The 144,179-nt window shown below is 38.1% G+C and overlaps 2 protein-coding genes and 1 non-coding gene across 3 annotated transcripts; 1 reads left to right on the forward strand and 2 right to left on the reverse strand.

Moving 5' to 3' along the window:
* Positions 1-10,268: 10,268 nt before the first annotated feature.
* LOC145784909 (U6 spliceosomal RNA) lies at positions 10,269-10,371 on the forward strand. The gene has a single exon (XR_014291078.1). It is a non-coding gene; the product is annotated as a U6 spliceosomal RNA (small nuclear RNA).
* A 12,049-nt stretch (positions 10,372-22,420) lies between these two features.
* On the reverse strand, positions 22,421-109,841 carry LOC145784197 (lysosome membrane protein 2-like). Its single transcript, XM_082595971.1, has 14 exons — positions 105,238-109,841; positions 99,528-99,669; positions 98,281-98,438; positions 98,030-98,171; positions 90,139-90,351; positions 89,758-89,849; positions 88,494-88,543; positions 78,634-78,703; positions 67,970-68,100; positions 64,847-65,013; positions 43,272-43,397; positions 42,797-42,940; positions 33,103-33,187; positions 22,421-24,208 (listed from the first exon to the last, which is right to left on the reverse strand). The coding sequence occupies exons 2-13, from the start codon at positions 99,657-99,659 to the stop codon at positions 33,125-33,127; spliced, it is 1,488 nt and encodes a 495-aa protein (XP_082452097.1). The 5' UTR covers positions 99,660-99,669; positions 105,238-109,841; the 3' UTR covers positions 22,421-24,208; positions 33,103-33,124.
* A 17,695-nt stretch (positions 109,842-127,536) lies between these two features.
* Positions 127,537-130,122, reverse strand: LOC145784283 (coiled-coil domain-containing protein 6-like). The gene is made up of 2 exons (XM_082596075.1): positions 128,798-130,122; positions 127,537-127,769 (listed from the first exon to the last, which is right to left on the reverse strand). Exon 1 carries the CDS (start codon positions 130,091-130,093, stop codon positions 128,807-128,809), a length of 1,287 nt encoding a protein of 428 aa, XP_082452201.1. The 5' UTR covers positions 130,094-130,122; the 3' UTR covers positions 127,537-127,769; positions 128,798-128,806.
* Positions 130,123-144,179: the final 14,057 nt, after the last annotated feature.

The raw sequence follows: 144,179 nt of genomic DNA on the forward strand, positions 1-144,179 counted from the left end.
GGTACATAAACCAGAAAGCACAACATGCTCTCAACCAGAAAGATGGTCAGAATTTTCCCTCTGTGTACAAAAAATTACTTTAACTTTAACTTCACCTTTTCCATTCTCAGTGCGTCTTCTCTATCATTGTTATTGCCAATTCCCTTGGTTTCTGTCTTGTCTGATGACTTTTCAATGTTTCTTGACGGTGGCCCAATAGATAGATAAATTTACGCTGTTGGAAAGCAGCCTACTGGTTTTAGGCATTCACTGCATTCAGTTTAACCTCTAGGTGTCTTGTTGCGTGTTTTAATTCTGATTCTTGCTGCTTACTTTATTCATTTTATCAGTACGTTTTTGTGTTGTGCCATCGTTGCTGAACAGGTTGTGTTAACCTGTTTTAGCCACCTTGATAAAGTCAGTCGTGCTGACTGACGAAACGTCGGAAATACAAAAGCTAGTTATCATCTTTAACATCAGGAGGTAACCTAGTAAATAGTCACCAGAAGAACGCAAATTACTTTTATTATAAAATGCCTGGTGAACAGTCTCTCTCTGTTTTTACTACATGTACTGCATATAAAATCTCCGTTTCTTTCGTCACTTCAAAACTAAATAAAAGCTTGTGCTTTGACTATTTTAGGTTTTATATTTTGGCTTATAACCTAATCTTAATTATACTATACTGTGGCCCTCGAACAAATTCAGATTCTGAATGCGGCCCTTGATATAAAAAGTTTGCCAACCCCTGATCTAGATTATTTTAAAAAAACCTTGGTGAAGACAGTCCCAATGAATGCTAAAGCGTTATCGCATGATAGTCGACTGTACTATGTCCTACAATACAAAATGTTTTCGATATAACCAAGTTTGGCTGTTGTAATCTACGAAACTAGCCTTCGGCGATGGGCTTCGCAAACCACTCCTGGCACACAGGCATGAACAACTAAATTTGTATAATGCTGACTGAAAGATACGTCTTCATTATGAATGTCTTATAAATTTGCGCATTCACTAGCAACCAAGCTTATATCGGCTAGTTTGGTCTCCACTAAGGTCGACTCCAACTGACGTCATATTACTAGGTGGCGTTGACGAGTTTGCCACTTGCAGGTAGCGTGAGAGAGAAGCGCTAGAGAGCGTGGGAAAAGTGTCAATTTCTTGGCTGTGGGCAAGGCGATCTCTATAACAGGCCTGGACACCACGCGCCCCCAGTCAAAAACTGGAAGCGGATGGTATAAATACACATTTCTTCAATAAGACTACATATTTTTGGAGTCAAGATATTTTCTGCTAAGCATGGTTCCATAGCAACTATTTGGGGGTATAATGGGGGTGATGAAGGTAGACCTAAGCAGGGTGCAACCTAGTTCGTACCCTGAACAGTTCGTACCCTGAAAAGATCGAGAGAAAAAATTAAAAAAAGCCGAAGTCGCTGATCGCAGTTACCGCAAACATTTTAAAATTTTCCCCCTGAAAAGATTGAGAAATAAAAATAGAACAAAGACGAAGTCGCTGATCGGAGTTCCCGTTTTTCCGCAAACATTTTAAAATTTCCGGTAATGATCATAAGAGTTTGCCGAAGTCGCTGATTGCAGTTTCAGCAAACATTTTAAAAGGGTTAGGGTTAGGAAAAGATCGAGAAGAAAAAATTCAAAATAGCCGAAGTCGCTGATCGCAGTTTCCGCAAACAAACAAACTGAAAAGATCGAAAGAAAAAATAGAACAAAGCCGAAGTCGCTGATTGCAGTTTCCGTTTTTCCGCAGTTTCCGCAAACGTTTAAAAACTTCTGGTAATGATCCCAAGAGTTTGCCAAAGTCGCTGATCGCAGTTTCCGCAAACAATTTAAAAGGGGTTAGAGTTAGGAAACGATCGAGAGAAAAAATTAAAAAAAAGCCGAAGTCGCTGATCGGAGTTTCTACAAACAAACAAACTGAAAAGATCGAGAGAAAAAAATAGAACCGTTTTTTCGCAGTTTCCCGCAAACATTTTTAAATTTCCAGTAGTTAATGATCCTAAGAGTTTTCCGAAGTCGCTGATCGCAGTTTCCGCAAACATTTTAAAATTTGCGGTAATGATCCTAAGAGTTTTTGTTTGTTTATGGAAACTGCGATCAGCGACTTCGGCTTTTTTTATTTTTTCTCTCGATCTTTTCAGGGTATGAACTGTTCAGGGTATGAACCAGTCATAGGCCACGCCTCTCATTCCGAAATGATATAATTTAGCTAACAATATTTTATGGTCAATGGTGTCAAATGCTTTAGATAAATCAAGAAAGATTCCAAATGCAAGATGGTTGTCATTGAGTATACTGGTGATACTTTCTATTAGCATTGAAGCAGCATGGCTTGTGGAATGATTTTTTCTGAAACCAAATTTATTGTTATAAAAAAATTTATGTGTAATTAAAAACGAGTATAATCTGTTGTACATGATTCTTTCTAATATCTTTGAAAAAACAGGTAGTAAGCTAACTGGTTTGTAGTTGTTTGAACCTTTGCAGCTACCCTTTTTAAAGATAGGTATCACCTTCCCCAACTTAAATGAATTTATGAATTTTCCACTTGTTAAAGATAAGTTAAATATATGAGTTAAAGCATGCAGTATATTGTTTTGGGTTGACTTTACAACTATGGATGGTATTTCATCGACGCCACTGCTTGCTTTTGCTGGCATAGCATGAATAATATTGTTTATTTCATTCAAAGTAGTTTGATAAATATAAATTGTCTCAGAGCATGGAGAGTCAAGATATGTTGAAAATATTGTATTTGATTTGGGAAGTTTTCTTGTAAGGGAATGGGCAGAACAGGAAAAGTGATCATTGAAGTGATTTGCAATAGTTAATCTGTCAGTGACTGTACTATCATTTATTTTGATGCCATGGTTAATCTTAGACTGGGATTTATCTAATAGGTTGTTGATTTGTTTCTCGGCAGCCGATTTGTAGCAAGAATTGACAGCGATAGACACCGTGTTTCGCCCATGAGGCTGGGTTCGTCAGTATCGCACCTTTTGCTTTTCAAATTTAGATTCAAAAAATTCCTTCTTTTTTTGTTGAACTGTATGAAAGTATAAGTTTCTTGCAGAGGTGTAGTTCTTTTTGGAGTGAATAGTTTTATTTGATATGTAGCCTACTTTTTAAACAAACGCTCTTTTCTTCGTAATAGATGTAGGTTCTTTATCAAACCAAGAATTATTCTTTTTTAAAGGTGTTTTTTGTAAAGGAAAATGCTTATTAAATTGACTCCTATGAATGACTCATAAGCTTCATCAGCATCAGTTTGATTTAGGCAACAAGTGATGTCCACATTTTCCAGAGCATTTGAGAAATTTTGTATGTTGAAAGATTAAATGATCTGGTATATTGATGACATGTAACTGAGAGTTTTCCTATGTTTGTGCAATGCATAACTGGGAAGTGGTCTGAGACTGCATTAATTAGAATTCCACACCGACTTTCATTACCTGTTTGCACATTGGACCAAATTTGATCTAAGACTGTTGCACTGGTGTCAGTTATTGTGGTAGGTTTATTAATTAGTGTGTAAAAAGAATTTGAAAACATTAAGTGTGTAAAGTTGCCTACATTGATGTTTTCATAATCCAATAAGTTATAATTGAAATCTCCCATTATGTAGCATTGTTTTGATATTATGCTAAGTGAATGCACCTATGATATTAATGCACTCACTTAGCAGATCAAGAAATTCCAAATTTGACTTAGCATCCAATGCAGGTGCTTGATAAATGCTACCACAGGTCACTTGTTTACCACCAACGAAAATATCAACAAAAATAGACTCAAATACTTTTTCTTTCATATTGGTTAGGGCAGTGGTTTCCAACCTTTTTTTATCCGGTGTACCCTTTTAGTCGATATTCAAATTAAAATTCTCCCTTATAAATTTAGTTTGTTAAAAACTCGTTTACATTAATATTCTAATCTAAGTCTTGGAAGATAAACTAAACTTTCACTAGTAGGCTAATAAGCTTTTTAGCCTGTAATATTCCTTTTCATACTAAAATAATTAATTAATGAAGAACGTTGCTGAAAAATATTTTATTCAAAGAATACATTCAAAATATAAGAGTCAATGCATTTAACAGTCTATGTAAAGCTTGTGATTTTTTTGTTTCAACAACTCATGAATGCTGGAAGAGTATTGGAAAGAGTATTGGAAAGAGTATTGGAAAGAGCACAACGAATACCATTCTCTACGTCTAATCTGTTTATCTGTTTTGTTTTCATTTGCAAAAGTTGAAAAACCTGATTGGCAAACATCAGTGGAAACAAATAGAAGGATACTTCTCTGCCACTTTGGAATAGAAATTACACATTAATGCCCAAAATCCAGTGATTGATTTTTCTCTGAATAAGTCTCTTGCAATAATCCGTTTTGAGCTTATAAAAATTCTTCCTGCAATAAATCGGGATTTTTTTCCATCAACAATGTGAATGAATTTCGTATTAAATCAAGATGATCGTTATAAATTTCAAGACAATATCGAATGAATTCCAGTTCTAATCCTGTGAGATGTTGCAAAATCAATTCTTTTTCCAACTCTGGAAGAATTTGTTCTTTTCCGTCAGCAACCAGCACCGATGATAATTCTTTAAACATTGTAACATGTGCAATTGTTCATTCTAACTTTTCTCTTTCAATTATCAAGCTTGCTGGTGAAAGCTTCCAAAGCATCTTTAAATAATGCTGAGCGGTACTGGCATATGCTCTTGGAAGGGCCACCCAAGCCAGGGTGGTCGAAAGGTAGAGGCCAGAAAAAACGTATTCTCCCGCGACCAGGACAGCAGAGCTTTCTACTACCAAGACAATCTCCTAATGACAGTGACATAAATCAATCACTCTCCTCCAATCTGCCTTGAACCAGAAGGAAGCAGTAGGCCTACAGTTTGTAAATTCACATGATATTAATATGTCAATGACTCATGGATACAGATAACGCATATTGATACGCAATCTGCTTCAAACGGAGATGGCGATTGAATATATACCCTATATTGGTGTTTTCCCTTGCATTTTCAGATTCAGCTTATTCTTTGGTGAATGCGGTTGTTATGGTCGGATAGTGTTCGCTAAGCACTACCGATGTACGACTCTGAGCTCAGAAGGGGTGAAGTTTTAACCTTATGTCTTTTAGAGTGCACTGCCTATTAACACAACACAAGCTTTGTATAATTTAAATCAGGGTAGACCAACACAATAATATTAATAACACTGCAATCAATGTTCCGAGTCAAAGTTCAGGTTTAACCTTGAAATTAATGTTCCGGATATCTTTTCTTTCTTTGATTCGATCTTTGGTGGTTTACATCCTGTCACAGATAAGAGTCGTGTTGTCAAAACTGTTTTGCTCAAATTCTTGCGCGAGCCACGTTCCAGCCCTGGCGACCTCTAGCGAACCAACACTCTTCAGACGCAGGCAGTATTTTAAAGGGGAACGCCACAATTCAATGGACCAAACATATCAACCAAACATGCAAGGAATCTAATCCATCTGTCATCATTCAGCAATGAAACAAATTTCAATTTTATTTAAAGGTCAAAAAATAAGTTACTATAAGCTCGTCTCTGAGCTCAGACACTTGCTAGCTTATGTTTCCTCTTGAAAGCCATCGAGTATTTGAAAGAAAAAGAAGTAGGCCTACGTGATGGTCTGCATCCATGTCAGTGCACAGTTGCTTAAATAATCGGGAGTTAATCTAGTAATAATTTCCTCTTCAACGCTCTTGTCTAGGCCAACTTACTAGGCTTAAAAAGGTTTACAATCCTAAAACCAACTTCCCCCCTGAACATTGCAAAATTCCCCCCTAGTGGGGAATTCACCCCGGTTGGGAACCACTGTTAGGTCATCACGCTTGGTACCGTATACATAATATCACTTTTTAATATGAGTGATTCAAAGCCTCTACAAGTATGCGAAACTGCCAAGATTAAGCTTTGCAAGAAGCTTTCCCAGTCCGAGGATAAAAATTCAATCAATACAAGCCAGTAATTCCTCACTACTTATTAGCTGGGTCTACCCAAAACAGGAAACATGGCCTTGCCACGTTTGTCCATGAGAGCTTGAACTGGACGCTAACAAACTGCTCCGCCAATGAGGAAATAGAATGGGTTTGTGTGAGCATTGAAAAATATAACATCATCAATGTATACAAGCTACCATTCTCACGCCTGAACCCATCATCTATATCCGCATTTCCCTCACCCAGCATCATCTATGCTGGTGACTTTAACTGCCAGCACACCGACTGGGGCTACAATTACACCAACAACGACGGAGAATACCTGGCTTCTTGGGCTGCTGTGTAGACAACAACCTTGCCTTTCTTTACAACCCAAAAGATCCAGCCAACTTCTGGTCTGGACTGTGAAGAACTGGCACAAACCCAGACCTGGCCTTTGCAAGCATGGACACAGACAACTCTCTTCCTGACAGACGTCCTGGAGAAGTTCTAACGTTCCCAACACTGACCTTTTCTTGTCACTTGTATCTAATAAGCTTGTCCCTAAGCTTGTCTCTAATACTCCAAGTGCCCTAGTGACGCGATGAAACTTCAGAAATGCTATTTGGAATCGCCTACACCAATCAAACCGCGGCGGAACTGACAACCAAAGTAGTCGCGATCCCTTAGCCTCTTAGGCCACAAGGGGATTCGAAGAGTTATCGACCTATATCTCTTCTCTGCATCCCTTTTAAAATCTTCAAACGTCTTATTTACACTTGAGTCGAACCAATTGTTGATCCACTCTTGCCCCAGAAGCAAGCTGGTTTCCGACGTGGAAGATCTACTGTGGACCAAGTTACTCTCATGACTCAAGACATCGAAAACTGCTTTGAGGCATAGAAGAAGGCTGGTGCTGTGTTTCTTGACCTCACAGCCGCATACGACACCGTATGGCACCAAGGCCTCACATGCAAACTCCTCGGCCTACTCTCAGACAGACACGTAGTCTGCATGATTATGGAGAACGTTTACTACAGAAGCTTTACCCTTAGGCTACCACCGGAAGTGGTAAACTAGTCGCCTTAAAAATTGCGTTGCTTAGGGATCTGTCCTGGCCCCCCTTCTGTTTAACATCTACACCCACGACTTGCCAAACACGGTATCCGCAAAGTATGCCGATGCTGATGGTTTGGCCATTCTACACTTGTCGAATCATTAGGAAACACTAGAAGGGACTCTAAATCAGGAAATGTCGACACTTTCGGCATACTTCCAGAGATGGAGATTAAAGCTTAGGGAAACCAAAACAGTGACGACAGCCTTCCACTTAAACAACCGGGAAGCGAAGCGTGAGCTCAAAATCAACACTGATGAAAAAAAAACTCTGTCCTTCTTCCCAAACCCTAAATATCTAGGGGTAGTCCTGAACAGGTCGCTCACTTACCGTTAACATTTGGAATCACTACGCAAAAAGATCACAACATGCATAGCTTTGCTAAGGCGTCTGGTCGGCTCAGGCTGGGGAGCCGGAGTTGACACTCTGCGCATTGCCACCATTGCGCTAGCTCACACTCCAGCAGAATACTGTGCATCCGTCTGGAGCCGCAGTACTCACTGCCATCAATTTAACACTGCCATAAAGGACGACTTGCGTATCGTGACAGGATGCCTGCGACCTACACCATCGGACAATGTCCCTGTCCTTGCAGGCAACCAACCAGCTGAGCTTCGTCGCGATGAAGCTATCCTGTCTCTTTCTCGCCGCGCTACGCAACCCAACCACTTGCACCATTCAAGTCTCTACGATTCTGTAAGCGAGCAACCCCGCGACTAAAATCGAGACACCCACTTCTAGGTGCAGCACAAGTTCTGATGAAAACCGTTGAAGACCAATCCATCAGTGTGGTTACTTAGGCGGTCCACTAATTCAGCTTGAAGTGAAAGAAAAACTCCTCAAAACTCAAGTTTCATCTCCGACACCAGCCCTCACCCAACCGGAATGCATTTGCCAAGGAAGGCTTTGGTGCGGCTCAACCGCTTCAAGGCGTTGGACTATTCCTCTCCAACATGCACAAATGAGGGATGGCTCCATCCGCGATCTGTGAGTGTGGCAAGGAGGAACAAACCGTAGACCACAACATCTGTAACAACTGCGCCATCCATCATGCGCCAAATGGTGTGCGTGGTCTTTGTGAAATGGATAACGAACCAATTCAGTGGCTGCTCGACACCTGCCCAAACATCTATACCGAGTCGCCGCCACTGCCCAAGGGTGGTAAAAGGCAAGGCCTCTCGACCCCTGGAGTGGTGAAGAAGAAGTCTACTATGCATCAGCGTTAATAAAAGTAGGCTATGATGTAAAATGTGCCTTTTACAAACCTTATAGTCAAGGCTACGGAGAAGTGGGAACAACTCAGATGAGTTTTTGAATTTTAGTGAAAATGCATAATACCTACTACACAAAGATGCACCTTGCACAAATAAATCCTTTGTATGGTCTTGGAAGAAAAAATATTTGAAATGTAACTTCAATTTTAAATCGAAACTTGTGGCTCAAACTTCTAAAGAAATCCAATTTTACATCAATAATGATATTGCACAAATGCAAGGTGCACGTCTTGAGCACATGGCAAGCAAAGACAAACTCACCTGAAACAATTTAACGACAAGGCAGAAACAATCATTCATACAATATATCATAGGAATACTTGGTACAATTACTAGGGCCATTTTTATTTTAACTTAAAAAAAAATTTTTTTTACTTTATTTTTATCAAATTTTGACTTTATTTTGACCTAACAAAATTGCTTATTTGTAGAGGGCACAGTTCTTCCTTGAATTGATACCAGTTATCCAAACGTAATATTTTGTCGAAAAGTCAAGGTGTTTTATGGGTTACAAAAAGTGCGTCGTGTTTTTTTGGCGATAGGAAAATCTTCACAAATCTGTCTAACTTTTGCTGAAGACGAGGCTTGCTGAGGCATTTTGTATTACAGAATGCCTGTAGGGCTGTAGGCTATTCCTAAAATCCAAACCGTTGATCTTCGAAAAGACCACGTTTGTAAAGAGGCAGTGTTTTATAAAAATTATTTAAATACGTAACAATGACTAAACAATGGACAATTTGCGATAAAAGTTACTGCTCATCCGTGGGCATATTTATTTTGGGTTAATATGGTTTAATTGTGTCGCAGTTCCTGATTTACAATGCTTCCACGAGGGTTTTGACAAAAATTACTCTCAAGAAACACAAAAAGTTTGTCAAAAGCCATAAATTGACAAATTTTGACTTTCTTAAAATGTTTGACTTTATTGTCAATTTTAACCTATAAAATTCTTAGAAACACTCCCCTAGGTGCTGCAAACAATTTCATTCTTTGATTCGTGGATAGACAAAGTCCTTAAAAATTTTTGACTTTATTGACTTTTGCGGGCCCCCCTAATTACTCATCCGACGCTGTCGATGCCTGGTTCAGGCAAGACAATTGAAGAAGAAACACGTAACCTACATTATGCCAAAGTAGTTGTGAGCTTTTGTCTATATATCTGCATCAGATTGGAAACTCCTGATTTGCATAAATACGTAGGTCAGCTGCATAGATAGAAGGCACATAAGCTACAGACTACAATAGCCTACATCAGGGGTCACCAACCTTTTTGCATACTGGCCACTTTGGCACTAAGGAGAGCTGTGGCGGGCCGCACTATTAAAATGTTAGGTAGGTTGACTCTTATGCTGAAAAAGAACGCATTTCGTACCCAGTATCCAGCGTTACATGTTGTTCATGTTAGAATACCGCAGCAACAAAATTAATCGAACAGCGCTACTGCCAGGCCAAGCTCCTTTAACAACACTTTTGACTTATTTAACAATGCCTAATAAACGAGGCCACTTGTTTTGCGCACTTATAGCGAGGCGAGCGGTTTCATCAGAATATTCATCGCCAAGCAAGAGTGGTGTTGTCACTTCGCTTCACAAAAGATATCTTGCAATTAACAATTTTATTAAACAAGGAAATTTTTGACACATTGCAATACAGGCAACTATAGTGACCTACAAACATATCAGGGAAAAATAGGCTCCAATAACAGGAAAAAAGAAACCAGGCACCATGAAACAAATGCTTGTAGAAATCACCCAAAAATCGTAATTCTATCGTAATTCATGAACAGTCTTCCCTTTAAAAAAGCAATGAGTTGGTTTTTCAACCTTTTTTGTGAGAGTCTATAAAACCGTCTTTCTTTTGATATAGACAACTGTCACTTGCGATGCTTATCAGTGTGGCAAGAATTTGTTGATTGATAACATTTTGCATAACTTGCTTCGGCAGTAGATATACTAAAATTGGAACGATACAGAGAAGATTAGCATGGCCCCTGCGCAAGGATGACACGTGAAATCATGAAGCGTTCTATATTTCTTTAAAAAAAGAAGAAAAAAAACATTTTGCAGTACTAAGCTAAATATTTTCATAATAGGCTACAATCAGAAAAAGTCTTTAAATTTATATATGATATTTTGCCAATTTATTACAAATTGAGTTGGCACACCGACCTATTTTGCCAACAAAAACTTGCATAAAAAGAACACTAATCGTGAAACACAATAACGGTGAAGCGCACACTAGTGTTTACATGACATTTGCAAACTTAAAATAAGCAACCCTATGCTCGACATTTTCGAAATTCGAAAACAGACGTTTTAATCAACCACTGGGAGTGTGGCCGGACATCGCATTGGAATAGCTTTAAGCAACCCCCACCTAGAACTATAATCTGCTTGGTCGGTCGGTGGAATCGTATGCAAAGCGAAAATATGCTTCCCGGAAAGTATTTTTTGCCTTCGTGCTCTTTAACTCCTCAAGAAAAGTATTTTTGGTTATACTTGTACGCTGATACCTTCCGCGGGCCAAAGCGATACAGCGTGGCGGGCCGCCATTTGGTGACCCCTGGCCTACATCAAGGGTCTCAAACCTTGACCTGTCGAAGGTGACGCTCAAACACGCGACCAGCGGACTGCATGAGGCTTGCGAGGACGTTTTGGTGCGGCCTGCGATGCATTTATAAACTTTCAAATATATAACAATTAAAACTCAATCTTATTCACTGTCCACTTAACTTCAGTCGTAAATTTCTCAATAAATTAAAAAAATGCCCCTCAAACTTCACCCAACTCTGAGGCTTTACTGTCCCGCTATTTTATTGGCATTGCGTGCGAAAAACCCATATTGTTACATCACAATCACATTGCTTATTCACTTTTTGTGCCTTTATCGCAATAGCAACCTTGGCAGCCTATTTGCGAGTCAGTTCTTCAAAGATTCATTTTATTATTATCATGCTTTTTGAAAGTCGGTTGCAAGATTCCCCCCCCCCCGGTTCAGGTCGTTACGTTTGCATTTCTTTTTCCGTTTTTACAGTATTTTTTATTTCTTTGTTCTTATTACTACGACATTTTTTTTGTGATTTTACATTCTTGATGCGTCCTTATTACATCTTTTATTGCGTCCTTATTTGGTTTTATTTTGTTTATTGAACGGCGATGAACTATTTTATTCGCATCAAAAACGTACGTTTGAAAAATAATTGACACGGCGAGAAGAACACAATAAACATAGCCAGGTCAGTGACTTCAAAAAACCGGCCTGCCACACACGCGGCAGCGAAGGGCGGTGTGATTTTGAGATGGCGCTGTACCCGGGGAAAGTCCACCAGCGCAAGCCGCGGGGGTCAGGCTGGCAAGTCGAGGTACCTGTGTAATGAAAGTGTGGATCGAAAACTCTGTAAGACTCGTCTGCAAAATTGAGAATGGTGGAACGGGCCAGGGAGACAGACATAACTTTCCTCAATGAAAAAAAGGTGTGGCTCTTGGGTTAATTTACAAGTATTCATTTGGCCCTCAGAGCAATTTGAACTTGAGACCATTAGCCTGTATATACTATCACTACACATCCTTCCACCCCACGGAATAACTGGTCTCGACCTACTTGAGGACTTGACTAGAAAATAGTTCGAAACATTGTACTAAAACTAAAAAAAATTGCTTAATTCGATTTGTTTCTTCAGATTCTACATGTCTGCTTGCAGTCTCTGTCGAACCTATGAAGGTTGTTTCCCTTCTCAAGCAACAAGCGACGCTCGTTCCAAGGCGATTGACCTTATCAGTTCTCCGTCCATCCACCTCCGATGGTGCGGAGGGCTGACAAGCTATTTTGCCTGGCATGAAAGTTTGTGCTATTCCATGTCATTCTGTTCTGGATACCTTGATGCACATTGATTTATTTTACAAATTAAAATATTAAGTAGGCAGATCAGCTGTGGCATCCTTGCCAATAGGAAACTCAAGCAGTCTATCACTGCCAGGATGTTAAAAATAGCAAATAGTTTACCAGAGGCTTAGCCTACTCATAAACTTTGTCCTGAATGGTTCATGTTACTCTGCTGATGTCTTTCATTGTCTGAAGATACAAATTTAATACCGGACTAACAAGAGTATAGAAAATAACCTATAGCGATAGCTCTGTAACAGCCATACAGGTCTCGTGGGCAGGATTCAAAGCCTGCTGGGTAGTGGTAACCTTATAGTTTTTTTGCTTCTCTATCAGGGCCGTTGACAAGATTTCTCGGGCCCGGTACTAATTTATTTTCGGGCCCCCTTCATCGACAATGTCATGAATATAAAGGTTGAGTACAAACTTTTATTGATGTGCTGTTAAAATGAGGATGACACATACCGTTCAAAGTAGAAAATTAAGAGGAATATGATTCTACTTGAATAAGGACCTTCTGATGATCCTGCTTTTAGGTGAAACAAGCTGTCAAGGGTTTAAAGACTAATAACTATATTTGATTTCATATACATATATATTATTATATTCAAACAGATTTGTTGTATCCACGAATTTCCCCAACCGCGCAATTACGCAATATGGATTTCTCCGTAAACCGCGAAATCCTTGCGCTCAATTACAATCTTTATTGTCTGCATGTTTAAAGTTGTTAAGAGTTTTCGGCTGAAATTAATTCTTTGTAAAGTAGACGCAAGTAGCTAGAAGTGATTACTAGCCTACCAAAAAATATATATATTCAGAAGTAAAGTGTGGGTGCAGAAAGACATTTCGTGTTTTTGAAAAAAAAATTGTGGTTAGGGAAATCACTATACCCGGAAAGGGGCCTGGTACTTTACCATCTGACGCCTGAAATGGCTGTTTTAACCTCTGATGGCAATTCCTTTAGATCTGATTATATTAAGATCTTGATAATGTTTGAAGTCGCGGGGAATCGTTTAAATCCGGGCCCCTTAAATATTCCGGGCCCGGGTCCAAAAGTAACACCTAGACCCCCCTGTCAACGCCCCTGTTTTCTATATCCTGCTATTGCAGTTATTAATAAAACCATTTGCGAAAAAATGTCTAGTTATTTGGACAAATCAATATTTACCATAAGTTTTCAACAGTTTACCAGTTTAGGAAATTTGTATAGTGTAGTATTTGGAAACACATTTACATTTTTCTAAGAATGCAAAATATAGCATCATTAACTTTAGAAGCTTTTGTATTTGGTATTGCAATTTGGGCCGAATGTTAAGCTTCGATTTAGTATCTACAGAAAGTAAATGTAAAAGAATGCAATTGGTAAGCGGAAGCTTATTTCAGATATTCATTAGGATGCTAGCCTACATTTGAAGAGTCCAGGTGCAAAACGATCAAACTACCAAAACCAACTTTTCGAGTAAACAGAAAAGTAAGTTTGAGATTGATCGTTTTGTGGCTGAACCCTGTTATTTTAAAGCCTTAATTTGGGAGATATTGACCGTTTTGCCGCAAAAAAAGCTGCTACGTAAAACTTTCGATGTTAACACAATGGGAGATGGTAAAATTTAAAAATCAGAAATAATGGAGTTTGATCGTTATGCACCTGGACTCTTAATTTCTTCATCGGTACAACTTCAAAAGCCTGCTGGGTACTTGCAACCTTACGAGGTTTCTGTTTCGGCATCGGAAACCAGTTATTAGCGTAACGATGGTACTGAAAGAACATTGGTTATGATTTCATTGTAGCCTAATATTAGTCTACATCAAATACTAAAAATAGTTCTGTGCAAAGGTACAAGTTTGATGCAAGAAAAATTCAATTTGATGGTTTGTTTACAGTAATTGGGTCACAGACAGGTTGTAGATTAAAGTGAAGTCAGCCTTGTTTATGAGGTTAAACATTTTGTTGTCTTTGTGCTTTCCTGCGGCTTTTTGTTGAAGTATTTTTGCCGTGGAATTATTCCATCCATTTGATGCCGCTAAATCTAAATGGAGGACTCAAGCGTGAACGAAGAAGCTTCAAGATGGAGCGGCATTGGTTCTACTCTCGGGGTGTGAATGCATGCTACTAAAGTTCTACTCCCCGAGAGTAGAACCACTGCCGCTCCATCTTGAAGCTTCTTCGTTCACGAAGTCACGTGCTAACCAACGTGCTATCGGGCGGACACTAATATAGAATGTGAAGGATAGTTTGCAACAGCAGTTCAAGAAGGAAGACTACGCCGATTTCTTGAAGAATTTATGAATCAGTATTCAGCATGTTAAGTTCCATTGGTATTCGTTACACTAAGAATTTGAAAATTAATTACAAGCCTAAAAGAAATCAACCACAAGCTGAAAAGCAACATAAAAATAAAATCCTGTTGAAAATATATGCAAGAAAACTCAAAATGCAAAAAGGAAGATATTTTAACTTATTAAGTGTCTTCTGAGGACAATTCATCAAGGAGAAGAAACAATCAAAAAATAAAGAGCCCAAAATGTAGATACCAAACTCATGTTCAGCAAACAAACGTTTCGAAAACTACACTGTCTTCATCTTCAGTGTTATAAATGTTTATAATTTAAATAAGTCTATAAATAACATTTATAACACTGAAGATGAAGACAGTATAGTTTTCGAAACGTTTGTTTGCTGAACATGAGTTTGGTATCTACATTTTGGGCTCTTTATTTTTTGATTAGATTAACCAGGCGTTCTAACCATTTTGCTGAAAAGAAACAAATTTTCCAAAAAAGAAACATATGATAGTCCTATACATTGTGCCGTCATGATAGCTTTTAAAATTTACCTCTAAACGTTCAATTCTGACTTCTTAGTTTTTTTCTTTCCATTTTCCTGCTTCCCGTCAAGGTTGGATGTAACAAAATATTTCTGTTCGATTGTCTCCTAATCTTCTTCCATCGCGATGCTGGCTTTTGACGCTAATAATCCCACACAGTATTTCATTGTGATCATCTGTTCAGCTGACTGGAGTTGCGTTACAGAAACTTCAAGCGGTTCTCCATAAAACCTCTCGACCCTAACAATTTGGTAGGATACGAATTCAAGTACTTTACGTGCAAATACATTGAATATATGTCAACAAAAATGTTTCAAAAACCTTTTATCCTAAAAAGGCAAAATTTCTTTGTCTAACAACATCATTACAGTACTTGCGCTCTTGTCTCAAGTACACTTGGATGTAGCTTGCCGGGCTGACGGGAAAAGGCTAAGTGCTGCTTTGCGAGGCTTTTCTTAATGACCACTTTTCAGACAATTTCAGTAATTATTTAAAAATGTTTTCGTCCAGACTTTTCTTTCCTACGTAAAACTTAAATAACAACTCGATCAGCTTCAAACATTCTTTAAATAAGAAACTGGCTTTGATCTCGATGACATTCGCACTCCAGTCAGTTCATTTGTTGCTTTAAATTCTTTTTTGTAGCCTACTATCCAGACATTCTGATCGCAATTGAAGATTTAATATAGTGGACATGAAGGCAAAAGTGGCAAAAGGAAGCCAACACTCGTGCCCAGCTTCAAGCGTATCAATAAGTGTCTTCTTAAACACAGCCGCATGCTCTTGAGCAGTACCAAATCTGAGCCATTTGGAGTAGTCAGGGCCAGGGATGGAGGAACCATTTTAAAAGTAGGTGGGCCCAGAGGCGCAGCAGTCAAAGTCAAATCCAACTTCTGGGGGGCGAGCCCCCCAGACCCCCATAACATTGTTGCATTCCTAATATTTGAAATCGTTTACACTAGGAGTCGGCAACCTACGGCCCGCCAAGAAAAATCACCCGCCCGCTGCTCCTTTACAAACTATAATAATATGTGGCCAGGCCAGTGGTTTATTACAGTATAATCGAATGGAAGAACAAGTACTTTACATTAATCATTTTATTAGGCCCATGTCTTTGATTTGCAGCGTTTCTGTTTGTATAAACCAGTGGTTCCCAACCTGGGGTTCAGTGAGGGCACCTTGACTTAGATAACCACATGGTTTTTTCGGTGCCTTCATGATGTAGTTTCCATATCAAAAATGTGGAGCTATATGCTCGAAATAAACTTGACTGATTGATCACATATGTGATCAATCAGTCACATATGTGATCAATCATATGTGATCAATCACCACATATGTGAGTTTGCTCACATATGTGGTGTCGAAAACGTTGGATTTAGTAGTTTTTTCATGTCTTTTTTTATGTGTTTAATGTTAAATCCATTAACGTTACTGAGTGTTATATGTATTTTCTGGTAGGCTACAAGCCAAGCTCTCTACCAAGGCTCAAACATAACATCTTGTTAAAACATAATCTAGTTAATCATCTGACCAATCCTAACCTTTCTTCATTAACTTTTGCATTCACCACATGCCCAGCACTAGCAGAGGTGAACCAGAGAAGTCACTATTTTTTACTCCGGCTCCAGTACTGCTCCGAAAGTATTCTCCAGCTCCAACTCCGAAATTCATTTTGAAGTGAAATAAGCGTGAAACTACTTTTGTCAAATAGTTTTTAAAAAACACACAAAAAAACAAAAACACCCGGGCTTTTTCTCAAACCTGCTTTTGCTACACTATGCCCCTCGCGGGACAGGAGAATAACTAACTTTTATGATTTAACTTAGGGTGCTCCAGAACATTTTTGCACGTAAAGCATTAAATTACCACTTTGGGCTCCTAATTTGCTCGCAAAGCACTCGATTACCTTTCTGGGCCATTTTGCTAGATTACGGGGCCCCATGGACTAAAAAATAACTTTTATGCTTGAAATCAGTCGTTTAGGATGGTTTTAACCAAACATTTTTGCGCGTAAACTATAAAACCACGATTTTGGGCCGCCCAAAAAACACAGACCTGGGCCTCAAGGGTACGCCGTACCCTCCCTCTCATAGGCCCTGCCTATATTGACCTTAAACTACATCCATCACAATGTCGATTACAGTCAAATCAAGATTGGCTCGTCTATTACGTAATAGAAACCATGCAGTGCAACCAAAGTTCAGTCGTTTAGTTCAGGAAAGGCAACAACAGCCCTCTCATTAAATTTGCTTTTTGAAAAAGTTTCGGCATTGCACTTTGGGTCACCTTAATATTGCTGACATTTCTTGAACAATTCATTCATTTTCTTATTTGAGCAACTGCCTGATATTTGCCGCAGGAGTCATAGCGGCAATGCAATATGACACAGTAGCCAACAGTAGTTGAGTACGGTAGTCGGCAGCCGTGGCCGAGTGGTTAGCGCGTTGGGCTCGCAGTCGAGAACCTGCATGTTCGACTCCAGCCACCCGCACTTGCTGTTGTTTCTCTGGGCAAGAAACTTTACGATAATTGCCTCTACTTAGTGATCGATTTCGAGTAATGGGTAGTACCAAATTTAAGTCATAAGTAGACAACCGGAAACAGACATTGCCGTCGGCTGCAGCGTGGGTCAGGTGTACGTCGGAAGGCGTACACCGATGCATAGCGCTCACGTCCGCTTTCCCGTAATGCAGGATAAAGATAAACAAACAAACAAAGCATAATTATTAAAAGAGTCAATAGTATGTTAATTGAGTTTCAGGCAAAATTTAGGTAGAGGTCCGCAGAATGAATAATTTGTCTAAAGGGGTCCGTGACTACAAAAAGGTTGGGAACCATTGGTATAAACAAAGAACTCAACATAAAGCGCCATTATGATAGGTTATAAATCATATTATTTTTTCCAAGTTAATGGGTGAAACAAAGGAACGGCAAAGTTAATCTACTCAAAAATAGGTTTAAAACAGCAAATTTCTCTGTTACAAAGGAAAGGAAAACCAATGAATCAGAAAATTCTTTTGCGTGCTACAAGGTAGCACAATCAATAGCAAAAGACAAGAAATCGTATAGTGATGGAGAATTTGGGAAAAGGTGTAAGATGATGTAATTGAACTCTGAAGACGTATGTCCAGAGAAAAAAAAAACTAAGTTACTTTTCAGATATTGGCCTAAGTCTTTCAACAAGAACCGTAACTCGACAAAAGAAGAGATGTCGGAGAACGTAACATCTAGCAAAAAGTTATTGTAGGCTATATCTACAGTTTTTCGCAATGGCAATAGATGAGAGCACAGACACGACAGATAAGCCTACTGTTGAGTTGGCAGTATTTGTGCGTGCAGTAAAATAAGATTTTGATGTGTTAAGAATTTGTTCAGCTGATTCCCATCTAGGATATTACTAGCCGATATTCTGAAGGCATTAGGCTACTTCAACGCCTTGAAATCATGCCTCTGAATCTATCAAAACTGGTATTAATAGGCTACGCCCGCCAAGACCATGTAAAGTTTGGCTTTGGCCCGCAGTTAGAAAAAGGTTGCCGACCCCTGGTTTACACATTGCGTTTTCATAATTGCCTTTCATGCCAACAGGCAAAATTTTCCAGTTTTGGGCCGAATTTGGTCAAATGTGGCGATGTACACAAAATAAAAAGGCAACAATACACACACAGTTATAATACCACCTGGGAGTAATAATATGCAGCATTATACAGTACGTGCATATGTAATGATATCACTGTTCTAACCATTATAAAGAGCATAGCTAGAAAATAATTACAGTATATTGATTGATATGTTACTCCACCAGTCACACGCAACCACACCCACACGTGCTGCACATCAATAATGGACTCAACAGAAAAGTTTGAAGATTGGATTACATATAATTACTTTAATCAAACTAGTGTGTATCAAATGAGTGAAATTTTTTTTGTAACTCCCCCTCTGATTTGCCGTTTTCGCTACCTTTTCAAAGAAATTTGGCTTTCAAAAGTGGGTGGGCCAGGCCCACCCAGAAAATAAAGTAGGTGGGCCCAGGCCCACGTGGTTCCTCCATCCCTGGTCAGGGCTCTAACCACTTGGCTGAGCAACCAACTGAAATGCGTTACAATGCAATGGTTGTGAGTTTGCTCGATCGCAAGATCTGTCCAAATTATGGTGAAGTTTTTTGCAGTCCTCTTTACTGTGTGCTGCTCGGTTAGGATTTGATCGTACAACCATAGATGAAAAGAGAATTCTGCAATTATCAGCAATATCTGGAGTTCCCAAAATGAGGTCGGAGAAGCATCTATAGCTGCATTCAAGATCTGGTATGGTGGCAATGAAGATTCAACGCTTATTACATTCAGGTATGTATTTTTACATAGGGATTATATAATAATGTTTACACTTTTAAGATATTGTCCAATTCTAGATACCATGTATGGTGTATATAATATTGATCTTTGTTTACTTTTAGACATGGCAAATACATGCATATGGCATGCAAAGGGATAATTGCACCAGAAAAGCTACCACCAAGCCAAAGAGCAGCCTACTTCCATGGGTTACGTCTTTAGAATTTAAATTCAATGTTTGTGAATGGGGATGGAGAAACAACAGCAACAACGAACTTGTCCCAATAATGACGGATATATGCATATAGCACCAGAAGCATTGACCAAAGTAATTAGATGCAGATGTAGGAAAACAACAAAAAATCCATGTGGAACGAAAACTTGCACCTGTCGCAAGTATGGAATGGCATGTGTTTCTTCGTGTGGTGAATGTCATGGTGTTGAATGTAATAGTATAGTAAGTATGCTTGAAATACAAAGATAGTTTCACATCTTTTTCGCATCTAAGCATAATTAGTATGAACGACATACTCCAGAGACTAGACGAACACTTTTAACTAAATTAACGCAGAAGAGAGGCAATTCAAGATAATTTCCTTAGTCTTTTATACATCTCTGTAATAAGTCATTGTTTCATATTACTTTTACTTAAGACATAGAAAGTATATGGAGATGGCAACCAAAGGTGTGTTGGAACCAGAAAAAATGCCACCAACAAGCAGAGCAGCTTATTACCATGCTCTTCGTGCACATCAAGTAACCATATGGAAATTGTTAGGCAATAGCGAAATAGAGTCAAAGGAAGAGGAATGGGGCTGGAAACTTGAAGACAACAATTATTTTCCAATAATGACGGACAATGAGGTTGTTCAAGAATGTATCCTGCAGGTTATAAGATGCAAATGCCAATCAACGAAGAATCAATGTGGTACAAAGAGATGTTCATGTAAGAAGTATGGCCTCAGTTGTGTAACAGCATGCAGTGGTTGTCATGGTGAAGGATGTGAAAATAAAGAGGTGAACTGTTCTGTATTTCTTGGGCAATCAAGCTTTTAGTCAATAAAGATGAACCTAAGAATAAAACGTAATTAATAATTATAATAATTCACTACAACAGAAGCAAATCATATGTCAGGTGCCAGATCAAATATTTCATATCTTTAAGATCAATGTTATTAATTTTAGATAGTCGAAATTTACGAATCAAGTGATGATGATAACGACGATGACAAAATATCTTTGACTTATTCTAATATAAAATATGGAAATGCTAGTACTTGGACATTGGTTACAAGATTTAAAAAAAATTATGAACTTAAATTTGTTACAACTACAAGTGATCCTTTACTATTTAGGTCGGTGTTTTTTTTGAAATGTCCCAAAATGTAAAATCTTGTATTTCACATTTTTTGACATAATTTCTACAATTTTGCTACTTACCGGTCAACCTTTTTTTTTTAGTGTGGTGTATGTCTAAGTAATGTCAAAAATAGGTAATGTCAAAAGTTTAGGTAATGTCAAAAATATGACAATATTGGTTTGAGAGTAATTCTGGATAAAACATTCTAAAAATTATAGATTCAGCAACTTTTAAATTTCTACACAATTGGACTTAATTTTCCACTTTTATGGAGACTTGTTTATGTAGGCTATTGAGTTTTCCAAAAGCAGTTTGAGGAGTAACTTCGAATGGAAAATTGTATGCTTTTTCATAAGCTTTGGCTTAACCATGGAATAATTCACTGCATGTCACTCCTCACAAAAATCCACCACGCTAAAGCTTAATGGTGGATTCCGCCTTATAGTCCGTATTTAGGGTGGGGTGGGGCAGCAGGAGCACCTTTTTGCCAAGTCGCGTTTACAAAATGTTATGGGAAATTTTAATAGGGTGAAATTAAAGCCCTAGTGGATCAGCTACATTTTAGATTGAGTTTTATCACCTTGCGATTATATTGATACTTACCCCATTGCACATCTTTGTATATTGATACTTACCCCATTGCACATCTTTGTATATTGATACTTACCCCATTGCACATCTTTGTATATTGATACTTACCCCATTGCACATCTTTGTATATTGATACTTATTTGCGTGTTGCTCATCTTACCCCGGCATAAATTGTATGGGGTAAATTGAGCAATGACCTGAGGTAAGTTGAGCAATTCGATTAAGTTGAAGCATCCCCTGTCAGGTTGTTTGTATAATTGCGAGGCATTATGCCCAGGGATGATTATGCCAATACAAAAAAACAGATTTCATTTACATAGTGTAACAATAAAGTTATTCTGCTGTTGGTAAAAAAAAAAAATTGAATTTTCGACACTACCAATACCATTGCATGCCATTGTAAAATGCAATTCTCAGTGGACATAACAAATACATTGAATGAAGTGGCATTATGAGTGATATATCCAGAATAAACAAAAAAATCCGCCGACTCGTTTTTCCAAAAACAGGGGTTGCTCATCTTACCCCAGTCTCCCTAATGGCTAATAACATAGCGAAATCGATATATGATTAAAGAATGAGGCTGGTACACTGTTTGTTGCAACAGTTGCACAAGTCTTCTTATAACTTCAAATGACGTGTGTATTTTTTAATCATAGTTCTTATTTTAAAGCGATTCAGCATTAAAGTATCTTTCTAATGAGGTACGGTATAAAAGATTTATTTTAGACGATTTCGAATTTTTGGCCTATGGGAGCTGCTGCCATTATAGAAAAATGGCCAAAACTCACTATTCCCAAACAGGAATCATGGGGCTTTTGTTTGGTGACTCCACCTCACCAATCGAACCACCTGACAAAGTTTCAGCTTATTATTTTTTTTTCCGGGTCAAATCATTCAGCGACTGGACTACTGACTGACATCGATCCTATGTGATCTGACTCCAACCCTTCTACATATAATTGAAGTTCATCAGAAAGTGTTGCTTTTATTATTTTTTTTACTCATACTAATAGCCAACATAAATTTTTAAAAAGTTTCACTTGCCATTTTTTCACGATTCGTTTTTTTTCTAATTCTTTTAAATTCTCCTAAGGTGTTGCGACCGTGTCATATTTTAAACTGATTGTCCTGCTTTGGTATCATGCACGTTATAACGTCCGCGTTGTGTCGCTTCTAGCCTTTTCTATGCCTCTGCTATGTTTGGTATATATTGTTTCTCGTTTAGCTGGTTAGAAATAAAAACAAACTGGATTGATCAACAAATTGTAAATATAACATAATGGATCCAAACATTGCGGTATAGTGAAACAACATTATGAACATTTTAGGAATCGTTCGATTGTAACATGCCAGCAGGTAGCATGAAAAATGATACGAGTTGATTTGGGTCAATAGTTATAAGGAAACTCATTTGACGTAGCCTAATCTCCCTTCAGAGCAGTGGCATAACAAGGGGGGGGGGGGGGGGGGGGGGGGAATTCCTCCTGTAAAATGCAGCTAATGACACATTAATCAGGAAGAACCGTTTTTGTTTAGAACTCTGTATCTCACAGTGCAGTGGCCTACAGCAGTTCGCCTATTTTAACCAGATTCGGTTAAATGTATCCGTTTTCCTCGATCTAACAAAAAACGGCACAGTTCATCACAATTGAGGATGTGTTATCTTGATTAGCATGTTCGTTCATTAGAAACTGTCCTTTGCGTCGCTTTCCTTCAATTATAATCAAACCAGAATCAGCAAGTGCAATTCGTACAACCAGGAGCGTAGTCAGAGGGGGTAATTGCCTTCCTCCCGAAATAATTTTACATATGCAATTGAGTAACAGACTGGTAAGCTATCGAAAAACTGTAGAAAAATATGCCTTTCCCTCTGTTACAGCATCATTTGACATAGTTTTACTATTGATTTAGGCTGAAAGTGCTCTCAGAATGTGCAATTTCATGTTTCCCTTGGGTCTGCTCTGCTACAATAGGCTATTTATTTGTCTTTCATGAACTATTTTGCTGGCCACAAACGTGCGTATGACCAGTCAAAAGCCAAACTGCGAGAATTATAGTTTAACATTTATACTGCCTTCATTTACGACGTCACTGAAAATGTTGCCCCCTTAGAAAAAGCCTTGCTCTCCCTCCCCTGTAAAATGGATCTGGTTACGCCACTGCTTTCAGAGCTGATGTACTTTGACATCAGCAACCTAGCCTGGGCATGCGCCAGATACCGCAAGCAGCGCCAAAGGTTTTACGGGTTCGGAAAACACTGAGATAACTCACGGGAAAGAATAAATGATGTGGAATTGACATAATAGGTATTAGGTAGCCTACCTTCTTTTGCTAACCAGAAAGCATTGCAAACTCCAGCAAACTATAAACAAATTATCGAGGAAAACATGATGATACATAGATGCACTATGAAAACCTCACAGGCTATCAATTGGAGAAACCTTTCTCAAGCTTTGCGAGGTATGCGGAATTTGTATCATTTAAAGACGGCCACTATGTTGGAAGATGACGTCATCATTGCAGCACAATATACGGCTTGTGAGAGAAGATGCATAGCTCAAGGTCTCACAGTGAACACATCTAAAAATTTAAATGGTAACACTGAACGGTGGTTGAAGCAATCGTCGAAGTATAAACCCACTGTCGACGGTGGACGCCCCAGCAAATCATGTGAGGGATGGTTGAAGTTGCACACCACCACTTGATGGCGATGGAATTCACCGATGAGCACGATATTAGCGATTACTCGACATTAGATTATGAACGAAAATAAGTTTTCCAAACAATCAACACACGCATGATAATTAATAACAAAACTATGATTCTTGTAAAGATTTTTCCGTCATTCAGCAACCGAGGCGATAGAAGAATCTGAAACAAAATAAAACGTGGTCACTAGTGGACGACACTTGGGAGCGACTGAACTAACCGTCGGCCGGCGATGTTCAGGGTTCATTGATACAACTCATGCTGGCGGTGGCAAGTGCGCCGTGGCAACACCGCGCAGTGAAGCATCCACTGATTGTGTTGCCGATCTTATGCTCTCAACCCAGTTGCCGATCGCATGCTCTCAACCCAGTTGCCGATCGCATGCTCTCAACCCAGTTGCCGATCGCATGCTCTCAACCCAGTTGCCGATCGTATGCTCTCAACCCAGTTGCCGATCGTATGCTCTCAACCCAGTTGCCGATCGTATGCTCTCAACCCAGTTGCCGATCGTATGCTCTCAACCCAGTTGCCGATCGTATGCTCTCAACCCAGTTGCCGATCGTATGCTCTCAACCCAGTTGCCGATCGTATGCTCTCAACCCAGTTGCCGATCGTATGCTCTCAACCCAGTTGCCGATCGTATGCTCTCAACCCAGTTGCCGATCGCATGCTCTCAACCCAGTTGCCGATCGCATGCTCTCAACCCAGTTGCCGATCGTATGCTCTCAACCCAGTTGCCGATCGTATGCTCTCAACCCAGTTGCCGATCGTATGCTCTCAACCCAGTTGCCGATCGTATGCTCTCAACCCAGTTGCGGATCGCATGCTCTCAACCCAGTTGCCGATCGCATGCTCTCAACCCAGTTGCCGATCGTATGCTCTCAACCCAGTTGCCGATCGTATGCTCTCAACCCAGTTGCCGATCGTATGCTCTCAACCCAGTTGCCGATCGTATGCTCTCAACCCAGTTGCCGATCGTATGCTCTCAACCCAGTTGCCGATCGTATACTCTCAACCCAGTTGCCGATCGTATGCTCTCAACCCAGTTGCCGATCGTATGCTCTCAACCCAGTTGCCGATCGTATGCTCTCAACCCAGTTGCCGATCGTATGCTCTCAACCCAGTTGCCGATCGTATGCTCTCAACCCAGTAAAGGATCGTTCAAAAATAATCGAAGGCCACGCTTGGAAATGTTTAAGCACTTTACAAAAATGTTTGTGGTTTATCTTTTTTTAAACTGGAATCTCTTTTGTGTTTGGGTGTTTTAGCACATGTTTTGTTTGGTGTCAAAACTCTGAAACCAAACATCACACATTAGTGGCATGATGTAAATCTAGTATTAACGTGTAATTGCACAGCTTTGTCCGAATACGCGACGTTTTTTGTGATATGGCAATTATGTGTAATACAGTAAGCCTCGCAGTCCACATTTTATAACACATTTACTAAATCAAATAGTATCGTAATCCACACCCGTTTCCTAACATTCCAAAGCTTCATAGTTCGTTGCGCTGCCAACCCGAGTTGTGAATTGAATTGTTTCATAACAAACTATTAATTGTAAAGTATTCAAATCCACGGCAACGAGTGCTCTGTTGCTTGATTTTATTGCTACTTAAGAAGTGGCTAAGGCACTGGTTGCCAAGATTTCGATCAAACAGCTTTGTTGCATGTCAAGTGTTGTTAGGGTTAGGGTTTTGCTCTCTGCCCAGGTCTTCAAAGTTTCTCAAATCACTTCTTTTTTAAGCCAATGCACATTGCACAACCAATTTTTAAATGTCGTAATTAGAGATGTACCAATACCAATATTTTGGCCGATACCGACATCACTTTTTTAGGCCGATACTGATATTTTGGCGGATACTTTAGTGTTATTAAAAGAAGCAATTTTGGTATTAGCAAGGAATTATTTCAAATGCTAAGTTTTACTTTATTTGCATAAAACTATTAAAAAAAGCTTTGAATTGGCATAATTTATTAAAGATTCAAGAATCCCATCTCAACCGCATTGTTGTGTCATAATAGTAGGTTTTAGTAATGAAAGGCCACCGTGGTTGAGGACTGGGGTATAAGGGAAGAAAAGAAACATTACATCATAATTGGGGTTTCTGAAAAATTAATAAAGTGTTTGCGCAATCTCTCCAAATAGGCTATCATAATTGATAATAAGATGTAAAATGTAAACCAAGTCATTTGTGTAGTTGTAAAAAAATTATTCGACAAGTAATGTGCAACCTAAGGGCGCTTGCCGTTTGGTTGAGAAGCTTTTGCCAGGACAAGACTAACCAGGTAGCAAAAATGTATAATTTTGCATCGTTTTTACGTTGCTTAACGTTTAAAAAAATCATGTAACTTGGTTGTTTTTAGTAAGCTTGTTCTATCAGTTTGTGATTTAATTTCCACCTTTTGTTGTAATAAACTCATCAAGCTTAAACAATGTCATGGCAGAGAAAGTAGGCTCAAAAGGAAAGCAATGGGACTACGAATCCATACTAAATCAATCAATAAATGGTCTTGTTGCGCCTAAGATGACAACCTCATTGTGAAGAAAGGAGCGTTCTTCCCGGTTATCAGCACACGGCTGAGCACTCACTAGTCACTAATACAACGAGCAGTTGCGATTCGCTAACCATAATGGTGTATAGCTTCCACGCTAGACATTTAGACCATGTCTTCCAACCTTATCACTAGGGCAACCAATTTTTTGACCTAAAAGCTTGAAATTTTGATTTTATAATTTACAAATTTTGACCAATCGCTTTCTGCGTTTGCAATCCAAATGCGAAATACAAAGCATATTAGAAATCAAACCGTTATGTAAGGATGTATTATTTTTTCTAATGAAATGAAAAAAAAAACGTGGAAGACTCAACGACACCACAGCAGCTAACGAACAGGTAACGAAAGTCACTCGAAAAACAGCAAAAGATAAATATAGAGTGTCTACAAATATCCCGAAATTATTGAGAGGGTTCTGCGGTATTTTACTTCGACATCAAATAATGCTTCACATTATCGCCTTTGAAGTTCCTGTCTTCTGTCATTCACCTTTAGGTGTTGAGGTAAACTCAGAAGCATAATCAAGCAGTGTATTACAAACTTTAGAAGAATGTGATTGTTTAACTTTAGGCATAATTATAGGCTAACTAAAGACAAATTTGACAACATCAGGAAGCTGAAGCTCAATACTACAGTATATGTATAATGGTTTGAGCATTCACCTAACCAAGAACAAAGACAACGTCACCTGCCTTCCACGCCTAGCCTACTTAATATTCAATCGTCAGTAGTGGGTGAAACAAAATTTATTACCTCAGAACTTGCAACAAATGGATTAATACGTCAGAATAAAAACAGAAATTGCAACAAAAAATCAGTATATGTGTAGCAGACCTTTCCAATCCCCGGACTTTCTTTTGTTTTCATCTATATTGTGACTTCTCTGCATGGGTTTTCAATGCTGATTTCAAAAATATGCATACATTTTTTTTCGATCAACGTCTGCGAAGTTATTCGCTGTTGCTTAGCAACAACTTTTCATAAAAATTACAAAAATCCACTTTAAAACCTCTTTACTTTTAACCTAGTATGCTGATATCTAGATAATCTGAAAGCATTTCTTCTGCTGAAGAATTAAAAAAAAAAATTAATAAAATTGGACGGTTGGTACTAGAGTTATGACTGTTTTAGTACCCAGATTATGCAGTCATGCATGACTGATTTTTGTTAATTTATTGCCAAATGATACTAGAAAAATGGTGAAAGTTGCTGTCAAGGGGTTTTTTGGGGGTAAGGAGTTCAAAAAATGTATTAAAAAGTGTCTCCGAGCAACAGAAAAAAAAATTATTAAAAAATTGATACGAACAGTCATGCATGAATGATTTTGTCGCAGTCGCTTTATTCCTACAACGAGATGTATTCCTTAGGCACCACAAACGTTAAATGCCTGGAGTCATATACAGTATAACGTGGAACCGATTATCTCAATGTTGCTAACATCTGGGTACCCATTGCACTTGATGTTAGAATACACGCTTCATTGCTCGGAAAAAGCTTTGATCAAGTGCAAGATGGTCACGGTCTGCCACAATTTCAATAGCATCTCTCACTCAGCATAATGTAGTCTATGTATCTAAATCATGTAGCAAAAAATGGATTTTAAAAGTCAGCTGAACTTAACGATAACCTTCTGTAATTCATTTCAGGTTTCACTATTGATCAGTTAGCATTTTCTACTTGTTTGATGATAGAACGTATTGTATGCACTTCTACTGTCTAATATTTCGTGTTCCGTGTGTATTCATGTATCCATCATGGAGCTGAGGAAAAAGAAAATGAACAATGGTGGTTTGCTTAGTAATTTGCAGCCTTTAAAACATTTAAAGGAAGGACAATTTAAACCAACTGCTGGAGATGTTCTTCAGAAATACATACGGTATATCATCTTCAATTAAATCCTCATAGCCACCAGAGTGGGAAGCTCGCAGCTTGGGATACAGCAGTATGTCCAGCAAAAGTATGGCAGCCTGCTTGCATTCCACTGATGACAAAACAAAATATCCAAAACAAAATTATTCGTTTGGTTGATGAATACAAGAAATACAAACATGCCAAAAAGGAATCTGCTGCCTTAATTAAATTTCGAGAAACACTGACAACACGATTTATGATATCTGCTAAGAATGCCGAAAATCTTATTAACAAAAACAAAACATTGCTACCAGAAAATAAGGCAGAAGGTATACAACTTCTTAAATTACTTGAAACAAACCAACATGCATCTCTTGGACCCCTTGATAGAAAGAGGTTGAAACGTTTCAAGAATTATGCATTGAAGAATCGAATAAAGGTAATAAAGTATGGTGTATGTTTGTTCCCAGTATGCTTAACAGCCTAATGATTTTTAAAGTAACATACCTATTAATTTTTGATACGGATGCATAAACAAGACGTTTTTTACAAATAAATGCAGATTCTCAGTGCAAATTCGACTTAAATTATTGGGAAGATGACATCAGAAGATGACGAGGAGAGTAAATTAAGTCCTGAGGTAGATAGCTGAGAATCTGCATTTATCTGTAAAAAACGTCTTGTTTATGCATCCGTATCAAAAATTAATAGGTATGTTACTTTAAAAATCATTGGGCTGTTAAGCATACTGGGAACAAACATACATTATACTTTATTCGATTTTTTAATGCATGATTCTTGAAGCGTTTCAATCTCTTCTATCAAGGGGTCCTAAAGATGCTGGTTGGTTTGTTTCAAGTAATTTAAGGAACTGTATACCTTCTGCCTTATCTTCTGGTAGCAATGTTTTGTTTTTGTTAAAAAGACTTTCGGCATTCTTAGCAGATATCATAAATCGTGTTGTCAGTGTTTCTCGAAATTTAATTAAGGCAGCAGATTCCTTTTTGGCATGTTTGTATTTCTTGTATTCATCAACCAAACGAACAATTTTGTTTTGGATATTTTGTTTTGTCATCAGTGGAATGCAAGCAGGCTGCCATACTTTTGCTAGACATACTGCTGTATCCCAAGCTGCGAGCTTCCCACTCTGGTGGCTATGAGGATTTAATTGAAGATGATATACCGTATGTATTTCTGAAGAACATCTCCAGCAGTTGGTCTAAATTGTCCTTCCTTTAAATGTTTTAAAGGCTGCAAATTACTAAGCAAACCACCATTGTTCATTTTCTTCTTCCTCAGCTCCATGATGGATACATGAATACACACGGAACACGAAATATTAGACAGTAGAAGTGCATACAATACGTTCTATCATCAAACAAGTAGAAAATGCTAACTGATCAATAGTGAAACCTGAAATGAATTACAGAAGGTTATCGTTAAGTTCAGCTGACTTTTAAAATCCATTTTTTGCTACATGATTTAGATACATAGACTACATTATGCTGAGTGAGAGATGCTATTGAAATTGTGGCAGACCGTGACCATCTTGCACTTGATCAAAGCTTTTTCCGAGCAATGAAGCGTGTATTCTAACATCAAGTGCAATGGGTACCCAGATGTTAGCAACATTGAGATAATCGGTTCCACGTTATACTGTTTATGACTCCAGGCATTTAACGTCTGTGGTGCCTAAGGAGTACATCTCGTTGTAGGAATGAAGCGACTGCGACAAAATCATTCGTGCATGACTGTTCGTATCAATTTTTTAATAATTTTTTTTTCTGTTGCTCTGAGACACTTTTTAATACATTTTTTGAACTCCTTACCCCCAAAAAACTCCTTGACAGCAACTTTCACCATTTTTCTAGTATCATTTGACAATAAATTAACAAAAATCAGTCATGCATGACTGCATAATCTGGGTACTAAAACAGTCATAACTCTAGTACCAATCGTCCAATTTTATTAATTTTTTTTTAAATTCTTCAGCAGAAGAAATGCTTTCAGATTATCTAGATATCAGCATACTAGGTTAAAAGTAAAGAGGTTTTAAAGTGGATTTTTGTAATTTTTATGAAAAGTTGTTGCTAAGCAACAGCGAATAACTTCGCAGACGTTGATCGAAAAAAAATTTATGCATATTTTTGAAATCAGCATTGAAAACCCATGCAGAAAAGTCACAATATAGATGAAAACAAAAGTCCGGGGATTGGGGAGGTCTTAATTGTGTAGCTTTAATAAAATATCAACAGAGAGAAAAAAAAACTACGTTAAAAGAAAATTTTGACCTAACCAAGAAATTGGACTTTTTTTTACTTAATAACTTTGAAATCTCTCTTCGTGTCAGCCTGAAATTTAGTTTTACAAACTCTGAACGAGGCAGAAAAATTTTGACTTTATTGACTTGTGGTTGCCCTACTTATCACATATTCCTTCATTACGTAATGTCTTATAAGAATGAATTGAAAACGAGTCTATTCACTAAAAATGAGAGCAATGGGACAACGAATCCTCACCGAACCAATCAGTAAAAGATCTTGGAAAAAGCCTACTGATCTCTGGAGCTGACGTAAACCTTAAAAATATGGACTTATTCTTGATATGGAATTTGACTACAGTACATATATTAAATATCGATTAATGGATATTTTGTTCCACTGAACTTCTAAGTCAAAACGTATTTGTTTACCACCACCAAACCACTTGTGTCGATCGAAATTGTTAATTCATTCATTCATGACGTCGTATGGATGAAAAACTTTATAAGTTTTGTACTCTGCTGAGAGTAAAAAGAAACACAAATGATAAATATTGGAAAATTGAGTCTCCTTCACAACTTAAGAATCGAACAACGCAAAACTGCTGAAACATAACGTTTTGTTTGAGTGAAAGAATCACTGTAAGCAACCAATGCCAAAAGGTGCGCGCAAGAAGTCATGGGAATGTGAGGAATCAAAAATTTGAACAGGTCGTTATTTTTTTACATCAATGTGACGTTAGTTACTACTTTAAAAAATCTATATCTCTGCTTCTGTAGAAAAACCGCAGCAAACGCCTTTTTTATATGTTTAGTATCGGCCACAGTATAAGCTAAATTTTGCTGATACCGATACTCAAAAAATGGCCGATATCACCGATACCGATATATCGGTACATCTCTAGTCGTAATCTATGAATCATACTGCAAACTCAGAAACTGTGAGAACCGCTGCCCGAGACCAATGATTTTCAACCTCAACTATTAAATCGCTTTGTTGGTTGTTTTGATTGGGGAATCTCTATCCTCGACTTGGAAATCTTGTATGAGAGCTTAATCCTGGCAGATTTGCATACTTGTAAAGATGCAACCACTGATGCAGGCCCTGTCATCGAGTGAAGTTTCCGCTTGTTGCCGAGGAATTATTCCATCTATTAGGTGCCAAAGCATGGAGAACAGTCCTTGAATGCGTTGATCAAGCACACACCCCGAAATTCGAACCAGCGCGGCTTGATCTTGAGTGGGGCGCTTAACCACTGAGTTATAGGGGTAAGGGTTTGAGTTTGGCTCCATTTGGGCAGCATAGAAAAAGGTTGAGAACCACTGGGCCAAGTAGTGCGCGTATTTGTAATCTGCAAGTCGCTGCAGCAGATGGGATGTTTTGATCAATCAGAAGGCAAGATTTAACGCGGCTGAAAGAATTTTCGCGGAAAAAGTTTAGTAACTCAGGTTTCTCACAACCCTATGATGTTGAAATTTACATAAGCAAGCCAGCCACACACTTACCTTCATACCAGCAACACACACAACACTGGGGTGAGTTGCTGGTGGTGAAGGTGAAGCTTCTGTTCCTGACAAGTTCCATAATCATATGGACCATGTGTCGGTCAGGAAGCAGGCAAAGCAGCTTATATGTAAAGGCCATGGTGCCGTGCATTGTTGTAGGCAGCTGTAAGATCTAGGAAGAGAGCGCCTACTTTTTTGTCTTAAATTAATCCTTGATGTCTTGTGTCAAGAACGTAACCAGAGCCACGGTGGATTTTCCGTACCGAAACCCAGCTTCAGGTTCGTTCTTGCTTTGGAAGAACCTGGTTAATGATTGGGCTGACAAGAGAATCGATCAGCCTTTCGAGGATTTTGAAAGGAACACAGAGGAGGGATATCGGATGATAACTCTTTGGGTCCTCTGGTGGCTTGTGAGGCTTAGGGATCACAACTGCTAAAGCTCTTCTCCACATGTTTGGAATTGTGAAGTGGTGCATGCAAGAAAGAGAGGAATCTACGTAACCAGGACTTGAGGTCAGGGCCAGCATGGAGCACAAGCTCAGGGTAGATCTTATCCGCCCTGGAGACTTGCGTGGTTTCACTAGGCGGAGGTAAACTCTTCTGGAGTGAAGTCTCGTTTCTTTCTTGTTTCAGACTTGTTTCTGAGCTGCGACTTTGACACAACACATTACGAAACCGTTGGATACTTCGGTGTTCATTCACGCAAACCCGTTTTTTTATCACACCTGCTGCACAAGCAAAATATTGACAATAATGTTTCGCTGTTTTAACACTGTGTTTAACACCCAAACTTTATAAAAGGGACTATCAAATGTTTCAAAGATGTCTTCGACGACTGTTGGTATCCCAAAATAATATCAATAAAACATCAGATAATTACCTGCGCCGTCAGCTTCACGTCATCAATCGGCCTCGTCGTCATCATCGACTAACACCAGGAATTCTTTCTTCTCCTCAAAGTAAAACTGTAAGACATGTAATTTGATTAACGATACCTTTGTAAACAATCTCGCTGCCTCCTTGTAAGGTTAAATAAAGACTCCTCCAAAATAAGTACTCTTCACTCTATTCCATAATTCAGAATAACTCCGCCAATAGTCCAATACGTATTTACAGTATTAAACAATTATTAATTCCCTAGTTACAATAGGACTCCTTCAGAAAAGAAATTAACTTGTTAATGATAACTTATGCCACGGACACTTTATTCTTGTAGAAATATTTTCGGTCCCTTTGTGTAATCTTTTCCCGAGAAAGGATCATTGGCAATTGAGGCCTACAGCTTTTTTTCTGGTACTCTTTTCTTTGCTTCACCTTTATGTTCGTTTGCTCACCTTTCTACAAAGCAGAGGAGCTGGTGTAGTTCTGCTACTCTGCGTGGTTGATGGTAGCATTTCAGATTTTGTTTAGGTTTTTACCTAAGTTTACATAGTTGTATGATGTTTGCTTGCGAGTAATTTGTCATCTGTTTCAGTAGATTACAGCTTTTATCACATACATTCGAAAATGCCTAACGTACGATTAGAGGACATCCACGTCCGCATAAATTTGAAGATATTGCTAAAGCACGTGAAAACGAAGAGTGACAAGGGCAACTTTCAGGGCATTAAAACAATCAAATCGATTTAGGCACTTGCCAAAAGCTGGTTTAATTTTCATCAAAACTATTTCAGTCAAGCTAAGTGATTGTTGTGTACTCAATGCAGATTAGCCAATGAAGCTTTTTGCGCATCTTTTCTTTGTTTTATTACGGTTCGTTTACTCAATTCACTACAAGACAAATGAAATTTCTCGGACAGTTGCGGCCACGCATTTTAACTACAAATAACTTTTATGTTACTGCCATCGTGCCTGCTTTGTTACATTTAGCGGACTTTTCCAGATTTTAGCAACTTTTGGTAACTGTCTGAATGAAACTTTATAAAAATAATGCTTCAACGTCTTTTTGCTGTCTTTCCTAGGTGACAAATTGGGTTTTAACATCACAAAGCTTTTCAAAAATGAAGACGATTTGAGGCAGACAATTCCAGTCAATTTCGTTTCAGCCGATTGCTAACAGTTTGATTAAACGTTTTTTATCTTGCTTTTTTTCATTTTTTACTACAGTACTTTTCCAAGGCAACAAAATGCCTTTAAGTTCACAAATGTAGATACAAGCGCACTGTTTTAGCCTGATGCTGCACGTTCGCTATGGTAGCAACGGTTTGCACTAGATTTCGAAACACTGTTCCCCAGTCATATGCTATGACAAATAGGACTCGTTAATCGTCATAGTGCATCACAAGAACAACTTCTTTGTTTGAACGTTTTGCTTTCTTTGCCACTCCAAGGATGAAGAGGCCTTTTCCAACCCTTGAGCAGAGGCTGTGATTCGGGGTAGATGTTTGGGCAGGTGTCGGGCAGCCATTCATGATAGATAGCTCAGTTGCAGATTGTGTGGTCATCGGTACCTTTCTCCTCGCCACACTCTCAAATCATGGATGGTGCCATTCTCCATTTATGCATTGCTTATTTAAGTGAAACAACTTGGGGCCAATGAGGTTGCGATTGAGCTGCACACAGGCTTTTCTTGGGATAAACATTTCAGTTGGGTGGAGGATAGTGTAGAAGATGAAGCTTTGAGGTTTTGTGGAGTCTCAAGAGAGGTTATCTGCACTAAGTATTCCGTATTGAAGGTGACATTCTGAGGCGAATAAATTGTGATGAGATTTTGAATGATTTTGCTACGAGAAAAGCTAGAAAACAAACTTTTAGTCAAATTGAGTATTTTTGATAACAATAGTTAATTTCTTATGTGTTTTAAACCAGACTATTTAGTGAGAAAGTAACATCATAATCATTAAGTTCCTTCCTCTCGTCGAGGGTTGGAGGCAGTAAAGCACCAACTTTCTCTGTTGTGAAATTTTTCTTTTACAGTTTTGTTATCAAGTCCTGACCAGGCTTTAATATCATTAGTCCAAATTTTTGTGGTCTGCCTTTATTTCGTTTTCCATTCATTTTCCTTCGAGTAGTTGTATTTGCATAAAATCATTGCTAATCATATGACCAAAATACTTCAGTTTTCTTGTATTAACTGTTTGTAGAATCGCCATGTTGGTTTGTATTCGAAATAGTACATATTCGTTTGTGATTTTATCCTCTATGAAACTTTAATCATTCTTCTATAAACCTAGAAAACAAATCAATAGCTTTTTTCCTAAAGTCTGAACCTTAAAACATTTGTCCAGGCAAACACTCACAAAAGTATTTCAATAAAATTTAATTTATGTTGTGGAACCGGTTTTCGTTCATTAGAACTCTTCAGCACAACTTGATCGAAACAAAAAAATTAGCCTACAATATAAAAGGATGTCAGCACAACTGGACCAAAATTGTTTCTAGTTTTTCCATCCCTTGTCACCTATTTCTGCCGCATTGATTGCTTAACCTTTTGTATAATGCGAGTTTTGCATGATGATGTAATAGAAGCGTTTGTTCTAGATTTCACCGACATAGCATTTCTGTTATCCTTCTACTTAGTAAATTTTATTTGAATTTTCACTTTTCAACTGTTTGAACTAGCTTGAGTAAGTAACGGCAATCAAATTATAGTATTCGATAGTTGCGGTGTTGTTAAAACAATGAAGAAGAAATAAAAAAAATGTGGAAGTCATGAACATTTTTATCTAATTAATATGTAATTTTTCGTTCGTTTTGGTCCAGTTGTGCTGACATCTTTTATATTGTAAGCTAATTTTTTGTTTCGACTCAGTTGTGCTGAAGAGTTCTAATGAACGAAAACCGGTTCCACAACATACATTAAATTTTTTGAAATACTATTGTGATTGTTAGCCTGATCAAATGTTTTAAGGTTCAAACTTGAGAAAAAAAGCTAGCGATTTGTTTTCTTAGTGATTGCTTTCTGTGTTAGGTAGATCGCCCATTTGAGGAAGTGTCATAGTACCAGATCACCTTTTCCAGTTAGTTTTTCCCACTTTTGATTCTTCTATAAACCTATTAGTTTTCTTTCTAAGGGTTCCTTTCTTTTCTAAACTGCTGCATCCTTGAACTGACCTACCATGCCTGTTATAAAGTTGTGCTGAAGAGAATTTAATATTCGACATCGCGATACACAACATGATAACTTAAGCAATGAAATCACAAATCACAGGTTGTTGTTGGCCGCTTGGGCAACCAACAACAACCTCGCCCTCTTATACGATCCTAAGGGCGCACCGAGCTTCCACTCCGGTCGTTGGAACACTGGCACGAACCCAGACCTGGCTTTCGCAAGTGATGACCCCGATGATCGCCAGCCGGACAGACGTGTGTTAGAGAAGTTCCCAAGGTCTCAACACCGACCCTCGCTAATCACGGCCCCCTTGCTTGCCACACCTATTCCGAGCAAGCCTGCCAAGCGATGGAACTTCAGAAAGGCCGATTGGGAATACTACAGCTTCCTCACAAACGAAGCTACGCAGTACCTCCCATCCCCACACACCATTAAAGTGGATGAAGCCTACCAGGACTTCTGTGATGCAATCATATCTGCGGCAAAAGACTCCATCCCGCGAGGTCGACGGAAAAACTACATACCTTGCTGGGATGTGGAGTGCGACAGGCTTTACCGCGACTTCCTCCGTTCCCCCCAGGGTACCGCCACCACCAACTCAGCAACAGCCCTGCTGGCAAGATTGGATTCAAAGAGGAAGAAGCGCTGGACAGAAGCCATAGACTCAATCGACTTCACGCACTCCAGCCGCACAGCATGGAGTACACTCAACAACCTCACTGGCAGATCACGTGCCTCTCGTCGCCAATGCCCCATTTCAGCAAATGCCATCGCCTCACAACTTGTGAAAAATGGAGTGCACAGAACGAGAGACCGTGAATCAGACAAGTCCGTCCTCAAGGAAATGACGGACCTCTGGAAGGTCCCAACACCTGTCGAGGGCAACATCTCTGGTGAGTTTAACCCAGAAGAATTTGCCTCCGCCCTCCAGCACCTAAAGCCAGGCAAATCCCCGGGCCTTGACCACCTATGCCCGGAACTAATACTCCAAGCTGCCCCCTCTATGAGGTCCTGGTTAAAAGAATTCCTTTCCTGCTGCTTGCGTCACCTGCGCATCCCAAGAATCTGGAGAAGAGCCCTAGTGGTTGCAGTCCCAAAGCCGAAGAAGCCCCCAGGGGATCCGAAGAGCTACCGCCCCATCTCTCTGCTCTGTATCCCTTTCAAGATACTCGAAAGACTTATCTACGCCCGTGTCGAACCGATAATAGACCCTCAGCTCCCTCGGGAACAAGCCGGCTTTCGCCACGGAAGATCAACTGTAGACCAGGTCACTCTGATGACCCAAGACATCGAGGACAGCTTCTCGGCAAAAAAGAAGGCTGGCGCCGTGTTTGTCGATCTCACGGCTGCCTACGACACTGTATGGCACAGCGGCCTTACCTGCAAACTACTCCGTCTCCTTCCTGACAGGCACATGGTCCATATGATTATGGAACTTGTGCAAAACCGCAGCTTTACCCTTTCCACCGGTAGCGGCTGACGAAGTAGACTACGTCGACTCAGGAACGGCGTCCCACAGGGCTCTGTCCTGGCTCTCCTCCTCTTTAACACTTACATCTATGACCTGCCTGACACCATCTCCAGGAAGTATGCTTACGCAGACGATCTAACTCTCCTGCATCCAGCCGGAGATTGGCAATGAAGAGGAACCTAAGCCAGGACATGTCAACTATATCAACATATCTCCAGAAATGGAAGCTACAGCTCAGCAAGGCAAAGACAGTGTCGGCGGCCTTCCACCTAAACAACAAGGAAGCAAAACGTGAGATCAACATTACCACCGATGACAAACACCTCCCCTACTGCGCCGAACCCACCTACCTCGGCGTAACCCTGGACAGGTCACTCACGTACCGACGACACCTGGAGTCACTGCGCAAAAAACTATCTGCGCGCGTTGCACTTTTGAGGTGGCTGGCGGGTTCCGGCTGGGGAGCTGATGCAAAAACCCTTCGCACAGCTACCTTGGCCCTCGTCCATTCTACCGCCGAGTACTGCGCACCAGTGTGGTGCCGCAGCTCTCACACCCGCCACATTGACACCGCCATCAATGACGCACTACGCACTGTGACTGGATGCCTGCGTCCCACTCCAACGGACTGCCTTCCCATCCTTGCAGGCATCCAACCTGCTGAGCTTCGCCGTAAAGGAGCCATGATTTCCCTTGCTCATCGCGCACTGGACCCCGACCATCTCCTCCACAGTACATTCCAGCGCCTACCTGGAGGACAGCAGCGACTGAAATCAAGACGCCCATTTGTGCCCGCCGCACGACAGCTTCTGAACAACGTTGAAGATCTTGGAATAAGTGCGGCACACTGGACGAACTACACATGGAACATGGAGTGGCAAAACAACACCTCCCGACTCCGTGATTTCCTACCCGACGTCGATCCCCACCCTCCGGGAATGTCCCTCGCAAGACTTGCGTGGGTCCGGCTTAACCGCCTACGAACCGGCGTCGGTCGCTTTCGTTCAGACATGTGCAAATGGGGCCTGGCTCCCTCACCAGGATGCGAGTGTGGCGCCACAGACCAGACAGTAGATCATGTCGTCCATGACTGCCCAATCCATCAACCACCACATGGAGCGCTTGGACTGAAGGCCCTGGATGACGAGACTGTCGAGTGGCTGATGACATCATGCCCAAACATATAGTCCAGAAGAACAGCTCATACGACGAAGAAGAACATGATAACTTGATAGACTTGTAGTACATTTTTCTTGAACATATCATTATCAGGCAGTGCATCCTATGGATCCGTAATTGGGCCTCTCTCTAGCACCAACTTGCTGGGTGTGCAGTTGTTCTTTTGCGTTATATTGCCTTTCTCAAAATTTTTGCATTCTTCCATAAACCCGCATTTCAAATGTCTCTAGTCATTTTACTATTTGTGATGACAATGTCCATGTTTCTGCGTTGTAAAGTAACGTAGTCCTGATATAGCATTTCATAATTTGTTAGATGAAATTCCTGCGGAACTTCTGAAACAACTGGGAGAAAGGGATTGCATAACATGACGAAGCTAATAAACAAGATGTACAACAGTGGTGAAATCCCAATACCAAAAATAACAAAAACAATGAGATGTGAAGAACACAGGACTATAAGTCTGATTTCACACGCCAGAAAAATTCTGCTACACATTATCGAAAAAGAATAACCTCAATAATACAACAACAAATTGATGAAAATCAAGTGGGATATAAAAAAGGATTCGGAACAAGAAATGCAGTTTTCCTCCTACGAACAATTGGCGAACGGAGAATAGAAAAAGGAAAATACACTTACATTGCATAGTGCATACATAGCTTACAGCAAAGCACTTGACAGGATAAAACATACCAAATTACTACAATTGCTCGAAAAAATTTAATGTCCCGTTCTTAAAAAGAAGACTTACAAAAACATATATTTTAAACAAACAGCAGCAGTTCGAAGTGGTAGCAGTCTCACAGAATTTTTCCCAATACTCAAAGGAGTTCGGTAGGGATGCATCCTTTCACCAATAGTATTCAATTTATACAGCGAAGCAGTATAAATTTCAAGGAAACATTAACAACACTAAACAAAAACGGAGTCAAATTCAACGGTCAAGTAGTAAGCGACATAAGCTACGCAGATGACATTGTCGCTGACACAGAAGAAAAACTGCAAGAAAGTATGGACAAAATCAATTAAACCAGTAAAAAATACGGTATTTACGGTGTTGGGAGACGTTTGTGTTGGCCAAACAAATTTCTACCTTGTCTGGGTCAGGTGGAATAGTGGCATGACTTGCTGGAAGTGGTCAAATCTCATCTGCATCTAGTGTTGTTAAAAATTGATTGTATAGCTTTCTCTCCATGACGTTGGTTGTAGCTCCGTGCATACTAGTTGTACAATTCCCCCTTTAATGATCCTCCGCAAGGATCTTTGGCTCCGACAATATGTAGGCTACAGTTAGTTTCTAACTAACGCTTAAAAGCTTAAATAACAGGCCAATAATGTTGACGATTTAGTTATAATGGGAAACAGTTAGAAATGTATGTTAGATGGAAAAATGAATTGGAAAAGAAAGGTTTAAAAGTGAATATGAATATAATGAAAGCAATGAGAACAAGCATAAAATGTACAAATGAGGTATTGGCAGTCAATGTTATGGACCCATGAGCTGTATGTGTCAAGAGAGTAATGCCATGAGTAATTCTATTCAGTGTAATAAATGCAAGTATTGGGTGCACAAGAGATGTTCAGACATTCATGGAAAATGTGATTAATCTTTACCAGAAACAATAAAAGTAATTTCGTTTTGATTTTATAAATGCAAAAATAGGAAATTAAAGTTTTGTAGCACAGCTTCAAATAAACTTCCTTACATTAAATGAACTTAATTAAAATCGAACCAGATCGAACGAAAATGAAAAACGCCATACTCGAGTTTCACCCGTTTCGTGATCATCAGTAGTGCACATCCAAGTTGTCTTGAGCTAGATTCAAATTTTGGACTTGATGGAAAGTGTGGACGTCCTTGACTTAAGTGCAATTTTTCTGCACACTTGGAAATCCAGGTATCATGCATTGAACGCAATAAAGATCGAAGTTAACAGCAGTTTTACTGTCTTGAGACGTGGTGGAGTGGTTAAGACAGAATGCTAGACAGTGGACACCGTAATACAATCTTGATGAAGATTCTATTCCCACACATATTTATTCGCAAAGTGATGATTTCTTTTTTACCACAAGCGAAACCATTGTTTTCTCAAGCCATGTTTAGTCGGAATCCTGCAGTCGTAAAACGCTGGTATGTACAGTTGTACACCATAACATGCTGCGCTTTTACATTGGATGACGGTATACTCGGAGCAGCACAGAACCACCAACCAACTGGTTGTGTTTTCAGTCTTTTGACAAAGGCAGTCACGCTGGCAAAAAAAACGTCAAAAATAAAACTGGTTGTCATTTTCAGCAACTAGGCTGAAGTTAGAAAAAGAAAACAAGAAATTTTACATTTGATACTTAAGTTCTTTACAAGTACTTCTTTTAAAATGCAATCTGCAATCAACTATTGACTACTTTACAATCTTTCTCTCTCCATTTTGCTTCAAAAAAGCTTGGTCTTCATTCCGAAATATCGGGGTCGACTAGTTGTCTGCAGTGCCTGCTATTTCTCTATATTGTTGGCATCTGCAATTTTCAAGTTTCTTTTTGTCATGTCCACTTTCACGGTGTCATCCGACGTTTTTCTGGTCTTCTATTACTCATTTTTCCTGTCACTACCACATTCCAAACTCGCTTTGCCAAATTGTCTCATTCATTCGTTCAAAATGTCCAACCCATCTCAGATGATGTCCACACAAGTACTTGTAGCTCTCACAAACTTTCTCTGACGTCACCCACTATTGTTTCGCTAGAATTCTGGAATCTATGTAATCTGTGCAACACCGTATGCGTAAAGCGCAATCCCGCATCACACAATGGAATTTAAAGCATTGGATTTTTAAGAATGCTTTATCGCACTCTGGCAATTGCGCCACTCATACGTAGTTTTACGGTCTCCTTACTTTGTGTGTTCGTGAATAGTGATTGCATTACTCCCAGCAGTACATTTCCAATCAAACCTGGGGTTCCTTTTTAAGTGGCTGCAACAATGGTATTTGACTAACCATGGCCACTTGGAGATGTTGTTATTGAAAAATTAACAGTCTGACTAAAATCTTCGAAGTCAAATTGTCTTTGTTTTTCAATATCTGATGATGTTAAAACCTATTATATCATCTGGGGAAAACAGTAAGGAAGGCAAAAAATACAATTTTTAGAAAATTTAATTTAAACAGTCGCCCAAAGTTGGCAAAATCTGGAAATTTCTGCAAAATGTGACAAATCAGGCCGTATCTTTAGGCAGCCATGGACTAACATACTAACCAAACTAAAAGTTAAACTTCAATTTTCAGTAATGTAGAGCAGCATAACGTTGTTATTATGTTTCTGGCTTCAGGGCTGTTAGTCTTTAGTTCTGGTGTTTTTTGTTGAATGTTCTAGGTTTTGGATTCCATTATGCTTGCTGTGTTAAACTTTTGTTCCTATACCTAGATTTAGAACAAATGTAACACTGAAGACCATCGTGTCCTAATCACCTCTCGCCACCATCGTGGCCAGAAATGTTATCGTCCTAACGACAACCGTGTATGAGCGGGGGTCTCATCATGCAGGATGCCACATACTCCTCAATATCTTCAACATATGTCCACTCTCACAAGACACCATAAGCTATCTCAACCTTTAAAAAGGGAAATATACGTACCCATTTTTAAAAAAATTGGCAGGTCAGTTTCTTTTAACTTATAAAAAGAGAAAAATTATAATTAATAGTAATTTTTTAAACATTTTGTACAAAAATTTGCATTTGTTGTAATTTGAGCCATTGACAGCCATATAAAGCAAAACAATTAACAAAATGTATCGTCGCAATTTTAAAAATAGACAATGCATTGCACAGAAATAATTAACTTGACTATGAATTACAAAGAGAAATTTGCATACCTTGTGCAAGACCAAGCCAAAACCAAGTAGCAAGAGAAAGATCCCAATGCCCAGTATGACGTAAGGAATGGCGTGCACAGTGGAAACAAGCAATACGACTTCCGATTTAAAGGTGTGGGCCGTAGCAGCGTCCAGAGCTACGCTCTAAAAAGACCGAACAATACTTCGTTTTGTGATGTACGTCGTACATGCAAATGCAAATAAAGAACTCAAAAGTTTGACAAATCCAATAACCTTTTTGCTCTCAAAACTTACTGAGTGATGCATATTGCATATATTGACAAAGTATGGTGTACCACACAAGAAAGAAAAGTATAGCTTGAAGGAATAATAGGTTTCTGAGAAGCTTGTTCAACGCATTTTTTCAGAAGAAATGTGTCTCTTCTGTCAAGTACAGCCCCAGCTGCCCCACTTATCAACCCACAACAGCTATCCTATCAAAGGGTAACACGGGGACCTGCGTAACCACACTAACCTCATTGAGCCACAGCGTGGGTAGGATAACCTCATTCACATGTTTTGTGTGCTTCAACACCTTGGATTGTTTGAGGTGAACGTTCAACTGCAACCGCTTCATGGCGCCAAACACCGCCCCACTCATCTGGAAAAGATGAGATCAATCAACTGGTAAATACTTTTTTCTGTTTCAGTTGGACCAGTGCTTCCCAATCTTTTTTCAGGTAGCAACTCACTTTTTGCATTTTTTTTATGCAACTCACAATGAGATGTTCTGACCTAACAAACAAAAACAAGTTAATATATGAGAAAGAAACAACGTTTATCTATATGCAAATTTTCTATTACTGCAAAACTTGAGCTTGCATATTATCAGATTAAATCGAGGCATGACAGGAGACAAGCTCACACGCAATAAAGCATTTAAAAACCTTTAACTGCCATGAGTTAAACCCCTAGAAAATACACACTGTCTACAATCACCATCTCTGGTCTTTGACAAAATGCACGGGCCTTACTTTTTCAGAAAGGAAGACTTGTATTTGAAAAGATAAGATCGAAAAGTATGTAAGTCATAAAATGTCAGTTTTGGTATAAGATTTGGACTTCAGTACTTTTTTTCGTAAGTGTGACTTTTTTCTAAAAAAATGTGTAGGCTATTCCTTACATGATTTTTGATAACATTTAGTGTCATATGTGCCGCTGTTGTTTGGCCGCATTGTTGGGGAATTTGTTTTAGCTTTTCAAACAAATTAAAAGAAAAACTTTCCAACTAGTAGTACGTTGGTCAAATCAACACACGCATGATGGTATATGTTGTGTTAAATGTTTATTCCATTTATTTATCGTGTTGTCATACACGTTCAAAAGGTGATTGTGACACCCAAAATCCCATAACTACGTTGCTGAATTACTTGTATTTCTTACACTACAGCAGCATGAATTCGCTACCACTTGCAGTGTGTACAATTAATTGTGTTAAAGATTGTTTTTTGGTGTGGTATATAATTTTAAGAACACTAAGCAACACTGGTTTCGTTGGACACCGTTGCATAGTGTAGTGCTTCCCAACCTTTTTCAGTTTGCAACCTACTTTTAATGCAAGTTTTATTGTGCGACCCACAATGAAATATGACATCGTTACTACTGGCGTGTGTACTGAAATAGTTAATGCGATGCAACACATCTAATTGTTACGTAATCATAATGCAATAATTTCCTATCTAATAGAAAACAGGGAGCACAATTCATGAAAATAGAAAGTCAATAAATGAAATGAAGATAAGAATAGCGATGGCGAAGTACTGTTCAAGACCAAACTGCGGTTTGTGAGATCCATAGTAATGTCGGTATTTGTTAGAAAATTTTAACATTCAATAACATTTAGAAATGCTTTGCGACCCACCAGTGGGTCGCGACCAAGACGATCTCTATAACAGGTCTGGACACCGCACGCCTCGAGTCGAAAACTGGAGACGGATGGTTCTAGCGAGGTTTTAGCTATCACACAAAGTGCTTTTGATTTTTGCGAGTGCATTGTTATTCAGGGAGCTAAATATGCTTAATAACAATAAATTTAAACTAGGCACTGCAGTTTTTTCAGAGAATTTGAGGTTTTTATGTGTGAATCTAGATTAGCCTGGCAGTAAAGCTGCAGAGGCCACCAGGCTAGTGTGTTAAATATGTTTGTACATGAGTTAAAACTAAATCCAAGCTAATTAGTCTAAATTGTGTGCTTTTGAAAGTAACATGTTTCGTAGCTTAGAGACACCTCTAGCCCTAATGTGTTAAGTGATAATGGGCAGAAAGTGTTGTGTTACTGGATGCAGATCTGGTTACGATGGAAATAAACAAATTTTAATGTATCACTTACCCAAGGATAGTGAAGAGAGAGAGAGAGAGAGAGCGCTCTTACTAGAATTGCATCAAAAGTTAATAATATGCAAGGTTTTAACTTAAAAACTATTTTAGATACATTGCAGAGTCGCCAGAAACAAGTACGGTATTTCTTTGGCAGTGGCTATTAAACCGGCTCCGGTCTTTTAATCTGAAACACCATTTGACCGTTCATGACGTCACTATGTATATAGGCACTTTTTTTCTTTTTCTCTTTCAAAGCAAAAGACGAGAAGAAAAAAGGGTGCTCTTTCACAATTCGTCCTGTTGGTCAACTGGATGATGACGTCATCCCACGTTGGAATGGACTATTATAAAGGAGGAAGTACGTGGTGGAAATGCACTGAGTTAGGGTTTAGGGTTAGTAACACAGTACACAGTAACATGTTCTTTTAATTGGCTGTCGTTTAAAGCTTTTATCATTTAAAGTAAACTTTTGACAATGGTTTGAATTTGGTCAAGTTTAGGTGGCCACCAAATGGAGCTCGTACAATTTTAGTACTTGGTATTAACTTAGTTGGTTAGTTACTTAGTTCGCCTTAGTCACTTAGTTACTTAGTTAACTTAGTTACTTAGAAGCCTCTACGAAATCGGAATATCTAGGGAGCTGACATTGTTCAGCCCCCATCTTATGGAGATGCCTCAACGTGGTGTAGAGGTGAACCTAGGCTGAAAACTAGGCTCATTCCTAGCAACTCCTGGGAATAATGGACACACGTAAAAGTCCCCAACGGCAATATCTTTTTGGCGGAAGAGGGCAATGTCTGACGGGCAGGTATCCTGTAAGGCGAGCCTCAATGAACAGAGTACCCGGCAGCCTGTTGCAACCGGTTCCTCTGAATCTGCACGTTCCGATCTTATTGGACCGCAGTGGACATGGAGCTGGCCAAGAGTGTGTGTGTAGCCCTCGCGTAGTCACGACCACCTTAAACAACCACACAAGCGAATGGCCTTTGTCTCAACTTGGACCAGGACCGAACAAAGCCCTATGGCGATGATATTACGGGTAACGGGGGCAGGCTTGGTAGAGCTGGAAGCCTCCAGCCCGGTCTCACACATGGCGGCGGATCTATGATGATCGTCTCCCAACATGTCTCCCGCCCTCCATACAATGTGACTTTTGCCCACGTCTTTTTCATCATAGACTGGGCCTCCAAAGCCACATACGACATCACCATCTAAAACCAAATTCATTTTGAAGACGAAACCAATGCTCAGACACGAGCTGGAGCCGACGACGGCGAGTTGGTTAGATCTATGCTTGTGCTTTCCAATAGGGTTGCAAAATTCCTGGGAATTTTCAGAGCCGAAACTTTCCATGGAAATTAACGGAAATTTTGGGGAATTTCGGGAAACTTTCAAAACAATCTTAATTTGATGTTGAAACAGGAAAATAATGGCCTTATACTGTTTAGAATAATAGTACTATGTTTAACTAAAATACTTAAGAACATACAAACACATGGTTTAGTTTAATAACTCCAAAAATGATTCATCACCAATCTGTTTTTTTGCAAAGAAAAACACTACTGAGTCAGTTACAAAGTCGTTGTTCTAGTTGCTGCCGGTTAGCATCTCCTCCGGCACGGCTTCTTCAGGTGATGTACTAATGATTGTTCTGGCAGCGTCATCGACTTCAGAGTCAACTTCAACTTGAGTTGACTTGTCTTCACAGGGCTCAAACAATGCCAAGGTTGACCTGACTGATACTAGTTTTTCCGCCCTTTCATTTGCGAGCCTATTGCGGACCTTGGTGTGAGTGTACCCAAATATGATCAGTATTTTTTTAAATATTGAAAAAGTATGCATAAGCCTCATTCTTAATTAACACCAAATTAATGTTTATAATAATTAAAGAAAATAAGAAATGCTTAAGATAGGTTTTTGATATTTTTTTCTAATTGATGAAATATTTAACAAATGTTTTAAACATAATAAATGCCAAATGAAAATTCCCAATATTCCCACGTCCTTCAAAATTCCCGGAAACTTTCCACCCCTTTATAACCCTACTTTCCAATTATAGCAAATTTGTTGAAATTGAACAACAAATGAATAAATGGGAGACAATTTCCTTCAGGTGTTTTTCAGTGCATTTCCACCCGGACTTCTTCCTTTATAATAATCCATTCCACGTGTGTGACGTATGATGACGTCATCATCCAGTGACCAACAGGGCAAATTGTGAAAGAGCACCGAAAAAAGTGCCTATATAAGTTCTAAATTCAATAGCTTTATTCAACTGAATCAGCGGTGCGTACGATGTTTCCCTGGCTGTTATCCCCAAGGGTATGAGTTTGATACTACCCAGAAGCACTTTTTTTCAAACTAAATTTCCTTCTAATAAACACTGCCTGAAAGTAAACTTGACATTGATGAAACCACCATTTTTTTTAAAGAAGTATTGTAACTTTTTCAGCCACCAAACTAACTTGTTGAGAGCAGAAATGTAATGCGTCATTCGGCAAACACGGTCACATCCTCTTATGACGAACGGAAAATTACCCAGAGAAATTCTCAAATTCCAGCACATTAAAAAAACTCTACCTTCATTACTCATATTTGAAAAGACATACAAAATTGGGCTGGAGGCTACTCTAATTAAACATTGATCACAAAAATGCAGCAGCCTAACGATTGAGTCACTTCAGGTCAACATTTAGTTAAAAAAAAGAAAGCTTCCGGGTAGTATCGAACTCATTCCCACTAGAACACAAGCCCGAGAAATATCATACGCGTCACTGACCCAGTTGAATAAAGCTATTGAATTTAGAACTTATATAGGCACTTTTTTCTTCTCTTCTCGTCTTTTGCTTTGAAAAAAAAGGAAAAAAGTGCCTATATAGTGATGTCATGACCGCTGACCGGTCAAATGGTGTTTCAGATTAAAAGACCGGAGCCAGTCAAATAGCCACTGCCTATTTCTTTTGATAAACGAAATATAGGCTTATGTCAAGCCTAGTATGTCTTACCACGTAAGAAAGATTTTTTGGAAAGCTCAATATAATTCTAAATAATTAGTAACCACTGTTCTAGCAGTTATGGTTAAGTATTTTTTGGCGGTCCCGAATTCGTATTAAAAATGATACCAGTTCATCATTTAACAGCAGACTTTCAATATGATCAAATCATCATTAGTATTGATAAACTTGAGCAGTGCTGTTATTTTTTCAAACATTTTGAAACAATTTCAAAGAAACCTTGGTTGACAAAACACAAAAATAAGTTCATAAAAATGTTTCTTTAGTTTTGGAAGATTGTCAATGTGAAAGGGTTAGGAGCTAATTTGTGCTTTAAGTAACCAGTCAGAGATGTTGTAAGATCTGACAAATGACATTCAGCTGAAGATTTTAACACAGTTGGCTAATTCAGTTGAATGTATGGGTAGAGTTCAAAGAAAACAAGTACAACAGTTGACCAGTTTAACAAGCTCAGCTTTTCATTACACCTGCTTAGGTCTAGTTGATCTTGCTCAAAGCCTTTTATCAGCAGATCATGAGTTTGTTATGTTCTGTGAGTTTTTAACAGATCCTCTTGAGAAATTATTTGGCAAGGTTGTGGGGGAACATATTTTATAAATGTTCAGCAGGTCTCTGAAAAACTGTCTATAAGCAAGACCAGGCTTGCTTTGCATCAAGGAATTGACATTTCTTCTGTATGTGCACCAGCAGGGCATGTTTGCAATCTATGCTCATGCAGAATGGTTCTATAAGAAGGGGAAGTGTTTGAGGGATTGTCAAGTATAGAAAAGAATTTATCATTTGATGAATCGCAAGCCATTGTTTACTTAGTTGGATAATGGAAATGTTACAATGAAAGAGGAAATTTGTAGTGACGACACTTTCTTTTACTATAAAAAATTTGGCTCTTATACCCTGTACTTGAATCGGGGAGGATTAAATGTACCAAACGATGCAACATGTCAGATTGTCAGTAGTGTGGTTTTTGCTATAGCTTATTTTTGGTTGTAAAATTAAAAGTTTGCCAAAAGTCACTTAGCACAATTTTTCAGTATATATATGTAAATGATTTTTATAAATATGATTTCATTACATTGCACTACTTTGTCCAATATTTTGATCAATAAGTTATGCAAAGCAATGACTCCATTATCATGCAAAGAACCATATCAGAAACAGTTAAAGTAAAGTTGCAGTAATCATAATAAACAGTTATGCTACTAACAAACTGTTCATTCTGAAACCTTGTGATTCTAAAAAACACATAACTTCTAATGTTGGCCTCGTATTTGGTAACACAGCAACCCCTTAATATGTGTGGACACAATTGAATGCATATCATAAATCGTTGCTCAATCACACCCAACAAGGCCAACATGTATAAACATTAAACAATATTGTCACAACCTACTGTATTTAAGCGGAATGGCCCGTTTCGGTGAGTCCGATCCCTTAACGGGGGATTTTTTCAATATTTTTTTAAAATTATTAGGTATCATAGCCTAATTATTATTGCCGTTTTAGGGTTAGGGGTTAGAAACTCACCGAATCGGACTCACCGAATAGTAGCAGACCCGTATTTAAGTGATTCCCTTGAGAATTGTATGTCAAATGTACAAGTTTGGTCTAAAGAGGCAGAAAGCTGCATATCAAGTATTTGTTAATAAGCATTAAGCAATGTTATAGCCTACATATATGTTGGGTGTTTGAGGTACGAAGTTTGTTGCATTAATTAATAGGTGCTTGTGTACTGAAAAGTTTGGTTGTTCCTGTTCTATGTGGAATGCAATAAGCTGAGTTACAGTAATTTCAAGGTTTTATGTTATTCCATGTTTTTCTTGTGCTGCCAACAAGCAAGGCACATTCATTTGCAAGGTACGTATACCTATGTTATATAAATGCATCAATTAAACAAAATATTATAATCTTCTATGATATCATTATAATGTCATAAACAACCTGCATCACCCCCCAAATAGTTGCTTTTGACCCATGCTCAGCAGAAAATATCTTGACTCCAAAAATATGTAGTCTTATTGAGTAGTAGTAGTAGTAGTCCAGTTTTAATCCGGTGATGTCCCCGTTACCGAGGGTGGCCGGATTCACCTCCAAGTGCCGCAATCGTCTTCACACCCTGCCTCCACATCGATCTGTCTAGCGCGTCCTCTCTTGTCAAGCCCACCTTGCTGCTTTCTTCCTCAACTTGCTTTTTCCATGTTTTCTTTGGTCTTCCTTGTTTTCTACGACCCTCCACTCGCAACTCCAGCGCTCTTCTCAAAACATCATCTTCATCCCTTCTCAAAACATGCCCATACCACCTCACTCCATTCGCTTTTGCCAACTTATCAACACTCTCATTCAACCCAAGCAAGCTCATAAGTTCTTCGGTATTCCTTTTGTCCATCAGCTTTACACCACACATTGCTCTCACCATCGCTCTCTCAGTTCTTCTTAAAATCGCCAATTCGTTTTCCCGTAAGCACCATGTCTCACTTCCGTACAGCATTGCAGATCTCACACAACTAATATAAATTCTTCCTCTCATTTTCAACGGAAATCTTCTACCACATAACAACTCTCGACACTCTCTGAATTTCACCCAACCAAACCTTCCTCTTGCAGTCACTGCCGCTTCACAACCACCACTGGCATTCAATCTATCTCCTAGATAGCAAAAGGCATTTACTGATTCAACTTCGTCATTCAGCTTTTTAACAGGACCAATCATTCCTTCCTCAATCTTCTTGCATCTTTCACATTCAAAACCATCTCCAGATCTGCATGTCACTCTCTTCATCTTTGCACATCTTCCATGCACCCATTTCTTGCATTTCGTACATGTAACAGAATTTGCCATCACTCTTCTTCCGCAGACGCCATATTGAGGAAATGTGTATTTACACCATCCGCCTCCAGATTTTGACTGGGGGCGCGTGGTGTCCAGGCCTGTTAGAGAGATCGCCTTGGTCGCGACCCACTGGTTGGGTAACACTGTCATAGTGGATGCAGCAGTGAGTATTAAATAAACCGAGCGCAAAATCATGAGCTTAACCTTTTGCAAGCAAGTATATAACAATATGAGCACAAATCTATATTGAACCTAACTTGTTGCAAAAGTCAGGCCATGTTTATCTGTTAATAACATTATGTAGGCTACCGCAATTACTGTAAACTCAGTGGCGTGACTTTAAAGTTTTCTCAATGATGTTGTTTGTCTGCAACAACCTTGAAATTGTCCAGTGTCCAGTTATTTATCTGACAACATTGATACAAACCTGCATTAGATATCACATGAGGTTAACTGAAATCTAATTGGTTATTTAAAGGAGTTGAGTATCTACTTTTAGTGCAAAAAAATCTGTGGTTATGAAAAATGGCAATATGTTTTGTATTTCGTCTTTACTGACTTATTTTTATCTAACATAAAAATAGTCTGGCGATTATGGTCACTATTGATGGCCATTTAGGACGTGTGTTCTCGCCACCCGGTAGCAATCTTTTCACAACCTAGTGATTGGGGATTCCTGCCTAGACCTTACAGCTGCCTACAATAGGGTATGGGTCATTCCATATCAACTCAGCCACCCATGTATAATATATGGCACCTCTCAGATTTTGCTGAAAAGTTGTCATACTATACCTTAGGCTACCAAACGAAAGAATCCTAAGTTTTAGATCAATATCTCAAACGATTTTCCCATGGCGGCCATTTGAATTTCGGACGCTTCCCTCGTTTTTGACTTGGGGGCGGTAGCGTATAACAATTTTAGCCATTTTCAAAGCCCCATAACTTTTATTGTAATTGTGGTACAAGACTAAAAATTGCTGTGCTAGTTCATCATAAACCATACTACACAGGGTTGAGAAAAACCCGGGTTTTTTTAAAAAAGCCCATCTCGCCCGGGTTTTTTTAAAAAACCTGGGTTTTTTTGGGTTTTTTAAAAAAGATGCAAAAAAAGGTAGATTCATGCTTATTTCACCTCATAACTACTTTTTACGAATGAAGTGCCTTTCACTCACAGTACATGCTTGCATAACTCGATAAAACAATGCACTAGGGCTGTTGTTGCTTGAATGTTGCATCATCCATTCATTTCAAGATCAAGTTGGATGTTGCATCATCCACTGATTTCTATACCAAGTTGATGCTACCGTGGTAGAAATCACATTATTGCATCATTTGCTTTAGATTTAAAGGCAAGGAGCATTTATGCCATCATGTTTAAATATTTTTTATCATTTATATATATATTATATATAGTAATGGATGAGCAATTGAGCGATTGCGTGGCCATTTAGGCAAATGCTCTGAAACAGCCATGCGTTAGCATCATGAATCTGTAATTGGTAAATAGCCTCCTAAATTGCATTTCACATCATTCTTCAGACTACAGTAGAGTAGTACTTTCACCAGTTTATCTATAAGGCCTTCTTGCATAAATGAGTTTTAATGTAGTAAACACAAAGTGGCATTACTTGATTTTTGTGTACTGTACAATATCCACTGCGTTTTCAGTTTATTCTTGGAAATTTACTTCACAATCACATCCTTAATTAAAGTTTGTTTTAAGTGCCTTGTCGTGTTTTTGTTCATTTTTTAAATTTTCTAATAAAAACTGGACAAATATGATGTTCTGGGTTTTTTTATGTTTTTTTTTGGGTTTTTTTAAGTGGGTTTTTTTGAAAAACCCACCCGGGTTTTTTTGGGTCGGGTAAAATACCGACAACCCTGATACTACACAATTCAATAGTTACAAACAACATCTCTTGATGCATAAGTGTTAGGTGGGTCATCAAAATCCTGTTTTTTTGCACCATATAAGTGGTTTTTTCAATTTTCAAATGCTTCCACCACCCAAACAAATCAAAATATTTCTCTAAAACCTAGTTATTTGTAATATTTGGAAACTTTTCTTCCGCCAACTTGAATTTGGGAGTTGTGGTGCCATTAACAGAGATTTTATGGGGGTCTGGAAACACTATCAGGCAGAAATGGCCCTTTTTTACCCCTATGTTTAGAGCCCCAAATGACTGCGTGGGCATTTTGTGGTCATCCTGAAATTTATACCAGACAAACACACACACTTATTCTTTCATTTCATGAAATAAAATCTTTGAGTATCAAACTCCTTCACCATAACTTTTATGTCTTTAAAATGTAACATCTCGGTCATTTTTGGCAAATAATCTCAAGTCCTTAATGTAGGTCAGAGAAAATTTAACAATGCTTTATCGGGAGCAAGTCTTTTAGGCGCTGACAGTTAGGCGCTGGTCTAATAGGCGCGCACACTGTGGCATCTGGATATTTAGGTGCGGAGCACTGTGGCGCCTGGTCATTTAGGTGCTATTCCTAGTAAAGTCTGCAGATTGTATCAGCTTGGCAGGTAGGAGCGTAGGGCAATGCTTTTCACACAAAATGTTATATTGAACAGAAAAATATATTGTTGTTTTATTGATTTATTATTGTTTTATTTGTTGTTAGTCCAGGTTTGCGTTGGTGAAAGCTTTATCAATAAATTATTCAAGCTTCCGAACATTATTGAGTTCGAATAGTCGCAGCTGCCATATCAATCTTTGCTTTATGATGTAGCAAACTTACCAAACTTTTCGGTGCAAATGAAGTGCTCAGATCCAACATCAGCTGATATGCAGGGCAATTCGAGCAGTAGGCTATACTACCTGATCTCCACAGGACACGTACTTCTGGAGTAGAAAATTACCAAACTTTTCTGTGCACACATGCAGTGCTCAGACCCAATGTCGGCTTATATGCAGGGCAATTGGAGCAGTAGATCACCTGATCTCCACAGGACACGTACTTCTGGAGTAGAAGTTGCCGGTTTAAAGGCACAGCTTTGTGCAATCTGTTACCTTTAATAATTACTTCTACTTGAGACGGATAGATCGCGTGAAGATGAGGTGCGGGAAAACGCTCTACTACTATTGATATTAGCACATCTCTACAGGACATTTGCAATGCATCCTGAACACAAGTTGCAGCCAGATGGAACTTTACCTAATCTGTTATCTTTCGCAATTACTTCTGTTCGGGATGGATTGGCCATGTGACGAGAACGCGTAAGACGCTCTACTACTGTTCACATGAATATATTTCTACAGGGCATATAGGCTACACCTTGGCTACAAGTTGCAAGCATAATGGTGAGACTTCTTGATAACATTTTATGTGAAAATCATTGCCGGTTTAAGCAGCTTCACTCGCGGAAGCCATGACATATTTTTCTGTTCAATATAACATTTTGTGTGAAAAGCATTGCCGGTTCAAGCAGCTTCACCCATATATTTTTCTGTTTAATATAACATTTTGTGTGAAAAAGCATTGCCGGTTTAAGCAGCTTCACCCATATGTTTTTTCTGCTGAATATAACATTTTGTGTGAAAAAGCATTGCCGGTTTAAGCAACTTCACTCACTGAAGCCATGACCAACAACGCACACGCATTAACAAAACAATATATTTTTCTGTTCAATATAATATTTTGTGTGAAAAGCATTGACCTACGCCCCTACCTGCCAAGCTGATACAATCTGCAGACTTTACTAGGAATAGCACCTAAATGACCGGGCGCCACAGTGCTCCGCACCTAAATATCCAGACGCCATAGTGTGTGCGCCTATTTGACCAGCGCCTAACTGTCAGCGCCTAAAAGACGTAGACCCGCTTTATCATGAAAACAGTGAAAATAAGTAGGTACTATGCTTAGTTCATTCATTCACAGCTTGTCACGCCAGTGTCGGAGCCAGGTAAGAGCATTGTTTGTGATGTTTTTGAGGTCATTGTCATCACATGAATGGCTAAGGAGGCAGTGGTGACTGAGGATGTGCTTCATCGTCTGATTGTCTAGGCCGCAATCTCACGTTGGGTCTGGAGTCATCTTCCATCGGAAAAGGTTTCTTTTATTTCTCTGGACTCCGCAGCGGCTTTATTTAGCCAGCACCACTCTCTTCTCTCAAGGGTGGGAGTTTGTTGAAGACTTTCAAAAGGACTTGGAATGGCAGGATGTTGTGTCCTATCGAGCTCAGAGGTCCACATTTCTAATCGTGCAGCTGCCGCGCTTGCGTGTTCCAATGGGCCGACTTTGATGAAGCTCTTGCGAGACTTGAGTCTTGTTGGAATACGTTTGTGTTCGTAGAGAGGGTGGCGTTGGTCGGATATTTGTTTTACTCTTTCCTTTTTTGTAACGACTTCTCTTCGGATATGAGGTGGAGCTATAGTTGCTAAGTTATAGAGGTCGGAGATTGGTGTTGGACGGAGTGTGCCAGTTATGATTCTACATGCTTGGTTTAATTCGGAGTCAATTACTTTAGTGTGGCTTGACTTAGCCCATACTGGGGCGCAGTATTCAGTGGTCGAATAACAAAGAGCCAGTGCTGTTTGCTTCAGTGTGTGCTTATCTGCTCCGAAGTTTGAGTTTCCCAGCTTTTACAAAAGGTTACTGCGAGCAGATAATTTTTTCTTAAGTTTTAGTAGGTATGTCTTATAGGATAGGGTCCTGTCCAGTGTTATGCCAAGATATACAGGAAAGGGGTATATTGTAATGCAGTGTTTTCCCAATTGATCAGTTTTTGGCTAGCCTTATGATTGTTCAAGTGAAAGCATGTTACTTGGGTTTTAGAAGGGTTTGCATTTAAGCTCCAGTACTTGGAATAGGTGGAATACTTGGAGTGCTCCTGTTAAGGTCTTTTCTATCACCGATACGTTTTTTGATTGGGTAGCTAGGCAGAGGTCGTCGCGTAAATGAAACGACGTACGTTGGGGGTTTTGGTTGATCGTTGGTGTATATATTAAATAAGATAGGTGCAAGGACAGAGCCTTGCAGCAGGCCATTACACTGGGTTCTCAAGCGGCTTTTGCGACCATTTATCTCAACAAAAAATCGTCTATTTGTAAGAAGTGATCGAATAGCTTTGTTGATTGTGGGGTTCTTGATGACTTGATCCAGTTTAAGAAACAAGGCTCTATGGTTGATAGTATCATAAGCACTAAGCAGGGTTGTCGGTATTTTACCCGACCCAAAAAAAACCCACTTAAAAAACCCAAAAAAAAACATAAAAAAACCCAGAACATCATATTTGTCCAGTTTTTATTAGAAAATTTAAAAAATGAACAAAAACACGACAAGGCACTTAAAACAAACTTTAAATTAGGACTTAAGGATGTGATTGTGAAGTAAATTTCCAAGAATAAACTGAAAACGCAGTGGATATTGTACAGTACACGAAAATCAAGTAATGCCACTTTGTGTTTACTACATTAAAACTCATTTGTGCAAGAAGGCCTTATAGATAAACTGGTGAAAGTACTACTCTACTGTAGTCTGAAGAATGATGTGAAATGCAATTTAGGAGGCTATTTACCAATTACAGATTCATGATGCTAACGCATGGCTGTTTCAGAGCATTTGCCTAAATGGCCACGCAATCGCTCAATTGCTCATCCATTACTATATATAATATATATATAAATGATAAAAAATATTTAAACATGATGGCATAAATGCTCCTTGCCTTTAAATCTAAAGCAAATGATGCAATAATGTGATTTCTACCACGGTAGCATCAACTTGGTATAGAAATCAGTGGATGATGCAACATCCAACTTGATCTTGAAATGAATGGATGATGCAACATTCAAGCAACAACAGCCCTAGTGCATTATTTTATCGAGTTATGCAAGCATGTACTGTGAGTGAAAGGCACTTCATTCGTAAAAAGTAGTTATGAGGTGAAATAAGCATGAATCTACCTTTTTTGCATCTTTTTTAAAAAACCCAAAAAAACCCGAGTTTTTAAAAAAAACCCGGGCGGGTTGGGCTTTTTAAAAAAAACCCGGGTTTTTCTCAACCCTGATCATAAGCGGCAGATAGGTCTACGAAGACGGTTCCAGTGGCGAGTTTCTGTTCGAATCCATCCTCTATATTGCGTTAGGTTTAAGACTTGACCGCAGCAAGAACGCCCTGGTCGAAAACCTGCCTGGTCATGTGTGAGTTGGTCATCTACTTGCGTTGAAATCCTATTTAGTATGAGGTGTTCGTATACTTTCATGAGGATGCATAAAAGTGATATTGGTCTATAATTCTTTGGGGAAGAGGGATCTTTTTGGGGTTTCAAAAGAGCTACTACTTTTGCTTTTTCTCCAGATCTTAGGGATTGATTCACCGGCCAGACAATTGTTGAAGAATTTTAAGAGCCAGGATTTAGCTTTCGTACCAAAATGGAGGATCTGTTCAGTAGTGATTCCAACTAGGCCAGTTGTTTTACCACTTTTCAAGTGTTTGAAGGCTACCTGGAGGTCTGCTGGTGTGAAAAGTTGATCGTTGGTTTCCCTTTCTAGTAAAGTATCGTTTTTGTGCCTGGTGGGTTTATGGTGTCGGTGCTTGGCTTTGGTCTTTCCATTAAGGAGTAGTTGGTGGGCGACTTCGTTTGGTGTGACTGCTGTGAGGTTATTTTGCAGTTGGTTATCAGAATTTAATTTTTATGGTAGCCCATGCTTTCTTGTTATTGTGGAAAAGGTCAGTTGACTCTATCATTTCTCTCCGGAATTGGAGGCACTGTCAAGCGTCTTACAGCACGTGCAAGTCTTCAGGCCCCCAATGCAAACCATATTTTGACACCTTTACAAATGTTTGAATGGGCAACAACAAACATCAAAAACATTCAGTTCTTCTTCATTAGTGCAGACAATGTTAAAAAAATGAAGAGTATGAATTGGAGATGTTATGCCTCGACAAAAACTATTAGGGAAACACGTTCACACCATTGGTTTATTCCAATTTTTATCAATAATTCAATATAGTACGAATGAAAAGAATGTCACAAGATCCAATATTCACTGACATCAGTGCAGAACAAATCTGTGATGCAAAACATTTGGATGAAGAACGCTTGCTTTCAGATCAATCAAAAATCTCAACTCTGTTCCAACCATGAATATACATCGCCTGTATCTATGATGATGATTGATTTATTGGAAATATTACACTGGCCAACAAAAAAAAACTTGTTTCCGAGTGCCGAAGATATTTTAACGGTTTCTAGGCGATTTTTGGCCACTGAATCCGAAAATAACATCGGTTTCTTTGAATTGGCTCTAATTTTTGAGATATTTTATGGTTTTGCTCTAAAGTTAAAAAGTGGGTCATTTCACATCAAAACAGCAAATATGAAGATATCTTGTATATGGTACCTCTCAGATGCTGCTGAAAAGTTGTCATACTATGCCTTAGGCTACCAAACGCAAGAATCCTAAGTTTTAGATCAATATTACGGCTTTTCCATGGTAGCCATTTGAATTTCGGGCGCTACCCTAGTTTTTGACTTGGGGGGGGGGGGGGGTAGCGAATAGCAATTTCAGCCACTTTCAGAGCCTCATATAACTTCTATTGTAATTGTGGTAGAAGACTAAAAATTGCTGTGCTAGTTCATTATAAACTATACTACACAATTCAATAGTAAAAAACAACATTTCTTGATGCATAACTGTTAGGTGGGTCATCAAAATCTTGTTTTTTTGGCCAGTATAAGTGTTTTTTTTTCAATTTTCAAATGCTTCCACCACTCAAATCAATCAAAATATTTCTCAAAAACCAACGGATTCAGTGCTTAAAAATACAAACTTAACCAAAAAGATTATGAAAATGTTCTGACACTACTTCCACTGTTTCTTAGTCAACAGATGATAGATAAGCTGAGTTGAGCTATGCATTTTGCAAAATGCAGAATTATAGTGTAAACTGAAAACAATTTAATTTTTGAAAACTACTTGATCATTTTCCTACAATTTTATCTCCACTCTCATTGATTGGAGGTGGGTACTTTTTCATGGGTGAGTTCAGTTCAGTTTATTGTTTTGCTGGCGATAAACAAACAAAAAGTACACACAAATTCAATATCTATCAGCACAACAGGATGGCAACGAAAGACCTGTAAAGTCATCTGAGGTGAAAGCGTCATTTTGAAGATAAATTAACGGTCAACAGTGTCAGCATTCCAACGTTTATGATCGCTAAGCATAGTACCTACTTATTTTCACTGTTTTCATGATAAATCATTGTTGAATTTTCTCTGACCTACATTACGGACTTGAGACAATTTGCCAAAAATGACCAAAATGTTACATTTTAAAGACATTGAATTTAAAGTGAAGGAGTTTGATTTATAAAGATTTAATTTTATGAAATGAAAGAATAAATGTATGTGTTTGTCTGGTATAAATTTCAGCATGACCATAAAATTCCCACGCGGTCATTTGGGGCTCTAAACATAGGAGTAAAAATGGGCCATTTCTGCCTGATATGGTTTTCAGACCCCCATAAGATCTCTGTTAATGTCACCACAACTCTCAAATTCAAGTTGGCAGAAGAAAAGTTTCCAAATATTACATATAATTAGGTATTAGAGAAATATTTTGATGGGTTTGGGTGGTGGAAGCATTTAAAAATTGAAAAAAAAACACTTATACGGGCCAAAAAACAAGATTTTGATGACCCACCTAACACCTATGCATTACTAGATGTTGTTTTTTACTATTGAATTGTGTAGTATAGTTTATAATGAACTAGCACAGCAATTTTTAGTCTTCTACCACAATTACAATAAAAGTTATGAGGCTCTGAAAATGGCTGAAATTGCTATTCGCTACCCCCCCCCCCCAAGTCAAAAACGAGGGTAGCGCCCGAAATTCAAATGGCCACCATGAAAAAGCCGTTTAAGATATTGATCTAAAACTTAGGATTCTTTCGTTTGGTAGCCTAAGGCATAGTATGACAACTTTTCAGCAGCATCTGAGAGGTAGGCTACCATATTAGGCTATATTTGCTGTTTTGATATGAAATACCCCACTTTTTGGAGCAAAACCATGAAATATCTCAAAAATTAGAGCCAATTCGTAAAAACTAAGGTCCTTTTCGGAATCAGCGGCATCAAAATACCCCAAAATCGTTAAAACTTTCTTGGCACCAAAATGTGTGTTGACCAGTGTTATTGAACGTTCAGATAAACATGGTGATGTTTTCGTAAAATTCACGAAGCGTGTAAACAACATTTTGATGTGGCCGCCAGACCAAAGACAGATGCCTTGTTGGGTGCCATTCCAACATATAATTTGTTGTGTTGGTGTACCAGAAACCTACGGACACAGTGCTCGAAAATGCAAACTTAACTAAAAAGATTATGAAAATGTTCTGACACTACTTCCACAGTTTCTTAGACAATAGATGATATTCAAACTCAACTGAGCTGATTTGAGCTATGCATTTTACATTCCGGTAATGCAGAATTATGGTGCAAACTGAAAACAATTTAATTTTTGAACACGACGTGATCATTTTCCTACAATTTTATCTCCACATCATAGCTTATTGATTGCAAGTGGGTACTTCTTCATGGGTGAGAAGAGGTGAAAGCATCATTTCGAACATAAATTAATGGTCAACAATGTCAGCACTCCAATGTTTATGATCACTAAGCATAGTACCTACTTATTTTCACTGTTTTCATGATAAATCATTGTTGAATTTTCTCTGACCTACATTAAGGACTTGAGACTATTTGCCAAAAATGACCAAAATGTTACATTTTAAAAACATAAAATTTATAGTGAAGGAGTTTGATACTCAAAGATTTTATTTCATGAAATGAAAGAATAAATGTAGGTGTTTGTCTGGTATAAATTTCAGCATGACCATAAAATGCCAACACGGTCATTTGGGGCTCTAAACATAGGGGTAAAAAAAGGCCATTTCTGCCTGATAGGGTTTTCAGACCCCCATAAGATCTCTGTTAATGGCACCACAACTCCCAAATTCAAGTTGGCAGAAGAAAAGTTTCCAAATATTACAAATAATTAAGTTTTAGAGAAATATTTTGATTGGTTTGGGTGGTGGAAGCATTTGAAAATTGAAAAAACCACTTATATGGTGCAAAAAAACAGGATTTTGATGACCCACCTAGCACTTATGCATCAAGAGATGTTGTTTGTTACTATTGAATTGTGTAGTATGGTTTATGATGAACTAGCACAGCAATTTTTAGTCTTCTACCACAATTACAATAAAAGTTGTGGGGCTCTGAAAATGGCTGAAATTGCTATTTGCTACCCCCCCCCCCCCCCCAAGTCAAAAATTAGGGTAGTGCCCGAAATTCAAATGGCCGCCATGGGAAAACTGTTCGAGATATTGATCTAAAACTTAGGATTCTTTCGTTTGGTAGCCTAAGGCATAGTATGACAACTTTTCAGCACAAAATGTGAGAGGTACCATATACAAGATATCTTCATATTGGCTGTTTTGATATGGAATGACCTGTATGGCAACGTGGCCTTACTCGTAAGCTGCTTCACTTGATTTCAAACCAACACATGGTCTATGCATATCCATGGTGATTAGAGCTCCATTCAAGTAAAGGATTTTAAGTAAAAAGTAAAGATTAAAAAACTCAAGTAATAAGAAAATCTGCAGTTTAGCCAAGTACAATAACAAATTTTTGCTATAGAAGAAGCATATTTAGAAGACCCATATTTGCAATGTTCACATCATGATACTTTTGTAGGCTACCGATATTGTATTGACCATATGGGATTATGGGTAGTTGCTAAATCACATTCACTTGGTAGGAATAATAATGAAGTTATGCAAAAGTAGGTTAATCAGTCAAGTGAAATAGATCAAAGAGGCATAATATTGTAAACGAAAATATGGGGCCCTAGTCACATAGTCACCCTGTTGGATTACAGTTGTACCTCTCGCACTTGCTCTGAAAGCACAGAGATTCAATCATCCTACCACTAAATAAAGAGGAATTTGTAGCCTGCAGACAAAATTTCATTCAGTATTTCTGCTTTCATTTTTTCTCTACAGATTCCTGGTTGACAATAGAGTAATTTTTATGATCAGCTACAATGTCCTTCTTAGGAAAAAGTTTGACGTATACAATTAGTAATCTTGGCCAGATCCATTATCTTCGGACAGTTCATGAAATATGAATCTGTCAACTGAGATACTAAGTACAAGGCAAGCCCACATACTCTCTCATTTTCTCCTGGCTTTGATCATCTCTGTTACATTAGCTAGCAATTTTAGTGATATAGGCCCTTCATCTTTGATGAATTTCTTGAGAATGTATTGACCTTTTGTTCTTTCAGACCTTTCAACTCTGTCTCTATGTCAAGATATGCTAAATTGCTGGCTTAATTTCCTGGTATTGTTGCACCATATACACTATTGGTTACAAGAGTAGGTGCTCACTGCCTACCTACAATCCTTCCTCGGTCTGCCTCAATCATACTTGCAATTGTTTCATGTTGTTTTTTGATTTATTGAGAGCGAGTTGGGATAAAAACTTGATTTTGTATAAACTTACAATGGCTTTAACACGACAACTTAAATCCGTGGTACACATTCATTTCTCTAGCTTGCTTTTTTCGATAATGAAAAGAAACTCAACACAAAGGCAGGCAAAACTGTGTCCAGAAACAACGGCTCCCGGCACGCAGCAAAAGGCGATAATCGGTTGTGAAATCTCTTTGCAGCCAGGCAAGCCACGTCACGCGAGACACAGAAGCAACGCAAATTCAATGTCAACAAAATTTCATCACAATTTCAATTCCGATCAAGAGGGCAATTGACCCGCCGGAACAACTATACAGCAATGAGTTTCAATGTAACATGTTATTGTGTCTACCATTATACATAATCTCTTTTCATTGTACTCTTCACAATGCTTTTGTGCAGTTTATAAATCTTTGCTTTTATATTCCCGCTTACTTAAATTACCATACTTTAAAATTTAAAGTAATTGAGAATTACTCAAGTAAAAATAAATAAAAGTTTTCAGGTAAATAATTACGTACTTGAATCCAGCACTAATGATGCTAAAGTGTTCTTCTTCGTTTGAACCTTCTTTGCCACTCCAGGGGTTGAGGGACCTTGTCTTTTACCACCCTTGGGCAGTGGCGGCAACTCGGTCTAGACTCTAGCTCTAGCTGTTAGGACAGTTGTCGAACAGCCACTGAACTGATTCGTTATCCAGTTAATGCAAACTACACACACCATTTGGCACATGGTAGATGGCGCAGTTACAGATGGTGTGGTCTGCAGTTTTTTCCTCCTTGCCACACTCACATATCGTGGATGGAGCCATCCCCTATTTGTGCAATGTGCATGTTGAATCGGAATAGTCCAATGCCAGTAAACAGGCAGTTAAGACGCACCCAGGGCTTCCTTGTTAGATGCATTCTGGTTGGGTGGGGGCCGGTGTTGGAGATGAAACTTTGGAGTCTTGAAAAGCTCTTCTTCCACTCCGAGCTCCATTGGTGGTCCACCCAGGTAGCCGCACTGATGGATTGGTCTTCAGCACTTTTCATCAGGAGTTGCGCGGCATGTACAAATGGGTGTCTCGATTTCAGTCGCTGGAGTTGCTCACTTAGACTCGTAGAGACTTGTGTGGAGTAAGTGGTTTTGGTTCGTAACACGATGAGAAAGAGACAAGATGGCTTCTTTGCAACAAAGCTCAGCTGGTTGGATGTTTGCAAGGACAGGGAGATTGTCTGATGGTGTAGGTCGCAGGTATCCTGCCTTGAAACACAAGGCTCAATGCCATAATATCAACACCATCATCAACAGCGTCATCAACAGCGCCATGCACACAGTGACCAGATGCCTGCATTCCACACCATCGGACAATCTTCCTATTCTTGCTGGCATCCAACCTGCTGAGTTTCGCCCTAAAGAAGCTACTCTGTCTCTCGGTCGATAATAAGCATTAGAGCAAAACCACCTTCTTCCCTTCAAGGTCTTGCATCCTTTAAGTGAGCACCCTAGTCAACTAAATTTAAGACACCCATTCAGCTAGTAACTCAACTACAGCTTAACAAAAATTGACAAACAATACATCTCTGCGGTTAATTGGACGATCATAAATGGAAGTCAAATGCAACTAGAAACTGACATTCATCCACATTCCACAACCATGACTCCTATCCCATCAGCCTACTCCTGCAGGTGCATGCGTGTACCTGAACCGTCTTGGCTTACGGTTGTTCGAAATTTCAGCTTCAATAAGAAATGGCATATTCCTCTTCTTGTGAATATGATTAGGTGGCCTCATTAATTATTCCAAGTGTTCGAGGATAACATAAGGTTCTCATTGTACTAACTCTTCGGCACTAAAGTAAAGAGGGTAAGGTGGCCAGTTCCTTTCTCTCGGTGGCTTTTCCTTCAGAAAGTATAGCCACCCAATTTATTTGTAGAAGTGAGCGGTGTTTTCAACCACCAGCTTAGGCCAGTCAAACCAAGTTTGCATTATTGGAAAGCCAACGCCTTATCCTCTGCATCATCCCACCATAAATAGGACGCTGAGGGATTAATCGCAGACCACATCATTGCATGGTTGTACTAACTTCAACTCACCTTACCAAGTGGAAGGTCTGCTCTCTACTATCCTTCTAGTGTAGGCTAATCCGGAAACAAGATAGAACGACCTTAGGCCCAAAAGCTCAAGCGAAAAAGAATTCCCTTCAAAAAAGCAACATTGCTGCCACAATCAATCACCTGAGGAAGAAAGTGTCCCTGGGGGATATCCCTCACCTCAAGAACTGTTTTAAATGATAAAGCTGAACTCATCAATACATGACTGCTAAGCCAAAACCGAGGCAATAAATAAACAGTGAATGTAATGAATGTGAAGTAAGCAATAAATAAAATTGCACTGGATCAACTCACCGGTTCTATGTCGAGGATAGTTTCGTGCTCTTCCTTAGAAGGGTGCATGCCGTTTACCCCTGTCTTGTACTTGGCAGCCCCCAAATAAAAGTGGGGTGATGATACCACTACAGGTGCCCCTTGTTTGCATGGGGCAAGGCTCAATACACCAGCATCCAAACAATTACCTGCATCAAATTACGGTACCTGCATCATTTCATCACTTATCAGCAACAATCGCCCTACATCTGTACAGCAACTACGAAAGCGGAAAAATTTGTGAATAAAACGGTAATATTTTCTCTTTAATAACAATCGTTGTTTCACCACAGGACCAAGTTGTGCGTCTCACCACAGAGGTTTTCCCCTTGTTTGTTCCATGAGCTCGGTGGTGACAAGCAACATTGAGAGCAAAGGCTTAGGCTGCAAGGTAAATGCAGTCCATGCATTGGGTAGGCCATTCGTTCATAAAACAGACTTGTTACAATAACAACAGAATGGCCCGTTTCGGCGAGTCCGATTCGGCTAGTCCGATTCGGCGATTTCCCTATTCGGCAAGTTTTTGAAATTTTATTTTTGAAAGGGAATTATTGGGTACCGTAGCCTAACTGTTTTCACATTGTTTTAACGTGCAGAAAGGAATAAAAATAAAATGTTTGAACTATTAAATTAAAACTAGTCATGTCATGTCAGTTCAGTTGTTTTTATTTCTGACCATCATATCAAAAACAATACACGTCAACATAGCAAAGGTAGAAGCGACAAAACGCAAACGTTAAAACGTGCTTGAATTCGTCATGTCCGTTCAGTTGTTTTTAAGGTAGAAGCGACAAAACGCGAACGTTAAAACGTGCTTGTGACCGAAGTAAGTTATTGAGTTGAAAGAAATTTGGCACGGTCGCAACACCTTCAGAAAAATTTAAGATGTCAAGGAAAAAGAAAAAAAAGAAAACGTTACAAAAAAAAAATCATGTTTATATCTATAAGTTAGTACTTTTGAATAGTTAAAATGATTAGTTTGGATCAACAAATGTGTGGCCTACAGCTTGGATTGAAAGGAAATTATCGGGTACCGTAGCCTAGTTATCCCTACCAGCAAAAATTTGTTCCAAAAACCCAGTTAGCCTAACAGTCCATTTTTTACATTGTAGTAACAGAATGAAAAGGCTAACCAAATGTGTGGCCTATCGTTTTAACGTCGCTAAACATTAAAATCGTGTAGAAAAGAGAAGTTTGATGACTAGGATACGTTGCAAGCCTTAAAGCAGCCGGCGGCCATCGCAGCCATGGCCGCTAAGTAGTGCTTGAATGACCGCCTGTGCTACCTCCTCCGTCGGCCAAGTTTGGCTGCCGGTTTCTTCTAGCCAATTATTTAATTTCACAATAGAATGATCGTGGATTAAATGTCGAAAATATGTAGTATCAAAGAGTGACGCAGAATTAGGTCAGCGCATCAGAGTCACTACTAGTCACACTTATATCCAGCTGCGATCACCAGCGCTGTAGGCCTAAGTCTTGTTTGCAATTACCAATGTTTATTTTAACAAAGTGTTAATCCGAAGTGCTAATTTACATCCGCTGGCAATATTGTCGTTTTTATATCGATTCAATGTTGTCGGACATTGAATCGTTGTTAAAAAGGAGAACTAGGTTAGTTGACATCCGTGGGTAAAACACGTGTCTTCATAGTTGAGAACGCTGTGGGTTAGTGACTTCACACCCTCATTGGTGACATCATAACGGAATAAATGGCCAGGTTTTATGAAAGGCGGTATGCAGTTGAAACAATTTACTGAGCTGCGAGCAGTTAAAACAATTTAGGGTCGTTAGATGGTCCGGCAATACCGGATTACAATCCTGATGCGGCATTTAATGCGTGGTACAACGATTCTATTGCAGGACGTCGCCCAGACTTCAACAACGCTAAGTGATCATTTTAACATTGTTGCAAGTTTAATGCTATTTACTTGTGCTATCGTTATTGTATTTTGGCCTCCAAGCACGCAGATTTGGCCGCCAAGAAGGAGCTCTCGGTAGGCCACGATGGCTGCCGAAAAAAACAGGAGTTTTAAGGCCTGCATTGAAATTGAGAAACATTTGCAGAAGCCCTTCGATACGTTGCATTTTTAAGATTATGCATTTTTGAGATAATGTATTCAGACGTTGAATCAATGTACAAATAAACTGTTTGGCTAAATGGGTTCTTGGAACAAATCGAAGGGCTTCTGTGAATGTTTCCCAGTTTCAACGTATCCTAGTCAGCAAAGTTCTCTTTTCTACACGATGTCAACGTTTAGCGACATTAAAACGATGTAAAAACGGCAATTTCTGCTGGTTGGGATAACTAGGCTACGGTACCCGATAATTTCCTTTCAATCCAAGCTGTAGGCCACACATTTGTTGATCCAATCTAATCATTTTAATAACTATTCAAAAGTACTAACTTATAGCCATTAAACATGATTTTTTTTGTAACATTTTCTTTTTTTTATTTTCCCTTTATTTCTTACATTTTTCTGAAGGTGTTGCGACCGTGCCAAATTTCTTTCAACTCAATAACTTACTTCGATCACAAGCACGTTTTAACGTTCGCGTTTTGTCGCTTCTACCTTTTTCTACACCTTTGCTATGTTGACGTGAATTGTTTTTGATATCATAATCAAAAATAAAAACAACTCAACTGACATGACGCATTCAAGCACGTTTTAACGTTCGCGTTTTGTCGCTTCTACCTTTGCTATGTTGACGTGTATTGTTTTTGATATGATGGTCAGAAATAAAAACAACGATGACAACGTTTAACGATGTAAAAACGGCAATTATAATTAGGCTATGGTACCCGATAAATCCTTTTCAAAAATATAATTTCAAAAACTCGCCGAATAGGGCACTCGCCGAAAAAGGCTCTTGCCGAATAGGGAACTCGCCGAACCGGACTCGCCGAATAGTAGCAGACCCCAATAACAAAGTCTGGGGCTAATCTAAGCAGGGCAGCTAAAGTCAACAAGGCCAGCTGGCGACCTCACATACTAGTGACCAGACCATGTCTTCAATGCTTCGACTCTACATTCAGTATTGCATTGTATCTTTTATGCAAATCAAACAGACAAATTTCATCAAAAACAAGCATCAATTTGTTTGTACCTGGAGGAACACAGAATCCTGCATTGCTGGGGTTGGTGGTGATATTGGCAAACACCTCACCAGGGAGATGGAACCTCAATGTCTTGATGCCGCGAACATTGGTGTGGTTCTCAAACACCAAATACATTGATCTAAAAATGCAATGAAACTATCTTTTATGATATCAATGAAATACAAACAAGTTAATCATCAAATACCAGCATGCTTTGACCACTTTGCTGATGATATAAACAAGCGACAGTCTGATTAAAGGTTAAAGCAAAAAAAAAATGGTTAAGAATCTGAGATCTAACAGATGCCTCTACATAGTAGATTTCTGAGAAATAACAATAAGTTCACTTAAATTCTTTCATGTTCCATGTTTATCCGCCCCGATAGCTCAATTGGTTAGCGCGTCACTTCTGGAACGAAGAAGCTTCAAGATCAAGCGGCGCTGGTTCGACTCTCGGGGTGTGCGCTTGAGCAACGCATGTTTAGGACTGCTCTCCATTCAGCGGCATCTAATGGATGGAATAGTTCCCCAGCAACAAGACTTCAACAATCGGAAACTTCACTCTGTCAATCTCGGTGACCGGGCCTGCGTCAGTGATTCAAAGCCTATACAAGTATGCGAAACTGCCAGGATTAAGCTGCAAGAAGCTTTCCCAGTCCGAGGATAAAGATTCAATCAATCAATCAATCATGTTGTCTTCACACAACAGAACCAGTTTTAAGAAAAACACACCTTTAAACATTCGCTTTGCTCGCTCAATCATATTTCATAAACCTAACCAGTTGCACAAAGCACTTGTGCTTTTAGAAGAGAGTTTCGATTATAAAGAGAGTTTTTAGTATGCCCGTCAATAACTTCAAACACAATACCGGTACATCTTTTCGATAGACACATTGTCCTTCCAACTGGTTAACTGCTTAGGCGTTTAACTAACCGATTAAACGATTATTTCTTATCCCCGGTACTATTTAACATCTACATTAGTGACATGCCAGAGACTATGTCACTAGGGTGTAACACTCCGACCAACTTACTTGTTGGCTAGTTATTGTGGTTTGCAAAATGACCTAACTTGATCAATGGAAAAAAAATTTTGGAAAAAAAATATTGTTTAAGCAGGCCACACTCCCCGTTTTTGTCGCGAAATCCCCATTACCCCACAATTTGCTATATCTCGTATCCTGGTGGAGATAGAAAGCTGCTTTTGTCACCAAAAGATGCAGAATACCAAAGTTTCTATCCGACTTATGAACATGCTATAGCCCTAAAACCTTTACTTCTTTCTATAATTGAGAAAAACTGTTTTGAGAGTAAAATCTGTCATTTTTGAAACAAAATGCTTGTATTTCAGATCTTGGCTTGCATGATTGTCATTCAGTCATAAAAAACATAACCTTTAAATCAAACTTGTAAGCTGTATAAGAACAGTGATGTTTTATTCAATAATGAGGCAGGAAACAATCAACACAAAACTATACATAACATGCTAGACCAGTGGTTCTCAACCGGGGGTCCACGGACCCCAAGAGGCCGTGAAGCGATTTCAGGGGGTCCGTGAAAGTTTCCGAGTTTTCAGCATGATTGATAAATTACGAAATTTAAAAATTGTTTGTGCTTTGTTTATGTATTAGCTTACAGTGATTCTCAAACTGTAAGTTGCAACCCACTGGTGCGTTGTTTAAAATTGCAAAGAACATTGCACAAAGGTTTGATTTTTTAACTAAAAAATATCATATATATAAATGACTTAAACCTTTTAATAAGCAATGTTGGCTATGTTCAACTTAATTCTTTTGAGACAGCAGATTGTTGATCAATGATTAACTTGGAAATGCAACTCACAGATTTTGCAATGACTGTGATTATAACGAATTAATATTGATTACAAATGAAAAAAGAGAGAAATTCTTTGTAACTATCACAAGTATTCTATTAACCTTTGATAAAATTTATAGAAAAACATCCTCAGCATATAGATTACTGATGTTTGATCCTGTGTGCCAACAAATTATAGCTCATAAGTCATAACATAATTTCATCAATCGTCAAGTGCATTGCGAATTCAGCAAATTCTTCTCAGTGTGTTCCTTCGAAACTTATATAACATATCATTCCATAAGGAGACGCGATATACCAAAATTTCAAATAGAAATTTTTAGGGGTCTGCGACCGCTTCGAAGGCACCAAAAGGGGTCCCACCAAGACAAAAAGGTTGAGAACCACTGTGCTAGACAAAGTACATTGTCCTGTTAATTTCTCATTGCGAATAGTATGCATTGTTAATGTAACTCTTTGTCTTTATGTCAACATCACTTGTGTCACGAATCTTTTTGCTATTAATTGTTTCCTTCACGTGGCCTATCATTCGATCACAAGAAGTATTGTTGTTTCGAAACACTTCCTAATCATCCTTACTCCCTGCTGTCAGATATAGTGAAAATGCAGAAGTTGCATCCATAAATGCTGCCAGCGGACGGTTTGACCACAACAGAGCTTTGGTGTCTGCTTTTTTTGCTGTTGAAATCCTAGATACATCAATGTTGGCATGCAGTGCACCCAGCGCAGCTGTCTTTGGGTTCAGCCATTTCTCACTGTGGTCAATGAAGCATTTCTTCGCTGGGTCAGAAGCATTACATGCTTTCATGAAGCTTCTCATTTTTAAGACAACTGATGAGCCTTGTACGACACTGGGATGCAAGTCTTTTGTCTGTTGATTTACAAACATTAGAACTCACAAGGTGTGATGATGTTGAAGCAATTTCCTCTTCACTGCCACTCATACACTCAAATTCACTGGATGATGACCTTGGCATTTCCTCTTCAAAAGATGTCTCTAATTCATCACTGTCACTAGTAAGATCAAACTCATCACTAGCGTGTTTATGGCAAGTTCTGAGAGTTCTGTTTTGTATTTGCTTCAAATGTATTTGCTTCAGACAGCCACATCAACACTACCAATCACCATGTTACGTTCTGAGCGCTGATCTAAAATAAGTCTTAGCTCTTTTGGATGAACTCTTGAAGACATTGGACAAGAGCAAATAACCTTTGTTCTCCAATGGTCTGTGCAGGGGCGAAATGGCCTGTTTCGGCTAGTCCGATTCAGCTAGTTCCCTATTTGGCTACAGTCCGATTCGGCTAGTCTAGTATATACATTTAAGTAATGCTGAAAGAGTTTCTATCACAGACATATTGCTGAGTATATTTTGATGTGATATTTAACACCAGCAGTTTTAAAACCTGAGGTAATTACTTAACCAGCTTAAAAGCATTATTTTGGTGACCTGGGGAAAATTCATTATTCGACTTCTTACACCTTTGTAATCAATTTTGAGATAAACATCATAAAATTTTGTATACCAGTGCTGTATATTGGTGAAGGACACTTGTAAAATTATACTGATTCAATTCTGTGAAAAAGATCGAGAACAACAATACTGTCTTCTGTTCTATGACTGTACTAGTTACACAGTTGTTGAACAAAGACGGTTATTTTTCTTAAATGTATTAACAAAAGAAAAATGATCGAATTGCAATTTCTGCAACAAAATACACAACGTAAGATTGTTAAACTCAACACTAGAACTAGAACAAAAGAAGCTGTTGTTCGCTAGCCTGCCAGAATGAAATGATACGAATAGAACAGAGTACTGCCTCGCGGAGTACACGTGACAAAAGGAGTGCAAAAGTAATCAAGGAAGCATGCTAACTGCAGGCATTTGTGCATCCCCCCCAGCTCGTAAGGCGAAACTGAAGACTTACGAGCTCGAACCCTTGATTACCCATTGACCAGAGGATGCGTCTAAATCCAATGCCGGCCGTCGGGACCGCGTAGAACGGCGCAAAACAGGCGATTTTTCAATATGAGGGACTCCACTTGTGGGTTCGGTTGGTTCCACTGAATCGAAAGGTAGCGGCTGCTTTGGAGGTTCAGGTGAGTGCTGTGGCTCACAAAGCTTCAGGCTTGAGGCTGGTGTGGGGCAGGAGAGTGCAGGCGGACTGTGATCTGCATCGAGAGGCAACATCGGTGATTCTCCAATTTCTGGGCTAGGGCCTATCTCGAGATGCGGAGGGTGGGGAGGGCAGTAGTCCGTTTCAGGAGGCTGGGCAAATAAAGATGATGGGAGGCTCTGTGGGTGAGCATTGATGTTTGGTTGAGGAGGGATGGGATCGGCACATGCTTTAGTATGTGGAATTACTCGCAAGAAACGTCGATTCCGTTTTGTGATTCTGCCCGACCCATCAACTTTCACTACATATTTGTCATGCGGCAACGTTTCGACAACCATTCCCACTTTGTCCCATTTTCGAGGATATTTACCGTTTTGGTTTTGGATAAATACGCGGTTTCCACATTGTAAAGTACGTAAAGGACGAGTATGCTGAGACAGCGCCTTATCGGTTCGACCAGCTCGCAGGCGAAGGGCGTCTTCCTTTGCCTTCCATGTATCCCGCCATGTACGACGAATGTGACGATTGGAGAACTTGACTAGGCGATTTACAAAACCGAATGCGTCGCGCAGAGGGTGACCGAACACGATCTCTGCTGGAGAGATATCACAGTCAGGATCAGGTGTGTTACGCAACTGTAACAATGCACGTAAGAAGGAATCGTTGTTCAGGTCTCCGTTTGGGCTCACATTAGTCATGAGCAAGCGTTTGACAGTTTTGACAGCCACCTCAGCTCGACCATTAGATTGAGGGAAGTAAGATGACGATATGCGGTGCTGCACACCCCAATTTTTAAGAAAGAGTTCAGTAACGGTAGCAGTAAATTCGGGACCCCCATCTGTAGATATTTCCTCAGGAACACCAAACGTGGCAAAGTACGAGCGCAAAAGTTGAGTCAAAGCAGCTGCTCCTGCGGCACTCGATCCTGATGGCGTGGCAAATACATCCGACCACCCCGAGAATCTGTCCCCAATGACCAAAAAGTGACGGCCCCCATAGTCAAAATAATCTGCAAAAATTTTCTCAAATGGTGTAGCTGGGGGATCACATGGCGTCGAGGGAGGAGCTGCTTGAGATGGAGCATTACGATTACATGATGTACACGAATCATGAATAGCATGGATATCATTAGTCATACCGGGCCAAAATACTATAGCACGTGCCCGGCGTTCCATGGCAGACACACCTTGATGACCAGCATGCAACGTTGAGAGTACTCTAGGCCTAAGCGATGGTGGTACAACAATACGATCATGATATAGAATAACGTCGTCTTCAACAAAGAACCCGTCACGATAGGGGAGATATGGGCGAATGTCGCCGGTGTTGGGAAAGGTGAATCCCGTTTCAATAGCTACCATTAACTTGCTAAGGTTTGGATTGGCGGCTGTTTCCCGAACGATTTCAGACCATTGCAAGCAAAAGGTATGGGCGGCATCTGCCTGTATGGTAGTAACATCATCTTTACCGAATGGTCTGAATGACTAGCGTGGAAGCTACACCGTTATGGTTGGCGAATCGCAGCTGCTCGCTGTACTAGTGAGTGCTCAGCCTTGTGCTGATAGCCGGGAAGAACGCCCCTTTCTTCACAATGTCCTCTGGTTGGCGAATCGCAGCTGCTCGCTGTACTAGTGAGTGCTCAGCCTTGTGCTGATAGCCGGGAAGAACGCCCCTTTCTTCACTTTCTTTGTTTCCACAAAGATAACAGTTAAACTGACTGGTAAAGCGGTGGTCGAATAAATTTGTGGCAGAATACGGTGCGATACTGATGAGCCCAGCCTCATGGGCGAAACACGTGTCTTTCGCTGTCAATTCTTGCTACAAATCGGCTGCCGAGAAACATATTGTTGATTGGATGGTCTGAATGGCTAGCGTGGAAGCTACACCGTTATGGTTGGCGAATCGCAGCTGCTCGCTGTACTAGTGAGTGCTCAGCCTTGTGCTGATAGCCGGGAAGAACGCCCCTTTCTTCACAAGTCTGACGACGTTGATTTCTGGTTCGATAAGATTGTGCGCCATTTCTTGCTTGATCTGATGTTCCCCTAAAGTTGGGAACTTCGGGGATAGGGCACCTAAATGCAATAGTGTGTCATGAGATAAGTATAACTTGTCAACGTCTTGACTGATGTAAATCATGCTCCGACATTCAACATTGCAGCCGTGCGCTGTACCCCGAATGATGGCACGAAATGCTCCTGTAATGGAAATAGTAGAGCGATTTGCAGCTATTAGGTTTGGTGCGGGTACAAGGGTCTCTTGTCCAAAGCCGGATTGCACAAAGTTCTTCAGTGACCACACATTTATTTGGGCACCAGTATCTGCGATGGCTGTTGCTTGTGCTATCACGCTAGTGTAACTGCCATGATGACATGAGTCATCCATAGATATGTTTACCCGAACTGTGGGATGTTCTCGCATGCGGGATGGTGTCCAATGCCCTTTTTGGAATGTGTGGTGAGGACCACGAATTGTTGAGCACATTGGGTCTTGGGCTACGATGTCAGTTTGTGTTGAGGCAAATGTGCCTATTTGAGGTACAGTAGGTGCTGCACAGAGTGCTCCGACTGATGCATCTTTAGGAGGAGCGCCCCATTTGTTTTTATGACGAGATGACCAAAAGCATTCGAGACAAAGGGAATAAGGCGTAGTGTTCCAACCTCTGGGGCCTTCTCTGTAACGATTGAATAATCTATTGCATTTAGGGCAGTGAGTTTGTTTTGACCAATTGGGAGAGGAGGGTGCTGCCTGGATGTGTCCACGGTCTCTTGGAATAGGGCTTTGGCTTTTCTTGCGCTTGAAAGTCGACACTGCCGAAATGCCATGAGATGGTACCGCATTGCGAGCCATTTCTTTATTCTCGACAAGGGCGATGATATCGTTAATGGGAATCGACAATACTTTGTCCATTCCCATCATGTCGCGGCGAATCTCATTGTCAAAAATTCCACTGAGTAGTGTGTCTCGGATCATGTGATCTGTATAACTGACTGTCAGGCCGCAAGAACATTTAGTAGTGAATGCACATATATCCGCTTTTCCTCGAGCACGAGCTGCAAAAGCGCGAAATTTTTCATCACGCATTTGGTGCATAGCCATAAACTCTGTCCGTAACACCCCTGTGGCGACAGGTATAACGGCCAGTTGTCGCATTGCAAGCAAAAGGTCATCTACAGGTTCACTCACTGTTTCAGCGTCAGCTTGGAGAAGGCTGTCCCCTAGGGCTTGACCGGTACATTGGAATAACTGGGCTGAAGCTGCTTCATCAGAAATTCTGCAACCTTCTTTGAAAGCCTTCCATCTTCTGGTGAACACGTTCCATTCTTCCGGAGAAACTCCAATGTCTACAGTAGGTTGAATAAGCTTCGGACCAAGGTTTACGGGCGCTGGAACGTTGCGCGTCGTAGCAGCATGACTGTACGTGTGACTTTGCAGCACCACACAAGCAACCGCTTCGGGCACGTCGGCTGTTTCAAAATTACAGTTGGGAAAGGCGCATGTTATCACCACCATTCCACAAATTTCTTTAGATTAACCTTATCCTATTGCGATTCGATCATGAACAAAGACGGTTATTTTTCTTAAATGTATTAACAAAAGAAAAATGATCGAATCGCAATTTCTGCAACAAAATACACAACGTAAGATTGTTAAACTCAACACTAGAACTAGAACAAAAGAAGCTGTTGTTCGCTAGCCTGCCAGAATGAAATGATACGAATAGAACAGAGTACTGCCTCGCGGAGTACACGTGACAAAAGGAGTGCAAAAGTAATCAAGGAAGCATGCTAACTGCAGGCATTTGTGCAGTTGTGAGTTTGAATAAAGGCTATCTGTAATGGCTGAATGACATTCATCTCAGCCATGACCTGAAATACAAGCATTTGGTTACGAAAGATGCAAATTTTACTGTCAAAAACAGTTTTTCTCAATTATAGAAAAAACTAAAGGGTTTAGGGCTATGGTACATTCATAAGTTGGATATAAACTTTTGTATTCTGCATCTTTTGGTGGCAAAATTAGCTCTCTACCTCCATCGTGGGATGAAATATAGCAAATAGTGGGGTTATTGGGGTTTCGCCACAAAAATGGGGAGCGTGGCCTGCTTATATGATTTTTTTTTTCAAAAATTTTTTCCCCCTTGATCAAGTTAGGTAATTCTGCAAACCACAAAAACTAGCCAGTAGCAATTTATAAAAAAAGTGTGTAAAGTGTTACACCCTACTATGTCACGCCAGTACGCTATGCTGATGAACTGCCACTACTCCATTCTGACAAGTACTGGCATGTGGTAGAGGAAGCACTTACAGATGACATGGCCCAAATCGCAGACTACCTGAAGCTGTGGATGCTGAAACTGAGCCTGGCAAAGACCACCGTCAAACCTTTTCACCTTTGCAACATGGAATCTATGTGCCAATTGTCAGTCTCTCTCAACGGAAACCCACTCCTACACAACCCGTGTCCCACTTACTGAAGCGAAGCCCTCCATGCTAAGCTATCAGCAAGCAACAACTTGCTGAGATGCCTAGCTGGGACATCCTGGGGTGCTAGTACATCCACACTCCGTGCAAGTTCACTTGCACTTGTATACAGCACCTCCAAATATGCTTCCCCCACTTGGTGCCGCCGGAATGGCTCGTTTCGGTGAGTCCGATTCGGTGAGTCCACTTCGGTGAGTCCGATCCCTTAACAGGGGATTTTTTCAATTTTTTTTAAAACTATCGGGTACCGTAGCCTAACTATCATTGCCGTTTTAGGGTTAGGGGTTAGGAACTCACCGAATAGTAGCAGACCCTGGTGCCGCAGCGTACACACTTGCAAAATTGACACTGCCCTCAACACCACCATAAAAATAATCACTGGTTGCCTGCTTCCAACCCCAACTGACTTTCTGCCGGTACCATCAGGCATCGCCCCAGGTAGACATTGTAGGGAAAACCACGTACGCAGTCTGGTCTAGAAGCTATGTCAAGGGATGACCATTGACCACCTCCTTAACCAGATTGTCCTAAACTCGCAATCCCAAAAGCCCCAGCGCTTGAAATCTCGACGCCCGTTTTCCCGACATGCTGCAGCTATCTGTAATCCAACTTCCACATTTCCGAAGTTTGGAACAGTGAATGGAGAGAAGTTGCGAGACCAACCCAATTCACAGTCCTTCCCAATACCAACACTCCACCTGGAGCGGAACAACCCCGGAAGGAATGGGTGAAGCTCAATCGCCTGCGGACTGGAGTGGGCCGTTTCAACAGTAACATGTTCCAATGGGTCTCGCCGATTCACCATCTTGTACGTGTGGCTCAGATTTTCAAACTGCACACCACACTATCTACCATTATCCTGTATATCGACCCCAGGATAAATATGAGGACCTCACAACACTCGATGAACACACAATCCATTGGCTGCTGCGCCTGGATGTAACAACATGATCTGTGGTGGCCTCAAACGCAAGAAGAAAACTAACCTATGTCAGTGTTAGTAGAGATACAAGGTAAAGTGCACTTGTGCATCCCACGAGGCTTATAAGGGCAATTGCAGACACCTTTAGATTAAAAATTTTAATGAAAGACTGTGACCTACAACATTATGCAAGACCAGGCTATACAAATTTCATACAAAAATAGGTGATAGAAATCTTTCTGTCATAACTAGGGCTGTGGAGTGGGCGAAAATTATATGACTCCGACTCCTTGATTTATACCTGGCAGACTTTAACTTCAGTGATGCCAATTTTTGAGTTTGCCAAAATCCTTCTGACTCCAGGACTCCACAGCCCTGGTCATAACTTCAACTCGTTTACTACACAAATCTAGTTTTAATTTGATGAATTTTGTCAAATGCAAAAAGTTACCCATCAGACCTCCTGCCAATCAGTTTGCTTTTTAGGATGATATACCACTTTTCACATTTTCTATTATCTTTTAAAATTTTTGTCTCTATGAAATTGCGGTGTCCTCCTAACAGTTTACTAGAATCTAGAATCCGATGTCAAAGCGACTGTTTTAAGAATGAGGTGTCACTATTTAAGCAATATGCCTTCATGTGAAAAATGATGCCCCTATCTGTATCTGGTTGAGAAAGATATATTCTTGTTGCACAATATTGATTTCATTTGCTGAAAAACGGCTTTTGCTTGAGCAATACGTATATTAAACTTCTTAGGCTATCATTTTTTACTTCCCAGCTTATTGTTGACTCAAGATTTCGAAATTTTTTTACTTGCTTTGTAGTTATTCCTTTCATTTTTATTTGACAACTGGAGTTTCACTGTCGTTTTTTTTTTGAGTTACGGTCTTGAAAAACTATAAAAGGTATATCACAAGAAAAAAAGTGAAACAGCACTGATATGAACATCTTACAGTGGTAGCAAAAAACTGAATAATGTTCAAATAATTCTTACAGTATTTCAATAACAACTAAGAGATGGTGGATTGGTGGCATACACCCAAAACAACGTTACAACATAGTTTGACAAATAGCTTGCTTACATAAACTTGTGGAAAACTTTGCCTCCCTTACACATTGACAGAGCTATTTCAGCATTTAAACTACATGTACACCATTTTATTGAAACGTTGGTGGATGGTATTATAAGCGAGATACAAAACTCGGTGCATGGGTCGATTGGGTTGTTCATATATTTCTTGCCAAATTAAAGCAATAGTTTGTAGAACTGAGCTAATGCTTCACAATTAAAAGTGCGTCAAATAGGCCTCACCTGCACACATCAGTCGTGTAAATGTACAACCTCTCCATGGTGTCAACTTTAGGTGGCATAAATACTCCATCTGTAATTTAAACCATGGTGAATGGGTAACGCTGAATGATGATAAAAATGTGTAACAGCGCAAACAACATCTGTTTCAATTGTTGCTTGTTTAGTGCATAAACTTTCTTGCAATAGCTAGTCTCACTCTCACCAGTATAGACAAATTCTTTTAGCGACATAAGATTGGATCAAACGTTTGTATAAAGATTGCTTTTGGTTCAGTTCAATTTATTGTTTTGCTGGCGATAAACAAACAAAAAGTACACACAAATTGAGTGTCTATCAGCACAACAGGATGGTAACAAAAGACCTGTAAGGTCATCTATGTCAGCTGCCACCCTAGCCTGTTGCAGGTAACACAGTAATAAAAAACAAACAAATAAAAAAAAACGGAAATATGAACACCAATACAGAAAAAATAAAAAATAGTAAAATATCAACATTAAAGCAAATATGAATTAATTACCATATTGACCATCTTGAATTTCTCAAATTGCTCAAAGGTGACAACATGTCATTAAGCAGTTACTGAAAATAGAGACCCTTGGCTACCAAAATCAACAGTAAAAAAACTTAATACAACAAAGCAAGGTTAAGGGGAAAATGGCATTTCGCTCCCAGACTATAAGGCAATTAACTTGTTTTGAAACAGGGAAAAACTTTTGGTGGAATGGCGCTATACAACACCTACAAGGAGGCTTTTTGAGTTTTTTTGCTTAACTTCAATCCACAAATTCTCACATTCAGGCACATCAATTTCAAGATCATTACCGTACGTGTTATAAATGTCATAGTGTTTTTTATATACAGCGCTTCTAGACCGTTTAATTTTTCGGAAATTTTTTTTTTATTTGTGCACACCCTTTCAATCTTTGCATTTGCCCGTAAAAACCTTCCTGGCAAAATTTTGGGTGAATCCACCAACATTTAGTGACCTCTCACAGTGTTTTCATGTTCTCACAATTGGGTCATTCCATATCAAAACAGTCAATATGAAGATATCTTGTATATGGTACCTCTCAGATTTTGCTGAAAAGTTGTCATACTATGCCTTAGGCTACAAAACGAAAGAATCCTAAATTTTAGATCACTATCTCAAATGGTTTTCCCATGGCGGCCATTTGAATTTCGGGCACTACCCTCATCTTTGACTTGGGGGGTAGTGAATAGCAATTTCAGCCATTTTCAGAGCCCCATAACTTTTATTGTAATTGTGGTAGAAGACTAAAAATTGCTGTGCTAGTTCATTATAAACTATACTACACAATTCAATAGCAAAAAACAACATCTCTTGAGGCATAAGTGTTAGGTGGGTCATCAAAATACTGTTTTTTTGCCTCGTATAAGTGTTTTTTTCAATTTTCAAATGCTTCTACCACCCAAACCAATCATAATATTTCTCTAAAACTTAATTATTTGTAATGTTTGGAAACTTTTCTTCTGCCAACTAGAATTTGGGAGTTGCGGTGCCATTAACAGAGATGTTATGGGGGTCTGAAAACCCTATCAGGCAGAAATGGCCCTTTTTTACCCCTATGTTTAGAGCCCCAAATGACCGTGTTGGCATTTTATGGTCATGCTGAAATTTATACCAGACAAACACATACATTTATTCTTTCCTTTCAGGAAATAAAATCTTTGGTTATCAAACTCCTTCACTATAAATTTTATGTCTTTAAAATGTAACATTTTGGTAATTTTTAACAAAAAATCTCAAGTCCGTAATGTAGGTCAGAGAAAATTCAACAATAAGTTATTATGAAAACAATGAAAATAAGTAGTTTCAATGCTTAGTGATCATAAACATTGGAATGCTGACACTGTATTTATGTTCAAAATGATGCTTTCACCCCTTCTCACCCATGAAAAAGTACCCACCAAAGTTCAGACCCACATAACATCTCTGTTAATGAAACCACAACTCTCAAATTCAAGTTGGCAGAAGAAAAGTTTTCAAATGTTACAAATAATTGAGTTTTAGAGAAATATTTTGATTGGTTTGGGTTGTAGAAGCATTTGAAAATTGAAAAAACACTTATACAGGGCAATTAAACAGTATTTTGATGACCCACCTAACACTTATGCCTCAAGAGATGTTGTTTGTTACTATTGAATTGTGTAGTATAGTTTATAATGAACTAGCACAGCAATTTTTAGTCTTCTACCACAATTACAATAAAAGTTATGGGGCTCTGAAAATGGCTGAAATTGCTATTCACTACCCCCCAAGTCAAAAATGAGGGTAGGGCCCGAAATTCAAATGGCCGCCATGGGAAAACCATTTGAGATATTGATCTAAAACTTAGGATTCTTTCATTTGGTAGCCTAAGGCATAGTATGACAACTTTTCAGCAAAATCTGAGAGGTACCATATACAAGATATCTTCATATTGGCCGTTTGATATGGAATGACCCAATTATGATAACGGGTCATTCCATGTCAAGTGATCCAGAAAAATGGGATTTTGTAACCCACCCTCTCAGATTTTAATGAAAATTCACACACTGATAAAACTTTTCTTCCTGATTTCAAAAAACTAATTTTTTTTTAAATCGGTCAACTAAAACAAAAGTTACGTCCACTTAAAGTTGACTGCTTTTTGTGATCGCTGAAGCGTAAAATCCATTTCGCTTTCACAAGTTTAACTGTAGGAAGATATTTCTCAGCTCGTAAGAAATTGTACTGATTGATATTTTCAGGTATTGTACGACATATACTTCTTAAGCCATATCACTCAAAACTAAAGCTCTTGACCATCACCTTTGACCTTTAACCTCATGTTTATGCGTAGCCCCAATTGTGCTCAATCATGCAGAACATAATTTTTGATCATAAATAACTCATGGTGCTCACTAGTTACAATCACATGCAATGCATCATTTTAAAGGTATTTTCAAGGAGAATTAATATCAGAAATAAAAGTAATGGCTTATTGAGTATTTCACCTCACAAAGTGAAAACAAAAGCTTGTGTCTGAAAATCACTACAACATTGCAAGTGTGCTATGCCAAGTTCCCCTAATGATGTTTTGTATATTTATAAGTTAAAATAGGCTCATTAAATATTTAATTGAAGAAGATTGTAGCAAACAATGCAAACCTATTTTTCCACAACAAAACTAACACATCAAAAATACCATACAACAATACACTGAATAATAACATAAGAGTTTACAAATGGTTATCTAAGGGTTGGAATCTGGTAATTGGACATTGAAATAACAATTAAATATAATAAAGATTAAGAAATATCCCACAAATCCCACAAAAGCGACCAAGCTTGTGGCTGTGTGGGGGAGGCCATGGCTTGACCACTAAACAACTTGGAATAGCTCTTCCTCAATGACTTTGAGGGAGAGGAGCCAACAACAAGATTGTGCCAAAAATTTATGTTTTTAAACTAATATGGGTCCTGCTACTTAATCATTTTAAGCTATAGATCCATTTGAGCAACAATGATAAATTCTAAATTCCAGAACAACATTTTGTCACTTCGGGTACATACTCTTTCTTGGCCTATTTTTCCACAACAAAACTAACACATCAAAAATACCATACAACAATACACTGAATAATAACATAAGAGTTCACAAATGGTTATCTAAGGGTTGGAATCGGGTAATTGGACAGCGAAATAACAATTAAATATAATAAAGATTAAGAAATATGGAAAGAGACTTAGTCAGAACATCTAGCAATAATGCAGGCATTATATATGAAGACACATACTGCACATATGCATATAAGTTGCATGTGTGCATACATACACTACCTGCCACTGATGGTCCGCCATATACATACATATGATGTAACTGACTAGTTTGCTGAACTATTCAGTATTTCGCTCTGATTATATCATTGAGCACTCTGAATCTACCGTATTGGCAATCATACCAGATATATATTATATAATATATACATCATAAAGTGAAACAGATCACATTTTTAGATTCATATTTTATTAAGTTCTCTACTATTGGTTTCGCCCTTAGGGGCTCATCAGAAGAAATGCTAAAAGAAGGAGAACTTAATTATATAAATATGAATCTATAATGTGATCGGATCCACTTTGTGATATTATGCTCTGACTCTGGTCATCGAGCACTCCATATATTTGTTGAGGCAAGATTCACCATGATATATATAATTGTATATGTTCAGCGGTGAATCTTGCTCATACACGTATATACTGAAATACCACAAAATACCAAAGTACATATACCATAGTCTTATAGTCTACCCCACACATATAAATCAAACAATGAAAATTAACTGATTATTCAGGCCTTGAAACATCCGGCGGTCATGGCGGACAGGACCTTCGGAATGACCTCGAATGTCTGCCGAAGCCGACTCATTGGTCGGTCACAAATATTCACGCTTAACCTGCTCCAGTATACTTCAGGGTCAGTTAATTAAGCCATCAACCATTGCAGAGCTATTCTGTTGTAAAAATTCTTCTTCTACAAACACGACCACACAATACTGTAGTGCGATTTTGTGTAAAATGTACATGCAAAAAATATGTCCGGTTGAGATATTAAATGTCCGCTGAAAGGGCCAGTCCGGTAGGACATGCTTGACCGCCGGAAAAAAGTACAAATTTTGAGGCCTGTTATTTGATACAAGTATCTAACTAATACAACGATACTAGAATTGATACAGAATATTCTAGACTAGATTGTGACTCAAATTAGTACATATCAGTTTTTGATTAAGTCTTTGAAGCTGTCTAACCTCAAGGCACACACATTGTTTTTTAGCAAACAACACATCTTGCCTCAACAAATATATGAGAGTGCTCGATGACCAGAGTCAGAGCATATTATCACAAAGTGGATCCGATAACATTATAGATTCATATTTATATAATTAATTCACAGTGTAGATTCAAACAATCTGTTATAGCCTGCTGCAGCGGGTTCTTTTTGGCAATATCCAATTACACTAGCTTTCGGAACACAGTTCCCTAGTCATGTGCTATGACGAATGGTGTTGAAGTCAGTGAGTGGTTCTTTGAGTCTTGAAGTCAGTGAGCTAAACCAAAGAGCCACTTTAAAGAAAGAAAAAACCACTCACTGACTTCAACACCATTCGTCATTGCACATGACTAGGGAACTGTGTTCCGAAAGCTAGTGTAATTTGATATTGCCAAAAAGAACCCGCAGCATCAGGCTATAACAGATCGTTTGAATCTACACTGTGAAGTAAGCAACAATCATGCTGCTAAAAGCGAAACTCATTCAATTATATAATTAAGTTCTCCTTCTTTTAGCATTTCTTCTGATGAGCCCCTATGGGCGAAACCAACAGTAGAGAACTTAATAAAATATGAATCTATAATGTGATCTGTTTCACTTCGTGATGTATATATTATGTAATATATATCTGGTATGATTGCCAATACGGTAGATTCAGAGTGCTCAATGATATAATCAGAGCGAAATACTGTATAGTTCAGCAAACCAGTCAGTTACATCATATGTATGTATATAGCGGACCATCAATGGCAGGTAGTGTATGTATGCACACATGCAACTTATATGCATATGTGCAGTATGTGTCTTCATGTATAATGCCTGCATTATTGCTAGATGTTCTGACTGAGTCTCTTTCCATATTTCTTAATCTTTATATATATTTAATTGTTATTTTAATGTCCAATTACCCGATTCCAACCCTTAGATAACCATTTGTGAACTCTTATGTTATTATTCAGTGTATTGTTGTATGGTATTTTTGATGTGTTAGTTTTGTTGTGGAAAAATAGGTCAAAAAAGAGTATGTACTCGAAGTGACAAAATGTTGTTCTGGTATTTAGAATTTATCATTGTTGCTCAGATGAATCTATGGCTTAAAATGTTTAAGTAGCAGGACCCATATTAGTTTAAAAACATAAATTTTTGGCACAATCTTGTTGTTGGCTCCTCTCCCTCAAAGTCATTAAGGAGGAGCTATTCCAAGTTGTTTAGTGGTCAAGCCATGGCCTCCCCCACACAGCCACAAGCTTGGTCGCTTTTGTGGGATTTGTCCATAGGGTGGTTGTGTCCAGGGTAGTTGGGAGCTTGGAGCATTCAAATGGGTGTCTTGGAGGTGTGGAGGGTGGTTTTGCATTGTTTGCTACAATCTTCTTCAATTAAATATTTAATGAGCCTATTTTAAATTATAAATATACAAAACATCATTAGGGGAACTTGGCATAGCACACTTGCAATTCAAAATAGTAGTGATTTTCAGACACAAGCTTTTGTTTTCACTTTGTGAGATGAACTACTCAATAAGCCATTAATTTTATTTCTGATATCAATTCTCCTTGAAAATACCTTTAAAATGATGCATTGCATGTGATTGTAACTAGTGAGCACCATGAGTTATTTATGATCAAAAATTATGTTCTGCATGATTGAGCACAATTGGGACTACGCATAAACATGAGGTTAAAGGTCAAAGGTGATGGTCAAGAGCTTTAGTTTTGAGGGATATGGCTTAAGAAGTATATGTCGTACAATACCTGAAAATATCAATCAGTACAATTTCTTACGAGCTGAGAAATATCTTCCTACAGTTAAACTTGTGAAAGCGAAATGGATTTTACGCTTCAGCGATCACAAAAAGCAGTCAACTTTAAGTGGACGTAACTTTTGTTTTAGTTGACCGATTTAAAAAAAAATTAGTTTTTTGAAATCAGGAAGAAAAGTTTTATCAGTGTGTGAATTTTCATTAAAATCTGAGAGGGTGGGTTACATGGTCTGGATCACTTGACATGGAATGACCCTAACATAAAAACACTGTGATAGGTCACTAAATGTTGGTGGATTCACCCAAAATTTTGCCAGGAAGGTTTTTACGGGCAAATGCAAAGATTAAAGAGGTGTGCACAAATAAAATAAAAAATTTCCGAAAAATTAAACGGTCTAAGCGCTACACCACCGGCTTTACTACAAGAGTCTATATGCAACATATTATAACCAGGCAAAGCATAATTGTACACTGAATTAGGGCCAATTTTGGTTTCTGATATTGCCAAAATGTCTGGAACATGATCAATTGTGTCAAAGAATTCTTCAATATTTGTTTTGTTCTTTCCTAGACTTCTCATGTTAAAATGGAACAAGAAAATACTGTTTTTGCTGTGGCTTTTTAAATTTTCCTTTCAATCCCTGTGGGAAAAATATTCACTATTTGAGGTTTTAACTGGTAATTTTAACTTGACGTTTTGTGGCAAAAATGTACTTTTGGATAATTTGTTACATTTAGACATGTTTTCAAGTACTTCAGTATTTACAGATCTAGTTAGCACTTTTCTATCAACATATAGAAGATTGTCCAACACAACATTATCCTCATTGCCAAAGGGTAAAGTTTTAATCATGCAGATGTTGCAGAAGCATATGTATTAATATTATTAGGGAGATTTTTGAATTGGGAAAGTGTCAAGTTAGAACACTTTAAATGAGTCCATTTATCACAAATATCACAACAAATTGAATTTTGGTTACTTTTGCAGTTTTTTTTGCAGTGTAAATAGGGAAATTTAATAGCCAATAGCCATTATACAAACATTGCTTTGGTACCATAGAAGGTTTTAACAGAAGTATAATTCCTACATCCCTGCAACATCTGCATGATCAGATATTTTGTTACGTCGTGATGTCTCATCTTTTTTGACAAAAATTTCTCCGTTATGAGTCCAAATGTATTTATATTTTAATTCACGCCTGGCCTGCAGGGTTTTGAAAAAGAGCTCTCTTTTTTTTGTAGTTAGGTTTTCATTGATATATAAAAATGCCATACTTTTCATTCCAAAGTTTTTAATTTTTGAGAACTGTTTTCTGCTAGCAAATACTTTGTTTTTAATGTCTGTTTGCAAATATGAAAATTATAACAGGTGGTCCATTTGATTTCTATGAAGGTAGTCAGTGTGATGTTGAAATATGATAATCCTGCACATCGATATTGATAAGTTTTAGTAAATTTTTTACAATAAGATTAGTCTCTTCCTCTTGTGTCGTTGGGATTCCATGAAACTCCAAGTTCTCACGGCGCCCATATTGTTCAAGGTCATTGACTGTCTTCCCATTTTGGCTAAGAACAGTTTGTAGTTCTTCAGATTTTTTGATAGTCGTGTGAAAAATTTCATTTTTCTCTTTGTACTTTTCTTCAGCCACTCTTGTTGTCTTTTTATCTTTTCAAATTCTGCACTTATAAACTACTGACTTTTTTTTTAGTTCTTCAATTTCATTGTTTTGGGTATTGAGTTGAAGCACTACTTCTTCTAATTTTTTTTTTTAAATTTCCATGCAATTTGACAATTCTCTTTTCAGCATTTGTTTGAAGTCTTTTTTCAGATTAAATTCCATGTCGATCATGAGCTTTTTGAATTCTTCTACCTTTGCCATTTCTAATTTATATTACCTTTGACATTTACAATTCACATTCACAAAAAAAAATCTACCTTATACCTTATTCAAATAGGCAGGTAGGGCACTTAAGACTAACCTTGATTACAAATAGAATTAGTGATGCCAGATGGAATGAGGAACGGCCTTTAGCAAGAATTGAAAACATTTCTAGTCTAATGTTCAAAGCACATTCTTCGTTATTTTATTGATGAATAACAAACTAGAAATAGAAAGTATCTTCATTATGTAGCAAGTGTTGTCCAATTGCAGAGTCACTAGATATGCTTTAGTCATTTACAGTTTTGCAAGCACAGTTTTGCACGTTTGATGTGATTGATTTCTTGTTGTATTGTTTCCTTCTTAGTTCTATTATTCTTTTCAGGACACGTTGTTTGATTCATTCCTCCAAGCGTTGGGAAGTGCGGCCCACGTACCGACTCTCACAGTAACACTTAAATTGGTGAATTACATTACTAAATTTTATGGTAGGCAAGATGAATTTGTTGCTTGAACGAAAAACTTCATGGTCCTGAAGAATATCCATGGTTTGACGCAAGGAAACATTGGTTGACGGTTTTAAAAATGGGATTTTCAGTTTCTCTGGAAACAGATCCCAGCCTGAGCATTTTTGTGAGCCGAATTGTGGTAAATCTGTAAGATGATCTTGGGTCTCTCATCATGCTCAGGCAAATGAGAATGAATTCAACATGCCATAGTCGGAATAGAGCCGCAACACGAATTGCAAATGTGGTGAGCCAGATTGTAATATGATGTTGGGCAGATCCTGTCATTGAAATAATCGTTTGGAGAGGTGTATCCTTCTTGTGAATTTTTGGGAGACTATACATGCAAGGACGTTGAGAACCAGTCGGCCGAATAGAATCATAAATTTGGCGTGGTACATTATTGGGTTTTTGAAGTTGCAGCAGGCGCCGTTGAATACGAGATTCAATTTTGGCAGTGTTGTCATTCTCAGCGATGAGGCCTAGTTTTTTAAATTTAGTGTCATTGAGGATGGATTCCATTTATACTGTTGTAGTCGTGTCTTTGTGCTTTAAACTTTATACAGGAAATGTTTTCAATTCTTGCTAAAGGCCGTTCCTCATTTCATCTCGCAGCACTAAAAGCAATCTTTATAAAAACTCTCGATGCAATCTTATGCCACCAAAAAATAAAGTGTTTATGCCTTAAAACTTCTTTGTTAATTTTGACTTTCCTCACATTACAACCACAACAATTTTTAATACAGTCAAATACTAGGATAAATGAAAAACTATGCATGAAGGCTTAAGCCTGGAACAGGCATTGTACACAAAAAAAAAGTGCACTCCGTAAACACAAACAAACAGACTGTCCCATGGAGCTCTAACTGTATATCCCGAAAGCCAGAACACAAATACTACTCACCTGTTCCATTTATCATATTTGCTTGTGGGGTTGACCAATAAGGCAAAGACCTGAAATTTATAGTAAAATTGTTAGTTTAATAAAAGTTTCATACAAGTTAACCAAAGTATATCTGATCCAAATTCTAATCAGAGTATCTCCCAAACTTTTCTTTACCCGCATACAACACATAAATAGCTCGTCTTTACCACTTTTCCCACGGGTATGGCGCAGGGTTCAGTGATATCTTTAGACAATGTTCCTCCACCATTGGGTCATGGCTCAAAAGTGAGCCACAGTTTGATTTGGATGGGTTACCGATTACAGGAATGTACATGGTTAAATTTTTATTTATGTCCTTTTATTTCTTTGCTTTCCTTTTCTGCCGTTGCTATAAAAACGTGCATGGAGAAATATGACATAAAAGCTAAACAAAATGTTATTGTTTAACAACTTAAAATTGTCGGGTGCCCTAAAACTCGGGAAAATATGATAAATGGCCCTAATTCCATATAACTTACTGTGTCCGATGGCTAGCAAATCATTCACACACATTCATTTTTTTTTTGTAAATCACTATAAAACTATTTACTCGATGCTTTTTGCTTTTCATTGCTTTTTACCTTGTTCTGCTACATTTTGTGAATGTTTGAATGTTACAATTGTTACATGCCGGTGCTTAGCTTCCTGTAAAATCAGTAAACTGTTGGAGCATAAATAAAACACTTTTTTATTGTTTGTCCTAATTGATGTTTTTTAAGATAAAGTGGTAGAAGCGTTTATCAACATATGGTAGAGCTGCATAGCTAAGCTTAAAAGGAATTGGTCTCATGTGCCAAATATTCTAACTTCTATTTTTCGTTTTTAGTTTGAAAAAATTGGGGTCACTAAAGTTTCGCTTTTAATTTGGTATCTGGTTACTACAAAAAGATTGAGAAACACTGTATTAAGGAGCATGATTTTTCAGTAATCTCGACGATGTTGGGTAGTGGTCACTGGTCACTACCTCAATTGTTACAGTTTTTGCAACATTTTCAGGCGAACAAAAGGACGCAAAACGTTTGCAAAAGATCAAACTACTTCTGGCCTTTGTTCAAAAACTAGTTCAATTCATTAAAATGCATGCAGTGGACGAAGTTACCCTCTGAACTTAAATCGTTGGATAAAGTTTAGACAAGCTCAAATTTCACATGAACAAAGGTTACTTGAGTAACGACGTCTTCCGCTCTTCTACACCCTTATGGTGGCACTAAAGAAAAAGCATAAACACACTTTCTTTACTTACTTCTCCCCGTTCCACCTGTGCAAGAGGTTGGTGTTGCTAATGTTTCCTCTACCAGTGTCAGCCAAGTACAGACCGTCATCAGAGTTGTTAAACTGCAATAAAAAAACCCTTCTTTATCATTCCACATCCTTGCAACCGCACAATCTGGGTGACAAAATACACATTAGAACATGAAATTAGCAGTAGGCAACATCAATCTACTACATGTCTGAATTTTAATCCAAGGGTTGATGTTCATTGCAGTTTTGTATACTGAATGTCCACTAAATAATTCGCTTTGCCACACCATTACAAATGTCTTTGCAACACAAAAACGATGTTCGCATTTCCGAAAGGTAATGTTGTGGTTGTAATATTGTAATATTATTTATTTGTACTGACCCCTAGAAACAATCCGAAGTCGGCTGGGATGTCTTTGTGAATGATCTTTAGTAAGGAGTGGAGAAGCTCAAAAACGGGGTCGGGATAACCGAACAGCCACTCTTGGACAGTGTGCTTAACAAACAAGTCCGCATCATCAAGAAGGTACAAAACAAGACCAAGCCATGAAGTAGGCACCCATTCAGGGAGAGATGATAACATGGTATCAACGGTCTGAAATTCCAACACATACCTTCACAAACCCAGTAAAGAAAGAGCAATATACAACCGAATGAGTTAATCTACTTGATGTGACCCAAAAAAACAGTAATTTATAAGTTATATTAACAATTCCGATTGATGTTGTGTATTAGCTCTGCATGCTGCATTGAGCATTTTTTTACATTTGCTGCAATTTGTTCTTGGAATAAATATATTAAGCATTGCACAAAGCTCACTGCTTGCAGTTTGAGCACTTTGGCAAGGTTGGCGATAGTATCGTTTTTAGGGGAGCACGTCTTTTAGGTGAAGACAGTTAGGCGCCGGTCAAATAGGCGCACACACTGTGGCGTCAGGATATTTAGGTGTGGAGCCCCGTCATTTAGGTGCTATTCCTAGTAAAGTCTGCAGATTATCAGAAAAATATGTCATGTCTTCTGTGAGTGAAGCTGCTTTAACCGGCAATGCTTTTAACACAAAATGTTATACAGTATTGAACAGTAAAACATATTGCTTTTTTAATGCACGTGTTTGGCATTTATTTGTTGTTAGTCCAGGTTTGCATCGGCGTAAGCTTTATTAATAAATTTTTCAAGTTGACTCTCTGAAGCCATGACTAACAACAAATAAATGCACGCGCATTAACAAAAGAACATATTTTTTGTTCAATATGACATTTTGTGTGAAAAGCATTGCTTTACCTGCCAAGCTGATATAATCTGCAGACTTTACTGGGAATAGACGTGGACCTATTTTTGTAGCTTGGGTTCCACAAATGGGAAAACGTCACACGGAGGTATATATCTCCATGGCCATACCCAGTGTACCTACTGCATTGAGGAGGCTGGAAGGCCGAAACGGTGTGCACTGTCTGCAGTTATGAATACTAAAATATATTCTATTTGAATAAATGTTGCGCCTGGTGATTGCCTAGCGGCCATCTAGCATGAAGCCTTAGATAGCACATGACTTAGCCAGTATAGCTTTCTGTAATTGTATTAGCTCTGTTTGCTGCACTGAGCATTTTGTTTGCAATTGCCATAATTTATCCCTGAAATATAACTATACAGCAGTAAAACAATGAAAACTATTAATACTACAAAAAGTGCTCAATGCTAAGCAAAAAAGCAAAGCAGAGCGAATTAAATCAAATGTAGTTACTACTATCTAAATCCTTAACAACCTGTTTCACCTAACGGATCATCAGAAGGTCTGAAAAACATGCACAACCAATAAATCAGTAATTCCTGAAGAGATATTAAATATTAAAACCATAATCCAATCTGCAAAAAAACCCTTAGAATTACAAAGGGCTACCTTCATGCGCTACCACAAAGCCTCAATTAGAATGTTCAGCTTGAAACCAAGCAAATTGATGCCAACACCTGTGACATCACAATGAAGCAAAATGCGATAACCATGAAGCGACCTGTAGTAACCTGAACAAATTAAATGAAATTTTTAAAACCTGTAAAATTCAAATGAAATTTATATTTAAATTCATAACCTGTGAAAATCAAAAGGAATTTATTTTATTTTGAAGTACTTGAGTTTAAATTTGTTTCTATGACGACATTTACCCACCAGTTCCGAATGCTTGTTCATAAGGTGGCCACTATCGGCCTTTAGAATGGCCAGCTTTTCAGCCAAACAGAGGCCACAATTGTTACGACCACCTCCACTATAAGGCCGAGCATAGCTATGGATGGACCATGTTATTTTAGGATCAACAGTTCAACACCCTTGACCTTAAGATCCCAAACTGCCTTAGATAGTTCCGTGCTGTTTCGTTTAGACCTATCCATGAAGGAACATTTATGGTTGGAAAAACGTTTTTTTTAAAAGTAGTTTCACAACAACCAATGTAATTAAGAACCTTCGGGCCGTTATCAATGGTGGCTTTGTAAACAATGGCCTTCTGCAAGCATTGCCCATTCAAAGGACAATCTGGCTTCACCCTACAATTGCAACCAGGCTGAGATGGTTCATTATCAGCCTGCAATATTGATTTATTGTGGGAGGATATGATGCTTGCAACATTCGGAGTACAACTGTAGTTCAGCTTAACAGTATTACGGTTGAATATTTTATGCAATCTATGATGGGGCGGAAAGTGGATGGAAATGAGTTTGAAAAATTCCTTACCAAAGTTGCTATCAACCTGCAAGCTGAAAGAAGGATTAAACCATAAAAATTTTTCGACTCCTTTTCCTACATGTGTGCAAGTTATTAGCAGGGTTGTAGCAAACTCTCTCCGTAAAACCACTTTTCAAAAAGGCATCATTATAAACAGATGCGGTCTTATCAAATTCATTCTGGCCAAATAATGTGGCGGACAATCGCTGTGCAATCATAGTCAGGATTTGTTTAGTTAATGTTGGGTGGGTGGTTGGACTGGGCAATGGGCATGTATGTAAATTGGATCATTGTTGGGTTTTCGGTAAGGCCAGAATTTACCAGATAGTAAATTCAAAGTGGCGTCAAGAAAGTCAGTTTCAATTAGGCCAGTCTCCACAGTAATATTTAAGCCATGTTGTTTAAATAATAGAATGACATTTTTTCTCAAACGATCAACTTTTGGGCCGGATAAATTACGCAAAATAGCTAGACCATCATCACGATACAACCCAAGCATCTCTCTGTCAACAATATCAGAAAGTTCGTTTAAAAAAAACAAACCAACTATTTCCCAAACTTCTGTACCATCAAATTCATTCATTCATAGCTTGTCACGCCAGTGTCGGAGCCAGATAAGAGCATTGTTTGTGATGTTTTTGAGGTCGTTGTCATCACATGAAGGGCTAAGGGGGCAGTTGGTGAGGATGTGCTTCATCGTCTGATTGTCTAGGCCGCAATCACACATTGGGTCAGGAGTCATCTTCCATCGGAAAAGATTGCTTTTATTTCTCCCGACTCCGCAGCGGGCTCTGTTTAGGCAGCACCACTCTCTTCTCTCAAGGGTGGGAGTTTGTTGTAGACTTTCGGAAGGACTTGGGATGGCAGGATGTTGTGTCCTATCGGGCTCAGAGGTCCACATTTCTAGTCGTGCAGCTGTCGCGCTTGTGTGTTTCAATGGGCCGACTTTGATGAAGCTTTTGCGTGACTTGAGTCTTGCTGGAATAAGTTTGTGTTCATAGAGAGGGTGGCGTTGGTCGGATATTTGTTTTACTCTTTCCTTTTTTGTAACGACTTCTCTTCGGATATGAGGTGGAGCTATAGTTGCTAAGTTATAAAGGTCGGCGATTGGTGTTGGACGGAGTGTGCCAGTTATGATTCTACATGCTTGGTTTAATTCGGAGTCAATTACTTTGGTGTGGCTTGACCTAGCCCATACTGGAGCGCAGTATTCAGCGGTCGAATAACAGAGAGCCAGTGCTGTTTGCTTCAGTGTGTGCTCATCTGCTCCCCAGTTTGAGTTTCCCAGCTTTTGCAAATGGTTATTGCGAGCAGATAATTTTTTCTTAAGCTTCATTAGGTGTGTCTTATAGGATAGGGTCCTGTCTAGTGTTATGCCAAGGTATACAGGAAAGGGGGTATATTGTAAAGCAGTGTTTTCCCAATTGATGATAAGTTTTTGGCTAGCCTTATGATTGTTCAAGTGAAAGCATGTCACTTGGGTTTTGGAAGGGTTTGCATTTAGGCTCCAGTACTTGTAATATGTGGAATACTCGGAGAGTGCTCCTGTTAAGGTCTTTTCTATCATCAAACAATCCAACAACAAATCAAACAATCAATCAATCAATCAAATCAATCAAACAATCCATCAAACAATCCATCTTTCTTAGCCCAAGTATCACCTCCTTTAAAAAGCAACGATTTCCTAGCATGGAAAATTGTTTGTATAATATAATCATCTAAATCCATAAATGGTTTGGCTTTTACATAAAAGTCCCTCCGTAATAGATGGGTAAAAATCTACAATATTGTAATTCTGAGGGTTTATTTGCAGACCGGATTATGGTTTTAATATTTAATATCTTTTCAGGAATTACAGGTTTAAAGGTTTTTTTTTGCAGATTAAATTACAGTTATACATATATTTAATATCCCTTCAGGAATTACCGATTTATTGCTTTTGGGTCATTCCATGCCAAACGTCCTGAAATTTTGAAACTTCCCAGTTTGACCCTCTCCGAATTTGCTGAAAATCGGACAAAAGGTTGTATAACATGATTGAGCTAAAATTTGAAAATTTTAGCTCAAAATCTATCGTAGTTTTCAAATTATGACATGTTTAAATTGGGTACACCCCTGCGCTAATGAGCGCTTGGTCATTTTCGGCCATTTTTAAACAAGCATATGATTTTCATTGCAAATTTAATCTACTTCATTTCTGGCAAAATGAGACACTTGTAGGTATACTACATGAATCCAGTTTCAAAATTAAGCATTTTGAAAATATGGAGGCCCAAAGTGTCCCCATTTTGATGCAAAGACAAATTTTGGACCATATTAAAAAAGCTGTAGCTTCCAAACAAAACATAGCATTGCTCCCAAATTTATCCTGGAAGCTCTCGTCCTACTGGATTACAACTACATTGAATTTGGAAGGAAACACTGCTTTCATTAATAAGTTATTTCACGTCAAAATATGGACCAGCAGCAAATTTTGCTAAAATACGTCATCTTGTGATGAAAAAATGACCCCGTGACACTGTTTTCAAAAAAAAATTTTTTTTCATCTTTAAGAGATTTTCATAAGAAACTCATCTTCTGAGTTTCAATTTTGTTCCGCAACTATTAAGGGGTGAGATGCAGTGATGTTTAACCCCTCTTAATATCCATTTCAAGCAATGAGTAAAACGTCAACATTAGCTTTTAAGTTAGCCAATTGCACTTGTTGTATCGTAAATGACATAAACAATTACAGCACATTGTACAAAGGAAGCAAATAACATTCAACCTAAAATGACTGGTTGTCTTGTAGGCTACAGTACTGGAATTTGACTTTCTCGTAAATGTAAAACTTGTAAATGTGTTTGCATGTTAATTTTCCTCCATGTTTGGTTCTTCACAACTTTTGATTTAAACCATTTACAAAGCTGAAATTTGGTATTCTGAGTAAGAAGCAGCCCTAGTTTTCATATCTACCATCAAAATTGCCAATTTCAAATTAGTTTTAGAGATAGAACGTCTCAAAAATTGATTTGAAAATGTTTGAGCAATTTTTGATGTCCGCTATCTACCTAACCAATTGTCACAGAACTACCATTTTGCATATCATTAACCTATACTAGTTGGTAATTAACCCCCATGAGACTGACACCAAACAAAAGTGAAATTATTGAAGTTTGGATGGTGCAAAGATGAAACCCGAGCAAAAAAACTCAAAATGCGCCATCTTGTGGTTCATATTTGACATTGTGGACAGTCATTCAGAAAGTCAAAACTTTCAGGAAGAAATCTTTTTTGCCTAAGCTATAGACAGTTCAAGTTTCAAATATGTAACCTAACTCCTTCAATAGTAAATGCAGCTGTGAAATCATGAGCTTGACCATCACATGCAAAAGTCTCGGGGGTGGGAGGTAGGGAGGCTCTTATTAGGCAAAAAATGAAAAAATTGCTGAGGACACCTTTTTAAATGGTGAGTTTGTCAGAAAAAATGACTCCTGCAAAAGTTTTAAATTTGAAATTGATTTAGGAATGATCCTATTGGCCCTCCCCCCCTAAAGTTCTGTGTCCTCCCCCAAAATACCATCTGCATATATATCTTAAAAACTGCTTGAGCTAGAGATATGGTTTTTGTGTCAAAAGATGCAGAAAACATGATTTCCTATTTGCTTTCTGAACAGTTTAAAAGGGTGTCCTCAGCAAAATTTTTATTTTTTGCGTAATAAGAGCCACCCTACCTCCCACCCCCGAGACTTTTGCATGTGATGGTCAAGCTCATGATTTTACAGCTGCATTTACTATTGAAGGAGTGAGGTTACATATTTGAAACTTAAACTGTCTATAGCTTAGGGCCTTAGGCAAAGAAATTTTTTCCTGAAAGTTTCGACTTTCTGAATGACTGTCCACAGTGTCAAATATTAACCACAAGATGGCGCATTTTGAGTTTTTTTTGCTCGGGCTTCATCTTTGCAAAACTTCAATAATTTCACTTTTGTTTGGTGTCAGTCTCATGGGGGTTAATTACCAACTAGTATAGGTTAATGATATGCAAAATGGTAGTTCTGTGATAATTGGCTAGGGAGATAGCGGACATCAAAAATTTCTCAAAAATTTTCAAATGTAAAAAATTTTCAAATCAATTTTTGAGACGTTCTATCTCTAAAACTAATTTGAAATTGGCAATTTTGATGATAGATATGAAAACTAGGGCTGCTTCTTACTCAGAATACCAAATTTCAGCTTTGTAAATGGTTTAAATCAAAAGTTGTGAAGAACCAAAGTCCAAACATGGAGGAAAATTAACATGCAAACACATTTACAAGTTTTGCATTCACGAGAAAGTCAAATTCCAGTACTGTAGCCTACAAGACAACCAGTCATTTTAGGTTGAATGTTATTTGCTTCCTTTGTACAATGTGCTGTAATTGTTTATGTCATTTACGATACAACAAGTGCAATTGGCTAACTTAAAAGCTAATGTTGACGTTTTACTCATTGCTTGAAATGGATATTAAGAGGGGTTAAACATCACTGCATCTCACCCCTTAATAGTTGCGGAACAAAGTTGAAACTCAGAAGATGAGTTTCTTATGAAAATCTCTTTAAGATGAAAAATTTTTTTTTTAAAAACAGTGTCTGACGGGGTCATTTTTTCATCACAAGATGGCGTATTTTAGCAAAATTTGCTGCTGGTCCATATTTTGACGTGAAATAACTTTTTTATGAATGCAGTGTTTCCTTCCAAATTCAATGTAGTTGTAATCCAGTAGGAGGGGAGCCTCCAGGATAAAATTGAGAGCAATGCTATGTTTTGTTTGGAAGCTACAGCTTTTTTAATATGGTCCAAAATTTGTCTTTGCATCAAAATGGGGACACTTTGGGCCTCCATATTTTCAAAATGCTTTGAGACAATATAATTTTGAAACTGGATTCATGTAATTTACCTACAAGTGTCTCATTTTGCCAGAAATGAAGTAGATTAAATTTGCAATGAGAGATATAATTATGCTTGTTTAAAAATGGCCGAAAATGACCAAGCGCTCATCAGCGCAGGGGTGTACCCAATTTAAGAATGTCATAATTTGAGAAGTACAATAGATTTTGAGCTAAAATTTTCAAATTTTAGCTCAATTCGGAGAGGGTCAAACTGGAGGGTCCAGGACGTTTGGCATGGAATGACCCTTTTGCATGTTTTTCAGAACTTCTGATGATCCGTATAGGTGAAACAGGCTGGTAATGATTCAGATAGTAATAACTATATTTGACTATACAATAGTATATTTATATTGTCATAATTTTGGTCCATTGATTTCAATTACCTTCTTGAGTTTTTTACATACAGTTTGGTGAGCTTTATAAGTATGTCAAATTTAAACTAAATGCTACATAATGCATTAGATTACTTAATTTCTATAACCTTGACATGAGATAATAGAAATGTTTTTATTTGTATCTGGCTGTTTCGATGAATACAGCTGCCACGCATTGTCGCTTTCTTGGTAATCCAAATTTCAATAAACCTTAACAAAGCAAAAACTAACAAAATTGCAACAAAATACAAATAAGTTGCTGATAAACTAACCAACAAGGGAATATTGAGCTGTGTGATGTTTAAGTCCAGGTCACAGCACGACTTCTTCCGTTGGAACACCAGAGTGTGATTATACTTATACATCACAGTGTCGTTGGTAAAGAAAGCAACATTCTCTCTGGGCTGGTACAGTCTGAAAACAACATCACTGGTTGGTGACCTCAATATTTATGCAAGGAAATACATTATCAGTTTTGCTTACTACTCTATAGCATGCATATAACCTAGTGGCACTTGTTTACCTGTAAGTGAATGGACCTATCTCTTTCACAGTTGGCTTTCCTCCCTGGGAAACATTGTCAGGATTGGTCACATTAAACATCCAGTACTGCATATATATCGGCGGAGCCGGGGTCATCCACTGAGAAAAGACTGGTGAGTCCAAACCGAGAACTAATTGCTGCAACACAAGCAACCACTAAGGGATGTAGAATAATTTATCATCAATAAGCTCTAGCAAAACCAATTCAAGCAGTGTCTTAAACATCAATCAAATAACTTAGAGCTTCTTCTTCACCGTGTGTCACACGGCCGTAGCCCAGAACATCACGCAAGCTCTTGCTCTATCGTTGAGCTCGGCCAAATCCTGTGCAGAGCACCTTGCTTTTAGATCAAGGCATTCGAGTAGATGTTGCATTGTTTGCTCCTGTCCGCATTTACAACTTGTCCTCCCCATGGAATACCCCCAGTGTCTCATCAAAGTTTTACACCTGCCAATGCCACTTCTTAAGCGGTTGAGGCATCGCCAATACTTCCACGGTTCACGCTTTCCGGGAGGAAGGCCCTCCACGGGTGAGAGTTCCATATTTGCCAATTCCTCCTGTTCCTCCTGCTATAGTGGAATCAGCACATTGGCGACGACATCGTCTTAACCTAATGGGACAACTGAGGCAAGGAAACTTTTTCTTGACTTTAGAAAATCTTGTAAAACACTTATATCAACGACCAATCAATCCATCCTGGTACAAGAAGCTTCCTATACGCTGACAATTTGTGTATAATAACGCAACACAAACATTTCACTTCCACGGAGATGGAGAGAGTACTCAATGCTCTGGATGGGTTGACAACATATTACACAGACAACCACCTGCGTGCCAACCCCAATATAACCCAAGTCTGCGCATTCCACCTTAGATCCCGGGATGCATCACCCCAACTAAATATTTCCTGGAATGGAACCAAACTGGCACACTGTAACTTAGAGCTGATAATAATAAGCAAATGGTAACAAATACGTAGGTGTCATAACATGTAGGGTAGGTGATCAGAATGTATTTATTGTTCAATATACCATGTAAAGGTGTTTTTACGTCCCTCATTCAAACCTTTCAGTTACGCAAACAGTAAATATGGCATCATATCAGTTTGTTGATGCTTGTTACTTGAAAATCTATTTTAACGACTATTAGATAAATAACTGTGAGCAAACAGACTTAACTAAAAAAATCAGCAGTGACTTGAAAATCAAATGAAATTCAAACATTACTTTATCCATCTGTGAATCTATGACTTCATCAGCAACTTTCAATCCAAGAAGTAAGCCTCCAGTCAAAGCCAGTAAAGCTCCAACAACACCAGTTGCTATGTGGCAGGTTGTGGTACGGCAACATGCCATCATAATTGCTTGTCTGAAACAATAAACAGGTCTTGACAGATTCAAAAGCACTTGATGCAAAAGCCTGATGGTCTTAAAAAAATCATACGTACATATAGAAATCATGGGCGCCTAAGCCGTGGGGGCGTAGGTGCCAGACCCCCACGCATATTTCTGCATGGGGACAACTTTTTATGAGCCGTATTGGTGCATAAAACAATAGATGAACCAGCGATCGGCAGCGGGAAAACATTTTTTAAATGCAAACCGCAACAGCTTGGTGATAAATAATCACTAGAGCGAGTAGCGATGCTACAATCCCACATAGCAAAAATCTACCATTTTGCGTCGATTCAATGTCATCAGATGTTGAATGCACCCAAATACAACGGTTCTGCGTCAATTTAAAGCCGATCATTCAAAGCGGTATATTCAAAGCCGATAATTTATTTACGATAAAGACAATAACCCTAATCCTAACACTAACCTTAACCCAGGGATCTCTGAAGAACAGAGATTTTTTCTTCAGAGATCCCTGCCTTAAAATTTCGTTGTTGAATCATCTGCTTTGAATTGTAGTGATACCAAAAACAACATAATTTGTTGCGTAGACGCAGCGTGCGTTTAGCTTTATGCGCTTGCAAACAGACTCTATCTCGATGTTTAACGCTTTCGAAAGTCGAAACCTCAGCAGTGAATTGCCGCGGCAGTGAAAAACCCCTGCTGTGAATAGTCACGGCAGTGAATCGTTTGCTGTGAAAACGAAGTCTCGGCCCGACATAACCAACGCAACAACAGACTCGCGCAAACTGCATGGCGCACACACAACCGTTGCCATAGAAACAAGATTAAGGGAGGGAATATGAGTAAACGCTTTTGTTGCATCTGCAACACGAAAACGGGTATTTTACAGCAAGTTGAAAGCAGGTCAGTCATAAGTTGCAATATTTATTACGTCATCCATCTGAGTGACATTTTGCTGAATTTACGTTGCTGTTGATGAAACACGCTTTCGCCTCCACGGCCAAAAAAAATAGTTAGGCGCCTATGATAGAAATGAATTAATTTTGAAAACAGAAGGGTCATTATTCCATGCCAAGCGTCCTAGACCTATCAGTTTGACCCTCTTCGATTTTGCTCAAACTTGGTCAAAATGTTATTTGGCATGATTTAGCCATGAATTACAAATTTTAGCTCAGTATCTATTATAGTTTTGGAAATATGATGTTTTAAAGTTTTAGGTAACGCCTAAACTTTTTCGCATTCGTTTTTTTGGACCATTTTCAATTAACCATATCTTTTTCTCCGAAGGTTATATAAAGTTTATTTTTTGGTAAAATGATTCACTTTTAGCTATATTACATCATTGCATTGTCAAAATGCAATTAATTTGCAGCATAATGGAGTAATCAAGCCTCAAAGTAGCTCTTTTCTTAGCTCTTTTCTTCACCAAATACAAATTTTGTGCCATATTTGGAAGTCTGTAACTTTTTTATGAAAAGTAGGATGGTTATTATATTTATCATGTATGCTCTTTCCCTACCAGGCAACAACTTCACCAAGTTTGATAAGTAATATTATATTTATTAAAAAGTTACAATGCATCAAAATATGGACCTCAAGCAAAAAAGCCAAAATAACGCCATTTTGTGGCATAAAAATACCCCCGCAACAAAGTGTTTACAAAATAATCTTTTTAACCATTTGAAGAACATTACCTAAGGAACTTGTGTACAAAGTTTTGACTTTGTCACTCAACCATTTAAGCGGTTGAAGTGAAAGAGCAAAAAATAACTGTAGAGACAAAACTATTGCTCTGAGCCATTTGGAACTGTTTTTATTGAATTCAGTGCCCCTGAAAACCCCCAAATAGCAATTTTCTCCACTCTTCTACCATGTATATAAGAAACATACTTAAAAATCACTCATGCGTAACCAGGATTTGCCCCTCGTGTGGCCAGATTGCAATCCTCAATATCTCGAGAACCAAAGGCCATAGAATGCTAATTTTTTTTTAAAAGAGTTGTCTCAATGAGCTCTATCTAAACACAATATATCATAAAATTCTGGAACCATGGGTGTACTAATACCACGGCCCCCAACTTACCTCTTAATAGTTGAGTGACAAAATCAAAACTTTGCACACAAGTTCCTTAGGTAATGTTCTTCAACAGGTTAAAAAGATTATTTTGTAAACACTTTGTTACGGGGGTATTTTTATACCACAAGATGGCGTTATTTTGACTTTTTTTGCTTGAGGTGCATATTTTGATGCATTGTAACTTTCTAATAAATATAATGTTACTTATCAAACTTGGTGAAGTTGTTGCCTGGTAGGGAAAGAGCATACATGATAAATATAATAACCATCCTACTTTTCATAAAAAAGTTACAGACTTCCAAATATGGCACAAAATTTGTTTTTGATGAAGAAAAGAGCTACTTTGAGGCTTGATTACTCGACTATGCTGCACATTAATTGCATTTTGACAAGACAATCATGTAATGTGGCTAAAAGTGAGTCATTTTACCAAAAATGAACTTTATATAATCTTCGGAGCAAATAATGTGGTTAATTGAAAATGGTCCAAAAAACCGAATGCGGAAAAGTTTAAGGGGTACCGGTACCTAAAACTTTAAAGCAGTCATATTTCCAAAACTACAATAGATATTGAGCTAAAATTTGTAATGCATGGCTAAATCATGCCAAATAACATTTTGACCAAGTTTGAGCAAAATCGAAGAGGGTCAAACTGGGATCTTTATGATTTTCAGGACGTTTGGCATGGAATGACCCAGTAGTGACTTGCATTAATAAAACAAACAAAATTGTTGACGTGGATGGAAACAAAAAGCGGTGTGGTGCAATAAAGCAATAAACATAAACGTTACGTGCAAATATCAGCAACTGGGACCAAATGCTCAGTAAAACTATTTTATTGATTTTTGTCGCCATATTGCTACTTGGCTCTCTGTTGAAATGTAGCAATTAATTTATGATTAATCAAATTAATCGTGAAGCACCAATGTATGATACAATAGCGATAATACGTTCGTCGTTCATCACAGTCACTGCTAAATACATTAGCACGTAAAGTTTGTGAGATAGATAATATATTATTCTAAAATAATCCATGCTAGACGCAGCAAGTCAAAAATACACTAGCCTACCAGTTATATATATATATCTATTTTAAACCAACCCAACACTTTTGCCAACAATTGCAAATCAAATACTTAAAGCTTGCCCTTGCTCAATTCGATATGCAATGAAATCATTTGTTTACCAACAGCTGTTTCTTGATGACACAGCAGCAAATATTATTTAAGAAAGCAAACAGTGTCATAGCATTCAAATATTATGCAACAAATCAATATGATTAGAAGAAATTGACGTCACATGCAAACATTGCCTGAGCTTGTGGTTGCAATAAAAAGCGAAAAACTGAAAAAGTTGAATCTATCAATGTACCAAGCTTCATCTTGCAAGACATGTTGTATAGGGCACATGACATCTTTGTCTGAATAATCTGGCATAACGCTATTGTTGGTGTCTAATTTACCGCAACGTACAGTCGTACATCTCACCACAAGACGGGTTAGTCCAAAATATATTTTCTATTGAGCACATCTTGTCTTCTTCAACTCTATTTTAATGACGAAAAAATACCCAGTAATTTTGAACAATGACAATGAATTTGTAAGTTACAAAAAAGGCAATAGAATCAATTGCAGCAACTACAGTCCAATAAACTCTTCAGTTCACCAACTTCTAGCTTTGGAACAAATTATAGAAAAATGTACTGAATTCAACAATTACGTTCATATGATCTTTGTTGACTTCAAAAAAGTCTTTGACACAATTGACAGAATTAATTTACCCCACATATAGCAACTTTTGGATAAAACTTTCATCAACAAATACACATCTACTTTTTAAACTGTGCCACTGTCTGCAGTTATGGACACTCTTTGGTTTACGCCGATTGAGAACTTTGCTGGAGACGCCTTGCTGTTGCAATGCGCATAGATCACTGCTTGTACTTGTAGTTTGAGCACTTTAGCAAGGTTGGCAAAAGTACTAATTTAGTTGCCTCTTTAGGGACCATAAATTGGAAAACACCCTGTGGGGTTTATAGCTCCATGGTTATATTCAGTATACCACTGGCACTGTACAGTGTACATACTACACCAGTGGTTCCCAACTGGAGTACCATTTTCAATACTCTGGCCCCTGGGGTGCGGCGAGCTATTTTTCACACTCATTTACCTAAAATTAGTAGCATCCAACTCAGCCAGACGACTGAATGCACAAGTTTCACTGACTGAGACAAGACATTGCGAAAATTACTTCTGTAACCTACAAAACAACCACAACCAGTCCGCTACACGAAGAATAACAAAACGCATTAATTAATTAGACAAAATCAAAATTACAACGCTAGAACAGCTGTTTTTGTAAATCAATGAACCAAGTTTTGCCCATGCGAAATTACTACAAATACATTACCAGGGCATAAAAGATAGTGATGATTTCTTGATGTTTGATCTACCTACCACAGTAGACACTTTGTACATTTTCAAGCGAACATCATATTATTAGCACTAAAATGCCATGGCTTTCCTTTGAAATGTAGATTGAGACCCTGAATCACGATGCTGTTACACTTGCTTATGTTTGGTCCTCCAGTGAATGAGCAGGTCGTCGCTAATGTCTTTACTTTTTTTTTTATTCGTGGATGTTTTTGTACCTCCGCAAACATTTCGAGTGTTTTCAATGACACTTCCCATGCTTTTTACGATGCTTTCAGGCGGACTACTGCAATATATTTGTGCAATATTGCTAAGAACATGTTCAGCTCCGAGGTACAAGTTGGAGGTCGTAATTACACAGTGATACAAATCAGTGTCGGAACTGCAATGTGTCACCAAACTACCATGACGGGGAATGTTAAGTAAATTACAATGATGGTTGACAGTGAATGAAAGACTTTAGTAATGTGATTCTTATGGTAAAAATTTCCCGCAAACTGACAAATTTCCCAGGAATCTCATTCCAGGATTTCCTATTTTTTCCAGGCCTGTATGTGATCTATCGCCAGAGCGAAATTAGTATTTTAGACCACTTCTGCTCACTAGAGTTGTATTTTTAGCTATTGCAATGTGTAAAATGTGAATTTACAGAGATATCATATAGACATTAGACAAGCATATTCTTTTAATTCCCTGTAAAATAAATAATAGCACAGACATAATTTTTATGAGTTTTATGCATATTATTTCGTTGAAACATACAAATTTTGCTAAGAAGTATGACATTAATTCAATAATTTTACTAAATGGCACCCCTGAAAATTTAAATGGGATGGTGACCTACATAAACACAAATTTTGGGCCAGCAAAGTTTCTTGGCTAGTGGAACATTCTCAGAAATCTACAAGTCAATAGTACAAAAAAAGTAAAAAGCAGGGTGGTTGTGTGCACTCTACCTGGCAACACTATTATTTAATGCAGACTTCTTTGAGAACTAGCTTTCGCATCCTGTAGTTATAGAAATCCCTGCAAAACATTGTTATTGCTCTAGACTTCGGAAGTAACTTACCAATAATGGTCTTTCAACGAAGTTAGCAGCTGAATTATAAAGTATTTCAATCTCAAAATAAAGCCAGTTTTTTTACTTAAATGATCTGCAGCATGACAAATTTTGGCTTACTTGTAACTAAAACCAGGCAAATCTAAATGAAAATGTTAAAGCTAACTCAAGTACAAAAACACAACATGTTTACATTAACTTAACATAATGTTGAATCAATGTAAGATTACAGAGTGTACAGTGTACACTACAGACCAGTGAATTAGCATCACAGATCAAGTATGAGCAGCATTGGTACCAAATGCACTGAGTTAATCTAAACATGCACAAAAATTCAACAAAACTCTGAAGCTACAACATAAGCATATAGAACATAACAAGTGATTTGAACAAATTGCATTTACAACAAAATAGTTGAATATTCAAACAAATCTACAGCAGAAGCAAAGACACTTTATTTCATAGTGCTTCAGTTCAATCAAATATCGTTTTTAGATGAATGTTTTTTGAGTCATGACATGTAACATAAATAAACATCAATAAGGTGCACACAATATTGCAGCACAACCAAACCTAAAAAGCTATTGGTCAGAAAGGTGGTGTAAACCAGCCTGGTTAAGATTATATCAAAATTTCTGAAGGTAATTTTGAAAGTTTGTTATTTTGCAGGTTTGCTGAGCATACTTTAAAGCAGGGGTCACCAAAATTTTTCCTTTGAGGGCCGGATTGCTGCAAGATTAACAGCTGCGGGCCTGATGCAAATTGCGAAAAGATATACAACTATTTAGAATCTCCATTGACTTGAATTGAGCACAATAAATAACAAAGTCAGTGGAGGAATAGCAAAGTTATAGTGAAAATCGAAAGGTTGCTGGAAAAGTTATCCCCTGCCGTGATACACTACAGGGCATCGTGCTCTTAAAAAAACATTACATCTTTCCAAATTTGGCGTAGGCTGTCCCATTTGTGGTGGCCTAATGATAAACAGAAATGTCAGTCCTTTACAAAAAGTTTGGTAACTGTTTTCCTTAACAGTTTTAGTGCAGCTGTTATTTCCGCAGCACGTGGCGGGCCGGTTGCGGCCCGCTGTTTGGTGACCCCTGCTTTAAAGAAAACATTCTCCAAAATACGTTTTATCCAATTATGCTTGCAAGTCTTCTATATGCATAGGGCTGTCAGAGCATACTGGATTGCTCAGCTGGAAGCGACTTAAAACTCCTAGTTTTTCCAATGAAGTGTCTCTGTGAACAAGTTTTTTTATGATTTACATACATAAAATCAAAATAATACAATTGTTTCGATGCTGAAGATGATATTAAACATGCACCCTCAAACAACACAGTTCTCAGACAATTTTGAAATTAAGCAGTAGGATACCACTACTCACTTTGAGAAAAAATTAAGGTGATCCAGTAATATTCCGAGAAAAAAATATTTTATTGTTTAACTGCTTAAGAGATTTTGCAATAGGATAGCAATTTGTGATATGTAATTTTGTAATTGCAATGCAATTTTTGCAAAATTAGCTATGTCACTACAATAATGCCATGGTACGATGGATCTGTTCCAAGCGTCTGTCTGACTGAGAGACAATTGAAGAGCTGATTCCACACTCGGCATCCATCAGCTTGAAATGTCATGAGATGAAGGTGGCATTGATACTGATATGTATTCTTTTGTAACCGATAACAAAATATAATTGTTGAAGCAACTACAATTTTTTTCCAATTCATAGCTTACCAAACAACTACCAATGGGCCATGAATAGAAATATTGAATTGTATAAACTATATATATATTATACAGGTAACAGGGTCATCAACAATTAATGTTACAACTTCGAACAACTGTATTTAACACCAATATTTAGCCTGACAATGTCAATAAATTGAATACTTCTCAATTTTAAATTTTTAGGCCTAAATTTCATCATCATTTATCATTTTCAGCCTGTGAGAGCCCACTGCAGAGCGTAAGCCTTCCCCTTTTCATGCCAATTTACATGATAATGTGCTAGTTGGTACCAATTGGTTGTATTGCATTGTTTGTCAATGTCGTCCCTCCATCTTACTTTTGGTTTTTCTTTCTTTCTTTTGGTTTCTCGTGGTGTCCATGTTGTTAATTTTTTAGTCCATCTATTCTCCTGATATCTTGCTATATGACCTGCCCAGGACCATTTTAGTTTCTTGATTGTGCTTAATATATCGCATAATTTTGTTTGATTTCTGATTCATTCGGCAGTCTTTTTATTTCGCCACATGTTAAACCCATCATGATTCGTTCATGTGCTCTCTGCATAGTTCTTAGTTAAATTTTATAGGCCAATAAAAAAAAACTTGAATAAAAAAATAGCTATTGTAGAACTCATCAAATCGGGCAAGTCAAGGAGTGATATTTGCAAGGACTTAAAAATTAACATAATGTTGGTCTGGAGAACTCTCAAAAGACACAAAGAAACTGGAAATGTCAAAAATCGACTTGGTCAAGGTTGCCTTTGAAGAGCCAGAACTTCAAAATTGATAAAAGCAACTAGAGAAAGGGTGCAAAGAAATCCCAAGAGATCCATTCAAAAACTGGCAAGGGAGGCGAACGTGGCCTATGGAACCATGTTCAGTTGTTCACAGTTCTCAAGGATTTGAAGATGAGCCTATTCAAACGGGTCTGCTACTATTCACTGAGCCCGATTCGGTGAGTCCGATTCGGTGAGTCTGATTCGGTGAGTTCCTAACCTCTAACCCCTAATCCTAACCCCAAACCCTAAAACGGCAATGATAATTAGGCTACGGTACCCGATAATTTAAAAAAAAAATTAAAAAAATCCCCCGTTAAGGGATCGGACTCACCGAATCAGACTCACCGAAACGGGCCATTCCGTATTCAAACACATGAAGAAACAGTTGCTAAATCTAATACTATTGAGAAACGTTGCCATCGAGATACCATCCATAACTAGAATTCTGCTGTTTTGCATTGAAGGAGGCACGCTGCCAAACCTTGTGTTCAGCGATGAGAAGAAATTTGATGTCCAGCATCATTTTATTGGTCAAAATGATCTTGTTTGGGCAAGAGATGGTGACGTGGAACCCCAGGTAGTCACTCGGAGCCAAGTAGCGGCATCAGAGATGGTGTGGGCCACAGTCAACGAATTAGGAAGAAGTCTGGCTTTCAGCCTTGGAAATGAAGAATGGCCTCCTTCATCCCCAGACCTGGACCCCCTAGACTTTGCGGAATGGCCCATTTCGGCGAGTCCAATTCGGCTAGTCCGATTTGGTGAGTGCCCTATTCGGCGAGAGCCCTTTTTGGCGAGTTCCCTATTCGCAATTTTTTGAATTTTTTTTTTAAATTATCAGGTACCGTAGCATAATTATTCATATCATTGCCGTTTTAGGGTTAGGGGTTGGGATTAGGGTTAGAGGTTAGGGTTAGAGGTTAGGATTAGAGGTTAGGGTTAGAGGTTAGGGTCTTCTTTCAACGTTTAGCGACGTTAAAACGATGTAAAAGCGGCAATAACTAGGCTATGGTACCCGATAATTTTTAAAAAAATTCAAAAAATCGCTGAATAGGAAACTCGCCGAAAAGGGCTCTCGCCGAATAGGGCACTCGCCGAAAAGGGCTCTCGCCGAATAGGGCACTCGCCGAAAAGGGCACTCGCCGAATCGGACTCGCCGAATAGTAGCAGACCCTAGACTTTGGCAGCTGGTCTTACCTGGAGAGCAAGGTTTCGGCTAAACACCACCAAAGTTTGGAAGTGCTAAAGGCTAATCTGAAAAAAGAATGGAAAAAATACCTCAAAGAGTTATTCATGACTCTTGCAGGTCATTTTCGAAGCGTCTCCGACTTGTTATCGACGCAAATGGCGGACACATTGAGTAAAACTTGTTTTTCCTAATTATATATTTATTCATTTGACATAAATATTATATGCATATTTCTCAAAAATTGTCTACCATTTGATACATACCGTTGTTTGAAGTTGTAACGATAATTAATGATGACCCTGCAGTGTACTTTCATACAACTTGGGACTTCGAGGACATCTCTCACAGCACACAATGGGTAAAAGCAACAAAAGTTTGCCGACCACGATAAATAAGTTGACAAACTTGGGTCTACTGAAATTAGGTTCCAGTAAATTAACTACAAAGATCATGAATACTCCAATAAATGCATGAATAGTTTAATGTGCAACTGGTTTCATGATAATTCTTGCACAGTCCAAACACCATATTTATATTATTTAGTAAAAAAATTGAATGCAGTAATATTAACAACGACCTTTTAAAGTACATGTAGTTCAAACAGAAATAGAAAATGTTGGGTGGAAATTCAATGATCATGACAAAGTCCAATTTGAAATTCTTCTGTTGCAGATCGCGATTTCGGGTATTGAACCCTCTTCAGTACAACTTATTAACAGCATAGTATCAGTAAAATTTACAGCAGTTCACTTTAGAAAATGACTAAAAATGTTATGTGGTTGCTAAGGAACAAATTAGTCTACGAGCAGTAATAATGACAATTTCTATGCAAATTATGAAGGTTATTAGGTCATACAACCGACAGTTGCAACAATAAAAAGCACGAAAATATTAAACATTCAGGTTTGTTTGTTGTTAGAATTTAAATACTTCGCCTGAATGTTTAATATTTTCGTGCTTTTTATTATTGCAACTGTCAGTTGTATGACCTAATAACCTTCATAATTTGCATAGAAATTGTCATTATTACTGCTCGTAGACTAATTTGTTCCTTAGCAACCACATAACATTTTTAGTCATTTTCTAAAGTGAACTGCTGTAAATTTTACTGATACCGTACTATGCTGTTAATAAGTTGTACTGAAGAGGGTTCAATACCCGAAATCGCGATCTGCAACAGAAGAATTTCAAATTGGACTTTGTCATGATCATTGAATTTCCACCCAACATTTTCTATTTCTGTTTGAACTACATGTACTTTAAAAAGTCGTCGTTAATATTACTGCATTTAATTTTTTTCACTAAATCAGATGCTTTTGTATTTGCTTTACACGGATCCTCTATTGACTTTACGTTAATCAGGGTTTAAAGTGTCGAAATTCTCTTTTTTTTATTTATATTATTTCACTGTGTTTAATGGTAAAGACTTCTATAGCTAATGGATAAAAAATGCCATGTAATGTCTGGCAGCTCACACTACCATGACAGTTGCAAAAATTACTGGCAATGAAATAAACATCACACGATATTTACAGTTTTCACATTAGAAATATCTTAGCAGCTGATCATTCAAACACAGCAAGAAACTCACATCTTTCTCTAAACAAATATGCAAGGGCAAGAACTTTGCCTTATACAATAAATAATAGCCTATACAGAAAGTTCAAATCAGTATTTAAAATAAAACATTTGAGTTTTATTACATAGTAATAAAGCGTACACATAAAGATACCGTAGAGGTGCTCAAAACAAAAAGTCATATCGGTACACGTAGTTTGACAGGTATCACTACCATGCTCTATGAAGCAATTCATCAGTCCATAATACTTCATTTCTACCAAAACATTTTTGTTTTAGGTTTGTTCCAAGGTGAATTTGAAACAAAATAATTTGCATATTATTCCGAGTAATTTAATATTAGTTCAGCACTAAATTACCTCAAAATATATTTTTTTAATTAAATTCTTTGTGAAGAGTTTTCAACCAATAAAGAAATGTTTGCACTCCCCTACTGCTACTACAACGCAAACAACAATTACCGTACTTGGATAGATACCATAGGCGTCGAAATAGAGTGGGCAAATTATGTTTCGCCCACCCTGTTTTCATGACACTTATGAAGTGTTCGTTACAATTATTTCCGTTTTTGTTAAACGCTGAATTATCCAACCAACTGCAGTGCAACTTCTTGTTTTACGCTATGTCTCTCGCAAGATATCCGACAATACAAAGCAATTCCGCAACAACGCTGCGTTGAAAAAAAGGCGTTTGGGCACGATTTGACATCAAGCCAATACGCTGTAAAACCGCCGAACTCATCTCTCTCTCTCTTCGGACGTCGCACATTGAAAATCTGTCTAGAGCAGAAAGCCAAGACAATAAGAATCCGTGTGGCCTAGCTTTTTGTGGTAATCGAAATTGCGCTGACTCATTCAAACAGTTATTCGAAAGAAAGTATTGCGTTTTTAAACAGCAAAAAATAGTTTTTGAAAACTATAACATAATAATTCTTGATGTGTACACATGTACGTGTCCAAAACATTTGAGTTATTATGTTATTTTTTTGTGTGTAATACATTATGTTAAACCCGCTAAGATTACTTTGTTATGTGTGTCTATAGTTCAAGAAAGCAAACTCTCTACCAAAGCTTCAACATATGGTTTTGTATGTGGAAGATGTGTTTAAATTGTAAGTAACATCCAACAGACAGCTATGTATCAAGCAATTGTAAAAATCAAGAAAACAAATCTGTGTATCCTACATAAATCAGACAAGGATGAAGATTACAACACATTTCTGTGTGAAGACAACGTAATTAGAATGATAGTTAAGAAAACAGTTTCATGAAGAAACTAGGCCTGTTACTTAGAGGACATAAAATGTTAGGTACCAGTATACGATTTTCTGTAGTCCAGAAGTTACCGGAGTTTCAAATTAACTTTTTATCAATTTCCATATAAAGGCACAGGCTTCGAAATTCACGGCGGACATGTCAGCCGTCACAGCAGGTGATGTCCGCGGGAAGTACCATCTAGATCAGTAATATTTGTCCGCCGAGAAATAACACAGGAACTAGCGTTACAAATCGTCATTGCATAGCACAAACAATTGTTGCAAGAATATAATTTCCAGCGCATTCTAGCGCGCATCTAGAAAATTATGTGAATACTGTAGTGTATCCCTTATCTTCCATTCAAGCAAAAAAACTTTCGATTTTTATGTTGCTTCAACGACTGATGACATTGAATCAGCGTAACAAAGATGAATTCTTTGCTAAGAATCGATGGGAGTACCGGTACTTCTACACTAATTACGAGCAACTTAGTTCAAGTCTTACGTCACAATGTCTGGCTTTTGATCTCCGGGTAACATTAATAAGGCAAGGTTGGTTACAAAGTTAAGATTATACAAGTCACAGGTTATTACAGCAAGATCCAGCAAAATTTGCTAAGTTTTGGTATTACAGTAAGAAAGAAAAGGCTCAGGGAAAATTCACTTTCGCTCACATGACACGCAAACATAAACCTAAAGAAAAAAGCCTAGTAAAACTTTGCACAGCAGAAAATACTAGCGTAAGTGTAGAAGTTTTCCGACTCGTGCCCAGAGCATTGTGACGCAAGAAGCCACACGACCTCGTTCGGTGAAAGTTAATCAGTTATGCGGCGTATTAAGCAGCTACACGGCGCTTTGACTCTTTAAGCGCACGTCGTTGGTCTGATGAAAGCCTTTCAGAGTGACTTCGCTGATATTTTAAAAAGCCTTCTAAACCGTAGTTATAGTTCTCAAATGGGGAAGAACTATCAAGATAAAGTGATTAAGCATGACGATCGACGCTAAAACTCGTGTCCGCCGTGAGACATCATTTGTTCGCCGAGATAGCTGCTTAGACCGGACACGTTTGTCCGCTGTCAACAAAAACGAATTTCCAGGCCTGAGACATCATGTTTGAACTGCAACCAAGAGCTGAATTAATGATTTTCACATTTAACATTTAATTATCAGTATGGCTATAGCAGGATTGCCCATGTTCACTACATTGCCGTGACTGAATTGTCACTAGGCAACTGACCGTGGCCGACCTGTTGCAGGGACATCTCACTGCTATAATACTTGTCACGAATTTTACATTGAGCAGATATTTCATACAAGACCTTTTTGTTCACTTTCCTTATCCGATTAACGCTTGCTAGTCACAGCATACCTGTGGCTTGTTTGACTCGAACCTTGGACATATGAAGAGCCCAGTTCCAAAACTGCTTAGGCGCCACTTTTACCAAAATTGAGTTTAGAGTGTCATTAGGTAGAGTATTACCATAGGTATCTACTATCCATGCCTTTTTTCGAAAACCTTCTCTTTCTGCTTCAAATTCGACACTAAAAATTGCGTTTTCTTCCAAAACCACTTACGCGCCATCACGTTTTTCGTGGTTTTCTCGATTTCACCGAAAGTGGATGTAAGCGGTTTTGGAAACAAGCTCTTCATATGTTGATAAATTTTAGAAAAACAGCAATAGAGCAATCTGAAGTATGCCAATGGAAATTATTGTATCAAAAAATGTTCCTTTTAATTCCACACTGGAAAATGCTTGATAATGTTGGGTAAAGTAACAGCAATCTGATGCAAAAATAAATGCAATGCCTTCTGTTAGGTTTGACATGGGGCCACATACTATGCTCATCATATAAACACGAATATTCTTGACTAGGCAATTTGATATTCTATGGTCTTTGGTACAAACAAAAATTATGAACAATTGTGCAAAGATATTTTTCTTCGTACAAATAATTTGTTTAGTTCATGAAAATCGCTTTGTTTGTATGAACACTATTTTGTTCATAGAAAATATTTCTGTTTGTTTAAAGACTTTTTGTACGCAACTTATAATTGTTCAAAAATCCTCGTCCAAAGGTCATTATTTTGAAAATTCATGAATGGTCAATTGGTCATTGGTCAAGACATTCTGAGTTTCAGGAAGATTTTTACATGTAAAAATGAGCTAAATGAAACTTTATGCTCATAGGTGTCGATTACACAAAAGCAGCACCCCCTCGGTTCTGAGATAACTCTGGGGGGGAGATATGTGTTGCCAACTCAGTTTGTGTCAATATTTTTAAACAGCATTAACAACTTCGTCAAAAAAATTGCTGGTTTTGTGCTGTTTACGCGAATGTATAAGCTGCCTTTGTTCAAATTTCAAAAAATTAGCTTCTCCAAAACACGACAAGTCGCACCGTGCTTTGGCAAGTTTAGCTCGTTTGTTTAACTTTGAGAATGTGAGAATGTGCCCCAATGCGTAGAAAAAAAACTTGTAAAAACTGTTTGTAAAATTGTAAAAACTTTTCATGTTTGAATTTGATCACTAAATTACAGTATTTTGTGCTATTTCAGAGTTTTTTTTCATTGCAATTTTAAAATTTGAAATTTGTCTATAAAACGCATTGGGGCACCTATTTTGAATATTGGACATGATACCTTGATTCTAGAAGGTCATTTTCCTGTTTTTACTTTTTCAAAACATCATCCCCTTTTCGGAGGGCACGCGCTTGAAATGGGTCACTTTTGAAAATAAAATCCCAGTTTTGACCCATTTGCAAGTCTTTTTTGCTTAATTTGACCTCATTTTTGAATTCTACACCCCCAAAAATGGTACATTACCAGTTTTCGCCACATTCCTAGCATTAGAACTGCAAATTTTATCAATATTTGTATTTTTACCTTATCGCGCACAGCGCCTCTAGTGGTACAATCAAATCAGTGTAGCTCCGCCATTTCTCGATGGATTTCACTGAAATTTATTTTATCGGATTTAGCTCATTCAAGTGCAGTAGTGCACCTTATATCAAAAATTCATGAGTTTTTGAGACATTAGGTTACAAATTGCAATTTTCTTGTTGAAATATAATGATTTGACCCTCTCATGAGCTTTGCATATTGCTAAACAAGCGCATACAGTTCAGAATAGACAAGAAATCATTAAATTTAAAAATGCTGTTGGAATAACAGCAAATAAACGTGTTGGAAACATTTACTTTGGCAATTGTCAAAGCCATTCCACTATTCGTTATTTTAAATCGGTAATGATTTTGCCGTAGTAAAAATATGGAATGGCCCATTGGAATTGCAGATTTAATTCCTGATGCGGACACAAGTACATGTCGAAAACGTTTGAGCCATTATGTTAGATATTTTGTTTTGTATGAAATACATTATGTTAAACCCGCTAAGGTTACTTTGTTTTGCTTGTCTATGGTTCAAAAATGCAAACTCTCTACCAAAGCTTCATCATTCCATCAGTTACAAGAGAGGAATTTTGGTCAGTCAACTAAGAAAACTAGAATATTTGGGAAAGAAAGTTTCAGAACTGAGACTAGACAAAGTTTAAAAACTGTGACAATTCAATACTACATTCCAGAGCACTTAAAAAAATTTAATCAAGATGTGGTAACATCTCTTATACCAACCGGAAACTGTCCTGGTAAATTATATGGATTAATAAAAGTGCACAAGCCAGGCAATCCCGCAAGACCAGTCGTTTCCATGATTGGCACTCTAGAATACAAACAGGCTAAATTTTTAGACAAAATTATAAAACCGTACATACCTAATAACCAGGCCTGGAAAAAATAGGGAATCTGGGAATGAGATTACAGGGAAATTTGCCGGTTTGCGAGAAATTTTTTCCGTAAGAACGTGTAACTTCAAGTTAAGTTTCAAGTAAGTTCAAGTTTCAAGTTTTTCACGTTAAGCACCTTAATGTGTATCACTGTATATTTACGACCTCCAACCTGTACCTCGGAGGTGAACATGTTCTTACTCTTAACAATATTGCACAAATGTATTGCAGTAGTCTCCCGAAAGCATTGTAAAAAGCATGGGAATTGGGAAGTGTCATCGAAAAAATTTGAAATGTTTGCGGAGGTACAAAAACATTGACAAAAAAAAAATGAAGACATTAGCAACGAGCTACTCATTTACTGGAATGGGCCAAACATAAGCAAGTGTAACAGCATCATGAAACAGGCTCTTAATCTACATTTCAAAGGAAAACCATGGCATTTTAGTAGTAATGACGTTCGCTTGAAAATGTACAAAGTGTCTGCTATGGTAGATAGACCAAACAACAAGAAATTGTCACTATCTTTTATGTCATGGTAATGTACAGTATTTGTAGTAATTTCGCATGGGCAAAATTTGCTTGCGGTTTCTTTGATTAAAAAAAATAGCTGTTTTAGCATCGTAATTTTGATTTTTTTGTCAAATTAATTAAATGCGTTTCGTTATTCTTCGTGTAGTGGACTGGTTGTTTTGTAGGTTACAAAAATAATTTTCGCAATGTCCTGTGTTCTCAGTCAGCGAAACTTGTTGTGCATTCATTTGTTCAGCTGTCTGGCCGTTTTTAGCGTTATATGCCTATATCGCTTTTCGTAGTTGGTTATGCTATTCATGCATATTGCACATACGATCAACCCGTTCGAGCATGAAGTGTTGTTATTGTCAACTACAAACAAGCGGCTCATGATGTCGTATTGTTTCATGACATTCACAGGGTGGTCGGTGAGTCAGTGGATCTAATTTACTAAGCATGACACAAACAGCGCACCGTGCCTACTTACGTATAAAATATGATACCAAGACTGTTTATTAGAACTATGAAGCCACAGATGGCCATCTATAACATATATCGCCGGAAAACGTGTAAACGGTGTAATTATGACGTCATTATAGTGATTGTAGGCTAAGCCGTGGGATTTTTTTTTGCTAAAAAACAGATTCCCGGGAAGCTAAGCATTTTTTCCAGACCTGCCTAATAACTACATGCTTAATTCAAATAACCAATTTATGGAAAGGTTAAACGATTTTAAGTGTCCAACCAATAGTCGCATGGTGAGTTTTGATGTTGTGTCTCTGTTTACTAACATGCCTCTCAAAGAAACTATATATGGTACCGCATTAATATAATTGCTGACCATAGTTTCAGTGGAAAATTATTACATTTAGCCACAGAAGGCATGTTCCTGTACATTTGTACAACAATAGTTTGTTTCAACAGAAAAATGTCGTCACCATGGGTTCCTCATTCGGCCAAACACTGGCAAACTTTTTCTTGGCACAATTGAAACCAAAATATTTCAATTTTATCGTGATTTTCATCCCAAACTGTATTTACATTATGTCAATGACATTTTTGATGATGATGAATCGTGCTTAAACCTTTTAAACTTGCAACAAAAGAATATCGAATTCACACTTGAAAAATCCAATGATACCAATACCATCGCTTTTTTAGATTTCAAAATTGAAATTAAACACAATTCTTTTGACACCTGGACTTGGCAAAAACCTACCAACACTGGCTTGCTTTTAAATTATAACGCTCTATGCCCTAGCAAATGGAAATCTGGTTTAATCTTGTGTCTGTTATCTCATGCTCGTTTGGTGTGTTCTGATGATCAGTTCAGAAAGAAATCGAGAAATTGAAAAACATGTTTTATTTAAATGGATATCCTTCTCACTTTTTCAATAAAGTCTTAAACACCTTCATGGCTAATGAACCAAAAGACACACCTGAAGAGGTAGATTTTAGTTATTTTATTAGTATTATATAGCCTACCCTTTCTAGGAAAAGATTCAATAAGTTTTGCAAAAAAAACTAGCTAAACTAGCTTAAACATTTCCCACCGCATAATTTACTCGTAAACATTCTTGTATCATTTGTTCAGTTTGTGCTTTTCAGTCCAGAGTGTCGTTACAGTTATAGTGCAAAGTCAAGTTTATCTTACAATTTTTCATTTTATGTATATTGCAGATTTAATTCCTGAGGACACATGTAAGTGTCGAAAACGTTTGAGTCATTATGTTAAATATTGTGTTTTGTATGTAATACATTATGTTAAATCCGCTAAGATTACTTTGTTTTGCTTGTCGATAATTCAACAATGTTTATACAGTACAGGTTATTCATAAACGTTGCGTCGTTGCTGTTAACAAGTTACTTGCACATCTGACATCAAAACAGTCCGTTCTGGTGAATCATATGCTCCCACAGCAGAAGACTTCAATTGTGAATTGTATTATTTATCTGGTTTACTTTTTATTATACTAAATCGTAGTTGGCGTCTATTTACCGGTAGCCAACCACGATGTGTCTGTTTTGTGCTGGTGGTTCATAGGCTGTTAGTATTAGTAACACTTTGTTGGTTGGGGGAGCTGAAATTGCACTACTTTGAAATTACCTCACTATGTCAGGGTCATCAATAATTAACCTTACAACTTCAAACAACTGTACTTAACACCAATATCTAGCCTGACAATGTCAATGAATTGAATATTTCTCGATCATATATTTTTAGGCCTAAATTTTATCGGAATGGCCCGTTTCGGCGAGTCCGATTCGGCGAGTCCGATTCGACTAGTCCGATTCGGCGAGTTCCCTATTCGGCGAGAGCCCTTTTCGGCGAGTGCCCTATTCGGCGAGGTTTTTGAAATTTTTAAAAGGAAATTATCGGGTACCGTAGCCTAATTGCAATTGCCGTTTTTACATCGTTTTAACGTCGCTAAACGTTGAAATCGTGCAGAAAGGAATAAAAAGAAAATGTTTGAACTATTAAATTAAAATTCATCATGTCAGTTCAGTTGTTTTTATTTTTGACCATCACATGAAAAACAATACAAGTCAACATAGCAAAGGTAGAAGCGACAATTCACGTCAACATAGCAAAGGTGTAGAAAAAGGTAGAAGCGACAAAACGCGAACGTTAAAACGTGCTTGTGACCGAAGTAAGTTATTGAGTTGAAAGAAATTTGGCAAGGTTGCATCACATTCAAAAAAATTTAAGATATGAAGGAAAAATAAAACAAAGAAAATGTTACAAAAAAAATAATGTTTATGTCTATAAGTTAGTACTTTTGAATAGTTAAAATCATAGGCGCCTAACTATTTTTTTGGCCGTGGAGGCGAAAGCGTGTTTCATCAGCAGCAACGTAAATTCAGCGAAATGTCACGCAGATGGATGACGTAATTATGTCGTCACACTAGGATTGCTTTTATTGCCACACTCGGAGTTATCGCTACGTTCGACCTACCGTTAATTATTATAAACAAAGCTCGACCAAAACATATGCTATGCGTTGGCTAGCGGTTGATGGACTGCGACTCTTTAAGCTAAGCGCAACATAAAGTTTAGCAACGAACTAGATTTATTAGCATGAAACAAGAGACGAAAAGGTTTACTAAAAGGTATACTGTAAATTCAGATAATATGAAACCAAGGAACTTTCAGAAATAATTAATTAAACTACCATTCAACGTTTTATAGGCAGAGAAAACTTTTTCTCAAACCGTAGAGAATTTCATTATCAGATCACCGCTTCAATGCGTGATGGAAATCTACAGATAAATCTGCATCAAGCATTGCAGAGTGCAAAAAACAGTGTTGCAGAACGCGTTTTCGAATATTAAATTCTCATCAATTGGATACGCTACTGTATTACATTGTATTATAATCACTGAAATCATATTGAATTGATATTAATAACAATACCGTCTATTAATTTTCAGTGCTTATCTAAGTACTGTAAATTAATATACTTCGGTAGATGTTCATTGTGATGGCTTTTTTGCTTTGAACATTAAGTTTGTTTTAACAAAAAACACCTTAAGCGAGTAATGTCGGTCTGGAATTGCATGCGGGAAGTGATTTTCTGATGTCTCTGGATTTATTAATATTCAATTGAACACTGAGAATATGTCATTATAATGTTTGTAATGTATTGTATTGAGTTTAAATTTAACCGTTGTTGTTGCGTTCATAAATGTAGTTGCACTGATGAGAATTTAATATTCGAAAACGCGTTCTGCAACACTGTTTTTTGCACTCTGCAATGCTTGATGCAGATTTATCTGTAGATTTCCATCACGCATTGAAGCGGTGATCTGATAATGAAATTCTCTACGGTTTGAGAAAAAGTTTTCTCTGCCTATAAAACGTTGAATGGTAGTTTAATTAATTATTTCTGAAAGTTCCTTGGTTTCATATTATCTGAATTTTCTCAACTAGCTACTCTCCAAGGCGTATATAATCAATCAGAGTTGACTCTGTCAAGGAAACAAGCAAAGATGGTCCTGTAACCGGTGGTGAAATCTTTCTAAAATGACTGAGACTTTTGCTAAATTCTTATTTCTGTTCAAATTAACGTGTACTTTAAAAGGTCGTCGCTAATTAATTGGATACGCTACTGTATTACATTGTATTATAATCACTGAAATCATATTGAATTGATATTAATAACAATACCGTCTATTAATTTTCAGTGCTTATCTAAGTACTGTAAATTAATATACTTCGGTAGATGTTCATTGTGATGGCTTTTTTGCTTTGAACATTAAGTTTGTTTTAACAAAAAACACCTTAAGCGAGTAATGTCGGTCTGGAATTGCATGCGGGAAGTGATTTTCTGATGTCTCTGGATTTATTAATATTCAATTGAACACTGAGAATATGTCATTATAATGTTTGTAATGTATTGTATTGAGTTTAAATTTAACCGTTGTTGTTGCGTTCATAAACGTAGTTGCACTGATGAGAATTTAATATTCGAAAACGCGTTCTGCAACACTGTTTTTTGCACTCTGCAATGCTTGATGCAGATTTATCTGTAGATTTCCATCACGCATTGAAGCGGTGATCTGATAATGAAATTCTCTACGGTTTGAGAAAAAGTTTTCTCTGCCTATAAAACGTTGAATGGTAGTTTAATTAATTATACTGTAAATGGAATGAAAATACTAATTTGATCATATGCTTGAAAATATACCTGTTGAAAGCAAAATCATTCATGTTTACATCAATTCAACAGCACGTCACCTTTAATAAATTTAAAAGTTGCTGACATCTGTAAACAGCCCTTGAAAAATAGTTACAGAGAGACGTTTGATTAAGTTTTCGACTTGACATTGCTCCCTTTTCACTACAATATCGCAACTTATGGCTGACCAGCTTTCAAGTTTCAATTCGCTGTAATACGCCCGTTTTCGTGTTGCAGATGAAACAAAAGATGCGCATATTCCCCGCCTTTGATCGGGTTTCTATGGCAACGGACGTGTGTGCGCCATGCAGTTTGCGCGTGTCCGTTGTTGTGTTGATTATGCCGCTTGTGCGACTGTGCGCAATGCGGTTTGTACCAGCCCTTGTTACGTTGGTTAGTGGTAACCTCGGGCCGAGACTTCAAGTTCATTTTCACAGCAACCGATTCACTGCCGCGACAATTCACTGCAGAGGTTTCGACTTTCGAAAGCGACAGGAGGCTCTGTTTGCAAGCGCATTAAGTTAAACGCACGCTGCGTCAACGTAGCAAATTATGTTGTTTTTGGGTGCATTCAACATCTGATGACATTGAATCGACGCAAAATCGTAGATTTTTGCAATGTCACAGGCAGCAAAATCAGTCATTTTTACATTGATTCAACGTCTGCAGACGTTAAATCAACGTATAAATGACAGATTTTATTGTCTGGGGTGGGATTGTAGCATCGCTACTCGTTCTACTGATTATTTACTGCGAAGCTGTTGCGGTTTGTATTTAAAAATGTTTTCCTGCTGCCGATCGCTAGTTCATCTATTGTTTTATGTATCAATGCCGCATAAAAAGTTGCTCTCACGCGGAAATATGCGTGGGGGCCTGGCCCCCACGGCTTAGGCGCCTATGGTTAAAATGATTAGTTTGGATCAACAAATGTGTGACCTACACTCCTACAGCTTAGATTGAAAGGAAATTATCGGGTAGGCTACCGTAGCCTAGTTATACAGACCAGCAAAAATTTGTTCCAAGAACCCAGTTAGCCTAACAGTTCATTTTTACATTGTAGTAACAGAATGAAAAGGCTAACCAAATGTGTGGCCTATCGTTTTAACGTCGCTAAACGTTGAAATCGTGTAGAAAAGGGTGCTTTTGCTGACTAGGATACGTTGAAACTGAGAAACATTCACAGAAGCCCTACGATAGGTTGCATTTTTAAGATAATGTATTCAGACGTTGAATCAATGTACAAATGAAATGTTATGCTAAATGGGTTCTTGGAACAAATCGTAGGGCTTCTGTGAATGTTTCTCAGTGTCGAAGTATCCTAGTCAGCAAAAGCTCCCTTTTCTACACGATTTCAACGTTTAGCGACGTTAACACGATAGGCCACACATTTGTTTAGCCTTTTCATTCTGTTACTACAATGTAAAAATGAACTGTGTTCTTGGAACAAATTTTTGCTGGTCGGGATAACTAGGCTACGGTACCCGATAATTTCCTTTCAATCCAAGCTGTAGGCCACACATTTGTTGGTCCAAACTAATCATTTTAACTATTCAAAAGTACTAACTTATAGACATAAACATGATCTATTTTTTTTTTTTTTGTAACATTTTCTTTGTTTTATTTTTCCTTCATATCTTAAATTTTTCTGAAAGTGTTGCGACCGTGCCAAATTTCTTTCAACTCAATAACTTACTTCGGTCACAAGCACGTTTTAACGTTCGCGTTTTGTCGCTTCTACCTTTTTCTACACCTTTGCTATGTTGACGTATTGTTTTTGATATCATGATCAGAAAGAAAAACAACTGAACTGACATGACGAATTCAAGCACGTTTTAACGTTCGCGTTTTGTCGCTTCTACCTTTGCTATGTTGACGTGTATTGTTTTTCATATGATGGTCAGAAATAAAAACAACTGAACTGACATGACGAATCTTAATTTAATAGTTCAAACATTTTCTTTTTATTCCTTTCTGCACGATTTCAACGTTTAGCGACGTTAAAACGATGTAAAAACGGCAATTATAATTAGGCTACGGTACCCGATAATTTCCTTTCAAAAATTTTAAAACCTCGCCGAATAGGGCACTCGCCGAAAAGGGCTCTCGCCGAATAGGGAACTCGCCAAATCGGACTAGTCGAATCGGACTCGCCGAATCGGACTCGCCGAATCGGACTCGCCGAATAGTAGCAGACCCAAATTTTATAGGCCATGAACAAAATTTGAATAAAAGAATAGCTATTGTAGAGCTCTTCACATCGGGGAAGCTAAGGAGTGATATTTGCAAGGACTTAAAAATTAATAGAATGTTGGTCTGGAGAACTCTCAAAAGGTACAAAGAAACTGGAAATGTCAAAATCAAAACTTCATTATTGAAAAAGCAACCAGAGAAAATGTGTAAAGAAATCTCAAAAGATCCATTCAAAACTGGCAAAGGAGGTGAACGAGGCCTATGGAACCATGTTCACAGTTCTCAAGAAGGATTTGACAATAAGCCATGGCGATTGATTGAATCTTTGATTGATTGAATCTATAGTACTGGCTATTGAATCTATACTACTGATTGATTGAGCGATCTATACTAGTCTACTGGCCTTTCCAACGCGGCCACAGCCAAATAATGTGGGGGCCTATTAAGTTTTGGCAACTAACCGGTATTAGGCGTAAAAAAGGCATCTTTGCATGAATTATTACTATAATACTAACAAACAAATACAGTACTTCTGGATTAGAAAACGAATTTTTTAACATACTGAATGTTTTGAAAGTTGGTCATTCTTGATTTCATGTACCTTGATTCTGCTCATATCTTGATTCTTATGGTATTCTTAACATGTAGCTATTGTCCAGCTTTCTTGACACTTATTTAATAATATTACATCTTAATTACGTTTTGGCACTGTATTTACAATTTTTAGGCTAAAAAACATTACTTGACCAATGAAAATTGCTGATTATATGTTGTAACACTTAAATCTCAATTGGCAAATTGAATTTTCGTATAGGCCACCACATGATATGGCTGTTGCCACGTTGGGAAGGCCAGGAGTATAGATCGCCATGCGATGAGCCTATTCAAACACATGATGAAACAGTTGCTAAATGCCAATACCATGGAGAAACGTCTCTCCAGAGCTAGAATTCTGCTCTCACACATTGAAGGAGGCATGCTGCCAAACCTTGTGTTCAGCGATGAGAAGAAATTTGATGTCCAGCATCATTTCATTGGTCAGAATGATCGTGTTTGGTCAAGAAACTGGTGATGTGGAACCCTAGGGTCACTCGAAGACAAGGGGAGGCATCAGTGATGGTGTGGGCCACAGTCAACGAATTAGGAAGTCCACTGAGTTTTGTGGACCAAGGAGTGAAATTGAACCAAGAAAACTAACGAAATGATGTTCTTGAGGACCGTTCATGGCGTTCATTGTGGCCTTGGGCAAAGAAACACTTCATAAAACGTAATTGGGCATTCCAACAAGACTCTGCCCCTTCACATAGAGCTAAGAGAATGCAAACTGGCTTCAGCCAATGTGCCGTTTTTCATTTTCAAGGAAGAATGGCCTCCTTCATCCCAGACCTAAACCCCCCAGACTTTGGCATCTGGTCTTACCTGGAGAGCAAGGTTTCGACTAAACAGTAAACACCACCAAAGCGCTGAAGGCTAATCTGAAAAAATGAATGAAAAAAATATTTCAAAGAGTTATTCATGACTCTTGCAGGATCTTTTCGAAGCATCTCCGATTTGTTATCGACGCAAATGGCGGACACATTAAGTAAAACTTGTTTTTCCTAAATATTTATTTATTTGACAATAATATTATGTGTTTATTACTCAAAAATTGTCTACCATTTGTAAAATACAGTTGTTTGAAGTTGCAACGTTAATTAATTATTGATGAGCCTGTAGTATATGCTAATGCCAACACTTAGATCAGGCGTGACGAACCTTTTTGCGGTCGCATGCCACTTTGTCAATTACACATGAGTTATCGAGCCACACAACTTTTTAATTCTAAATGTAACCTACTATGAAAGTATGAAAGTACTATGAAAGTAACCTACTATGAAATCATTTAGAAGCGACTCAAGATATTATTCATGAAAAGTAACAAACGGCAGATGAAAGTAATAAAACCCACACAGTTGAAATTATCTTACGCAGAATCGAAACATAAAACAGTAAAAAATAAAAACAAATCAACTTGAGCAAAAAGGATAGGGCAACAGCACTTGTACTGATAATGAAGACAGTTTAATTTTCGAAGCATTTGCTTTCATATGAGTATAATTTCTTCTTTTTTGGCTCTATCCTTTTTGCTCAAGTTGACTAAATGTTTCGACCATTATGCTCCTAAACAACAAATCAATTAATGAAATTTCTTTTTCAAACAACAAATAAAAGCCCTTGCGAATCATACAGCTGAAGCTATCTAATGCAGCATAGAAGCATAAAATATTAAAAAATAACATTGAAGCATTAAACCCTGAAAGTTAGGGTCCACGTCTTTTTGGCGCAGACAGTTAGGCGCTGGTCAAATAGGCGCGCACACTGTGGCGTCTGGATATTTAGGTGCGGAGCACTGTGGCGCCTGTTTATTTAGGTGCTAGTCCTAGTAAAGTCTGCAGATTGTATCAGCTTGGCAGGTAGGGCGATGCTTTTCACACAAAATGTTATATTGAACACAAAAATATGTTGTTTTGTTTATGCGCGTGTGGAGATGATGAGCGATACAACGCTCTACTACTCTTGATATTAGCACATCTCCACAGGACATTTGCTATGCACCCTGAACACAGGTTGCAGCCAAATGGAACCTTATATAGAGTAGAAGTAAAAAAACATATATACAGGGTCATCAATATTTAGCGTTACAATCTATTTCATCCATCGAGGTTCTGGCTAAAGAGTCGAGAGTGTCGTATGGGACCATGTCAACTTTACTCCGAAAGGACCTGAAAATGTCTCCATTCAAGCATGCCAAGAAACAACAACTTTCTGCTCAAGTTGTTGATAAACAACTCCAAAGATCCTAGATTCTTCTTTCCTGCATTCAGGATGGCATGCTACCAATCTCGTTTTCAGTGATGAGAAGAAATTTGATGTTGAACATCACTTTAACTCCCAAAACGATCAGGTTTGGTCGAGAGATGGGGATGAAGCATCTCGAGTGGTGACAAGGAAACAATGTGCCGCCTCAGTGATGGTCTGGGCAGCCGTGACAGAGTCCAGTAAAAGACCCCTCTTTTTTGTTGACCAGGGGGTGAAATTGAACCAGCAAAACTATCGAGATGACATCCTCATTGGGGCATTGTTGCACTGGGCCCAAAAGCACTTCAAAAAACGTCCCTGGTCTTTTCAGCAGGGCTCTACACCATCACATGGGGGCTAAAAAGACTCAGGAGTGGCTTTCTGAGAATGTCCCGCACTTCATTCCCAAAGAGGAATGGCCCCCATCTTCCCCCGATCTGAATCTCCTTGGTCATACCTTGAGAGCAAGGTCTCGGCCACTCACCATCAAAGTTTGGAAGCTCTGAAGGTGAAACTGCAGAAGGAGTGGGCCAAAGTCCCTCAGAAAGTAATTCGTGACACATGCAAGGCTTTTCCTAAACGTCTTCAACTAGTTATTGACGCAGATGGAGGACATATTGAATAATATTTTGTGTATTAACTCTCTATTGCATTTTCCACAATAATACATTTGCAAAAATTCTAAATTTTCTTTCATTTCATAAATCCAACCAATTTAAGTTGTAACGATAAATACTGATGACCCTGTATACTTAATCTGTTATCTTTCGCAATTACTTCTACTCAGGATTGATTGGTCGTGTGGTGAGTAAGTATGAGACAACGCTCTACTACATGAATACATTTCTATAAGGCTTTCCTCGTTATTAAACCTAGTCGGGGTTTTGACGGAAAACTAAGTTACTCTTCACTCAAGCCTACCACCCGCTTGAATATAGGCTACGGTATATTTTTAACTTGATGTTTAGTGTAGTTATTATTTGACTCACTAAAAGTGAACTCAGTCATGTTCGGAAACTTGAATAATTTATTGACAAAGCTTTTGCCAACGCAAACCTGGACTAACAGCAAATAGCCTAAATGCCGAACACGCGCATTCAAATACAATATACTTTTTCCGTTCGATGTAACATTTTATGTTAAAAGCATTGCGGGTTTAAGCAGCTTCACTCACGGAAGCCATGTCATAGCTTTTTGTGCAATGTAACATTTTGTGTGAAAAGCATTGCCCTACCTGCCAAGCTGATACAATCTGCATATTTTACTAGGAATAGCACCTAAATGAACGGGCGGCAGGCACCACAGTACTCCGCACCTAAATATCCAGACGCCACAGTGTGCGCGCCTATTTGACGGCCGCCTAACTGTCTGCGCCTAAAAGACTTGCTCCCAAAAGTTAGTGTTTAGGGCAAGAAAATAGTAAAGGAAAGGTGTACCAGTGAAGACATAAAACAGCTTTGAGATGTCTTTTGTCTTTAATGCATGAGCGATTGTCAAAGTCTTTTGCGGGCCGCACAAAATTCTTTGACGGGCCGCATGCGGCCTGCGGGCTACAGGTTCGTCACCTCTGACTTAGATGAACCACCGAAGGGCAGTGCCAGAAATAAACAAGTCGACTTTTACACGAAAGAATAAAAATGACTGATTTTCAGCAAAAAAGTAAGGGTTCATACTCGAGTATATACGGTAAACACTAAACAAAAGTATCTGGGAAAGACAAGATAGGCCCAATGAAAAAGTTGAATTATCCACAAGTACTGTGGGAGATGCTCCTTGTGGAGAGATATCCCTGCGGTGAGATGTCCCTGCGGTGAGATGTCCCTGCGGTGAGATGTCCCTGCGGTGAGATGCCCCTGCGGTGAGATGCCCCTGCAGTGAGATGCCCCTGCGGTGAGATGCCCCTGCGACAGGTCAGCCATAGTTAGTTATCTAGGCAGGTCGGCCATAGTCATTTGTCTAGTGACAGGTCGGCCACAACAGAATGTCCTCATCCCGGATAGCTCAACACCTGCATCAAGAATCCAAGGGTTGAATATCAACTTAGTTCAAGAAATCAAAATTCTCTGGACAATCCAAAATTTCTGTATTTGACATTTAGAGACACTTTAGGTACCTGCCAGCACATCTAGAAATTAACAAATCAATTATTTGGTAACATTTTGGATCTCAATAGCTTTTGAGCAATAAAACCAGCTGATTTGATTCTGAGCAAATAAGATTAAAAAAAAAAAAACAGATAATATGTATCTTGTCTCTGTCTCAATGAAGGTAACAAAATTAGTTCATTACAAGTGGCATGCATATTGCATACATATACAGACAGGCTGCACACCTCTTACCTGTTGCAATGCAATCATACCAATGCAACCTACACAGTATGTTTTTACAATTTCTTTGATAAAGATGCAGTTTAGTTTCTTTCAAATGAATCTTTTCCGTGTATTTTTTTCTGTTATTTTCATAGCTTTTTTCTTTGTTTTTATTTTTGATAATAGGTAGATCATAATTTACTTGATTTTTACAATTGCTTTTTCTTCTGTTATGGCAATTGAGCTGCAAATCATACCTTGTGTGTAAGTCACCCCCCACTTTTTGGTCAACACTTTGGTAGAAAAAAATTTGTAGCATATTCAAATAATTATTTTGTAATAATTTTGTGTATAAAAGCTTGTAAAATTTTTAAGTGGTCACAAACTTTTGTTCATGATGGTAGTTACGGCATTCCACCAATGTTCTGTAATTCAACAAACCTGGTTTTGCTCTTTTTTTATGATGTTGCTTTACAAATGTATGAACTTCAAATGGCAATGCATTGATGTTTTTTTACCCATGTCCACTTCCAACAACTAGATTTAAATTACCTAACAAAAACTGAAATAGTAAGCAAAGCATTTCATAGCCTATACCGTATCCAACTGCATCAGAATCGAAAAAAAAAATTGGAATATAATGATGTATGAAAGAAAAGTCCTTGCGAGTTATACCTTCTACAGTCGATCAGCAACAAATAAGAACAATTTCTCTTGTTCAACATACATTAGTTCATCAGTCAGCCATTGCTTTTGATCTGCCACCTGGCGATGGAGGTGGTGATGGCTTGACAAAGCCTGATGAATCCTGGGATGCTCCTTGCAGTCGCAGGCTTCCACTTGCTGCATGCTGACGTGTCAACCCAGGACCGATTGTTGCACCAAGATTTGACCCAAAAGGATTTGGCTGAACAGAATTACTGACAAAGGGCCGATTGGAGTGAAACGTTGGGGTTGTGAATGTAGCAGGGGCATTTCCAGCGTTAGGAGATATTGATCGGGCTGTCAGGGTGGCATGTGGAACAGGACTTGATATAGCACGAGGTCGCACTGAGCTTGATGGCCCTGCAGATGTCGACAAATTCGGAATACCCCAACTTTCTGTGCTGTGGCGACTTTCCTCATCCATTTCTAAACTAGATTCTGATTCAGATAATTGTCGAGATAATGCCTCTCTTCGTTCAGTCTCCAGGAGTAATTGGCGATGTAACCTTGCATTTTCTTCACGCAAATTTTTTTCTTCACTCATAAAAAGGTTAACTTTTGAATTTCTGTCATTCTGCATCGATTTTAATTGCCTTCTCAAATACTCAACTTCTTTTTTCAAATATCTCACATGGGCAGTCAGATTGTCACTGGCGCCACCATCATATGACATAGACTGCCTAGGAGATGGGGGAGCACTCACTGGTTGATTAAGCTTTTCTTGTAAAAGCCTTTTTTCCGTTTCTAATTTATCCATTTTCTTCCAAAGTCTATTTACAAGCCCTTCTTGCTCCTTCTCAAGAGTGTTTTCTAATTCTATTTTTTCACGCCGAAGTTCTTCTAATTTGTAATGCTTATCATGAGTTTCCCTTTTTAATTTTTCAATTTTCCTCATCAGAGTATTAACTTGTTTTTCCTGTTCTTTTTCTAAGGTTTGTTCAAGTTCAACTTTCTCTTGTCGAAGTTGACTCAACTGTCTTTGCAACTCATTGGTGAGAAATTCTTCTTCGTTTTCATATTTGTTTACTAATGTTTCCTTTTCTTTCTTCAATTCTTGTATTTTTTTCATCAAAGTGTTTGAAATGAATTCTTCCTCCTGTTCAGCTCTTGCTTGGATGTTGACACTTGCCTGACGTAGCTCCTTATTTTCCTCTTGCAGAGCATTACATCGCAGTTTGTATGTTTCCAATTCCATCTTTAAAACTGTATTTTCCTGTTGCAAAGATGCAACTCGAATAGCAAGTTCATCTCTTTTCATAACATTTCGGACAGAAGCTGGATCAGTGTCAGATTCAGACTCAGACATTTCACAGTGCATTTACTGAATAGCCAATAATTAAGAAAACTAAAACCTAAACAAAAATACACATGCAACAAAAAGAAAATAATGTAAACATTGCCAAAAATTCATTCTGCATTTATTCCAGTATAAGACACAGCATTTTGTACCAAATGTTTACTCATAAAGTCAAGATGCAAGTTGCACACAAATAATTTCAAAATCATATCGAAAAAGCAGGGTAGCTAAATTGTGTTTTTTAAAGTAGCTGCATGGGGACACACGTACTTGATTACAATAGCCAAGTGCAAACAAACACCTTACTTAACGCATGTTTTGTGTGCATATGCCCGTAGTCAAAAAATACCAGGAGAGCAACTGAAAGGTTATAATTGCACTACTTTATTTACTGTGAAGGTATTTTTTAATAAAACCTTGTGAAATAAAATAAATGTACCGTACCACTTTTTTGATCTGAGTTAGGAGTTAGGAGAGCAATTTATACACCAGTGCAATTAATACTCGAATAAATACAGTAAAATGAACAAACAGGAGATTTTTCCTTGAAATAAATTCAATGGACATAACTTCCGCAAATGTTTTTGGTTTGTTAACATTAAAATATCCAGAATAGGCTATGCTACAAAAGAATCTGCTACAATATAAAATTTAATGAAATACACAAATTTTGAAACCTTGATCATCATAAGGTCAGTGCTTCATAATGTGTAAGTAAATGCCAATAAATGCAAGCAAAACTTTATAGGACGGCGTGTATAATTACAGTCAATGGATAATTAGATATGTTACAGCCTCTGTTTTTGTTGTTAAAATCAAAAACAAACAATAGTCATCAAAGTTATTTAAATGTAGACTAAATCAGAAGTCAAATATGAAAAGACAGCTACTTCAAACATGAGGATGTTATCAGCAATGCACTGACAAAACGGGTCCACGTCTTTTAGGCGCAGACAGTTATCGCCAGTCAGATAAGCGCACACACTGTGGTGTCTGGATATTTAGGTGCGGAGCACTGTGGTGCCTGTTCATTTAGGTGCTATTCCTAGTAAAGTCTGCAGATTGTATCAGCTTGGCAGGTAGGGGATTGCTTTTCACACAAAATGTTATATTGAACAGAAAAATATGTTGTTTTGTTAATGCGCGTGTGGAGATGAGGTGCGAGACAATGCTCTACTACTCTTGATATTAGCACACCTCCACAGGGCATTTGCTATGCATCCTGAACACAGGTTGCAGCCACATGGAACCTTACTTAATCGGTTATCTTTCGCAATTACTTTTACTCGGAATGGATTGGTCGTGTGGCGAGTTTGTATGAGACAACACTCTACTACATCAATACATTTCTATAGGGCATATGAACCCTGGCTACAAGTTGCAAACATAATGGTGCGACTTTGCTCGTTCAAATAAATGTCGAACACGCGCATTAAAATACAATATATTTTTCTGTTCAATATAACATTTTGTGTGAAAAGCATTGCGGGTTTAAGCAGCTTCACGCACGCAAGCCATGACCTATTTTTCTCTGTTCAATACAACATTTTGTGTGAAAAGCATTGCCCTACCTGCCAAGCTGATACAATCTGCAGACTTTACTAGGAATAGCACCTAAATGAACGGGCGCCACAGCGCTCTGCACCTAAATATCTAGACGCCACAGTGTGTGCGCCTATTTGACTGGCGCCTAACTGTCTGCGCCTAAAAGACTTGCTCCCAACAAAACAGTGCAATCCACAACAATTTACAGATTCCTTTCTAATAATCGCCACATACATACACACAACCATTGTAACCAAAGCAACACAACAGGTTGTATTCCACATGACAATCTGCATGATCAGTTGATCACGTATTTTTAAAAATATAATGTTCAATTGTTCATGTACAAATTTTCCTTTGAAATGACTTCGACATTATTGGTGATTTATATTCAATATCTCCCCAGTCCCCATTCAACTTTATTAAGTCAAACTCCCATAAAAATTACCACACATTCAACCACTTGCGATATTAGTGACATAACAGCCACTCGATTGCCTTTCCTTGCAGTAACAGATCATTTTCCATGTGGTGTTAGTTTTAAATTGATTTTAGAGCTAATTGGTTTACTGTACAAATCGTTAAATCCTTCTATTGTTATATAAAATTTAATCTTGCAAGTTGTCTTCTGGGAAAAAAAATTGGTGATGAAGGTAGAGTGTTCCAGAAAGAATGGACAAACTCATACCTTTTTGTCAAAATAAGTGATCAACCTGTATGTGTATGCCTTGTTTGTGGCAAACATGTACCAGCAAAAAAAAAAGTCAAATCTGGAGAGTCAATATGAATCCTGCCATGGTAACCTGAAAAAATTCACAGGGCAGGCTCAGCAGATAAGACTAATGTTCTTAAAAAAAGTCTCACCAAGAAGAAGAACTTTCATCCATCCTGGTTTTTTTTTTCGGTCATTTATCGGTCATTGACCGATTTTTTAGCAAAATGTCCGAAAAAAATATAGTCAATTCGGTCAAAATGTCCGAAAAATATATAGTCAATTCGGGAGTTGCACGGTTGAGTTTTGCTGATAAACGTTGAAGAAAGTTTTCTCAGATAAAACACCACAATGTTTCTCAGCGAAACTTAATGTTGTAGCTCATAGGCGCCTAACTTTTTTTTTGGCCGTGGGGGCGAAAGCTTGTTTCATCAGCAGCAACGTAAATTCAGCAAAATGTCACGCAGATGGATGACATAATTATGTCGTCACACTAGGATTACTTTTATTGCCACACTCGGAGTTATCGCTACGTTCGACCTACCGTTAATTATTATAAACAAAACTCGACCACTTCGGTTAAGCAAACACATGCCATGCGTCTGCGTAAACTAGCAGTTGATGGACTGCGACTCTTTAAGCTAAGCACAACATAAAGTTTAGCAACGAGTTAGATTTATTACCATGAAACAAGAGACGAAAAGGTTTACTAAAAAGTAAAAGGTATACTGTAAATGGAATGACAATGTCTTGAAAATGGAATGAAAATACTAACTTGATTATACGCTTGAAAATGTATATACCTGTTGAAAGTAAAATCATTCACGTTTACATCAATTCAACAGCACGTCACCTTGAATAAATTTAGAAGTTGCTGACATCCGTAAACAGCCCTTGAAAAATAGTTACGGAGAGACGTTTGATTATAGCTTCCTTTTCACAACAATATCGCAACTTATGACTGACCTGCTTCCAACTTTATGACTGACCTGTTTTCGTGTTGCAGATGAAACAAAATATGCGCATATTCCCGCCTTTGATCAGGTTTCTATGGCAACGGTCGTGTGTGCACCATGCAGTTTGCGCGAGTCCGTTGTTGCGTTGATTATTCCGCATGTGCGCAATGCGGTTTGTACCAGCCCTTGTTACGTTGGTAGGTGGTTACGTCGTGCCGAGACTTTAAGTTTATTTTCACAGCGAGTGGTTCACTGCCGCGACAGTTCACTGCAGAGGTTTCGACTTTCGAAAGCAACATCGAGTCTGTTTGCAAGCGCATAAAGCTAAACGCACTCTCCGTCTACGTAGCAAATTATGTTGTTTTTGGGTACATTCAACATCTGATGACATTGAATCGACACAAAATGATAGATTTTTGCAATGTCGCAGGCAGCAAAGTCAGTCATTTTTACATTGATTCAATGTCTGCAGACGTTAAATCAATGTAAAAATGACAGATTTTGTCTGGTGTAGAATTGTAGCATCCTACTCGTTCTAGTGATTATTTATCGCGAAGCTGTTGCAATTTGCATTCAAAAAATGTTGTCCTGCTGCCGATCGCTAGTTCATCTATTGTTTTATGTATCAATACAGCATAAAAAGTTGGCGCCTATGTTGTAGCTAGTCAGAAAGTGCAAATTTTGGTTTGTATCAGCTACTTGAAAGGAAATATTTTCCTCAGAAAAAATGACCGAAATAAATAAAAAATGACAGAATTTTCTCAAGTCATTTCGGACAAATGACCGAAAAAAGTCAGCGAAAAAAAAACCCAGCATCCATCTCACTGAGAGTTCTTCCTCTCATTAAATATAAAACCACTTGTGTGCTTTGGGTATTTTTATACAAATTTTTAAAGCAAAAAATTATTTGGCCTGCCCAAAATGTTGTGCAGTTTATATGACCCGCAGTATTATGTAGGTTTCCCAATCTCTGATATAGACTTAGTGGTGCGGTTTTAATAGTGAAAATAAATACATTAGATCAGGGTTTTCCAAACTTTTTTAGAGCGCTCCATTGAACAACAAACAGAGTACGGTATCAAAACTCCTCTCAACAAAAAAGTACTGTATTTTACGGACCATAAGGCACAATTTAAATCCTTTTTTTCCTTATAAATTGATCGTGCGCCTGATAAGCCGGTGCGCCTAATGTATTGATCAAGTAGTACTTTATTGCCTACACTCAAAACCAGTACCGATACTATTATTATATAAATAAACCACCGTCTTACACAATAAACTACGATAAAAGCAACCAGGGCTGCGATTTTTGCCTTTTTTGGTGACGAGGTCACTCGACACGCGCCATCACTATTCGACAAACGCCGTGCCTTACAAAAAAAAAAGGAAAATAAAAAGGTAAAAAAAAACTGAGAGAGGACTAATCGTCGTCAGGTCGAGAAACAATCGGGGGGGGGGGGCATCACGTGATGCAATCATAAGAGTGCTGACTTACGTAAACTTTCTTGCGCCAGGTACTTCAAAGCAAGGTCTAAATGTGACGCTTCACACGAGAAACTCCCAAGGTGTCAGCGCAGCCATTTTGAACACTGCGGGAGAATGCTTTGATCGAAGTTCCAATGCCTGGCATCAAACATTTCGCCACACACGTTTTGTGCTATTCGACACAGCGGGTTTCTTTTATAGATAAAATAACCGAAATAGGCTACTTTATTTGTCAACGTGTTTGCAAGTTTGTATTTATGTCTGACTTATGCACTTGTTGTTCCAAGCTTGCAGAAATGTTTTGCAATGTGAATAAGGAATAGTAGACAGATAAACACGGTTGCAACTTGACTTCCATCCACTAAAAGGTTTTCTGTGATTACGTAATGGGCGATTTTGCATTCACAAAAGCACACAACCCAGCTGGCAAAACCCGTCGTTTTTACATTGATTCAACGTCTGCAGACGTTGAATCGAAAAAACGAGAAGCGAAAAATATACTAGAGTAGTCTATCACGAGTCACGACCTCACTGTTTGATTTGTAGTGATGTACCAAAAGTAGCGATACGCACGCTTTTACGTTAAATAACTCAGGGGGAAAAGTAAGTTAATTTTGGGTTGATTCAACGTTCGAGTCAGCACAAATCTACTTAATTTTCCTGGCGGGTTACATTGCGTACCCAAATAGCAAAAATCATCATTTTTGCATTGATTCAATGTCTACAGACATGAAGTCAATGCAAAAATAACGAATTTTGCTGCCTGCGTAACAATGCCCAAGAAGAAATTTACGTTTGTTTTACATTAATTCGACATCTAGCGAGTTTGAATTATCATAAAATAACGTTAATTGTTCAACCAGGTACCGGTAACAAATTAATATCTCACTGCGAGATGATTGCCTCGATTTACGTTTACACTAACATAATTTCGGCACAATTGAGATACCGCGAGCAAACACGAGTCTGTTTGATAAAGAACTAGCTGTCAGAATCGGAATCATAAGACGCTGTATGGGAGGATGAGGTTGTCGCGTCATCACTGAAATACTTGAAGACGCAAAACTGCCCGTTCATGAACGCGCAATGCCATTTGATCAGAATCATTATTTTTCTTTTCTGCCGAAGAACCATTTATCTAATTTCGTATTACTTTTTTAACTTGACCCCGTAGCTTTTCTAATTCCAATTTGTTTCCGTCATAAAGTTCTTTACAAATTTTGCAAAATACCACACTAATAGCAGGTAAATTCCACTTTTTAACTGTATCTTCTTTCACCATAATTTATATTCGCAACGACATCGGTAAACAATAAGCATTCGATGAAAGAATAACATTTGCGTAACAATTAAGCCAGTATTCGTAAGGTGGCAAACTTTTTACAGTTCACAAGAGCATTGTCGGCGCATAAAATAACTTGCGTGCTCTGGGCTACCGCCGTGTGACACGCAATGAAGAAGCGCATAAAATTTCGTTTGATTAAACATTAAAGCATACGGCAATTGTCGCAGCAATCTAAGGTGTGTTGATTTGGCGACGGCAATGTTTTTTGCCGTCGTAGATGGAATCACTCAACCAGCGTGCGATTAAAAGCAGTAAGTGACTCTGATACCACAACTTGTGCGGTAACTCGCGGCCAAACGCTTATAATCTGACTCTTGTGACGTCATATTACTATTCGACAAACAAGCGTAGAATTTTTGGTCGTTCGACAAGAAAGAAAAAATCGCAGCCCTGAAAGCAACTAGCAACTGTGATATTCACTAGGCCCATTTTTTCTTTTGCTCATTGTACTATTGTGACTTGCTTACATTTATTACGCAACAAGTAAACTGTGATATTCACTGAAATACTCACTAGCTTTATACGCTAACCCACACTCCTTAAAATATGTTGTGTTCTATAGCCCAGTGCGCCTTATGTATAAACAAAAAACTAATGAAAGCAATTTATTGACAGTGCGCCTTATAATTGGGTCTGCTACTATTCGGCTAGTCCGATTCGGCTATTTCCCTTTTCGGCTACAGCCCGATTCGGCTAGTCCGATTGGGCTAGTTCCCTATTTGGCTACAGTCTTTATCAGTTAGTTCCCTATTCGGCAATTTTTTGAAAATCAAACGATAATCCTTCTGTAATCCAACAAAATCCTTCTGTAAATCCAATGACGCCTTCTGTTTATTTAGAGAATTTTGTATTTTATTCCACAATATGGTTTCTTTTGCATTCCGACAAAGAAAAACAAATTGAAATGAAATTTAGCGAAAAATGTTTGAACTATTAAATTGAACTGTTTGCTCACATAAAATCGACAACGATGCCTTCTGTTTATTTAGAGAATGTTGTATTTTATTCCACAATATATTTTCTTTTATATTTGAAATAATTGAAGCTTTAGATGAGTGGGGTTTACACCTAACCACTGAGATCTTAAATCATATTTATGACACTGGAAACATCTCTAGTGATATGGTACGTTCCATATTCATAACTTTACCAAAGAAAACCGGAGCAACAGAATGCTCACTCCACAGAACAATTAGCCTTGTGAATCACTTAACAAAGATCTTACTCCGAATCATGATGATGAGATTGAGACCAAAACTAAAATCGGAAATTTCAACAGCACAGTTTGGAATTGTTCAAAACAAAGAGACCACAAAAGGAATTTTTACATTAAAAATGATAACAGAGTATGTCCGATTCTTCTGTGTATTTAGAGAATTTTGTATTTAGAGAATTTTGTATTTTTGAAGACTTTTGTATTTTTGAAGAGAATTTTGAGAATTTTGTATTTAGAGAATTTTGTATTTTTGAAGACCGATACTATTGAAGCTCTCATGCGCAATACGCAATTACGCATATGCATGAACAGCCCCGACTGCGCCACTCACAACCCCAGGGAGCAAGTCTTTTAGGCGCAGACAGTTAGGCGCTGGTCAAATAGGCACACAGCCGCACACACTGTGGCGTCTGGATATTTAAGTGTGGAGCACTGTGGCGCCCATTCATTTAGGTGCTATTTCTAGTAAAGTCTGCAGATTGTATCAGCTTGGCAGGTAGAGCAATGCTTTTCACACAAAATGCTATATTGAACAAAAAATATGTTGTATTTCAATGCGCGTGCTCGATATTTATTTGTTGTTAGTCCAGGTTTGCGTCGGCAAAAACCTTATCAATAAATTATTCAAGTTTAAGAACATGACTGAGTTCACTTTTAGTGAGTCAAATAATAACTACACTAAACATCAGTAAAAAATATACCATAGCCTATATTAAGCGGGTGTAGGCTTGAGTGAAGAGTAACTTAGTTTTCCGTCAAAACCCCGACTAGGTTTAATAACGAGCTAAGTCGCACCATTATGCTTGCAACTTGTAGCCAGGGTTCATACGCCTATAGAAATGTATTCATATAGTAGAGCGTTGTCTCATACGTACCCGCCACACGACCAATCCATCCTGAGTAGAAGTAATTGCGAAGGTTCCATTTGGCTGCAACCTGTGTTCAGGATGCATAGCAAATGTCCTGTGGAGATGTGTTTTTTGTTTCAAAACATGTTTTTTTGTTCAATATAACATTTTGTGTGCAAAGCATTGCTTTACCTACCAAGCTGATACAGTCTGCAGACTTTACTAGGAATAGCACCTAAATGAACGGGCGCCACAGCGCTCTGCACCTAAATATCCAGATGCCACAGTGTGCGCGCCTATTTGACCAGCGCCTAACTGTCTGCGCCTAAAAGACGTGGACCGCAACCCCAAGCCTGCCGTGATCTCGTGGAATACTGATAATATTTTGGAGAGGCGACCACATCACGGAAAAAGCAACAAATAATTGTGCTTTTTCTAATGGTTTGTTTAGTCTTTATGTCATTTCACTCACATGACATGCAGAAATAAACCTTAAGAAAAAGGATGCAACCTAGTTCGTACCCTGAACAGTTCGTACCCTCAGTTCGTACCCTGAAAAGATCGAGAGAAAACATTAAAAAAAGCGGAAGTCGCTGATCGCAGTTTCCGCAAACATTTTAAAATTTTCCCCCTGAAAAGATAGCACAAAGCCGAAGTCGCTGATCGCAGTTTCCGCTAACCTTAACCGTAACCCTATCCTAACGCTAACCCTCGCTCATCGCAGTTTCCGCAAACATTTTTCCGCAGTTTCCGCTAACCCTAACCATAGACTAATCTATGCTCTAACCCTAACCTTCGCTGATCGCAGTTTCCGCAAACATTTTTTCATAGTTTCCGCTAACCCTTACCCTAACTCTAAGTCTCTAACCATAGAGTAATCTATGCTCTAACCCTAATCCTCGCTGATCGCAGTTTCCGCAAACATTGTTTTGCAATTTCCGCTAACTGCAGTTTCCGCTAACCCTTACCTTAACCATAGAGTAATCTATGCTCTAACCCTCGCTGATCGCAGTTTCCGCAAACATTTTTTCGTAGTTTTGCAGTTTCCGTTAACTGCAGTTCCCGGTAACCTTTACCCTAACCATAGAGTAATCTATGCTCTAACCCTCGCTGATTGCAGTTTCCCCAAATATTTTTCCGCTGTTTTATTTTTCCGCAGTTTCCGATAACCCCAACCCTCGAGTTTGTTTGCGGAAGCTCCGATCAGCGAGTTCGGCTTTGTGTTATGAAACTGCGATCAGCGACTTCGGCTTTTTTTAATTTTTTCTCTCGATCTTTTCAGGGTACGAACTGAGGGTACGAACTGAGGGTACGAACTGTTCAGGGTACGAACTAGGTTGCACCCAAGAAAAAAAGCCTAGTAAAACTTTGCACAGCAGAAAATAGTAGCATTAGTGTTTGTAGAAGTTTTCCGACTCGTGCCCAGAGCATTGTGACGCAAGAAACCACACGACCTCCTAAGGTATACAGCGCTTTGACTCTTCAAGCACACGTCGTTGGTCTGATGAAAGCCTTTCAGAGGGACTTTGCCAAAATCTTAAAAAGCCTTCTAAACCGTAACTTTAGTTCTCAAATGGGAAAGAATTATCAAGATAAAATGATTAAGCATGACGATCGACGTTAAAACTGGTATGTCCGCCGTGAGACTTAATTTGTCCGCCGAGATAACTGCTCAGACCGGATACATTTGTCCGCCGTCAACAAAAACGAATTTCGAGGCCTGGTCTCCACATCTAACTATGTCAAGCATAGGCGCTAGGGTGTTGCAGGCCCTCTCGAATTTTGCTTAATTCATAAATTTTCATCGACGTTTACCTCCACCGCCAAGGCCATTTTGAGGCCCACTTTTTGCATTTTGTCATGTTTTTTTGCCACTAGAGGGCAGTGTATAAGTTTTGCAATACTGGGGGTATATTTAAAAGATACTCTATGATGTTCTGAATAATGTTTAAAAAAAATTAGAGAAATGGAATAAGTATATCCAAAAATATTCAAGTTTTGTCACTAACTTTTTGCACAATACTGCCCCTAGTGATGAAAAGAAAAATTAAAATATCTTAAAAACTACTCGTTATATTGTTATGGAACTTGCATGCACCCCCCCATTTTCATGGGTAAGGAGTTTGATTTTAGCAATATTTTTGCAAAATATTACCACTAAAGGGCGGTAATTCTAATTTTGAACTATTTTTCTGTAAAAAGGTGATATTGCATGGCGATCTATACTACTGGCCTTCCCAACGTGGCAACAGCCAAACAATGTGGGGGCCTATTAAGTTTTGGCAACTAACAGGTATTAGGCGTAAAAAAGGCGTCTTTGCATGAATTATTACTAAAATCAAATACTTCTGGATTAGAAAACGAATTTTTTAACATACGGTACTGAGTGTTTTGAAAGTTGGGTCACTCTTGATTTCGTGTACCTTGATTCTGTTGATATTTTGATTCTCATGGTATTCTTAACATGTAGCTATTGTCCTGCTTTCTTGCCACTTATTTAATAATATTACATCTTAATTACGTTTTGGCACTGTATTAACAATTTTTAGGCTAAAAAACATTGCTTGAGCAATGAAAATCGCTGATTATATGTTGTAACACTTATCTCAAGCGGTAAATTGAAATTTCGTATAGGCCCCCACATTATTTGGCTGTTGCCACGTTGGGATGGCCAGTAGTATAGATCACCATGTGATATTGTAATGCTGCATTTCTTGAGCTGTGCTATCTGAAGAATACAATTTCATGGCTTTTGCACAATGAAATTTATTCAATTGTAAAGAAACTGCATCATGCATACACTACATCAATAAATCCAAACAGGCAATGTGAGTCTTAGTTAACACAATTTCCGCAAAGGCAGTTGTGCATCTTCATTGTGTTGATAAACGACATTTTCTAAGATTTGGTACGGTATCTTTCTTCGATCCTCCTCCACCACTTGAATATAGTTTTGCGGATTTTTTTCTTGCTTTGCTAGATGAAGAAAGTCGGACACCAGTTTTACCCCTCTGCTGAATCATTACAGACTCTGAGTGCACTTGCACAAGTACAAAAAACATTTTGCTACTGGCATTTGCATAGGAGCACAATGACAATGAGTTATCATTAACAATGTCTGGCAGCTGTGGCTTACTGTAGGGTCATTCCATGCCAAATGAGCAAATTTTTTGGAAAAATTACACCACATGTCATAAATTTTATTGAAATTTGGCATACTTGTAGATGTCAAGGAAATATGAAGAAAGCAAAAAAAAATTGAAAAATTTTAAACATTGGTGGAGTTGTGGTCATTCGAAAAATCACCATTTTTGCCTGTTCCGCTTCAGTGATTTTGTCCAACTTCTTGTTATATTTCTAATTTCTTAACTTACAATCATACAAAATGGCTGAAAATTGCTAGACAGATATTTTAAGACCCAAGGAATTCAAAAATATATATTAAAAAGTCGTCAGAAAGATACTTGATGTGATTATAGAGGTTTCAACTTGATACATGCATTTTTCGGAGGCCAAACTTTGGGGTCCTAAAAAAAAATGGGTATAAAAATTAAGAACTGAAATTCATATGTTTTATACTTATATCAATACTCTTTCATGTCAAATAAAAAATATGAATTAATTTTGATAACTATTATAATAAAAACTAAATTTTTTGACTTGCAAATTTTGTACTTTTTTACACTCATTGTTCAAGATTTTTGTCTATGACATCACAATTCACATTATTGCTTGTTGATGACATCACAATTTACATATTGTTTGTCATGACAATTGTTATGTAGCTCATGAATGAATTGAATACTGGTAATGCACTTAGGTTTAGTGTTGTAGGCCATGCACCATAGTAGTGGTAACTTGTAGAGGTAATTACAGTACTCTTTTAACTGTGATTTCAATTTTAGGTTGTCCTAAGTATTAGCAATGTATTATTCCTAACATGCTCGACAGATCTTGCAACCAGGAAATATACTTTTCCTACTGTTCAAGTGTTCAAAGCCCATCTATCTGCTTGAAGCAGAGAAATGTCAATGTTCATCTGTTTCTGCAATTCCACCAATGTCCACAAACCCACTGCTTCTGGCAAATTGAATTTTATGGCACAATTTGCCAATTTTTTTCCAATGCCGCGTAGCTGTGATGAATAATTGTGTTATTGTAATTAAAACAATGAAAACTATCAATACTACAAAAAAGTGCTCAATGCTAAGCAAAAAAGCAAAGCAGAGCAAATTAAATCAAATATAGTTATTACTATCTGAAGCCTTTACAAATTGTTTCACCTAACGGATCATCAGAAGGTCTGCAAAAACATGCAAAAAAAGTAATGAATCGATAATTCCTGAAAAGATATTAAATATTACAACTGTAATTTAATCTGCAAAAAAAACCCTTTAAACCTGTACTTCCTGAAATGATATTAAATATTATAACCGTAATCCAATCTGCAGAAAAAAAACCTCAGAATTACTAAGGGCTACCTCCATCCATTACTACAAAGTTTCAATTAATTTGTCCATCTGGAAACCAAGCAACTTGATGGCAACCTCTATGACATCACAAAAAAGCAAAATGCAGTTTGATGATCAATGCAACCTGTAGTAATCTGAACAAAATAAATGGAAATTGTTTGTTTAAAAACCTGTAAAAATTAAATGAGATTTATAACCTGTAAGAATCAAATGAAATTTAATTTTTTCAAAATTATAACCTGTGAAAATCACAAAGAATTGTGATGATGTAACCTGTAGTAACCTGAACAAATGAAATAAAATCATGAATTGAAATCATTTAATTTTCACAGGTTTAGAAACAGATTTCATTTCATTTGTTCAGGTTACTACAGGTTACATCATCACAATTCTTTGTGATTTTCACAGGTTATAATTTTGAAAAAATTAAATTTCATTTGATTCTTACAGGTTATAAATCTCATTTAATTTTTACAGGTTTTTAAACAAACAATTTCCATTTATTTTGTTCAGATTATTACAGGTTGCATTGATCATCAAACTGCATTTTGCTTTTTTGTGATGTCATAGAGGTTGCCATCAAGTTGCTTGGTTTCCAGATGGACAAATTAATTGAAACTTTGTAGTAATGGATGAAGGTAGCCCTTAGTAATTCTGAGGGTTTTTTTCTGCAGATTGGATTACGGTTATAATATTTAATATCTTTTCAGGAAGTACAGGTTTAAAGGTTTTTTTGCAGATTAAATTACAGTTGTAATATTTAGTATCTTTTCAGGAATTATCGATTCATTACTTTTTTTGCATGCTTTTGCAGACCTTCTGATGATCCGTTAGGTGAAACAATTTGTAAAGGCTTCAGATAGTAATAACTATATTTGTGTTATTGTAATTAAGTAAAACTAATGTAGTACTAATAGGACAACCTAAAATTGAACACCAAACGTAAGTGCATTATCAGTATTCAATTCATTCATGAGCTACATCACAATGTCATGACAAACAATATGTAAATTGTGATGTCATAAACAAACATCTTGAACAATGAATGTAAAAAAATACAAAATTTGCAAGTCAAAAAATTTAGTTTTTATCATAGTAGTTATCAAAATTAACTCATATTTTTTATTTGACATGAAAGAGTATTGATATAAGTATAAAATATGTGAATTTCAGTTCTTAATTTTTATACCCATTTTTTTTTGGCCCCCAAAGTTTGGCCTCCGAAAAATGCATGTAGAAAATTGAAACCTTTATAATCATATCAAGAAGTTCTCTATTAACTTTTTAACATACATTTTTGGATTCCTTGGGTCTTAAAATATCTGTCTAGCAATTTTCAGCCATTTTGTTTGATCACAGGTTGAGAAATTAGAAATATAGTAAGAAATTGGACAAAATCACTGAAGCGGAACGAGCAAAAATGGTGATTTTTCTAATGACCATAATTTTACTAATATTTAAAATTTTTTTTGCATTCTTAATATTTCTTTGACATCTACAAGTATGCCAAATTTCAATAAAATCTATG

This window comes from Aplidium turbinatum, chromosome 15 (genome assembly GCF_918807975.1).
Source record: "Aplidium turbinatum chromosome 15, kaAplTurb1.1, whole genome shotgun sequence".
Lineage (NCBI taxonomy): Eukaryota > Metazoa > Chordata > Ascidiacea > Aplousobranchia > Polyclinidae > Aplidium > Aplidium turbinatum.

Bases quoted from the DNA above. Each gene is read 5' to 3' on its own strand.
- LOC145784197 (XM_082595971.1), bottom strand. From the start codon at position 99,659: ATGATGGCATGTTGCCGTACCACAACCTGCCACATAGCAACTGGTGTT. The intron at 68,101-78,633 runs GTGAGGCCTATT...TTGCATTTTTAG, and splicing joins TACACGACTGATGTGTGCAG to ATCAATGTATTTGGTGTTTG. The intron at 65,014-67,969 runs GTACAAACAAAT...AATTTGATGCAG, and splicing joins AGGATTCTGTGTTCCTCCAG to GTAATTGTTTGGATGCTGGT.
- LOC145784283 (XM_082596075.1), bottom strand. From the start codon at position 130,093: ATGCACTGTGAAATGTCTGAGTCTGAATCTGACACTGATCCAGCTTCT.